The sequence below is a fragment of the Ochotona curzoniae genome, unplaced genomic scaffold (assembly GCF_017591425.1).
Source record: "Ochotona curzoniae isolate NIBS_2020 unplaced genomic scaffold, NIBS_Ocur_1.0 contig_3819, whole genome shotgun sequence".
NCBI lineage: Eukaryota > Metazoa > Chordata > Mammalia > Lagomorpha > Ochotonidae > Ochotona > Ochotona curzoniae.
The window spans coordinates 46304774-46448952 of NW_024466004.1; the positions used below are offsets into that span (position 1 = coordinate 46304774).

General features: G+C 37.0%; 2 protein-coding genes and 1 non-coding gene across 3 annotated transcripts; 2 read left to right on the forward strand and 1 right to left on the reverse strand.

Annotated features, from left to right (window-relative positions):
* Positions 1-24838: 24838 nt before the first annotated feature.
* On the forward strand, positions 24839-54963 carry UFL1 (UFM1 specific ligase 1). Its single transcript, XM_040983790.1, has 19 exons — positions 24839-24959; positions 26021-26166; positions 27130-27158; positions 27813-27910; positions 28829-28943; positions 30607-30737; positions 32684-32742; positions 33668-33814; positions 34516-34691; positions 35758-35937; positions 39220-39340; positions 42104-42226; positions 48879-48996; positions 50214-50377; positions 50462-50592; positions 51806-51886; positions 52201-52286; positions 52792-52972; positions 53495-54963. Exons 1-19 carry the CDS (start codon positions 24883-24885, stop codon positions 53711-53713), a joined length of 2382 nt encoding a protein of 793 aa, XP_040839724.1. The 5' UTR covers positions 24839-24882; the 3' UTR covers positions 53714-54963.
* On the reverse strand, positions 39957-40063 carry LOC121158832. The gene has a single exon (XR_005884223.1). It is a non-coding gene; the product is annotated as a U6 spliceosomal RNA (small nuclear RNA).
* Positions 54964-62951: 7988 nt separating the features above from the next.
* FHL5 (four and a half LIM domains 5) lies at positions 62952-103703 on the forward strand. Its single transcript, XM_040983095.1, has 7 exons — positions 62952-63146; positions 65466-65664; positions 87913-88083; positions 89521-89695; positions 92263-92432; positions 97472-97658; positions 103480-103703. The coding sequence occupies exons 3-7, from the start codon at positions 87928-87930 to the stop codon at positions 103641-103643; spliced, it is 852 nt and encodes a 283-aa protein (XP_040839029.1). The 5' UTR covers positions 62952-63146; positions 65466-65664; positions 87913-87927; the 3' UTR covers positions 103644-103703.
* The last annotated feature ends 40476 nt before the right edge of the window (positions 103704-144179 follow it).

The window sequence follows — 144179 nt, forward strand, 5'->3', positions numbered from 1 at the left end:
ACCCAGTTCTTCATTGCAGTCACATGTGCCATTCCCTCCAGTGAGTTTCAGGTCTGGGCTTTTGTGCTAGGCTTCTACCATGTTCTCCACAGCCTCAGCATCTGGCTCACCACTCTCCACCTAATATCATCCTGTGCTGTGGTTACATCATTGTCTCTACAATCTTTTTCCCAATTCCAGTTCAAACAGCTTCCAGGTTTAGGAAGACATTAGGTGTCCTAAATAAATGGGTTGTTGGTGGTTCTGATCTTCCTGAATCCTGCTGGTTGTTAGATTTGGGGGCCATCTGGACCAATTTTGGGTGGAACCTACTGGGTACTATATTGGTACTGTCTTCTCTAGGGCACCAGTGTGATGCACTGAGCTGGAAGTGATTTTGCTCCTAGTCTAGCACTTATGCAGCTCACTTTTACCTTCCCAATTCCACAGCCTTTGGCTTCATGCACAAAATGGTGCCTGATTGCTACTGATTTAGTGCATGTGCAGCTTACTCTTGTTCTTCCAGTTCTACAGCCTTTGCCCTACTTGATGAAATGGCACCTGATGTACCACTGGTGGACTTCTGGGTCTGCTGGCTGTTTGGTCCAGGGGCCAAAGGGACCCACTGTGAGTGAACCTGCATGATGTAAACATGCCACTGCTTTCCCTGTGGAATCAGTGCAATGGGCTGACCCTGAAAGGAGCCTGCTCCTGGCCACCCCTCCTGTCCCACAGCCTTTGCCATGCTACACAAAATGGCACCTGGTTGCTTCTGGCTTTGCACACATGCAGCATACCTGGCCTTTTCCAGTTCCATAGCCTTTGCCACTCTACACAAAATAGCACCTAATGTGTCACTGGTGGAGTTCTGGTTCTGCTAGCCATTAGTTCTGGAGGCCACACAAACCCACTTTGTGTGGAACCTGCAGGATGCAAAGTTGACACTGCTTTTCCTATGGGATCAGTGCAATGTGCTAAGCCAGAAACGACCCTGCTCCCAGATATCCCTCCAGATCCAAGGCCTTTGTCCCACTACAAAAAATGACACCTGATGCAGCACTGGTGGATTCTGGGCTGTGAGGTGCACTCTACTCTTGCACTGCCCCTTGTTCTGGTGGTCAAACAAATCAGCAAGACAGGTAGATCTTTGCCTGTGTTCACCTCCTGAGCTCCTGGTGAACTCCCTTTCCCACTTGGCTGCCAGTTTGGCTCTGGCTGCTGGTGGAGCTCAGATCATTACTCAGTGACTGCTGCTGGATTATCTGGTCATTGCAACACCACTCTGCTGCTTCCCCATGTCCAAGGCACCCCTCAGCTATCAACCTGTCCTCTGTCATTTCCTGGAATCGCCCTCTATGTTTCATCCTGGATAATGATTCTCTGCCAGTTTAAACCTGTCTGTATCCTATAACACCATCTTACCTCTTCGGGTTCTTATTTCACCATTTTCTGATTGCCCCAACAGGTTTGTTGAAGAGACTAGGCTTTTTCCCTGAATTATTTTCAGTTATCTTGTTGAAAATGAGTTGTCTATACATGTGTAGGCTCACTTCAATGGTTTCGATTGTGTTCCATTGTTCTTATTCTGTTTCTGCACAAGTAGCAGACTGTTTCGATTACCATACCATGTAGTATGTCCTGAGGTCTGGAAATATGATTCATCCAGCTTTATTATTTTCTTCATAATAGCTTTGATTTCCAGATTAATTTTTGTATCACTTTCTCTATTTTTGAGGAGAATACTATTGGGATTTTCATTTCAGATCACATTTCTATATTACTTTCTGTAATGAGTATGTTTTGATGATATCGATTCTATATATCCAGGAAGATGGTTTCTCCTTCTTTAAGTACCTTCTTTTTTAATGTTTTATAATTTTCATCATACAGGTATTCCATGTCTTTGGATATGTTTGTTCCAAGATGAGTCTTCTCTGTTATTATAAAGAGGACCATGCTTATAAGTTCTTTCTCAGCATGCAGTTGTTTCTGTATACTAGGGTCATCAATTTATGTTCACTGATTTTCTATCGTACTACTCTGCCAAATTCTCTTATGAGTTCCAGTAGTCCTCCAGTGAGGTTTTTTTGGGGGGTGTTGAGGGGAAAGTCTATGTATAGAATCATGTCAATTGTTAAAAAGGATAATTTTAATTCTCATTTCCAATTTTACTCAATTAGATATAAGGTTTCTGAAACTTTCTCTGCTTTTCAAACAAAGCCAAAATGATGAATAAAATTTAATAAACATAAATATGCCACTTTCATGTTCTTTTAATAAAAGTTACCTGATGAATCACTGAAGAGACCCTAAATTGGCAACATTTTGAAGTTATACATTAGAAAGAAAATCGTAAAACTCTGGCACACAGAAATCTTAAGGATAGGTAGGAGATAAATTATAAGACCTGAAAAATGGAAAACTGGAAAATTTGTCTAGCAAGCAAAAGATTGCAGGATTCCTTTTTGGGATAACCAGCCCCAAGGGCAAGAACTAACAACCCCTTTTTTTCTAACATTCCATAAAGTGGGCTTGTTGGATCATATATCTAGAAACCTACCAGTGGATAATTCAACCTGCACATGTACAGAGGGCTTCCAGTAAGCTTTGAGCTACACTATGAATTGTGGGTGGACATTAAAGGACCATTGTGCTGTTGAGTAAAGAGTACAAAATGAAGGCTGAGAATGGTACACACTGCACTGAGAAATTTATAGAAAACAGAAATACTGCACAAAAACTTTCTAAAAGATCTATACTGATATTTTTACAGAATAAAGCTATTGTTTTTACAATACATATGTAATGGGAAAATCTATCTTAGGCACCAAGATAAATAATATTAAAATGAGCTGAAGGATAATACTCAGTAGTACTCAAATATATTCAATATAAGTCAGAATGAGTCACACACAATTTTAAAATCCACATAGAAGTATTAATGGACTAACAGTGAGACTGTAAAAAAGTTTTGGGAAGAAAATTTCTTTGGGGAGAATTTCTAGGATGCTGTGAATCATGGGAGAGAGTTCAGTGAACAGGAGTTTGACTACTTCCCAGGAGCTTTCAAGGGCAAGAGCCATCTGGCAGGGTTGTTTGGTAATACCAACAATGGGAGAAGTCATTCATGTTAGGCAAAATGATCCAGAAGGAAAAAATGTAAATATGTGGAAGTTGAACAAACAAATAAAAAATAGTAGATCTGTACTTAGAGTAGTGAGTACTAGAGATTAGGAAGGGTAGGGTGGGAAAATAGGATAGTGTTATCAAAACACATTTAGATAGAAGTAATAAGTTCTAGCGTTCCACAGCACAGTAGGGTGACTGTAGTTCACAATACTTTATTATAAACTGCATAAAGAACGGGAAGAGAGGAGCTGGCAGGTTTCAAACAAAACAAAGATGAAGATGCTAATTGTCTGATTCAAAACTCTGTAAAAGCGTCACCTCAACTGCAAATTCAAATACACTACACGACACCGAATGTTCACAGAATGGATTAAAAATAAAGAATCTAAACCATAAAGTTTATAGATATGGGAATGACATCTCACTAGAGAATAGAGTTAATGTATACACTTGAAAGAGGAGCATAAGCAAAAGTCTACACTATGAACAGTGAAACCTTAGTATCATTCTTTACACTGTATACATGTATTGAATTATTGCATTAAAGCTACATATTAAGTAAGCTTAAAAATTACAAGCTAAAAAATGACAAATTCAATAGTAATCTGCTGGCTATGGAGGTGGGACCAGTCTAATAAAATACATTAATCTAAACCAAGCTAGCCTCATAAAAGGGTTCAATTGCTAAAGGATCCAGCAAATTCCTAACACAAAAGGAAAGATCAGTTCCAAACCCCTTCCAAGTCCACCAAAGTGAAGTCATTTGAAACAAGATCAGTAGTAAAACACTGCTCAGTCGCGCAGAGAATACAGCTAAGATGTTGAGGCAATTAATTTTTATATAATTACATGCTTCTCTTCCTTTTCATACTAGTTTCTCCAGCCAACGATTAAAGCTTTGTGCTACTTATGAGAAAAGTTGGAAAGGTAGACACTTATTGAGTACTTATTATATTTCAAGTACTTTCTAAGAACTTCATATTAATTTGTTTGATCTTTACAACCCTATTAAACAGGTAACATTATAAGCACAGTTTTACAGTTGAGTAATCTGAGCTTCAAAATGGTAACATTTTTACTATAAAATGTAAATGGAAAATGGAAAATGGTTACTATAAGCTCTATGACCTTGGAAGTACTGTTATTTAGTGGAGAGCTCTCTCATTTCAGATGAATATATTACTTCCTGACTAATGCCTGATTTCAACACATCTGAGAGTGATTAAAATGCTTATGAAAAAAGAAATGAAAATATAAGTCTATTGAGGAGGGTGATGTGGCACATCAGGTTCAGCCACAGATTCGGATACCCACATGCCTTATCAAGTCCTGGCTACTAAGAGTCTCCTATTCAGCTTCCTGCTTCTGTGCCTGTGAGGAAGCAAATGCAGGCTCAAACACCTGAGTCTGTTCCACCAACCTGGGAGTACTGGATGGAGATCTTGACTCCTGGATTGTCTAGTTCAACCCAGGCTGTTTTAGCCATTAAGGAGTGAAGCAGCACAAGGAAGAGTTCTCATTTCTCTCTAGAAACTGTATGCATATTTAGAAATTTCTTTTGCTGCAAAAATTTTGAAATTCATGCATTGTTTCTTCATAAAATGTATTTTCCGTTGATTTTTAAAAATACTTCTATATGTACTGACTTCAGAAATTTCATGAACCAAACGATATATTTTAATTCCATGTTCTATACATCTTTTAAAGTATGCTTATATGACTGACAATAATATGAGCTGCTTTCAACCTATTTTAAAGCATTTTTAAAGAATGAATCTATTGTTTTAATCACCTTTATATTCACTACCATGCTTTGGAAACAGATGCAAAAGGAATCTATGCTACTCAAGAACTACTGCCATCAAAGATTTAGTATCAGAGGTTCAGAAACATCATCTCTTTCATGTTGAACCCAGTTGGTAAGTAGTTTGTTCCTTCTATCAAAAGTTCCTTGATTAGACTGGCATCATGGCATAGCAGGTCAAGCCACTGTCAGCAATGCTGTCATTCCATATGAATGCCTGTTTGAGTTCTGGTTGCTCTACTTCCAACCTAGTTCTTCCTTAATGTGCCTGGGGAATTAGCAGAAGATGGCTTAAGAGCTTGGGTTCCTGTCAGCCACATGGGAGACCAGATAGTTGTTGTTTTTGGTCTTGCCCAACCTAATGTTTATTGTGGCCATTTGGGGAAGTGGATGGAAAATTTCTTTGTCTCTCCTTCTGTCTACGTAGCTCTTCATTTCAAATAAATAAAATAAAACTTTAAAATAGTTTATCGGTTAAGATATTAGGTCACATGCATATTAATTTCCAGGTTTGTTTGATAAGAAATGTATTTTAAATGTGTGGTACATTAAAATTAACTCTGATTTAAGAGGCAATTAGAACTTTACCACTCTTCCATGGAAATACAATTACTCATATTTTGAACAGGGTTAGTTTTGCTCTAGAGAGTGGCCAATATTCTCAGTTACAAAATGTAAAGTGTAGATCACTCAGGAGAGATCTGACAGATCTCAGAAAAATGAAATAGTTTCCAATAATCCCTAAGAGTTATCCTGTTAGCATAATGGTTTAGAGTTCCTAGGCTTCACAGGATTTCCTGATCATCCTGTCAATTTTCATTTATTCTTTTATTCAACAAATACTTGTTGTACTACATAACAGGCTTACACTGGGCACTAGAAATCCAAACCTGAGAAAAGCATTATTGATCTGTGCCCTTAAGGAACTGACAGTAAAGTAATTCCTCAGGGCCCACTAGACACACCCATTCCATATATCATGTGTAATGAACAGGTTAGAGTGTAAATGACAGCAAGGAGCCTGTGGATCGGGACCTAGAAGGCTTTCCTTCAAAACAAATCACACGGGGCTTAGAATATGAAGTTTAAACACTAAGAAGCTAGTTTTCCTTTCTCTGTGGAGTCTCTATTTTTATTTCATGCGACTATAATTTTTTTGCAAACCTGTAATGTTTTGTCTCAATCATAAATAAAAACTTACTTCTTCTAAGCATAATTTCAGCAAGTGTGTTTCTATTAATTATACAATATCCTAGTAAAAGCAATAGATAGATGAATACCAAGGATGTGTCATCTTTAGGGATAAGCATCTACTGGATGAGTTGGATACTAACTTTCTTGAGCTTCCTAGAGTTCAATTAAGCCAATGATTCTAAGAGATTTCTGACGGCCCTTAAAACATTCTAGCCAAGCCTAAAATACATCTCAATCTAATTTTCCCTTACTCTTCAAAAAAATACCAAAATGATAAACAACAAAAATAAAGTGTTGGCAGCCTATGAAATCCTCAGGATCAAACCTAATCACAGACACTAAGTTACACAAGGCTCTGTATAGTCTACTGTTCTTTCTAAACCCCTCGGAGGGCTAAGCAGTTAGCAGCTTCCAGGGGAGTATTGCTTGCCAAAGAGCTCTGTAAGGGGCCAGTAGCTCTGGAATCAGATCAATTCTTGCCTCCTTTGACTTTGGCAATTCTCAAATCTAACTCCCTCAGCAAATTTCTTATGGAGATTTTCTTGCTTCTTATAGTCTCTAAATTTTAAAATTCTTAAATATTTTTCTATTTTTGTTTACTTTTTCAACACAATTTGATTTCTGCTGTTTCAGATTCTCATCATTTCTCTCTGGTTTCTCTCTTATGTCAAAATCTTTTGAATCAAAGCACCTTTTTGCTTTTCATGTGGAACCTGCTGGGAGTGAAATCAACAAGGATCGCTCATCCATACTTAATTTTCTTCACAGCAGGTGCTGTGGTACAGCAGCAATTTCCAACAGAAACATGATAGGGCTTTTGTTTCAGCTGTCATGCTAGTTACCAGAAGATCAATAAGTGATTAGAACAACTAACAGAATGATTGATTACAATGGCATTGAAATGATGTTGTAGAATATTGCTTAAAATTCTTACATGCATTTGTTCTATTGATATCAGGATTTCAAAAATAACATGCACAGTATCCAAATAGTTTCCAAACATTTGTGTGAATAATTTTAAGGTTTACTATTCTTATTGTTCTTTAATTTGTAAAAATATTTATGGAAAGAAAAAGCAGTTTTGGGCAATGTAATCAAATAAATAGTAAAGAAATCCATTAATAATTCACTCAGTACATATCCATATTATATGATGTAGGTGTGGTTTGAGGGTGTTCCCTTATAGTTTACAAGGTATCAGTATGACAATGTTAGAAGATGGAAGAGCCTTTTAAGACATGGGTTCTACTACGAAATACTTAAGCCACTGGCAACACCGCTTTAAGAAAGAATTAGAGTGGTTCTCTTCTGATGTCTGAGTTATAACAGAGCCAAGTCTGACCTTTGAATCTCTCTTTGGTTTCCTGTCTTGTCATAAGATCTCTCTCTCTAGCAAACGCCACTCTTGTGGTGCCATCCATCATAAAATTCTGGTCAAAATCTACGTATCATTCTTAAACTGCATAGAAGTTTATTGCCCAAGCCTGGGTATCTCACTATAATAAGAGAAAGTAGAATATTACTCCAAGTAAACAGGTTTTCTGAGCAATTAGTGTTTACTTTTCTGGTACAAAATTTCATCTTTTCTAATAAACTTCAACAAAAGCTTTTAACCTTTCATACACAATTCAATTCTTTCTTAAATTCTAAATATTTAAAAGAAATTTAATTTTTTTGTTGATGTAAGGATCTCAGTTAGTTCTTTGTCTTATCTCCAAATATAAATAGTTAGAATTATGGAGACTTTCTATTGAACCTTAATTAGCTGTAATTGTATCCTTCGTTTCCTATAATTCTACTCGACTCTGTTTCAGTGTTGCTATTTCCTGTGTGACATGATCTTGTCAGTGTTGCTATTTCCGGTGTTGCATGACCTATGAATCATGTAAGAATTTAATATGAGAAAAAAAAACTATTTTTTTTGTTGTTGTTGCAGACAGAAAAGTTTATTTGCGAAGGGACCAGGCAAGCAGGAAAGGAAGAGGGAAGGGAAAAGCACCTAAGAGAGAAAACTGGGAAGTGTGGTGCCTCTCGAAGAGGAGGGAAAGAGACACCAAAGAAACTATTTTGAAGAAATGAAAATAAAAGCAAAAGCATAAAAATCCATATGATATAGTTTCTGCTGATCTTTGTTGGTGAGATGTGTCTCCTTGAAGGCAACAAATAGATGGGCTTTATTTTTATCCAGTCTACTAATCAATAACGTTTGATTGATGTACTTAAGCCACTTACATTCAGGGTTAGTATGAATAGGTGGTAATTTGGCCTTGTCATTTTAGCAATGGGATGCTCATTGTTTGATTTAGTCCTCTGTTGTTATTTTGCTGGGATTTTCTTCACATTTGCCTTTGATTTTGATGGGTGCTATTGTTTCTCTGTCGAGAGAATATATTTCTCATTTATAGGGTAGGTCTAGAAGAGGCGTGTTCTTGGAGCTATCTTTTAGTGTGGAAAAATTTTATCTGATTTCCAAAGACAAAAGAAAGCTCTTCAGGCCTGAAAATTTTTGTTCTTTATACAATCTGGAATATGTTACTCTGTTATCTTCTGGCCTGTAGAGTTTCCTCTGAGAGGTCAGCTGTCAGTCTGATTGGGGTTTCTCTATAGGTCAGTTGATGTTCTTCACATGCACATTTAAGGAACTTTCCCTTACATTCAATTAAAGAGAGCTTGATTATCATGTGTTGTGGCAAAGATAACTTTTGGTCAACTCTGTTGGGAGTTCTGTGCCCCTCCTGAATGCTGTTTCCCAATAATTTCTCCAGATTAGGAAGTGTTCACTTCTTATTTCATTGAATACAGCTGTACACCTAGCTTCTCTTTCTGTACTTTCTGGAACTCCCATAACTCTTATATTTGGCCTTTTAATAGTGACTTGAATTTACATTTTTTTAGCTTGACCCAGCTCTGTTTACAGAGCAGAGCTTTTTGTTTGTTTCCCCATTGTGGCAAGAAATATGTTCGAATTCTGAGCTTCTCTCCTCTGCCTCATCCATGCTATTATTAAGACTTCCACTGAATTTTTAATTTGCTGTAATTGTGTCCTTCATTTCTTATAATTCTGCTTGATTTTGTTGTAGTGTTGCTATTTCCTGTGTGATATATTCTCTAAATTCCGTGAACACCTCCCATATGTGCTTCTCGTTATTGAAAGGCTTTATAATGAGTTTTCTGAATGTTTTACCCACATTTTCTCAATGTCTTCCTCAGTTAACTATGAGGTTGACAATGGCTTATGCTCCTTTGCAGGGGAGTCTTTGGTGATATTCATTGTGCCTCTGTCTCTTCTTTTGCTTTTGGTCATTGTACTTCTGGTTAGCAGATTCTTCTCTGTAGGGCAGGTTTCTAAGCTGTGTTAATCAGAGGTCTACAGGTCAATTTTACTTTAATCAGTAATCAGTACCAGTACCCATTGCAGTCGCGTGTGTCACTCCCTCCAGTGAGTTTCAGGTCTGGGCTTTTGTGCTAGGCTTCTACCATGTTCTCCACAGCCCCAGCATCTGGCTCACCACTCTCCACCTTATATCATCCTGTGCTGTGGTTACATCATTGTCTCTACAATCTTTTTCCCACTTCAGTTCAAGCAGTTTCCAGGTTTAGGGAGACAGAAGGTGTACAGGATTGTTGGTGGTTCTCATCTTGTCAGAACCTGCTGTCCATTAGGTCTGTGGGCCACTTAGACCAATTTTGACTGATAAGATGCCAAAGTCAGTATTATTTTCTCTGTGGATCCAGTGCAATGTACTGAGTTGAAAGTGAATTTGCTCCCAACTAAGCATGTGTGCATAACTTTTGCAACAATATACAAATGTCACCTGATATGGCACTGGTGGATATCTGAATCTGCTGCCCATTAGGTCTCAGGACTACCTGGACTATTTTGGATGGAACCTGTAATTTGCCACATCTGTGTAATGAACTGAGCCAGAAATGAGTTCTCTCCAAGCTCAGTGCATTTGCAGTCCTGTTCCACAACCTTTGCCTCCCCATGAGCCCCATGTGGCTCTGGTAAGGGTCTGGGCTATAAAATACACCTTGTTCCCATACAGCATGCTTGGCATCTACTGCTCTGTCTCTGCTCCTGTTAAAATAAAACAAATCAGCAGGATTGGCAGTTCTTTGCCTGTGTCCACCTGCTCAGCTCCTGGTGAATTCCTCTTCCCACCTGGCTGAGGGTGGAGCTCAGATCCAGTGGACTTGTCTGCTTCTCACTGACTGCCACTGGGTTATCTAGTCACTGCAACACCACACTGTTACCTCTACTGCATTCCCATGTCTGTCAGTCTGCAGGAGTCCCACTGCTGTTGGTCTGTTCTCTCCTATCCTGGAATGTACATGCTCTGCTTCACCCTGGCTAGTGATTCTCCGTTTGTTTAAATGTATCCTTACCCTTGCCATCTTGATCATCCTCATTTTTGAGTCACATACTAGTCAGCCATCCTCCTGTTTTTTTTTTCATCTTTGTTACATTTTCTTTCAAGAATCTTATTTTTTTAACCTTTTCTTTCTAATCCAGTTACTTAATTTATCTCATATTTCCTACTCCACTGAGAAATTGAGTCACAAGTCTTTCAAGTTCTTCTTCATTCCTAGCTTAACACTTCAAGGAGTTGAAACAGTTCATCCTGCTTCGACCTCTGATTCTAATTTCACTTCTCGTCTACAATAAGATTCCTAAAAATTATTTAGCAATTCTTATTTTGGAAGTCTTTTTCTTCTTGATTTATAAACACATATGTTTATTTTTAAAAATAAAATAACTCTGATATTGTATAGATAATTTGTTTTTCATATTAATTCTTTTTAGTGATAATCTGTTTAAGGAGCAGTTATTAACTTTGAAATTTGAGCTCAGCAAATTTGAATTACAGAAATAATATGGAGGCAGGAATTCAAGGTATATTTTTCTGTTTCAAAAGAAAAATGTTTCATGACAATTTTTCTCTTTTTTCTCTGCTGTTTTGCATTTCATATGAATAAACACTTTTTTTTTTAAGAAACTGCACTATAGATGCCCTAAGTAGTATTGTCAGGTAAGTAAACACTACAAAAAAGAGTCTAGATAGAACAATATTATATTTGAGGTCAAATATTCAGTGTAAGGATTTAATGTACATTAGAGATAAAAAAAAAAAGAATAAGTCGGGCCCAGCGGCATGGCCTAGCGGCTAACGTCCTCACCTTGAACGCACCAGGATCCCATATGGGCACCGGTTCTAATCCCGGCAGCTCTACTTTCCATCCAGTTCCCTGATTGTGGTCTGGGAAGGCAGTTGAGGACGGCGCAAATCTTTGGGACCGTGCACCTGTGTGGGATACCCAGAACAAGTTCCTGGATCCTGGCTTCAGATTGGCATAGCATCGGCCGTTGTGCTCACTTGGGGAATGAATCATCAGACGGAAGATCTTCCTCTCTGTCTCTCCTCCTCTCTGTATATCTGACTTTCCAATAAATAAATAGATCTTTAAAAAAAAGAGTAAGTCACTTAGTATACAGATAAGAGAAAAATGTTGAAAATGAAGTTCAGAGAGAAGGAAAGAAAATCAGAGTAAACTGTATAAGGGAGGCATAAGGAATGTTGGAAAATTTCTAAAAATTATGTTTATAATTGGACGCCCAGGACAGGGAGAAATGAGGTGGAAAAATATTTGACAGGGTAATTTTCCAAAATCAGCAAAAGCAATAAAGTCTCTGATTCCAATAGCATTAGAAATCCCAATACAGATCCATAGTAAATATCCTGAGCTTTTCGTTTGGGACACAAAGAACTACACCCTAAGAAAGCAACTCATTGGCACATCAATGCAAGAATAAATAACATTGTGAAACCACATGCAGAACGGAAAAGATGTAAGCATAATGCAGACCAATAAGCATCACTGATTTTCAGTAAGTACAATGAAGCTAGAAGTCATTGCATTTTCAAAGTACCAAAAGAAGATAACTGGCAGCCTAAAATTTTTATTATCAATGAAAACGTCTTTGAGGAATGAACTTAATTAGAATATTTGCAGATCAAAACAAGAGTTTCTATTGTCTGAGAATGATATTAGACTTGAGTAACAGAAATACTAAAAAGGAATGGTTAGCTTTAGGTAGGAAGACATGCATCAACTTGGGTAGAGTACACGAGGAGTTGCTTGGTGCTAATAACATTCTATTTACTGATCTAGCTGGTGGTTCAAGATATGCTTTGTCAAAATTCATTGATTTGTACCGTGTTTGTAGACCCATTAAACAGTGAATTAATGACTACCTTTTGGCAAATAAAGAAACCAAGATGCATGCCTCAAAGGAGAAATTTAGGGACATAAGGCGAGGCATACCAGAATCTGTTGTGCAGCAGAAAACAGAATGAATGCAAGAAGTACAGTGTTCAAAGACATGAAGGATGAGAAAACACTGACAAAACAGAAGCTGGAACCTCTTTAAAGTTCTGAAGGAAAACTGTCAAACTAGAATTCCATATTATGTCAATTTACTCATCAAAATAAGAGTAAAGACATTTTTATTCCTTCACTGTGCTGTTCAACAATAGTTGCCGAGTACATACACTCATTGCAGACAAAGTGAATGGCATTAACAGCACAGAGTCCTCACTCTTACAATGAAAAGGTCAGTCTGAGATGAAGCTCTTGGAGCTAAAGTAAGGGTGTCAGTGGAGCTGCTTTTTCTGGAGTGCCCAGGAGGAATCTGTTCCTGACCTTTACAGCTTTAAAGGCTGTTAGCAACATCAGTCTACAGCCTTACCACTCTCTGTTTGCTTCAGTCATTATATTGATTTTTCTGATTCTGACTCTCCTGTTATGTGTCATTTTTTTATAACAACTCTTGTGGATCATATTGCCACTACTCAGATAATCTAAGATGAGCTCCCTAGCTCAATATTGCTAATGTACTCAGCCCCGAAAAATCCGCTTTTTAGGGAAGGTAACATTCATAGATTCTGAAGTTTAGAACATGGTCATTTGAGGAGGCCACTTTTCACCCTCCCACAATACGTATTCTTGGATTTTATCTTGGAGTCAAATTGCTGGAGTTCAGGGGAGTTGTGGTGCCAATGGTTAAGCTACCATGTGGGATTACCATGTTTTATGTTGGAATGCCCATTTCAGTCCTGGCTACTCACTTCTAATCCTGCTCCTTTCTAACACATCTGGAAAGCAGCAGATTGTTCAAGTATTTGAGCTCCTGTCATCTACATGGGAGATCCAGACAGAGTTCTGGGATTCTGGCTTCAAATTGGTCCTTCCCTGTCTGTTGTGGGTACTTCAAAGTGAACCAATGAATCATCAGATAGATTATCTCTCTGTCTCCTCTCTCTGTGTCACTCTGTCTTTGAAATAAACAAATGACAGTCTTTAAAGTATTGGGGTACAGGATATTTATTATATTCAGCACTTGAATAGATGTTCTTTTTTTAAGATTTATTTTATTTTTATTGGAAAGGCAGATATACAGAGAGGAGAGACAGAGAGGAAGATCTTCCATCCGATGATTAACTCCCCAAGTGAGCACAACAGCCAATGTTATGTCGATCCGAAGCCAGGAGCCTCTGGGCCGTCCTCTACTGCTTTCCCAGGCCACAGGCAGGGAGCTAGATGGGAAGCGGGGCCGCCGGGATTAGAACTGGCACCCATATGGGATCCCAGGCGTGCAAGGCGAGGACCTTAACCACTGCGCCATCGCGCTGGGCCCAATCTATGTTCTTTTAACACTGTTTCCTCTGTCCACTTACACTGGCACCAGCAGTATCTCACATATTTATCAGCACATAACAGTTGAATTTCATAATCATTGGCAGTTTGGTAGGTTTGATGATGCACAGACAATGGTGTCACCACTAATTATCCTTGCCAGAAAGAACTTTTTCATTGTAAGTTCACTTTATATTGAAGGAAGGAGAACTAAGAAAGAGTAGGTGAAGACGAATTTCAGAGAAACAAATGTTAAACCTTTAATAAATTTATGATTGATTTATGGAATAAAGTTTAAGGGATAATTTAACTGGAAAACTTAAAATTTTCTAATATAATATTAGTTAAGAAGAGAGCAGATATATTATCAGAGGGAAAAAGGAGAGGTTTATCAGAGATGGAAAAATAAAAAGAGTATTTCATACAGGTGGACAATACTGTGCATATAGGCAGAGACCTAAATAAATTTCTAATAGAGAAACGGCTTGGCAAATGCTGAAACCCAGCCTGAAAGGTGTAGATAAGGCTGCATGCGAACCAATAACTGGGAGACAAATCTACAGCACTATTTCAAATGTACTTCATCACTTTGACCAATAAAGAGTTATTAATCTTTTAAGGCATGAGATACATTAAATATTTTTAAAAGTTTAAGTAGTTTTTTGTGCTACTCCCTAAGCAAAACTATTCTTTAATATAAATAGCATGTGTAAATATCAGCTAGAATCAGAAAAACAACTACTTGACTTTTACAATCAATGATCAGCATTAAGGTGTAAAAGAACTGGGCTGTATAAATCCATCCGTACAAGTTCAGGACACTATCCCTACACTGGTTAACTATGAATCAGTTGCTGGCATTTGTAGAACAAAAGGAAAAGAAATAAATGATGTGATATTACAAAGAATCTTTGGAGTTCAAGAAGTGCTAGCAGATGCCCCTGGTGGCTGAATTTTTGCTTTTCTAAGTCCATTCCCCCCAAAAAATGCTTCTGTCTTTTTAGTTTGTGCCCTATGTCTGAATGTAAGAAATTTCCACATGGCCAAAGTTAATGCAGCTGTATTAAACTTCTATGGTTAGTGTAAAAATTTATCATAAACTTGGTGGTTTAAGGCAACAGAAATATATTTTCTTCCTATTTCTTCAGCTTTGCATAGTTCTAAGTATTCCTTGGCTTCAAGCCACATTATCTCATCTTCTATGTATCTTTTCCCTATGTCTGCCTCGCTCTTATAATACGTAATTAATTGTGTTTAGAATTCACCCAGACAATACTGAATACACTTTTCATTTCAAGAGCCTTAACTTTATTTTTTTATTTTATTCTATAAAGTAAATGCATAGACTGTAGGAATTTGACTTGGAGTCTCCCCACCTCTCTTTGGATTTGTCACATGTATCAGTATTTTGTTTAGTGGTTGTTTGTCAGCTCAGACATTTGTCCCTTTTGATTCTCACATCTCCCTTCTCCTCCTTCTGCCTTTCCCTTTAATGTGCCATTCTCTTGTATTACTCTTGAAGAGTGATGTTCTTCGTTAGTGAGTCTATCTCCTCATCCCAGAATTATATAGGATTAATTCATTTGAGTAGGGGTTACATTACAAAATGCAGACTGCATGGCTTAAAACAACATAAATCTCTTATACTTCTGAAGGCTAGAAACCTTTTGAGGCTTCTCTCCTGGGCCTGTAGATGGGCATCTTCTTCCTCTCTTCACAAGGTTTTCTCTGTTGTACGTGTGTGCTTTAAACACCCTAGGCATAGGTCACATCCTAACAACCTCATTTTAACTTGATTTCAAGACCCAATCTATGAATTCAGAAACATTCAGGGAAATTGGAAATTGGGGCTTCAGCATATAAATTTTAGGATACAATTTAGCCCATATTATAACATTCTTTCCCATCCTGGACAAAACAAAATCACAAACAAACAAAGACCCTCCCATCTTAAGAACTAATCTTGCAAATCACCAGCTGTGTCAGACATTTACTTCTCATTGAATGTGCTATGATCCTCCACATTGTTCTGTCATCTCGGCATAGATGAAGTCTTGGGACTAACTGTAGGCAGATGGGGCTATTTCTAATGGACCAGAAGGATTTTTCTCATGAACATTTGGACACAAAAGAAAGTTAATTTTATTTTAGAACCACAGTCTCATAGCATTGGCAATGTATTTCACTTTTCACAAAAAGTTTATATAATATTTTTAACTGCCCTTTGTCCTCATGTTCTTAACTTTGACCAGTAGAGCTAATGACAATTATATAAATTCAATTATAACTTTTACTATGAGAAAATTATTTCATATATTTTCAAAAATTGTTGATCCTATCAGGCTCTTTGAATCATTTTGGCCAATAATATTTATCTCATTTGTCATTTGTTTTACATTTGTTTCATCTAAAGCTATATTTTGGATACAAGTTTTATAACTACAAACCAGCCCCAATAAGGGTAACACAGGGCTATATTATTCATTCATGCATCTCCTATGCCAAGAATAAGAGCTCAGAAATAAATCTTTAAATTGATGAGTGACCTTTATAGGGTTATGTAAACTGAATATCTGAATTGTTACTTTTCCCCCAATTTTAGTTTCTTTCTTGTAATTTCCAAGTTGTCTTTGGTGGAATAACTGGTTCAATATCACTAATACAGCATGTGTTTTTGTCTATATTTAAATATATGTGCTGAAAAAAGATTATGAAATTCTCAGACTATATAGCTTCCGATACTGTCTGAACACTGAGATCTTAGGAATAGCCCCAGCAAGGAACTGTATTTATCTTATTTTAACTCACCAAATATTATCATAGAACATTAAAGCAACAGTTCTCAAGGTGAGTGTTAATAATGCAGCAGGGTAAGCATAGCTTGAGATGCCCTAATCCCACATCACAGTGTCTGGGTAGGAGAGGAGTACCTGCAATCTAGTCCTGCCTCTGCTTTCAATCCATCCTCCTGCTGATCCCTGGGAGGCGGCAGATGATGGCTCAAATATTGGGTGCCTGCCACTCATGTGGAAGATTCAGATATTCTGGGCTCCTGACTTCAGTCCAGCCTAGTCTTGATTGTTATGGACATTTCATTTATTTAAATGGGAAGTGATAAAGAGGGAAGAGAGATTAAAAAAAGAGGAGAGGTAAAGGTTCCTTCCACTGGTTTGCTCCCCAGATGGTCATAAAACTACTCCCATTCTTACCACTAAATTTTTTATTCTACACAATCTTCACAAAAATAATGTATTTATATTAATAGGCATGTGTTATAATTTTCCATAGCCATTTTCAGTTGTATTTTTGAACATGATACTATTGATGTATATAGCCCATATAATCAAAAACTCTTCGAGTCCACAAAACATGTAAGATTATATTTTTTGAGACAAAAAAAATTAGAAACCCTGGGTAAAAAGGAGGGGTTCTTCTTCAATTTTCTAGTAAAAATTAACTTTCTCTTTCATTTCTCTATTAGATCATTAACCATAGGTAATATTCATTGCATCACAATTAGATACCACCTTGAAACACGAAAAAAGTGAGTGAATTTTAGCCACATAAATAATCTATGGACAGATGGACACAGTCCCAAAGTATGTCCTTTTTTATTTCTCTTTTGTATTTATCTCAAATCTAAACCAGAATTATTATTTCTCAATTTCTCTCACCATAGAAATTAAGACCTCTCCATCGGATTTTACTGAAGATTTCCCCGATCAGAGAGAAATTCTGGACATGCCCCATCAGTGACCCTTCTATTTCAGATGCCAGTGCCCAGCAGTCTGTTTACAGGAGACTCTTTCTCAGAGTTATGGCCTCTCACTGGAATGGCAACTATATTTCACAGCAAGTGCCAAATCTGATATATTGTCAGCAGCTGCCTGAAACATTGCTTGAGAAGGATTCTGATGCTGTTTTTTGGCTTAGCAAGACAAATGTCATAATTGATTAGTAGTATACACTCAGTACTAGAAGGAAGAGTTTGAACTTATATGCTACGTATTTGCTGACCCTGTAAAATCAACTGGAGATGCTATGATCAATCAGCTGTAGAGCAAGACAATGCATTTCTAATCCATGTAAAATTATACCTGAATGTAATTACTTAAATCAACAGGCATTAACACTTATTTTCCTCATAAACTCAATCAGCTTAAAATATATGCATACATTTTGTGATTCAAAAAAAAACAATTACATCAGAGCACATGAATTGAATTGTAAATTTGTAATAACATAGCCAGTGTATATACCAAAAGATATTCACCCTTCCTATTAACCAGGATGGTTGTTAACAACTCTTGTTTTGTCACTTTTAGGAACTTGGCTAAAAGTTGCTTTCAGAAACAATCTTCACAGAATGGAATGTACGATGAAGAATCTGCTTTTTATGTATTTATTCATTTATTCAAAAGGCAGAATGACAGAGCATCAAAAAGGCACAGAGGCCTTCCATCTGCTGATTCACTCCCCAAATGATCACGGCAGCGAGGTCTGGATAGAACAATGCCAGGAGCCAGGAACTCCATCTGGATCTCCCAAATAGGCAACAGGAACTCAAATATTTGAACCAATACTCACTGTTTTCCCATATTCCTTAGCAGGGAGCTGTATCAGAAATGAAACAGCCAGACTCCAACTGACACTCTGATAAGGGATGTTGGGTTTACAATTAATGTCTTAAAGCACTATGCTACAATCTGGCTCTAGACAGCTAACTTTTAGAAATGACAGCTGTGGATCATTACAACTTTCAGATGTTGTGAATGTGGTTGCTTTACTGTGGCATCTGCTACAGATGCCGTAACTCAATTTCCTTTCAACATATCATCTTGTTGGTATACTTAATTAATGCATGGAAGAAGAAAAGGAAAATAGAAAATACAATGGCAGAGCAACAGGGAAAAAATGGTAAGAAGGCAACAGAGAAGAAGGAGGAGTAAGAGACAAAGGAAATAAGTTTTTAATACAGATTTGAGCCCGGCAGGGGTGTGCCCTCTTTAGTAGGAGCACAATCTATATATGTTTATATTTATTTAGGATATGTTTCAGTATTAACTATTCTTCAGTGATACACCTCTGCCCTGGCAGTGACAATATTTGCCAATATATTCTTATAAAAGATATTTCATTATAAATGTTCAACTCTTCTGAGAATGAGATTCAATACTGACAATAATTAACATTCCTCTGAAGACTTGCCTTTTTGTTGTTCTCTCTGGGCAATACACCATGAGGGTATATGCATAGCAAAACAAGTGATGCCTGGACTAATGAGCCTACCTCTAAATACAACAATGCAAAAGAACAACAAAAAGTATGCACTAATATACAGAATTTGTTTCCTTGGAAACAAAGGATACTTAGTAGTTTGGGGAAAAACATTTGAAGCACAATTTCCAAATAACTGTCTCTCTTAGATAATGGCAATGTGATCACAAGTAACACTAATGGAAAAATAAGTAGGGCAAGAATAGAGGGAATTTATAGTTTACAAAGAATTTACATGCATTTGATTCTACAGCTCAGACCACAAAAACTATGTACAAATGATAAAATATTTGTTGCTTTATTCTAATTAAGACCAAAGATCACAATGAGCTTTGTTCCCCCTAAAGTAAAAACTTCAAAAGAAATTTCCAAATGTTGCTTTGGAGTGAGAATTAAAATATAAGATAGTGGAATTACTGTGAAACAAATAATATAAGCACATGTTTTTCTAGGATTTATATAAGGAAAATTAGTAATTATTGGGAACCAGTACGAGATCTTACGAGTAAGTCTTGAAAATTCTACTCCTTGCAGGACTGCTAACTTTGAATATTATTTTCCATATATAAGGTGCCATTCTATGATCTTATCTTTGAACAAAAAGAAATACAGAATTTAAGACTATCATTCTCAAAGTAATGTATTAACTCTTTTCTAGAAAATGAATGAATAACAGTATACTTTCAGCCCAAACTCTGTAAAATCTAAGATGCTAAAAAATCAAGGTCATTAAGTTATCATTGGAATGCATCTTTGATTTTCTTGAGATAAATCTCACTGTGAATTTAAACAAGAGAATAATCAAATGTATTCAATACACAGATATCAGGGTAATGGCAGAAATAAAAATGCTGACTACCAAGCTTACTTTTTATAATCTCAAGGATTAGAACAACTAATTCTTTCTGGTACTTACAGATTATAGCACAAAAAGTCCAGACAGCACACCTAAAACTACTCATTAAATGAATGAATGAATGAAAGGTTCAAAGCTAACAAAGTGAAATGTATCAAATATTGATTTGCTCAGGTACAGATACACTCACACTTGTTTGATGACAATTTAGATAAACACAAGCCAGATATAGTTTGTAACAGACTCAATTTAAACCAAATCTAATTAACTGAGGTAAAATATAGAGCAAAATTAATCTGCTTTAGTTAGACAATGTGTAAAATACTTCAGGACATTATTTTCTAAAAGTGACATTAGCAAATTAAACTTCAACAACTCTGTCCTCATTAGATAGTCAGGAATTAAGAGACCTGGCAATCTAGTCAGGAAATAATTTAGAGAAGGTTTAATCCAGAAAATGAAACAATTAGGGATGGGAATAATTGAAATATTTGGAGAGTTGTCATTAAAAAAATAAAAGATGTATTATAGTCATTCTTTGTATCACCTAAGGAAAGTCTATACAAGCTACAGGTTATTAGATCTTCCTTCAGTGCAAAGCCAAGATTTCTGTTAGATCTCTCAAAATTCAGACATGTCTACCACGCAAAGAAAGGAACACTTTATCACTTTAAGGGTGCAAGCAAAACCTAAACTATCTCCCAGAGACTTAGCAGAAAAAAAAATTCCTGTATCAGGGAGTGTGAGTGATTTGAAGAGCCTTTTCTGGCCTATGCTTCTACAATTCTATGATCTCTGAAGTCTTGTCTTACTCTTCCATACTACCATAATTTATTTTTTCATCGATTTACCTTCTCCCAACTTAACGTCTATCTTTGTTAAGCGCCCATTATTGGTTAATTGCAAGGTACTCCTTTAGCAATGGTCAATTTTATGTGTCAGTATGATCTAATGGATGACAAAACAGCAGGTAAAACATAATTTCTGAGTACATCTGAAGGAGTTCCCAACAGCATTTGAACCTACAGACTTTGTAAACATGCCCAAACTATTCATGGTGGGGTATCAGTCAATCCCTCAAGCATTGCTTGTGAAGACAATGTGGAAACATCCAACTCCTCCTGTCTTCAATTACCAGCACTCTTAGGTCTTTAAACTTGGACTGAATGATATATAAGTTCTCCCAACTTACAGATGACTTGCTGAATGACTCTTCATTCTCCATAATCGCAAGAGAGGATCTCAATTTCCACCTGCTCTCCACTCCTTTTACCCAGGCTTGCTGCCTGTGCTTCCCTCTGGAGACCCTGATTCATACACCTTTGTATTCCTACAATCTGACTTCTATTACAATAATGGCAGGGTAAAAATGATGCTAAGTCATAAGCTCTTTTCTATCGTAGACAATGGTTCTGCATTTACTTTCACTGTCCTTGACTGCAGGGAGATATTGTTAACTATTCTCCCCTATACTTTCTTGCTTTTTCAATTACTTTAATCTTTTTCTATGGCCTCTCCCACCCTCCTACCCATGAATCAATAGATTCTGAAGATACATGTGCTATCTGTAAACTTCTCCCAGTAATATGAAAGTTGGAGTGAGATAAGGTAATGTTTAACTCCTTAGTTACAATTAGGATAATGTCAGTAACATAATTGATATTATATATACTTGCAATTGTTTAGCTTTGTGTTTTTTTGGTTTTTACTTAAGATGGGGAAAGTACTTCAAACATTATTGCTTAAAAAGTTTTAACTTGGAGGAACTTTACAAGATCACATTTGATAATATATTATTAATGAAATCATCAAACCACACTTTAAAAATTAGTCTTAGAGGGGCTGGTACAGTGGCATATCAGACTAATCCTCTGCCCTGTGGCACCAACATTCCACATGGGCACTAACCCCAGTTACTCCATTTCTGATCCAGTTCTAAGTGTACGCCTTGAGAAGGCATCGTTAAGATGGCCCAAGTGCTTGGGGTCCTGCTCTCAGGTGGGAAGACTGGAAGAAGCCTCTGGTTCCCAGCTTTAGATCAGCTCAGCTCTGGCTGTAAGGGCCATTTGAGGAGTAAACCTGTGGCTGGAAGACCTCATTCATCTCTCCTTTTTCTGTAAAATCTACCTTTCAAATAAATCTTTCAAAAAATTAGTTTGATGATGGACTCCTATACCATCATTCTTTCCTACATCACCTTTATATAAAAGTTCAAGTTAAATTTCTAAATAAAATGATAGCTACTAGAAATGGAAGCTTCATTTCCCAAGTCTACACAAAGATCACTCCTTATCATGACCCTAGCTATAAAGTGTTTTGTTTAAAGTCCTCCTTTTTTGTATCAGATCTGGTTAAATGAAATAGCAATATTCAAATGTTTATTCCTTGCTGACAATTAGTAAATGTGAATTTCTATTATGCAACTTTCAAAATTAGCTGATTTAAAATACATAATCTCAGTATATGAACAAATGTTCATCCTTATCAAAAGTATAGACCACAGCTGTACAATAAAACTTTCTATGAAGATGGAAATGTCCATCTGTGCAACACCCACAAGCCACATAGGACTACACAGCATTTGAAACTCTACTTGTGGGACCTGACATTGTGGCAGAGCACATTAAACTGCTACCTACAGAGCTGGCATCCAAGATCTGCACTAATTAAAGTTGGCTACCTCATTTCCAATCCTGCTCCCTGTTAATTCTCCTGGGAAAGCAAGAAGCACATCTATACCCACAAGGAAGAGCCAGAAGAAACTGCCAGATCCTGCTTTGGGCCTATCTTGTCTCTGATTACTGTAGCCAATTTGGGAGTGAAAAATGAATGAAAGACCTCTATGTTTCTCCTTTTCTTTCTCTCTGTATCTGTATCATTCACAAACACAAATCTTTTCCCAAAAAATACATATTGTCCAAATGATTAAGCTTCCTATTTTATTTTAATTAGCTTAGATATCTTGGGAAAATCCTAGTAACTACTATATTAGAACAAGCTAGCCCCTAGAAAACCATAACTATGAATTGTTCCTATAATATTTTTCTAGGGATAAATCCACATGCTAATAACATCAGCATGGTGTTGTTACACCAAAGCATAATGCTGCACCAATGCATTTGATGACATTTTCACATAACAAACACTTGTGGACTATACAAGGTACTACGTGGCAGGTGTCATGCTAACAGTACTGTGTACTTTTATTTATGCTGACCATTGAAGACCTCTCAGGAACACATCTTAGGAATTCAGAGACTATTCATGACATGCATTCCAGAAAAGACAAGACTTTCTGAGAGGGGTTAGTATGTCTAGGACATGGCAAACCATTTCATCCATGGGTGAGGATACCACTGAAAATCAGGCTGTGGGGTGATGGTGAGTTTTACATGGTAAGCAACAAGTTTGGATTCCAAGTGGCCACATAGTACCTTTTACTCCCCCTAGAGGCTGCAATGCTTGCTTGCTTTACTGTATTTTTAGTCTACTTCATTACATTTATTGTTTACTAAGGTGAGGATATGAATGCTTAATCCCATACTGCACTCTATGACATCTTCATAGAAAACACTGTGATGCTCTTGGAGTCTCAGTACCTACTGTTGATGTGTAGTGTTCCACCTCTTGGTTCACCATCAGACATTGTTCTGCTGCACTATTTATTTATCTAAGCCCTACTCATTTTTCATCTGAAAGGTAGACAGCGATCTTCCAAATGCTGGTTCACTCCCCAAAGAGTTGCAATAGACACAACTGGGCCAGACTGAATCTATGATTCAGGAACCCCATACTGGTCTCCCACAAGGGTGGCAGGTGCCTGAATACACGGGCCATTTCTGCTACCTTCCCAGGTGCACTAACAGGAAGCTGGATGGGAAATCAAACTGGACACTAACACTGGTATGCAATAGATGCCCACATGGCAGGAAGCAATGACTTAATCCGCTGCACCCTAATGTGGTCCCTTGGTGGCTGTATTTGCTGACAATCTGCAATGACTGGGTCCTCTGTATTATAAGTAAAGCTGGGAAATTTAAAAATAAAAATAAGTTTATTCATGGCACTAGCTTTCGTTCCCGAGAATCACTTACTTACGTAGGAAAGGACTGGAAATAATTTCCCTTTTCCAACTCTATAATAAGGATTTATAATTTAAAAGTGATTAAAAAAACTTAGCACAATCCCTGTCGCTCCCCCTGTTTTGTTGGTGGCCATGCTCCTTTCTTAAAGTTATATTACTTCACTATTGGATAGAGCAAATCTTTCCTGAAAGAGAAAAGTGACAGGGCTTCAGAACAGATAGGAAACAACTCCACAGGTCTGTGTAATGCACGTCTACTCCGGCGCAAAAGCGCCCAGTTTACCTTCAGCAGCGTACCTGAGGCAATGGGGCAGTGTTCCCTCCGCCAGAGGACATGCTCACCACGGACGTGGGCACAGCTTCTTCCTGTCCCATCCCCACTAAGCATGTGGCGGACGGAAGACGAGGAAAAGTAGCTAATTCATCAATTCGCTGAAAACACCAGAAATCACCCCAACACGGGAGAGGTGAAAAACAATTGGGCAACTTAGAGCCCCGGGGCCCGCTGCCTGCCGCGAGGTGTCTGCCTCCCCTGAGCGAACCGGCGCTCGCCCTCGGCCCGGCCGCCTCAGGCCGCCCCTGACCCCCTCACGCCGCCTCTGGCCGCCTCCGACACCCCCACACCCCTCACGCCGCCCCGCCGCCTCAGGCTGCCGCATTCGCCGGACGCGCGCCTGAGGTGCGGTGGGCGGGACCGCCGCTCGCCCTCCCGCGCAGCGCGCACGCGTTTCGTTTGTGGCCTCGGGGGCGGAGTCTCTTGTCCCTCTGCGCGGCCCGTCCCGTCTCGCCGCCTCGCCCGCCGCCGCCGCCGCTGGGCTGACGTGTCCGCTCCCGGTCTGCGTCTGGACGAGTCCGGCTGTGATGGCGGACGCCTGGGAGGAGATCCGGCGCTTGGCGGCTGACTTCCAGCGCGCGCAGTTCGCCGAGGCCACACAGAGGTGCCCGACCCTTTCTCGTACTAGGCAGCTGACGGACACGCGTGGGTCGGGGACCTCGGATCTTGGCCCGGGCCGCGGTCTCTGCTGCCGTCTCGGTCCTTCGCCCACCAGCCTGGACCGCAGTTCCGCGTCCGGGTCTCGGCGGGAAGCCTCGGTTCGCGAAGGCGCCTGCCGGGGACCGCGCCGTGTCCAAGGCCCGGCAGTCCGCGGGGTCCCCCGCGTCACCCTGGCACCCGTGACACCCTTAACCCAGAATGAGCTTTACACACACGAACCCCCGAATACACTACTTCGCAAATAGTGTGTTGACCCTTTCACGTTGGGGCTGGGGTAGGTTGAGAAGGGGTTCGGGCAGCAGATAAACAGGACAGACTCCTGGCACCATCTGTCACTTTACAGGTTTCTGAGGCTGACATTCCTGACAAGCCCATTGCTGTGGGATGTGCCCTGAGGACCAGGCCTCTGCTGCTTGAGATTACAGAACCTAGAGGTTCTTATTATTTGTTGGTTGTTTGTTTTTTACCTGTGGTGTTTGTTGCTTCTGGACCTGAATCCTGTATTACTGAAATCCATCTAAAAGTTAAAAAACTAGGTCACAGTAAATGCGTGAATAAAAGTGGCACTTAGAACTTACTGAGCCAGATCGCCATTCTACCTGTAGACCATGTGAGGCCATTACATGCTTGAAGAAAATGCTGGTTAAGTTGAAAATTAAATTAGGGCAGAATTGGTTTTTTTTCTACCTAAATTATAGTTTCTGAATTTTTTATTCAGATTTGAAGATAGGAAGCAGGTCTAGAAGAGCGCAGACTTGAACTCTTGTAAAATGATAAATACTACTCAAGTAAATGCTTTACGTGTATGTCATCCTGCTTATTGGAGAAATTTCATATTATGAAGTCAGAATCACTATGCTAATGAAGGCACAGATCTTAAAATTCACAAGACAGAGCCTCTTTTCCCAGATTTTTTTGTAAAACCAGTTATTATACATTGTGCTAATTTTAATAGGCACCAGTGTATTAAAGGCGATGCTAAAGTGTAACTTTTCTTTCCCTCAGGTTGTCAGAGCGGAACTGCATTGAGATTGTGAATAAATTGATTGCTCAGAAACAGTTAGAAGTAGTTCACACACTTGATGGAAAGGAATATATTACTCCAGCCCAAATTAGCAAGGAAATGAAAGATGAGCTCCATGTTCGGGGTGGTAAGTATTCCGTAGTGTTTTCTTCTAGATGTTAGGAAGGGAAAGATACATTGAAAGCATGATTAAATAATAAGTTATTTCTAAAACTCCTTTCTCAGTTATTAACATTTTTCTAGATTCATGCAAGTATGCTCATATAATTAAAATTAATTCATATGTTACCACTTTACAAAATAGTACCTTTCTATGATTTTGCGTTATTTGCACTGTATGTAAATTAAATGACCATTTTTTTCAACAACTTCTGTTTCATAACTCAGTGGGTACAAATTGCCTGTTATCAAGCGATAATTGCAAGAATGATAGAGACTTGTAAAGCTGATATAGTCACTAAAAATCAAGACTATCATGCTTTCTTTAAAAAGACATTTTCTGTATTTATAAGCTAAGCAACTCAGTGTAACATGGTTTAGTATCTGTCATACAAAATGCTATTTTGAGCACACAAAAATTGTCTTTAAAAGATTTGAACAAGCTTTGGACACAGATTTTTAATTAGATATCATGTGAATATAGTTTTGGTGGGTCTTAATCTTTCTGCATAGTGCTAATAAAATATGAGCTTTGATTTGGAAAACTTAACAGATTGCTTCTTATTGGCAGGTAGAAACTTACCTCTCAATTTCAAATAAGTGAAAAAAGACTATCTTACTTTAGTTGAATCTCTGGTCATGGTCAGTACATTTGGAGTTATGAAAAGAATCAGATACCTTTTGTAGATCTAACTAGATTGTGCATCAGTTATACATAATTCGCCTGAGATGATAAAAATAGCTTTGAAAATAAATTATTGCAGCTGATTTAGTCATACAGACCTACTTATTTTTCATATGTGAACATGTTCATCCTTGAGACTCCCTGGCTATTGTAGATGGATTTCAGTTATCCATATCTGAATTTGTGGTTTTTGTTTGATGTATGGATACACATAATTAAAAACAAATCATTTTCATTTCTTTAAAGGCCGAGTAAACATTGTTGACCTACAACAGGTAAATATTAAATTTATAAAATTTTTGCTTTGTTTTCTCAATTTTTGATACTATGAATTTGATAGTTAAAAAGTATCCATTGATACCAGCAGCATATTTTGTATACTGTTAGTGAAGAAGTGATTATGTAACCCTTGCTGGTATATTGGATCAAGTAAATAAGCTCTAATGTATAGAACTGATTTAATACTTCTTTCTCAGATTACTTCCTTAATTATTTACCTTACCAAATAGAGTTATAGTTAGCATTTTATCTAACTTTTGAGAGAAAAATCATTAGTGTTTCATATTTACATGTATTTAATATGTAAAAGTAATAAAAAATAAAAAGAGGATGTGTAAAAATGCATAAGTGCACAACATATCATAACCAAAGAACACTAAAATATAAGAACCTGGCAAATCTTGTGTGAAATGATGTCTGTTAGATGAAAAAAATATTTCATGGCTTAATAAACATTTTCTTAAATGAAAATAATTTCTACAAAATTAAAACTAAGCCTTATTTGAGGCTTTGAGGCTTTTTGCATTATTTCAGGTCAATTGTTCATCTAAGAACAAATAATCTTTTACAAAACTATAGTTGTATATGTTTAATGTGGGATCTAAGAAAAATAAAACCCTACCACTAATGTAATTTGTGTCATTTTTCAGGTAATTAATGTGGACCTGACTCATATTGAAAATAGAATTGGCGATATTATTAAATCAGAAAAGCATGTTCAACTAGTACTGGGACAACTAATAGATGAGTAAGTAAAAAACAATAATAAGAGATCTTCCATCGTCTGGTTCAATCCCCAGATCTCTAACCACAGATTCTGGCCATAGCAGCTGTAACCAGGTCTCCCATGTGAATAGCAGGGGACTAACTACTTGGGCCATTCCCTACTGCTTTTCCCAGGCATATTAGCAGGAAACTGGATTGGAAGAGAAGCTGAACATGAACCATATCCCTATAGGATGCTGACCTGGCAAGCTGTGGTTTTAAAATATTTACAGCACCTCCTTGCTGCCTTTTTCCCCCTTCCGTAGTATTTAATAGGCCTTGTAGCTAGTTAGTCATTTCATTTCCTGTAGAATTCTTGTAATGCTGGCATTTATAAGGGTCATTTTAGGTAATTTTCTGTTTTCTTAAGGCAGTACAAAACATAAACTTTTAAAAGATTTATTCGTTATTTGTTTGAAAGGCAGATTGACAGACTGGGTGGGGAGAGAGAGACAGGGACAAAGAGAGCAACACCAATTTGCCATCCTCTGGCTTACTCCTCAAAAGGTCCCAAACATCCAGAGTGGAAGCCAGAAGCAGGAAGTCTGGTGGTCAGTGAAAGTATCCAAGGTAGTGACGTAACCTGCTATACCACACATCTGTCCCAACTTTTATAGTCTTTCTTATGTGATCTTAACTCTGAAAGCAAGCTTATTGGGGAAAATATTAATAAAAATGACTACAAAATTTCTACTCATTAAAAAATTATAATGTGACTAACTTTTCATTCAGTTATTTCAACCAAAAAGTTTATAGAATATTGGTGTTTGCATGCATGTTTTACATTTGCTACTTTTGGGGCATATTTTCTTAAGAAATTAAATATAAAAAATAGAGGGATAGAGGAAAAAATCATTATTCCTAATTGGATTTTTCTATCTTTTTTTTTCCCCACTGTTAGGAACTATTTGGATCATTTAGCAGAGGAGGTAAATGATAAGTTGCAAGAAAGCGGTCAGGTAACGATATCAGAATTGTGTAAGACTTATGATCTTCCTGGAAATTTTCTAACACAGGTAATTTTGAAAATACTGTGACATGTCTTTTTAAAAAAGGAATGTCAAAAAAAATTAGGGGGGACTGGGAACAGATGTTCTAACTCATCAGTGAATTTCCTACTGCAGAGATTTGACTTAATATAAATTGTAACACTACATTTTGGGGGCTTTCTATGTTTATGACTCTGGGGAGTTTATTTAAAAACGATCATAATACAATGATCCCAAACTAAGGAATACTCTGAAAATAGTAAATAGATTAAAGCCATAAATGCATGGGGCATTTAATGCTTCTGATATTAACTGTACAGAAATTTTAAAGGGGAATGCTAGATTCTAGTTACAGTTTCAGAAATAAATAATGAAGATTATAATCTAGAAAGGGGTACGAATTTCTAGTAAAAGTCAAGGATGCTGTTAACCATCTTTAATAAGATCTGTTTCTCAAAAGGATTTTCTTCTCAAAATATCAACACCACCATCTTTTGTTCCTCTGAACTGTCAGTATTACAGAAATCTCACATACTCTTTACATATTTGTGTTAATACTCAAATACTTTAATTTGAAATAACCGTGTCACATGAAAATAAGAAGCTTTTCCTTTTAAGGATTTTGACATTTTAGAATCATAGAAGTGCTCTTGGAACAGTGGAAAGTATTCAGGCTTTGATATAAATGTGTGAATCTTATCTTTGGCCATTCTTATTTGATATTAGGAAAATTATCTCATCTTTCTGTGGTTTAACTTATATATCTATAAAATAATAATGTTTGCAATAGCCCTCCTCTTATCTGTGATTTCACTTTTTAATGGTTTCAATTATTCTGGTCAATGATAGCCTGTGCATATGGTAAGATATTTTGAAGAAGAAAGAGGAGCCCACATTCACACAACTTATTGCACTGTATTATAGTTTATTTTGTTATTGATAATCTGAGATTTATAAATTGAATTTCTTTATAGGTATAAGTTTTTCACAATAATTTATATTAGCTTTAGCTCTAATTTTTGTAAATATCTTATGCATTCTTCTAAAGTTCAAGTTGTTTGAAAACCATTTTTTAAATATATATATATATATATATCATGAAAGTGTTGGTCAAGCTGTGCTGAGCAAATTTAATTTAGCTTGAGATGTGAAACTTCCACCCCTGATTTCTCATTGACCAGTCCTGGTATACACATACAGAAAGAGTGTTGACTTTGAAAGCAGATTGTCATAAAAACAGATCATCTGTGATTTTAGATCATCTGTTAACATTTGCATCAAAGAGGAGAGATTTCAGGCCTTCTAGTTTAATAGATTTCAAAATCTTGGAATAACATTTCTCTGTGTCAATACTAGAAGCTCCTGGTGGAGTGTTCTCTAAAGCTCGCGTGTATTTCTTAGCTGTCTATAACATGGAAGATATATCTAGGAAAATAGTTAATTTATTTACATTAGCTATGGACTTAATTAACAATGGCTAATATAATGATTGGTCATTGGCTTTGCCATGAGATATTGAAGTGTCCTGAATTGTCCATTTTCATTTAGATTTTATAATTTGGGCTTGTTGAAATTTCCCAGTCACATAATCGATACATCAGCATAGGACATGAATTGAAAATGAGTATAAAAAGGCATGTAGGTCATTTTATTCTTTCAGACTAATAGATATTTATATTTTTATTCTAAGGCACTCACTCAGAGAATTGGTAGAATTATCAATGGACATATTGATCTTGACAACAGAGGAGTAATTTTTACAGAAGCTTTTGTAGCTCGACATAAAGCTCGCATCCGTGGACTTTTCAGTGCTGTTACCCGGTAAACACATTTTAAAGTATACATCTTTGTACATGTCTTTTTTCTTTTTGAAAGATTTATTTATTTGAGAGGGCATCGAGAGAGAGAGATAGATGAAGAAAGGTACACAAAGAGCTATCTTCCATCTCTTGGTTCACTCCCAAAGTGGCTGCCAACAGCCAGATCTGGACCCAACTAAAGTCAGGATCCAGAAACTCCATCCTGTTCTCCACTTGGGTGGCAGGTGCCCAAGTGCATGGGTTCATCTTCTGTTGCCTTCCCAAATACATTAAGAAGCTAAAGTAAAAAAAAAAATGATTGGAAAAAAAAAAGAAGCTAAAGTAAAAACAAAGCAGCTGAGACTCATCAAACTGGCAGTTTGATATGGGATATAAGCATCAGAAAATGCTGGCCCTTTGTGTGTGTGTGTGTGTGTGTGTGTGTGTGTGTTTATTATGATTGGCTTTTTTCCCCTTCAGCAGATAAATCTTTTAACAAAAACTGATTCAGGGCTATGGTTTGTTAAATGGAAGTGGAGTTTCTGTGAAATTGAAGTGGAATTATGAAGTCCTACAGAGTGACCAGTGCTCTGGCAACCTGTCTGCTCTTACCCTCACTGTACTTACCACCATCATATTACAGATGTACTTCTGCAATTCACAGTTACTTCTGCTGCATTAGTGTATTGAACTCACCCAGGAATCATGAGGAAAAAAATCTAATTGAAAGTCCGAAGAGTTGAATTGTAGTTCTGTTACATATTTTACTATATACTACAGAAGTGTGTGTGTGTGTGTGTGTGTATACATATGTATATATTTTTAAGAATTATTTATTTATGTTATTGTAAAGGCATATTTACAGAGAAGGAAATGCAGAGAGAGATCTGGCATCTGCTGGTTCATACACCAAGCAGCCGCATTGGCCAGAGCTGAGCTGATCCAAAGCCAGGAGCTTCTTCATGGTCTCCCATATAGTTGCAGGGTCCCAAAGAATTGAGCCAACCTCTACTGTATTCCCAGGCCACAAGCAGGGAGCTGGATGAGAAGTGGAGCAGCTGGGACACAAACAGTTGCATTATGGGATCCTAGGTACATGCAAGACAAGGATTTTAGCCACTAGGCTACTATGCTGGGCGCAGAAGTATATATTTTATGGTACACAAATTATACCATATCATAGCATATTAAAAAATGTACAGGGTCCAGCACAATAACCTAGTAGCTAAAATCTTTGCTTTACATGCACCAGGATTCCATATGGGCACCAGTTCTAACCCCAGGAGCCCCGCTTCCCATCAAGCTCTCTGGCCTAGAAAGCAGTTGAGAATGGCCCAAAGCCATAGGACCCTCCACCCGCATGGGAGACCCAGAGGAAGCTCCTTGATTCTGGCTTTGGATCGGCTCAGCTCTGTCCATTGCAGCCATTTAGGGAGTCATTCATTGGACAGAAGATATTCCTCTCTGTATATCTGACTTTCTAATAAAAATAAAGATTTTTAAAATGTACAGTTATAACTAAAAATTTTTGATAAACAATAAAGAGCGTTTTAAATTGATCTCTCCCGTTCACCCTAGTCTAAAAGTATATTCTGAGCTCTTTTCAGTACACTTATGAGCTGATTTTTCTTTAAAAATGAAATCATAAATAACATTCACTTGAATATCCCAGTGAGAAGAGCTCAGAGTGAAGAAAGATGTACACTGAAAGCCAAAGCTGGTAGCCAAGCACCAGAGAAACCGGAAATGAAAATTTAATGGAGTAGGGATGTAATTAATTATGGATTGGAAGGCTATTTCTTTGATCTTTCAATAGGATAATTCTGATAAGGATTTAAAAGTTGGTGTATGTTTTGACTCCAATTTTAAAAAATAATTGTCTTTTTTATAAATTCTTATCCCAATTATTGTGTAATTAATACAACTGCCTTGAATTAATTAAAGTATTTTTTTCTTCTTCCAATGAAGACCTACAGCAGTGAATTCTTTAATTTCAAAATATGGATTTCAAGAGCAACTTCTTTACTGTGAGTTTAGCTCAGATATATATATATATATATATACTTCAATTACTTTCGAAATAGTGTGATTATAAAACTCATTTATTTTAATGTGGTTTCCTCCTAATTTTAAAATTTATTCTGACACATTTATAGTTTTCATATGTGCACCATTATACCTGTTTTATTATTATTTACTTTCAGAAATGAACATGTGCTTAAATATGTGTAAATTAAAATGTATAGTTATTGATATATAGAGAGAAATTATATATATATTAATATAGATAGGGATTTTAAATTGTTGGAGCAATTTTTATTTATAATTTGTTTCTTATACTTTTATATTACATTTTCTAAAATGAAACTAGTCTAACAAAGTTGTTATAGTTTATAGCAATATAAATTTATTGTTAATATTAAAATAATGAAATATCATATCTATTAAAGAACTGTGTCCTTTGTGTCTGTGTATGTTTGGGATTTTGCAACTTTGATTTAATGCTTTACTAAAATAATTTTTTAAAGCAGTAATTTAATATTTTGATTGACATTAGTGCAAAAATAGATCTAAAATGAATGGGAAATAAATTTAAATGTGGAAAGAAAAATTAACTGTTACTACCTTTCCAAATATGAACTTTAAATTTTAAGACATTTAAAATTAAACTTATTGCAATCTATATTAAAATTATGTATAATCCACCTTTCCAATAAAAATAATAAATCTTCAACAGATTCAACACTTTTGGTTTCTCTGAATTTGTAACCTAAAAATTCTGATGAATGCCAGAGTTTTATATAAAACTAAAATCCCTTCAATTATACTTTTTAAAGATTACATTGGCTTTTAAGAGATTAGAAAGAAACAAACTGTTAAGTGATAAGGTACTATTTAAGGTTTCACCTACTGTGATTTACTCGCATTTGCCTGTTTTTGTTCTTTTTACAGCTGTGCTTGAGGAGCTTGTCAATAGTGGCCGCTTGCGAGGCACTGTGGTTGGTGGAAGGCAAGATAAAGCTGTGTTTGTCCCGGACATCTACTCCAAGACACAGAGTGCTTGGGTGGATTCCTTTTTCAGACAGAATGGCTATCTAGGTAACTACTTTTTTTTTTTTTTGCTAAAATATGTTTCTGGAACACGTTCTGAGAAAATGTTGTCTAACCTTGGAATCCATGTGTATTTCTCTGTTGTTGAACAGATGATTATTTTGATTTCCTTTTAGTATAAAAATAATCACGTTGGTTTCCATGGCTCATAGACCTGATTTTAATGCCATGGTTACTGAACAGCTGTAACATCAGAAAGCCAAAAACAAATGTTGATACCAACCATTAACTATATTGCAAATTAAGATGATGCTTTTAAAATCCAAATACTTTTAATTCAAAAAGGAAAGCATATTTTATAAAATTGCCAGATTTTCCAGACTTACAATCTTAGGAATATTTTACTGGCTGTTAGACATTACTGTGTTCATTTTTATTAGTTTCTTGTACTTCAACACCAAGTTATACTGTTTCTAAGGTTCTGTTATCTGGATAAAATGGTTGCTTGTTTAAGGAATTAAAACAATTCCTTCAGAAACTTTTTGGTAAATGCACATTATCTTCTTAAAAACAATATTTATTATTTATTCAAAGAATTAGAGAGACAGGGTTCACACCTTAGATGACTAACCGTAGTAACCAGAGTTCTGCTGGCCCAACCCAGGAGACAGGATCTTTTTTTTTTTTTTTGCAATTCCTAAGAGGTGTGAATGGCTAGCAATTCTAATTCATCTGTGGTATATTTATAGAATTTGATGCCTTGTGCAGACTTGGAATCCCAGATGCTGTTAACTACATAAAGAAAAGATACAAGACTACACAGCTCTTGTTTTTGAAAGCGGCTTGTGTCGGCCAAGGACTTGTGGACCAGGTGGAAGCATCAGTGGAGGAAGCTATCAGCTCTGGAACATGGGTTGATATTGCAGTAAGTTTTTTTTTTTTCTTAAATTTTCTTTAAACCAGTGATAACTTATATTTTACTAGTGCTTTGCTGTTTAAGTAGTTAAGGTACACCGAGATCATCCTGATTTTAGGTAGACATTCTAGAAATAATTATTTCAATAAACAATTTATTTTATGTTTTATGTCATCACAGTTTCTCAAATAGAGAGTAACCTTCTACGTTTGGATTGTCAATATCTTTTGTTCTGTAAATCTCCAACAAATAAATAGAGCACTTTGTTAATCCTGATAGTGAAATTGATAAGGCTTCCCCCTATCTTACCCATACTGCTTCAGCTGCACTGGTATTAGGTATTGTGTGTCATTTCTTTATCCTTTATCTACTAATCTCTGCTAATGTATTTGACACTGATACTGTTTTACTGATCAGTGTTCATTGTTGATCTCTTTATTATACCACACAGGTAAGTGTAGTAAAGTAAAATCAACATCAATCCATTATTTCATAGTCATGATTCAGACCTGACTTTTTTTTTCTTTTGTTTTGTTGTGTTTGTTTTTTAGCAGAAAATGCTGTTCTGGGTATCCATGTTTCTAAAACTCCAGATTTAAGTTTTTTTTAGCTATTCAATAACTTTTATTAAGAGCATCCTATGAACCATTCTATTTTGTGGTGATTTGGTGGCCAGACTTTCTGCCCACAGGAGGAGCACTTTGGAAAGAGAACATTGATCAAAATGGTAATTTTGGTAGAAGAAGGAGTGAAGAAGAAATACATTTTGCAGATAAAGTTATTAGGACAATTCTTTTTTAATGCATTATTAGTAACTTTGTAAGTTGGAGAAATTGAATGACTTAAGGTTCTTTGACACTTGATGATGAATGGTAGGCAGCGGGATCTGTGATTCCAGAGTTCAGTATTGTTGATGAAATCGAAAAGGAAATTAGGAAATTTGGGGCATAGATGTGGATCCAAAGGCCGTTATACTGAAGAGATCCCCTAAGAGATCCTCTATATTTGTGTATAAAACAAATGATTTATGTTTTATTTAAAACTTGTATTGACTTTATTTTATTTGTTATTCTAGCCTCTGCTACCCAGTTCTTTATCAGTTGAAGATGCTGCCATGTTGCTTCAACAGGTGATGAGAGCATTCACCAAACAGGCATCAGCTGTTGTCTTTAATGACACTATTGTAGCTAGTGAAAAGTTTATAAATGACTGTGCAGAGCTGTTCAATGAACTGATGCACCAAAAAGCGGAAAAGGTATGCCAGATTTCCTTTCACCTGCTAATCTTCAGATTATTTTCATATTAGAATCTTCTGATGTTTTTTGAAATATGAAGTGAGCAGTTTGATCCAAAATGAACACCTTATGTCATACATGATTTTCTTTATCATTCCTTTTTTATTTCCTCTCCTGGAATTGTTTTTTCATTTCTTCATTTCTGTTAGAACATGGAAACTGATTTTATATATTAAAATCATAGTTACTAAGGGCATTGGTTCAATTTTAAAACACTAAGACAGGCAAACGTGTCATCTTGATGGGTATAAATATACAGTGTGTTTATGTGAATCAGTACACATTGTATTTACTAAAGGTTGAGTGTCGTTAAGTTCATCTATTTCAGGGACACAGAATAACTTACTGAGGAAATAAATTTTGTAGGTGTCAAAATTGTTTAGTTCCTAAGAGCAGCTGCTGTCAAAATATTCTGAAATAGAGGTCATTCTGGCTCTGCTTTAATAATCACCAATTATACAGCGCCATTTCCTTATAAAACCTGCTATCAAACGCATAAGACAAACCCATGTGTTTTATTAAACTGTTAATCTTTATAAGGGCTTATTAAAGATGTAAATAGCTTGTATTAACTATTCTGGTTTGAAGAATAAAAAGAATACATGTTTGATATCAGTAAATCCAAGATTTAGTATATTCACCTTCTGTATGATTTTGGATAAATAGACTTCCAGCTTTCTTCAAAAATAGACGATGCTATCTACTCTGGAAAGGACACATATAAGTAAATGAGGAATATAAAGCCTGATACATATCAGCAATAAGTTAGTAAATAAGTTGTTATTTTTATTTTTGATCTTTTGGTCTTAATATCAGCATCACTATCCTTCCATGGACTCTTCCTTCTAACCACAAAATAGTTCATGTGAGAGGGTTGTATCACCTTGAAATGGTAACATTCGAAGTATTTCTCTTTACAGAATGATAAAGGGAAATAATTGCATTTTTACCAGCAAATGCACTTTTGTCAATAAACAAAATGTAAAATTTGACAAATGTACTTTAGTCAAATAGAACCTTTCCATGAGATAAAGACTGTTTATGGCCTTGGAAATAATTCATTGTTATCAAAATGAACTTTCAAAAAACAAAGATTATTGAGAATGAATTCAGAGAAAATTTCATTTATTTGACTTAGGGTATAATTTCATATTTGTGTGTGGTGTAGGGGGTGAGGAAGTTTCGTTATCTTTCTGATGACCTCAGGTACCCAGATACTCTACTTGGTACTCCCTTTCGAAAGGTAGTGGAAGGGATGACGTTTTAAGACCAGCCAATAACAGCTAAGGAGAATTTCATCTGATGTTGAGCAATCAATTGCTTGGGTACCAGATAAGACTTTTTCATTAGCTATTAATAGATATTTTATTAACTAGGTTTTGAGTACTCCAAAGAAATGAAACAACTAACTTTATGAAGAGAAGTTATCACTGTTGGAGCGGATTAAGTTCAGGATCAGGTGGCCTCTTGGCTAGGTGGTAAATGACAGCAGTGTACTAAGGAAGGAAGCACATGGTGAGAAGAAAGACAGATTAAGAGGCTGTTCCCAACTCAGGTCTCTTCCAACAACTCTTTTGTGACAGTTATATTCACCACATATATCCCCAGTGACCTGAAGACCTCCCACCAGTCCACTTCTTAAACACCATTATTTGATCAAGTTTCCATTCCTTAAATAATATCAGTTTGGGATTTAAATACCTGCATCAGGGACTGATGTTTTGGTGTTACAAATATAGCTGCCATCTTTGGTGCCAACATCTCATCTAGGTGCTGATTTATGTCCCTGTTGCTCTATTTTCAATCCAGCTTCCTGCCTGTGTGCCTGGCAAAGCAGCAGAGGGTGGCCCAAATCTTTAGACCCTTGGAACCACATCTGTCTTGTCTCCTGGTTTAGGACTAGCCCAACTCCAGTGATAATATCCACTTGGGGATTGAAGCAGTGGATGGAAGATCTCTTTCTCTGTAACTCCACCTTTCTTTTTTTTTTTTTTTTAAGATTTATTTTTATTATTTTTTCATTGGAAAGGCGGATATACAGAGAGGAGAGACAGAGAGGAAGATCTTCCGTCCGATGATTCACTCCCCAAGTGAGCGCAACGGGCCGATACTATGCCGATCCGAAGCCAGGAGCCTCTTCCGGGTCTCCCACGCGGGTGCAGGTTCCCAAAGCTTTGGGCCGTCCTCGACTGCTTTCCCAGGCCACAGGCAGGGAGCTGGAAGGGAAGCGGGGCTGCCGGGATTAGAACCGGCGCCCATATGGGATCCCGGGCGTGCCAGGCGAGGACCTTTAACCACTTGCGCCACCGCACCGGGCCCAACTCCACCTTTCAAATATATAAACGTATACCTGCATGACTTTGAGAGTCATGACAGGTGTAAAAGACGAAGAATCACTGATTTTTTTTTCTTTTCTTTTTTTGATAATTTGTTGGAAAGGCAGATATGCAGAGAGGAGAAACAAAAAAGATGTTCCATCCAGTGGTTCATTTCCCAAGTGACCACAACAGCCAGAGATGAGCTGATCCAAAGCCAGAAGCCAGTAACCTCCTTTAAGTCTCCCATATGAGTGCAGGGTTCCAAGGCTGTGGGCCATCCTCTTACTGCTTTCCCAGGCCACAAGCAGGTTGCTGGAAGGGAAATAGAGAAACCAGGATATGAACTGGTGCCCATATGGGATCCTGCGTGTACAAGGTGAGGATTTAGCTGGGCTGTTGCATCGGGCCCATAATCACTAGTTCTTAGAAAAGAGAAATAGCCTTAAATAGTAATTATGGGACACAATGCCATAATTTGGTGACTAAAATCCTCACCTTGCATGCCAGGATCCTGTATGGACACCTGTTCATATGCATGCTGCTCCACTTCCTTCAAATCTCTGTTTTTGGCCTGGGAATCTAATAGAGAATGTCCCAAAACTTCGGGACCCTGGACCCACATGGGAGACCCAAAAGAAGCTCCAACCAGGCTCCTGGCTTCAGATTGTCTCAGCTCCAGCTGTTGCAGACACTTCGTGGGTGAATGTGAACCAGTGGATGGAAGAGCTTTATCTCTGCTTCTCTTTCTCTAATTCTCACTTTCCAGTAAAAATAAATCTTTTTAAAAAATAGTAACTATGACAATGCTTTATAATTCCTATTAAAATTAAGCAGGAATATTTAAGATATGTTAGAATATGAGTATAAACAATGAAATGCAGTATGTATTTAACAACAGCAACAAAAAAGCATGTTTTATTTCAGGAAATGAAAAACAATCCTGTACATTTAATCACTGAAGAAGATCTGAAACAAGTCTCCGTGTTAGAAAGTGTTAATACAAATAAAAAAGATAAAAAAGACGAGAGGAGGAGGAAAGCAACAGGTAATAAATTATGAGTTAGATTAAAATATGAATTTGTTCCAGTAAAGTTAGCATTTATTAGTTTCTTTGAAAGACTGTTTTATTATCACCCTTTAATTTGACTGATAATACCAACCAAATCTGTTGCTAATGAGTTAAATTTTAATTACAAAATTGGAAATATTGGGGGATTATATATAGTTTGTGTTCTTTTGCAATAAATATTTGTAATATTTTTAGGATTATGGCCCATCTCCTGTTTCCCTGTCACCTTCAATGTTTTACCCCAACAGTTCTTTGATTCTTCAACTTGCCAAGTGTAGGTTCACATTAAACCTTTAATACTGCTTCCTGAACTTCGTATAATTGGTTCCTCCTTTTCATTCAGAGACAACTTTAAATGTCACTTCCTAATCCCTCATAATAGTTTCCACAGTCGTTCTGTCAAAGCATGACATCAGCTTTTTGTAATACTCTGTCACTGCAATGTGTTCTGTTGTTTAAGAGCCTTGTTAATCTTCTTGTTTTTGAATCTGTAGTACCCAGAGCACCCTTGGTATATTTTTAAATTTTTTTAAAAGGTGCATTTAAAGGTAGCATATTTTTCCATAATTTTTATAATAGGAACAAGTTTATTGTATAATATAAATATTTTAAAAATTTTCATGTCATCCTCTCCTAGGAACCGTGCTAATATTCTCTGTATTATTCCAATTTGAATATGTGTACTGCCAAAGAAAGCACTAAATACATATTAAAGAGATCTAGGGCCGGAGCAATTGTTCCATGGCTATAATTCTCACCTTGCAAGCACCTGGATCCCATATCATGCCGGTTCATGTCCTGGCTGCTCCACTTTCCATCCTGCTCCCTACTAATGGCCTGGGGAAGCAGTAGAATATGGCCCAAAGCCGCGAGACTTTGCACCCGAACGGGAGACCTGGAAGAATTTCCCAACTCAGGCTTTGGACTGGCTCAGCTCTGTCTTTTGCAACCACTTGGGAAGTGACCCAGTAAATGGAAAATCTCTGTGTGTCTACTCTGTAAAATCTGACTTGCCAATAAAAATGTATTTTTAAAAATCTGATATTCAACTTTTTAAATAACAGCACAGCTACCTTGAGCATATATTATGAAAACCACATTTATAATGAAAGCGTTCTTATCGTTACGAGAATTCACTCATTTATATGAGATTTTATTTCCTGTTTTAAAATTTATAAAATCATACAATGATATTCTGATGTTTTAATCTATTTTAACAGGACATTTATAGTAAATTAATAAATTTATAGTTGCACATATTTTGTCATTATTTGAAGTTATCAATTTGCTTATATCAAATGAGGATTTACATCAGTGTAACTAGTCATTTTATTTCTCACTAAAGCTTAGGGGCTGATGTTTTGCTTTTAATTCTAGTACTACTTTACTGTAGACATGTAGTTACATTACACTGAATTACATTACATTGAATCATCTCAAAAATGAATGTTCTCTTATAAACTTACTATGAAATGTTACAGGCATGTTCATTTCAATAAGTACTTTTGAAAATAGTGTTCTTATGGGAACTAATGGATATAAGTCAAGGATATGATAAAGTCTAAGTGAATTCAATTTAGAATCTAGAAAAACCTCTATGTAATATTTATGAAAAAAACAGTTTCAGTATTTTTAATATTTAAAACAAATTATAGGGACAGGCATTGTGATGCAGGGATTTTTAAGCTACTACTAGAGATGCCAGAATCCCATGCCAGAATACCAGTTCGCATCCTGACTACTCTATTCCCACTTCTGCCTTCCTAGTAATGTATCTGGGAAACAGCAGATAGTAGCTCAAGTATCTGAATCCTAACAAATACATGGAAGATTCAAGTGGAAAATCTGGCTTTCAGCTTCAGGCAGGTGTAGCCCTGATTGCTGTAGCTATTTTAGAAAATTCTCTATCTCTGTGTGTGAAGGTTATTCTTCATTGCAAATAAATATTTTTAAAACAATTATAACCATAAATATATATAAATCAGAAATATACATATAATTGCTATTAAATAATAAAAATATATAAATGCATAATAGTAGGGAAGTAGTTCAATGACATTGTTTCATTTTTATTTATAATATTCAAATTGCTTTCCTAATTTGTGCTTTTTTTAAGTGATAAGTTAGCCTGTATTAACTGATAATTTTTTCTAATTAAGCAACTTAATATTCATGGTAATTTATTGTACATGTTATATTTCAAGCATTGTTATGACCTCAAGAATGCAGAAGTTTATGAGCTATGGTCCTTCTTCTCCAGGAGTTCATGATCAGCTTGGGTGGTACAAGAGTCAGGTTAGCTCCCCTAAATATTCATTGTGATCTTTTACCCAGTAGGGCAAAATCAAGTGGAATTAATTTGGTGAAGAGTCTCAGTAGGGGATATTGATATGTCTTTTGTAAAAGAATGAATGAATGAAGCATACTTGTTTCAGAGACAGTAGGCGAGAAGAGATAAAGGAATGAGTTTAGCTGACACCAGACAGAATTATAAATGACTGCTTTTTAGGGCAGGGATGCCTGTCTAAACTCCAAAGGTTTCATATTTTATTTTTATTGATCTCTTATTAAAGTTGCTTTTATTTTAATGAAGAGTGTTCACATTTGCAGAGCCCCAAATTTTCTTTGCTTATTTTTTTTCTGTTATTTGCTTTAAAATCAAATGCAATGACTTAGTACCATTTTCTGAAATTGTTTAGATTCAGTTATGTAATGCTAATGAATGTCATTTTTTAACAGAGGGTAGTGGAAGTGTGAGAGGAGGAGGTGGGGGCAATGCCAGAGAATACAAAATTAAGAAGGTAAAGAAGAAAGGAAGAAAAGATGATGATAGTGATGATGAGTCTCAGTCATCTCACACCGGTATGTACCTTGATCTTACTTTTTCTTTCTGTGTATGATTTTTTTTAACATTTTCTTATTATTATTATAATTTTATGATATAGTTCCATAGGCTCCTGGTATTTCTCTTAACCCAGCTCCAACCCCCCACCTAGTTCCTCTATATCATTGCTAAAGTATAGTTCTTCATACACAATCATATGTCCATCATTGGGGGCATGGACAATGGCAGAGAGTCCAGCAGCCTGTTGTCAAGATACAGTAAACAGTTTCATTATAAGTCCATCTGTGTCTGTAAGTAGACAATACTACATTGTATCCTCACATCTGGATATGTTAGTCTCCATTCCACAACTACTGTACATCCCCTCACATGAAAAGTCATAATACAAAATCAATAATAGAAAGAAAAATAGAAATTTACAGTGTCATTAAGTTGAATAACATGTATGACAGTCTCCATTACGCAGCTAGTATACATCCCCTTAAATGTAAACCAACAAAACAAAATCAACATCAGGAAGAAAAAAGACATTAACAACACGTTAAGGTTAAATAACATGCTTCTAAATGACTAATGTGTAGCTGAAGAAATGAAAATCAAGAGCCTTCTTGCAGAAAATGATGCTACTGTAGGATCTATGAGTCACTGAAGAATTTAATCAGAAGAAAGTGTTTGGAAGAAGTGAAACTAACGAAAACATCAAAACCCATGAGAGATAGTTTTGGCTGATTTTTTGTTGGTGAAATGTGTCTCTTCTAGACAACAAATAGACGAGTTTTGATTTTTAATCCAGTCTACAAGTCTATGACTTTTGATTGAGCTTAAGTCATTTACATTCAGAGTTAATATGTATGCGTGATACTTTGGTCCTTTCGTTTTAGGAATGGGTTCTTCATTGGTTTAGTCTTCTGTTGTCATTTTACTGGGATGTTCTTCCTGTTTGCCTTTGGTTTTGTTTGATGCTATTCTTTTTCTCTGTCAAGAGAACATCTTGAAGTAACATTTGTAGGGCAAGTTTGGAAAAGGCATATTCTTTTAACTTTTCTTTACTATGGAAGAATTATATTTCATCTTCAAAGACAAAAGAAAGCTTTGCTGGATGTGTTATCCTAGGCCAACAATTTTTTTCCTTTTGAATCTGGAATCTGTCACTCCATTCTGTTCTTGCCTCTAGAGTTTCCTGTGAGAGATCTCCTGTGAGTTTAATTAGCATTCCTTTATATGTCAATTGATATTTTTCATGTGCACATTTCAGGATATTTTCCTTATGTTCGATTGAGGAGAGCTTCATGATCATGTGTCATGGTGAAGATCACTTTTTTTTTATGACCTGGGAATAGTTTATTTCATGTTCAAATTCCAAGAGAGCTGCTCTTTGGACAATTGATTTCAACTCTACAAAACAGGATGAAAAGTATAGACTGACTGGATTTGTTTCTTTTTTATTTATTTATTCTGGGTTTTTTTTTTTAATGTTTTTTATGTTCCCCCTTCCGCTTTGGGAGTTCTGTATGCCTCCTGGATCTTGTTTCCCAATTCTTTCTCTAAATTAGGGAAATTTTCCTTTATTATTTCATTAAATATATTTGTAAAATCAGTTTCTCTTTCTGCACCTTCTGGGACTCCCATAACTCTTTTATTTGGCCTCTTAATAGTGTCTTTCAATCCTTGAATACTTTTTTTGCCCTGATCCAGCTCTGTTTCCAGCTTTTTGTTTGCTTCCCACTGGTGACAGGAAATATCTTCCAATGCTGAGATTGCTTGCTCTTCTTGTTTCATTCCTTTTTGGAGACTCTCCACTGTACTTTTAATTTGCTCTAATGTGTTCTTAATTTCTGATATATCAGCCTTGATTTGCTTTATTGCTGCTGTTGATTGTGTAAAATATTCCTTAAATTCTTTGAACTCTTGCATGTGCTTCTCATTGTTCATCAGAAGCTTTAAAATGAGTTTTCTGAATTCTGTGTCACCCATTTCCTCAATGTCTACCTCAGTTAAATCTGAGGTTGGCATAGGGTTTTGCTCTTTTGCAGGGGAGTTTTCGATAATATTCATTATGCCTTTGTCTCTTTTTTTGCTGTTGGTCATTATACTTCTGGTTAGCAGATTCTTCTCCTTGGGGCAGGTTTCTAAGCTCTGTCACCCACAGGTCTACTGTTTGATGTTACTTATTGCAGTTGGTACACAACTCTTTGTTTGCAGCCAATTGTGCCACTCCCTCCAGCGAGTTCCAGGTCTGGGTTCTTATGTCAGATTTGCACAAAGAACTCCATAGCCCTAATTCCTGGGTCACCAATCTCCACCTCCTGTGATACCATGCTGAGGCTGCACCTTTGTCTCTGCATCCTTTCTCCCACCTCTGGTTGGAGCAGGTCCCAGGATTAGAGAGACACCAGATGTCCTATATAGCTAGGTTGTTGGTGGCACTGATCTTGCCAGAACCTGTTGGACGTTAGGTCTGGGTGCCACATGGACCTATTTTGACCCGTACAATGCCACAGTAGCTATTGTTTTCCTGCTGGACCAGTGCAGTCCACAGAACTCAGTGTGTTCTCACAAGCACAGCACATGTGCAGTTCACTGTTGTCCCCTGTACTCCTAAAGCTTTTGCTACAGTGTACAACATGGTGCCTGACGTTCCACTACTAGAGTTCTTGATCTGCTGGCCGTCAGGTCTGAAGCCTACCCAGACCTGTCTTGGGTGGAACCTGTAGACTGCCATGTTGATGTAGTTCACTGAGTCACAAATGAGTTCACTCCCAGCTCAGCGTGTGCTCAGTCCTTTCTCTTTTCCTCCTTACGCAAAATGGCTCCCGATTCAGCTCAAGAGGGCTGACTGGGCTGTGAAATCCACCCTGTTCTTGCATCACCTGTCTGGGATCTGCTGCTCTCTCTCTGCTCCTGGTCAAATCAAACGGACCAGCAGGACAGACAGTTCTTTGTCTGGGTTCACCTCACAAGCTCCCAAAGTTCCTTCCCACCTGGTTGCTGGTGGAGTTCTGGCTGCTGGTGGAGTTCAGATTGCTGTTAGCTGAATGCTGCTGGAGTATCAGTCACTGCAACACCACACCATTGTTGTTGCTGCTTTCCTGTGTCTGTCAGTCTCCAGGTACCACTCTGCTGTTGTTCTGTCCTCTCCTATTTCCTTGAATGTGTCCCCTCTGCTTCATCCTGATTAAATGTTTTTCTGTCCGTTTTAACGTGTCCTTACCCTGTTCTGCCATCTTGATTTTCCCTTTCTGTGTATGATTTTGTTCAGCATATTTTTAAGGTGCATATGTATATATAATTAGCTTTATTAGTATATCTTTATACTTACACAGGATGATTTTGTTTTACATGATTTCACTGGGTACAAATTTCAGTTACCATTGTATAAGTGACTTCAGTCCACAAAAACAGTTCAAATTTCAGTTACCAAGTTGCCCTGATATTTTACTTGTTAATAATTGTGTGAAATTCAAACTTCACTGCTAGTGCCTCAATTCATAAATCAGTACATACTCATAATTAGTTGTATATCATGAAACTATGACAGTCCTGTTGCCTATTTTATGTTTTGAATTGTATAGCTTATCATTGGCTGATAGTTACACATTTATGCATTATGCACAGGTAGAGTATGTGGTTGTGATGCTTTTTTGTCTCCCAGTGACTAACCAACATACCACTTTATGAAAATGGATCATCAGAACAGGGAATTGGCAGACAAAGAGACACAACAAAGAAATTAAAAGCAGTAATACTGGAAACAAGATTGTAATCATTCACAAGTAATCTTACGGGGAAAATGTTACCTCTGAGAATGTTGATGCTGTCAGTGTTCAAGATATAGCAGTTGGGGTCAGCTTTATGGCATAACTGATTCAGTCACCACCCGCAAGACTGGCATCCAATATGGGCACAAGTTTCAGTCCTGGCTGCTGCACTTCTAATTCAGCTCCCAGGTACTCTGCCTAGGAAAAGGAAATGAAGATGATGAAGTCCTTGCACACCTGCACACATGTAAGAGACCAGATGAAGCTCCTGCTCCTGGCAGGTTGATCCAGCCCTACCTTTTACAGCCATTTGGAGAATGCACTACCAGATAGAAGATCTCTGTTTCTCTCTGTAGCCCCCTTCCTTTCTCTCTTAACACTGCTTTTCAAATCATTAAAATCTTTAAAAAAAAAAAAAAAGAAGAAACTGGGTATAGAATGAAATAAAGTTAGTAAATGTATGCTTAATGATATCTGTGAGGTAACTGGCTGTGATCAGAAAGAAGTAAGTAGAAAGCTTCACATTAAAGGAATTCTTAAAGATACAAAAGGCATTAAATGGGAAAAGGTAATATGTAAGGTGCATGCTTACTTACTATAGTAATACCTAACTGATTGGTTACTTCTATCTCTGAGGGAGAATTAATTGTATTCATCCTTATTTCCTGCACTGTGTTTGACCAAGTCAAGTATGCACAAGACATCTGAGTTTGTTCTTCTGAGTAAAATTAATGTATTTTCATTTTCTGTTTAAAAAGTTAACAGTAAAACCATAATGCTCACCATAATGCTCCCCATTAAATACTTAAAAACAAATTTCAGATGATGATAATAGAAGATTTTTTTTTCTTCTTTCACAGATTTCATGACATATGGACCATAGTTAGGAGGTACACATATCAGTGGTGTGGCTGCAGCTATTAATGTGTTCTTATTTGTAACAGCACAGTCACTTAAGATCTGATTTTAATTAGAGAAGTAGAAATTGTTGCTATTCTTAGTATGTATAAAACTTAATTATGTGAAAGTGTGTCTAGATAGGCTATCAGCTATACCCATATTTTCAATAGCATTAAGACTATTCAGTGTGGGTTTTCAATTTACACTGATAAATGTATTATCCTTTTCCCTAGATAAAGAGGGATGGAGGTGAAGAAGCATTTAAAAAATATTTCTCTGATATTTGTAGCTTTGTTAATTGAGGCATGTGTTCATTTTTCTGTATAGATAGAGAAGTGTTACACGAGTTGTAAAATTATTCCACCTGAAAAAAATTGTAATTTCAATGTGTTTGGAAAATGATTGTGTTACAGTATCTGAAGACCTAACTATGTCTTGGGTAAAATATTATCAGTTCAGTATGACAGATTACTGTGTAAAACACAATACACTGTAAAATCCATACAGGAATCCGACAGGAAATTACAAGAGTAGTTAGAATATCAGGAATGGATAGATCTCAGAAAAGAAGGATACTGTTTGTCTACTCAGAAGCAGTGATCTCAGCTCTTTAAATCTTCATATTAAAAATTGATTTTTGAGCCATTTTACTTTTATTCCTTTTTTTCCAATTATTTTTTATTGAAAAGTCAGATTTACAAATAGAAAGGCCTCCCATCCATCGTTTCACCTCCCAAATGGCTGTACCAACCTAAGCTGAGCCGATCTGAAGCCAGGAGCTTTTTCTGGGTCTCCCACATGGGTGCAGGGTTCTAAGGCTATGAGCAATCATCTATGGCTTTCCTAAGCCATAAGTAGGTAGCTGGATGGAAAGTGGAACAGTCAGGATACTAGCCAGCACCCATGTGGGATCCTGGGTGTGCAAGGCAAGAATTTAGCCACTGAGCCAACGCTGTGATGCAGAGCCCTATTTTATTTTTAATTCTAAGGTTTCTCCTGTAAAAGCAGTAAGTTAATTAGCTGGAAATACTCACCTTTAAACTGCAATTTCTGGGCCCGGCGGCATGGCCTAGCAGCTGAAGTCCTCGCCTTGAATGCTCTGGGATCACATATGGGCGCCAGTTCTAATCCCCGGCTGCTACACTTCCATGCAGCTCCCTGCCTGTGGCCTGAGAAAGAGTCAAGGATGGCCCAATGCCTTGGGATCCTATACCCATGTGGGAGACCTGGAAGGAAGTTCCTGGATCCTGGCTCCAGACCAGCACTGCACCAGCTGTTGCACTCATTTGGGGAATAAATCATTGGACGAAAGATCTTCCTCTGTCTCTTTTCTCTGTATATCTGACTTTGTAATGAAAATAAAATAAATCTTAAAAAAAAAGAACCTTTGCAATTTCTAATGGAAATATTGTTAGTTTTTCTTATACACAACCAAGTAACTTGATAGAGGTTATGTTTTTACAACATATAGTCCAATAGCACTAGTTGGATACAAATTTTCCTGTGTGTGTATTTGTTTTTCTGACAACAAAAATAAGTTATAAACGTAGGGTATGATTAATTGGATTGTTTCTGTTTTGTTCTTAGCTCAATTTCTTTCCAAAAAGTCAAAATTTAGCCTACCAATTCTACTGGGATTGTAGTTAACATAATTTTTTATGAGTAAAATTCTACCACTGTCCATTTTTCAGTGGAGAGAAAGAACCTTTTCATAAAATATTTTTTTCTGTGTATTTGCATCATCTAAATTAGATGAGGGAGAAAATTTTTATTATCTTTTGATGAAATTGTTAGGAGAAGGTCATTTTAAGATGAAGTTGGAAAATTATATAAATTACATTACATATACTATATAGTTTTCTAAAGCAGTATTTTCATTAGGTATTATTTGTTAACATGGATGTTTTTATTGACATTAAATTAATATCTTTTAATGATGATTAATATGTTAATAAAAATTATTTTTATTACATATTTGTTTTCTCTCTCTCTCTTTTTGTCTCTATTATAGGAAAGAAAAAGCCAGAGATGACTTTTATGTTCCAGGATGAAATTGAAGACATTTTAAGAAAACATGTACAAGATGCTCCTGAGGAATTTATTTCTGAACTTGCAGAACACTTGATAAGGCAAGTATAAATTGCATTTTTCTATTTTATGATAGATACTCTGTGGGTTATTAAAATTCTCCCGGAGAACAACAAAAACATATTTTAGGCGTTTCCTTTTCCAAGGTTAGAATTTAATCTAGCTGCCAAATTGTAGATATTACTTGACTGTAGCAGTTCAACAGATATGTGTTAGATGCTTTGGGCAAAGCAATATAGGAAAATAAAGGACAAAAACCCTTAAAAATGTCCTTGTTCACTGATTTAACCTTAAGTCTTAGTTGGAAAGAAAATACCAGCACTAGTCACTGGTTTCCATAGCATGAGAAATTGTATACAAAAGAAAAAAAAAAATTTGTTCTTTTTAATTAATAAAATATTTGCTGTTAGGGTGAAAAGTAATAGAGCATCCTCAAGAAATATTAACTTTAGATAAGTTACCTTATGAATGAATCAGATTGAATTTATTTTTATACAAAAGGAGAGGAAATTGTGTTTAACTTGACCATTACTAAACTTACTTGGTCATCCCTCAAATTAATCAGAGTATATAAGTTTACATAAATATAATCCAGCATCCAAGTACATCCTACTTTGAATTTAGAAACACATAAGAAGATATTTATAGTTATACTCCAAATAACTTTAAAAATTTGTTTTGAACTGTGAAGTCTATATTGTTAATTTTTTTTAAGATTTATGTATTTTTACTGGAAAGGCAGATATACAGAGAGAAAGAGAGACAAACAGGAAGATCTTCCATCTGATGGTTCACTCCCCAAGCAGCTGCAGTGCCTGAAGATGAACCTTTTTGGAGCCAGCAGCCTCTTCTGGGTCTCCCACATGGATGCAGAGTCTCAAGGCTTTGGGCTGTCCTTGACTGCTTTTCCAGGCCACAAACAGGGAGCTGGATGGGAGGCAGGGATGCTGGAATTAGAACCTTTGCCCATACAGGTTCCCAGTATCTTCAAAGCATGAACTTTGGCCACTAGGTCACTGTGCTGGGCCCAGTTAATGTTTTTATTGTCTTCCATGCAGTAACATTGAGTACGCAGAGATAAGAAAATAATGCATTTCATTCCTAGGGTTGTGAAACATTCTGGGTGAAATGTCAATCTAAATTTATCTAAATTTATTTTATTGTATCAAATCTTTCAAGGTTTGATTGAAGCAAAATTTATTGTCTGCACAAATCCAGTACATTTTAATAGACTTAAATATACTTCTCTTTTGCACAGGCCTCTTAATAAAACTTATCTCGAGGTAGTACGTTCAGTATTTATGTCTTCAACTTCTGCATCTGGAACTGGCAGAAAACGCACCATCAAGGATTTGCAAGAAGAAGTTTCAAACTTGTATAATAATATTAGATTGTTTGAAAAAGGGATGAAATTTTTTGCAGGTAAATTTAATACTGATTTTTTTTTCATTGATTCTCATGTTTTTGGGGGAGGAGTTAGTTTTAATTCAGTTCCTTTTTTTCCAGATGACACTCAGGCTTCCCTTACCAAGCACTTGCTGAAGACCGTGTGTACAGACATCACTAACCTCATTTTCAACTTCCTAGCTTCAGATTTGATGATGGCGGTAGATGATCCTTCAACCATTACAAGTGAAGTATGTTAGTGATTTGTTTACCACTCTTAACGTATTTTGCTTTAAGTGTAAGCACATTTTCTCTCACTTGAAATTACACAGTAAAAAGTTTTTAGAAAAAAACTATAAGCAGTCTTAATTTTCATATAATATATACACACTTGCTGACAGGATTGGTTATATAACCAATCTATTAAAAGTAGCAGTGCTTAAATACTTTGAAATCAACAGGATTTCCTTTCCAAATTCATATTATATAGCTTCTTTTTTGCTGTTCCAAATCCTTAACAGCATTCTCACTAGTTTCAACAACTTTGTAGTCATTTTCATTTGATAACATCATCTCATTTCATTAGTTAGATAATTGCAGAATATTTTTCAAAGTTCTCAACACAGGCTAAAGTTGAAAGCTCATCTTTTCCTTTCTTCGAATGGCAGGTAGAGCTTTGGTTCTCAGTTGCTAAGTGGAAGAAGGTTGCTATCTGTCACTAAGATGAAAATGACCTCTGCTCTTCTCCCTTAACTTTCTTGATCTACTCAAGATTGACATTTAGCAAAGCTAAGTTCTTGAAAATGATTTCATATGCCTATCACTGCCTTTGATGTCGGTCAAACAGTCCTCTTTACACCACTTAGCCTAACGTCCAGCCACAGGACATGATCAGTTTTCCGTCTTACAGGCATCCTTGTTCTTTATGACAGAGTACCTTCTCAGCTGACACTGGGAAGGGATGAGTATTCTCTTTCCACCCCCATGCACAAGAGATAACTCTTTTTCCAAATACTGTAATTCCCACTGTCTCTCCAGTGTTCCTCTTACATGGATGATGAGGAAGCTCACGAATAATGAAATTAAAGTTTATTTTGGTGGGAAAAATTCTGAAATCCAAGCATAGTTTTTTCATAATGCATATTTTCTGTGAAGTTTTTTGAAGCATCTTCTTGTTGCTAGTGCAGATTTGAGGACTAGAACTGTCTCTAATGAGCTGACTATTGGCTAGCTCTCTGATTCTAGAGAGTGTGTGTGTGTGTATGGTTTTTTGTTGTGTTTTGGTTTGGTTTTTTGTTTTCATTTCTAGCTAGATCTAAAATTCAAGAGCAATATAAAATTGATTCACAGTTATGTTTCAGCAATATATATGCTTTCATTTTTTTTTTTTTGCTTGATCATATAACCACTATGTGTCAGAAGCATAATGCCCAAAAAAAGCATAAACAATTTTGTTCCTTACAGGTAAGAAAAAAGATTTTAAGCAAGTTGTCAGAAGAAACCAAAGTAACTCTCACAAAACTCCATAATTCTCTGAATGAAAAGGTAAATAACATTTGATTTTAGTTAGTTTTCCCGGTTGGAGGTTTGTATTATAAAAATCTTTAAATAGGTTTTTACCAGAATAATTGTGAACTCAATCTAAAATAAGTATATTGCACTCATGTACCTCTTTAGCAAATAGAGTGAAAGAATAATACTGGGGCATTTTTCCGTTAAACTCTAAATCCCAATTTTTCTTATTGCTATGAACTTTTGAAAGAATTGTATGTGAAGATATTGCGCACACACACGTATTTATGCTGTATTTCTTTAGGCTCCTGTTATAAGTTAAATTATGGTTTAAAATATATTTTCAGAGCATAGAAGACTTTCTTTCTTGTCTGGATTCAGCAACAGAAACATGTGATATTATGCTAAAGAAAGGAGACAAGAAAAGAGAAAGGTAAAATTGAGTTGTATACATTATTAACGTTCTTAAGTGTGAGACCTTTAATATCTGAAATTTGAATATTACTGAATTGTTCATAGAGCCCTATCAATATGCCTGATAGATGTTCAAATATGTTCAAAGTCTTAAAATTAGTATTCCTTTCTAACATTTCAGATAAGGAGTAGAGCTCCTTATTTCGTAGTCCATTAAGCTTAGAATTTTTTGTCAGCTTAGAGATTTTCTGTGCAAGAAACATTTCTGTATCAGTGTAGTTCTGTTTCATGTCCAGACACTCAAAAGCTTACAGTTGAATATCTCTGACCTATATCTTGTTCTGTAGTCAGCCTGACCATGCCACTTAAGGTTGTGTCTGTCCATATTATCCCCATATATGGAAAGTACTTTAAAATGCTCATAAAATTAGCTAGACAAGTTATGAACTGAATAGAGAAGAAAATTAATATCAGTGAGAATTTGGTAAGTGATAATACATTTATGTGATTTTATATTTGTTTAGACAGATAATGTTCCAGCATCGACAAGCACTGGCTGAACAGCTGAAAGTCACAGAAGACCCTGCTCTCATTCTGCACCTCACGTCAGTCTTACTGTTTCAGTTCTCAACCCACAGCATGCTCCATGCACCGGGAAGATGTGTCCCACAGATCATTGCTTTTCTTAATAATAAAATTCCAGAGGTATTACCTATTTAATGTATTTTAAACTTCAATATATTTTCAACTTCAATTTCTTAGATTCTGAATATTTTCAGGGGATAGAATGTGAACAGTGAATTAGGAGACTGATTTTTAAAAATACAGCTGGCTCAAAATTCAGGATTTATAAGATCCATGGTAAAGAATGCTCCGAATTTATAAATTAAGCTTTTAGACAAGGTAATTTGCTTCAGGTCCAGTTCAAAAATCTTATCCTACACAAATTCCTCTGAAAATCTTTTAGCTAAAAATAGTTTGACTTTGAACTACTGTATCATTTTGACCATATCTTTGTGTTAAGTCAACTGAAAGTGATCTGCATTCATGTTTTATTTCCGCTAAATTGTATACTCCTTAGATTAAGGACTTTGCTATATTTGCTTTTATGTTTTCATGTCCAATATTTTATAAAGATATGTTTTAGTCATACATATCCTGCTGTACCTGTTCCACTGAAAATTAAATTGTATTTGCTAACTTCTCCTCATCTTTCTGTTTTTTCAGGATCAATATACTCTTTTGGTACAATATCAAGGTTTGGTTGTAAAGCAGTTGGTTAGTCAGAATAAGAAGACTGGACAGGGAGATGATTCTTTGAATGAGGAATTGGACAAAGAACAGCAAGATATCATCAATACTACTCGTAAAGAACTTCAGGAACTTTCTTCATCCATTAAAGACCTGATCCTGAAATCCAGGAAGTCATCTGTGACAGAGGAGTAATTAGCTTAATTTATTTTTGTTAAATAGTAAATATTTCTCCCCAAAATTAAAAGTGAGTGGTCACAAAAAAAAAAAATAGTCACTTCATAACTCCCCATTCCCATGTAACAATCCCACCCCAGTTACAATACAGTTAAAACAACAAAGTTACACTAAATGGAAATTTTCTACAGATTTTAAATTTTATAAAATGGGATCTCTGAAAAGCTTTTCTTTTACAATATCTTCTCATGATTTTTATGTGAAACAAGTTATTTTCATGTATAATAACGTAGAGATATTTCACATAATCCTAAAAATTATACATTTTAGATTTTTTTTTCCAAATGGTAAGTGAAATGTAAATTTTTTGGTATTATCCATGTCCAGGAAAGGACTCATTTGTTTGCACTAGATTCAAATGATATTGCTGTATTTATATACATTCAAGCAGAAGCTTACAATGTGGTCATGATTATTTTTAAAAGTATACATTGGGTATCTAAAAAAATGTATCGTGGTTTTTCTTAATGAAGAAAGATTCAAAATTAATACAAAAATTTACATTGCATAAATATGCTTATATATATTTATATATATTACTAAGCCTTTGCTCTGATTTCTGGCAGGGAGAGGGCCCCCTATATCCTCTACTGGAGTGAACTGTCATGAGTTTGGGACATAACATATGCTTTATAGGGCAGAAGAACATGAGAATGGCATTGTTATGCTTTGCTACATACAAGTTGCTACTAAAAATGAGAAAAAGCATGAGATTTACAAGTAGTTGTATGTCCCATTTAATAATAGAATAAGTGAAATTTAAATACTGAATTTTTCTTTTGTCCAGTATACATTGTTGGATTTCATTTTTCATTTTCCTAGCAGTCCTTGTACCTACTATTTCATAAATACCTGTATGATACTTAGGCTGTTTTTTTCTGGTGATAAGAAAATCTGTAAGCATATTCAGGTCACTGAAACTGTTTCTTCCAAAAATAGAAACTCTTATTTAAAATAAAAGTTATTGCTTTCTGAAGCTTATTAGTTAAAAGATAGAATAGCTCCTTGGAATAATCATTTTAACCAGATGAATTTAAATAATTTATTATATTTTGAATATAATAATAAATGCCAAATACCAAGGAAAATATTATTTCATGTAATTCCTTAATTTGCATTTTTATTTTAAAATTTTTGAATACAAAGATCAGTCCACCCTGCATGATTGTAGACAAACACTAGTGTTGAGTGACCGTGACTAAGACTAAGCACTATCAGTAAAACTGATAAGAATTTAAGATTTAATTAAAACAGTTTTCCATGAGTATTTTCTACTACATTTTCATATGGGCAAAGAAAGAACAATGACAAGGACCTTCATAACCACAAACTCCAATTTAGATCGATTGGCATTTAGCTTCAAAAAAAATGAAACAATTATATATTATTATATCTAAGCAACACAATGTTATTAATAGTAAATAACAACTTACAATAATATAATATTTGTCTTAATTACACCCCTACCATCCCTCTAATCATCCACACCCATCCCCTCACTAATAAACATATAACAAAAACATTAACTTAAAAAATAAATAATCTACCACACCAAAAACCACTACCCCCAAAAACAATAAAAATACCCACCCCCACAACATATCAAAACCCATATTACTCTCTCATGCCTCTCTCTACACTTCACACTGCACATACAATATATCTCACTAAATCACAAACATTTATTAACCCCACCCCCCCAATTATTTCAGTAAACTTTCCCCCGACATTACAATCTAAGAGATATCTAACACAGAGAGAGAGACCCCCCCCCCCCCTCACTCCTCACCGCTCCCCCTAACGCACACCTCTCACATTCCTCCTATAATACAATCAAAAAGCAACACCAACCATGCCACCCCCAACCTCTATACTTTACCATTCCCCTCCTCATCTCCTCTACATAGCCAAAACTAACATTCAACATCCTAACAGTTTTCTTTCATTACTTGAAAATTTCCATTTATTGACCATTCAGTCTTACTACATTACTTTCCCAAACAGCTGATGCCGGTAAATGGATAGCTATGTTTTCAAATCTCGTTCCTGCTATTCTGGTTATAGTAAATATGTTTGAAAACATATTTAGATATTTACTCTGATGTGTTCCATCTCTAGACCCATGTTTTTGTTTTGAGATTTATGAAAGGTGGTTAAAGAGAGAGAGATCAATATTCCATCAACTGGTTCCGACTCCCTTCCCCCATATTCCCATAGTCCGTATTTGGGCCAGGCCAAAATCAGGAGCCAGCAGCCAGTTTTCCTCAGTCAGATCTTCCCCATTGCTGACATCTTCCACTGTTTTCTCAAGCACATCAGTGTGAAGCTGGGTCAAAAACAGAGAAACTGGAACTTGAACTGGTGCTCTGATGGGGGATCCCAGTGTTGCAGACATCAGCTTAATACATTATTTCACAAAGCCAGCCCTCTGTGCATTTGAAAAATCAGAGATCTCCCATTTATGGCCACTAAAAAGATCCATTGGGGATCCAGGGCATTGGCTCAACTGGCTAATCCTCCACCCTCAAGTGCAGCATCCCATTTGTGCACTGGTTTATGTCGCACCTATTCTATTTGCCATCCAGGTCCCTGCTTATGGCCTGGAAAGCAGTAGAGAATGGCCCAATGCCTTGAGAAACTGCACCACCGTGGGAGACCAAAAAGCAGCTCCTGTCAGCTTCCCAGCTTTGGATCAGCTCAGTTCTGTCCATTGCAGCCATTTGGGGAGTGAACCAGCCGGTGAAAGACCTTCCTCTCTGTCTGTCCTCTGTAGATCTGCCTTTCCAATAAAAATCTTGAAAAATGCAACAAGGAAATAATATATTGCCAAAATCATAATGTACCTTAATGCTAAGTAAGACTAAATACAGCAGTTACTTAACCTAAGTACATAGTTTTCAGACACTTTTTAGAAAATATGCTTTAGACCACAAAATGTTGAGGGTGATTAGATCAAGGCACAACTCGTTTGAAATGCAGCACAGATGTATATTAAAAAGAAGCAGTTTGGTGTCTGGCATTGTGATATAGAGTGTAAAGCCACCATCTGCAACACTAGCATTGCATAAGGCATCAGTTCATGTCCCAGATACTCCCCTTCTCATCCAGCTTCCTACTAATGGCCTGTGGAAAACTATAGAAGATGGCCCAAGTGTTTGGGTTGCTGTCACCCACATAAGGTTTTCCTAGTTCCTGATTTGATTGTTTCCCTGGGGATTGAACCAGTGAATGAAAGATCTCTCTCTGTCTTCCTCAATCTGTAACTGACTTTCAAATTTAAAAACCTTACCAAAAAAAAAAAAAAAAACCAAAAAACGGAGGCATTAATTCATTGCTTCTTCAGAAATGCTATACCCAAAACAATGAGATCATTTTAATGTCAACTGAATGAAGCTGAATGACAAAGAGATTTGCTTCTTTTGAAGATCATAAATCCTGTCCCCCCCATCACACAAGAGAAATGAAATAAAACACATGTTTAAAACTCTGGGAGGTATATGTTCCACACAAATCTTGGAGCAATATTTGTTTTGCTGGTCATTTTTCTGTTGTGGCAAAAAAATACCATTTTGGTCATTTTTATATGTAGAATCTTAATGTAAACCACATGCATGTTGGCATTGCTCTAGAATTTTTGCATCTTTCAAAGCTGAAATCCCATAATATGCACTTCACAATTCTTTTTCCCTCTTCCCTGCTTCTGATAACCATCATTTTACTTTGTTATTGAGAATTTACAAATATTTATATGTAATGACAATTATAAATGTCCAAGTTATTTTCCTGTAAGTGAAATAAAACTAATATACTTTTTTGTGACATGTGTGAAAAAAGGGTTCACTCATGTAGTAGCATGAAAAAGAATTCCTACTAAATATTCCATATGTACATATTCCACATTTCATCCATTCATCTCTCAGTGACCATTAAGGTTGTTTCTACCTCTTAGCTATTGTTTCATTGAACATGGGTGTACCAATATCTCAGTTTTTTTTGGATATATACTCAGAAATGGGATTGATGCACATGGGTTCTGATTTCTCTTGTCAATGGAAGCAAAATAGTTGGAACTGGAGAATAAGCAGGTTAAGTAAGGTGGCTGAACTCAGGAGATATGCACTTCATGTTCTCCCACCTGTATGAAGCTAAAAACCACTCAATCTAAATACAGAGTGATAATTATACAGGCTGGTGGGGAAGTGAGCTTAAAAAGTTTGAATAATGTGTACCAAATCAGATCCAAGCGATAAGATCTTACTGATGCACAGCATAATGGGACTACTACCATTCACAGTAGCTTTTCATATTTAATGAGCAAGTAAAATAATGTTTAAAGACTCCAAACAAAAAATGTCACATAACAGGAAATGTTGGTTCCTTTGAACAGTACACATTGAATACATGTATTAAAATATTAAACTTAGCCCATAAGTACATATAATTTTTAATTTTTTTAAAAAGAATATACTTCCTAGTTTCAAAACATCTTACTCAACAGTAACTGAAATAATGTGATACTGACATACAGACAGACATATAGATCAATGGAACAGAATAAAGAGCCCAGAAATAAACTCTTTATTATATATGGCCAAATGATCTTTTTCAAAGGTATCAATATTACACAGTGAGAAAAGGATAGCAAAATGATGATAGCAAAAATAGTATATGTTTCCAGTATTGTACTACTTATTTTTGTCACACTTGCCCTTAATCTGTGTATTGAGTGAATAATAGTAAGACAACCTGAATATTTGTTTCAAGGAACAGCAAGGGCAATCATAACCATGGTGTAATGGAATATAAGAAGACTTATGAATTTGAATATTTGATACAACAATTACTGTCTCTTTAATGAATGTTAAATACTAGGAATAGTCATAAATATCTGTATTTTTTAAAGATTTGTTTTCATTGGAGAGTCAGATTTACAGGAGAGACGGAGAACTCCTGTCTCCTGTCTCTGGCAGAGAACTCTGTTGCACTCCTCCAATGGCCACAATGGCCAGAGCTGAGCTGATCCAAAGCCAGGAGCTAACGCTTCTTCTCCCACGTGGATATGGGTTCCCAAGGCTTTGGGCAATACTCTGCTACTTTCCCCAGGCCATGAGCAGGGAACTGGATGGGAACTGGAGCACCCAGTATACAAACCAGGATTCTTACGGGATCCCATTGCATTTGAAGGAGCATTAGCCAGTTGAGCCATTGCACCAGGCTTGTAAATTTTTAAAGTATGTTACTTTCAAACAGATGACAAGAATCAGTAATTATAGTGTTTTGTGTAGGAGAAAGCAGAGATTGCAATGGAAGTAGAAATGAAGTTCATACTGTCACACATATATATAGAGGGTAGGCATGGCCCCTGAGCTATCTCCTGCAAGAGGAAATAGATAGTTAGCATGGTAGAAAATGAAGGGGAAATGGAACATTTCTAGGCCCTTCTTTGAATAGGAGGTTCAAAAGTATTTAATACGAATTAACATGAGATGATGAAATGTTTGGGGAGCCCTCAAGTAAGAGAAATAGGAAAAGTTATCTGGGTAAGTATAATGTAAGATGAAGTAGAAAGACTGGGGTAATCATGAAATAAGCTGAAGAATTTAATCATTATCCTGTGGATATATAGGGAGCCTTAAAACATTTCCAGGATGAAAAAATATTTCCATTCTGTGAGACAGTTTGGTAATCATCAGACTCTTTACAAAATACATTTTATTTATCAAACGTCTTCCTTTTCTAAGAAATAGCATGTGCCCTATGAGGCAGTCATTCAAGCAGAACAAGTTGAGCTACAACTTGGGGTGCTGGTATCCAATGTCATAATGCCTAGGTTGGAGTTCTACCTCCACTTCTAAAGCCGCTTAGTGCTAATATACCCAAAATGCAGCAAATGATGGTCTGGGTATTTGGTTTCAAACCTCTTATGTGAAAGACCCAGGTGGAGTTCCTGGCTCTTAGCCTGCTGCAAGTGTTTGAACAAGTGGAGGGAAGATCTTTGTTTCCCTTTCTTTGTCTCTGTGCCTTTCAAATAAATGTTTTAAAGTATACAAAACTTGTTTTAAAATGTATGTAATATTTTTCAAATAGTCTACCAGGACACATACAAGTCTTTACATAGGCAATCTTGACTGGAATATTTTTATTCAAATGGTAACGCAACAATAGCAACAAAAATCATTATCTGACTAGTAGAGCTAAAATAATCTACAAGATTGTTTTTCTTGATATTCAACATAAAATAGTGAAAGAACTGTACAAAATAATTTCCTACTGAATCTGTCTTTATCCATCTAAAACACATTCTTCAATTCTACTACAGTTTCTCTCATTTCCTCTTATGTACACAGGATATAGACCAAGATCTCCAGGGATATCTGAAACCACAACTAGTACTAAATCCAGCATGCATCATGCTTTTTCCAATATCTGCAGAAATATAAAGTCTTTTTCATCATAACTAATCACTTAGCATGCACTGTAGATCTAACTTTTGCAATTTGAGATGCAACAGAAAATTAGCCATTTCCTTTTCCATAACTTAATGGACAGAGGATGTATTCTCACCTTAACTCTTAGCAACTTAGGCATATGATGTCTTTTCTTTATTGAGACTTTTTCACTTAAAGGAAGCAATTTAAGACTTCTCTGTGACATCCTTGGAGTTGCCAGCATCACTAGATGCACATTTTGTGGCCTTTTCTATGTAACAAGGAATACTAAATACAAGCACTGCCATAGACAAGTGATCCAACAATGGAGAAGGTTACTAAGTGACTGATGGACTGGCAGATATGCAGCATAGATAATACTGAACAAAGTATAAGTGCCACCCAGAGTGGGATAGAGAACATGATGCCAAGTTTCATCACTCCATTCAGAACTATATGTCATTTAAAATTTTTTCTGGAGTTTTCCTTGCAGTATTTTTGGGCTGCAGTTGACCATGGATAACTGAAAGCACAAATACGGATTATGGATAAGGGAAACCTACTGGATGTAGACTTCAAACTTGAATAAGTGTTTGAAGTCATGACAAATGGTTAGCACAGAAAAGATGATTCTTTAATACCTAATAAATGCAAATATTCTTAAATGAAACCCTAAAATGGGTTTTTAGCCTTCCCTCATTCCTATATAAGTCCTTTCAATTCATATTTGAAAAGTGTCCAGTGTAACTTTTGGTGCCAGAGAAACAAAAGAAGGAATATCATCTTGTTTTATGTTTTATTACATTATAACCAGATACTTTAAAAATGTTTTGTTGGTTTAAAACATCACAGTACAATGATTTTTTAAATTATATATAATAATGATAGAGTTCAGGACATACTAGCCCAAAATAAGCCTTGGCATTACCTAACTTTGTCCAGCGATACTTCCCCCAGCTATACATACTTAATAAAAATAAATATCTACCTGCTACGTTGGTATTGTATTTCTAAAGTCTCTCATGTCACATCAAATTTATATTACTCAGACCAGAGATGGTCTTCCCAAAAAACTATTCATCTGGACAATAAGATGCTGGACTCTATACATGGTACATGCTTGCAATGAAGGAATCATGACTGGATTTGAACTGTAATACTGCAACAAGGTGAAGGAATCCACCATAGGGGAAGGGCATGGGGAGGGGTTGAGGGAATCCCAGAGCCTATGAAACCGTCATAAAATGAAATAAAAAATTTTTAAAAATCCAATGAAGGCAATGCATTGTGACATAGCAGGTTAACATCGCTGCCTGCAATGCCAATGTGGTGCATAGAGGTAGTGTGAGTCCCAGATTTCCCACTTCCAATCCGGCTTCCTGCTAAAGCGCCTGGGAAAGCAGCAGAAGATGACACAAATGCTTGGGTCACTGCTGCCCACACAGAAGATACTGATTAAATGCTGACTCCTGGTGTTGCCATGGTCTTGCTCTGGCTATTGTGGCTATTTAAGGAGTGAGTTAGCAAATGCAAGAACTCTTTCTGTCTGTCTCTTTCTTGCTCTAATTCTGCCTTTCAAAATAAATAAACAAAAACTTTTTAAAAAATTATATTAAATATGTCTGTGTGCTACTTATTTTTTAATTTTTATTTTTTATCTCAATCATAAACCTATTGATGTGATAAAAAGGTTATTTCCCATCCCCTATTAGTATGGACAATGTAGTTTCGGTTTTCAATTTGGTATTCTCTAAGTATGAAACGCATACACACACATATATATACGTGCATAGCTATATAAATGTTTATGCAAAAATGTAGGAATTTATTGATGTGGTTACTATTTATATTACATAAGTAACATTCCAAAGAGGTAGAAATACAATGGTCAGTGACTGTCTTGGATTATACATCATTTTATGTTTCTTAGTTTTGGTTAAGATTTTCAAAAATAAGCATTTTCAAATCTAATTTAACAAGCCAGTATTTTAAAATAAATACGGCTCTGTGGCAAAAAATGAAAAAGTGTTCCAAATATACACAGATACCAATTGTTAAATAATTCATGCTGTAATCAAAGTGTGAACGCAGGGATGATGACTAGTTTGAGATATGTAGTTAATTTTAAGTTTTCTTTATTTGAAAAATAAGTTATAGAGAAAGGAGAGACAGAGTGGGAGATATCTTCATATACTGATTCGCAAAAGAGCTGCAAAGCCAAGGTTGGACCAGGCTGAAGCCAAGAATTTGGAATTCCATCCAGACCTCCCACATGGGTAGCAGGAGCCCAACACTTGGAACATGTTTCTCAGCCTTTCCAGGTACATTTGCAGGGATCCCGATTGTAAGCAGAGTAGCCATGACTTCAACCAGCCCTCTGTTATAGGACGCCAATATGGCAGGCAGCAGCTTGGCCCCAAATTATCACAAATAAATAGTAATGTGCTATTTTTTTTTAGTAGTGAAACAATATTAAACCAAACTTAAATGTTTGCTCTGAAACTTAGGATGCTGTGACAGGGTGCTTCTGTCATCTCATCTTCCAAACTTAAGAAATAGCCTCAAATGGAAATCTATCAGCAAAAATACCATTCACTTTGTATCAGTGCAACCCACAGAGAATTTGAGCTGTGGAGAAGTTTAGTATCCAGACATTTCTTCAGATCTACCTCTTGAAATATCTGATCACTTTTAATGTTTCAACTGATGCTGTATAAGGCAGAGATGAGTCCACAGTTAAATGAAGTCATACAGCCATGAAGATGACATAACAATTGTTGCCAGCTCTTAGGGAAACAGCCAGGCAGGGAAAGCTAAGTCCTCAAGTGAAGGTGCAGAGAGCAGGTAACTACCTTGAGTTATTCTATTCAATCCAAAGGCTTGATGTCCATAAACTTCCCAGGAAGGTAGTGATAAAGACTACAACCCAGAACTCGTCTCTCAAACTACCAAGAACTTGGCAGGTGAGAATACAAGGCCCAACTCTTTCAGATACTTCAACAGAAAAGATCTGCAGTTCAGCCATCTCGAATCTAAAGGGGAGTGGAGGTGGGGGGTCTGCTCTGTCAGCCACCAGAAAATAGAATCAAAATCAGGTGAACCTGACAACACAGAAACAGAAAATACACCATCTTTTTGGAAAACCTTTTTTTTTTTAAAAAAAAAAAAAAACTAACAAAAACAAAAACTGTTGTGTCCCTGGTTGAGGCTCGTCAGTGGAATTTTCTCAAGTATATATGTGGTTTCACGAAGGCTGTGAATTTAAAACTTTTTGGACGTTACCCAGATGTTCCAAATACTAATCCTTGCAAGATTTCCCTTTAAGGATGTTCTGTAGAGAATTTGTTAGTCATAATTTTAAGTAAAAATTGACAAGGAGTGCTTTTTTAGTCCGAGGAGTCAGCTGTGTGCACGTCACAAGACTAGGAGGAAATACAGGACACTCCTATTTTTTCCCATAATGCTGGAAAAGATTTCTAAAATGTTTTCTTTGAGCTCTGTATGTGCTACTTTGACTTCTTTCATATTTTCTAAGGACAAGAGATTCTTATGAACTTTCCAGTGACTACTTAAAAGAAAACTTCTGCTTGGTAAGTAAGTGGATGCATTGAAGCCTCCTACCCAGTGGAGCCAGTAGTTATTCAATTTTATATGCTGTAGTCTTTGTATTTCTCATTGCAATGGCATGTGTGGAGGCAGCATAGAAACCTGACAGCTCTTTGTAATTGCTTCCACTGTCTTGTAATCATTTAAATATACAGAACATAGCTTCATATTGAAAAAGGAAGGGGGAAAAGAAAGGATTCAGGGATCTTATTTTACTTAATTTATTTGAATGAATAAGATTATCAATGAGAAAATCTTATTATTGGATTTATATTTCTAGGGAGGTTTTTGCATCCATTTTTAGCTTTTCTGTAAAAAGAGTAAATGAGATTCCTTCTATTTTGAGAAAAAAAAATTGCTTGCTTTCCAGAAATGGGCATTTGATAATTTATATTATCAGGTTTCCTATGATTGAGTTAAAATAACTGTGTGTCCAACACACACAGACACATAGTAGCCTACCTCAATTTCAACTGCTTATTGAAATTGAAATGTGTGCCCCATATTGTTAATACCACTTTGTTGCTCTTTTAGTCATATCCTCTTTAATATCTGTCATTTATTTGAAAACCAAATGCAGCTCCTCAGCTGTCACTTTGATCTTTATAAATGCAGGAACTAAAAAGAATCATTAATAAAATGTGCATTGCTAATATGTAAAATATAAGAAAAATCTTTGATTCATTCTGGCTGTATTTCACATCCACAATACCGACATGTACAGTTAGCAGTTTTAAAAGGAAAGTAGTATATGAGTTAAAATTGAATGTAAATATTGCAAATATAGGCATCATACAAGATACTATTTTCATATGACTTACCATACATGTCTAACTATTTAATCCAAATTGCTTGATGGGGAAGGTAAATTCTCATATCTGTTTTCTACACTTGTTCTGTTTATTTTCACATCATTACAAGTTTTAAGTTCTGGAACTGCTCTACCTAAACAAGAATAGCAGAATAATAGCAGAATGCAACATTTAAGTTTATCTCTTATTTCATTATACTTGCCAACAATATGTTAATAGCTAGGTTAATATTTGGTGCCTCATAAGCAGGCCTAGAAATTTTTTTACTGTCATGTTGAAAATAAATGTTTATCTAGAACATTTTAGGAAGCTTTGATTTGCTTATTGTTTTTGCGGTTATTTTAGATCTAAAAACACAATTTTTTTAGTGTTCCAAGTATGTGAGTCCACAAGGGAAGTACTAATCAGATGTTAGAAAATTACATTCCCACGTTTTTATAATTGCGGTTTTCCTCTTTGTTTGGCACCATTATTCTTGGCTATGATTTGGTGTTCTAGAATGAACTTTGAAGAGGATGAAGAGGTGGAAAACTTATTCCTGTCAAAATACCTCAAACTCCTGCAAAATGATCAAATTGAACATTTATTTATCTTTTTATCTGACTGTGTTGAGATGATACATCCCCTTAAGAATATCATAAGACCCATAGTTGATCCTTAGGAGAAAAAAAAATGATGAAAGGTGAAAAAATGCAGGGAGGACATCACAGACAAATCAGTATTTTAAAAATTAACATAGATTTTCTCCTGGGTACCTTCTAAATGCCATCTCTCCAGCCCCAACTGAGTACCTCTACTTGGCTACTGCACAACGTAAACTCATCATTTCTCTTTCCTGCTCCCCAGTCTGCTTCCTCCACATAGGATCTCACACAGAAGTGACACTGTGATCCCATCCGTCATTCAAGCTAGAAACCAGCAAGAAATCAGCTCCTTCGCTTCTGTCAATTTGTGTATGTAAAGAACATCCAAGTTTGGTCAATGCTACCTTTGAAATTCACCTATCTCCCGCATCATTACCATTACCTATTTTTCACTGTCATCATCTTTCACTTGACTAATAGTAAGTAATCCTTTTGCATGGCTCCTTGGAACTAGAATTGCTTTCTTCCATTCTGTATCCAAACAAAAGCTAGAATGATTGCATTAAAGCAGCCAATCTAAAATCATATGTAACAGCCAAGACTTGGCCAATTCCTTACTTAAAATTTTATTTGAATCTCCATTTGCCTTCAAATAATGTACAGATTCCTACTTAGAAATTCTTCCTCAGAGAAGGAATAATGTAGAGCAGATAATGGATGACAAATCTCCTCACACTTCAAAGTGATTAAAACCACCTCCAGGTTTTTGTTAAAATGTCTGTTCTGGTTCTGAAACTGTTTTGGTGCAGTTCTAGCAAGCTTCCAGGAAATGCTGATGCTACTGACCTATGGGATTTGAAATTGTTTTCTCATGCTAGAGCTAAAACTCCAACCCCAGCTTTACCTGCTCTACCACAAGGTCTGTTCCCAGATATCATTTTATGAAAGACGCTGAAAACTATCATTTTATGTATCTGGCACTTTAATGGCAGTTCTCTGAGCCAAACTTGACCTTCTTGTTTTAACCAGGATAATCAGTCTGTGAAAAATTCAGACATAAGGTCAAGATAGGAGCCATTCAAACCTGTAGAAACTATTTGCTAGTTCAAATAAAAATGCCGGAGTGTTTAAAAAACCAGAAGTTCTAAATTCACTGAACAAGCCAAGCAAGAAAGTCTTTGCCACAGTGTATGTAGTGTGAAGTTGAAACTGCAGGCTTTGAAGTCTGGTGCATGCTGACCCCGGGAGAACTTGGACAAGTTTTGTTTTTTTTTTTCCCATTACCTTAAAGGCTGAAAGAGAAAAGCCTATAAAATGTGTATCAGATTCATAGTAATGCTACACATTTTAATTTTTATTTTATTTATTCCCAAATTTCATCTGTTAGAATTTTGAGATTATTGGGTCTGAACCTTATCTCATTTGATTTCTAGAAATGCTTTGATGTATTCCTCTGCGTAACCGATTTTTTCCAGAGCAATGTTCACTAAATGGTGCAAATATTAATTTTCAGCAGATCATTTTGATATATCAGATTGTGCATTCACACTATGTAAGAATATACTTCTTGCTATCACTGAAAATATGAGTTGCTTAGGTTGTTGTCCAGTTGATTCTAATCTTTTCAATGATCTTTTAAAATTGTTCAAATACAACTCAAGTAACATGTTATAGTCATGTCTCTTCAAACATTTATAAAAGAGTGTAAGCTCACTACCAAGGTATCAAACTATCTTTTTTTTTTTTTTCTGACAGAGGAAAAAAAAACACATAAACATGGTAGCCACATGCATATATTAACTCATACATTCAGCAACCAGATGAAGCCAATATATGTTTACTGGAAAAGGCTCAGCATGTTCACTTTTCCTTATGCCATTGTGCTAATGATCAACAAAAGGACACTTATGTGTGCAAATAGTTTTCCATACATTTTGACCAAATTCATCTTAGTATAAAACTAAAAACATTTCCAAGAATTTTCCTTCACATAGAAATTCATACTTCTTTGGCAGTTTCTCAAATGTAATATGCGTTTGGAAAAACAAAATCAGATACCAAGCTGTCATGCTGTCTGAATAAAGGTTTCATTTTAAAAGTGATTTCCATTTTTGTAATTACACTCCATTTATTCATTTGTTCCCTGCATTTCTTTGTAATTATATGATCAGAGAAGATTCTAAACTTGGGTTGATAATTTTCCAAATTGAAAGATTGTACTCTAATTTTAATATTTTCCTTATTCCTATTAAACTGATATATTAGAATGTACAATTTTGAAGATACTGAAAATTAAAACCTTTTTGAGATACAGAAACTTAGAGGGAAAAGAGTGAGAGAGATCCATCTTTGTTCTGGTGTTTTATTCCCTGTATGGCTACAATAACCAAGGTTTGGCCAGGCCAAATTGAGGAGCCAAGAGCTTTGTCTGTCTCCTGTGTGAGTGACCTGGACCCAAACACATGGGGCATCTTCCTTTGCTTTCTCCATGCATGTATCACGGAGCTAGAATGGAAGTGAAGAAACTGGGACACAAACCAGCTTCTATATGGAACTGTATGAGGTAGCAGTTTCCCTCTCCATGACACAATGCTAGACCCAAAACTCAGTAACTTCAGTCATGAGAATCAACAGGTAAATACAGTTTCTTCTAAATTATTTCCTTTAAAATATATATATACACAGGAGTTGTCACCATGTTGTCATTTGAGATGGCATGTGACCATCTTTGGAGTGAATCAGTAAATGGGAAGTATCTCTGTCTGTCTCTCTATAGCTTTGACTTTCAAATATATAAATAAATCAGTTTTTAAAAAGTTTTCTATAGTTGAAATCACAGCGATTATTATATATCCTGCTTTTTCTCATCTAAACTAATATAAATATGTTGCCACTCCAGTAATTATTTTTTAAAAACATCATGTTAACAATATTTATACTGTTCATTTAAAAGTATTTAGTAAATACTCATATAATCTTTTAAATAATAACCTATAATAACCTTGCTTTTTGAAAAGCACAGTTCTTTCCATATTCTAATTAAACTTAAGCATACTTTATTAAGTGCCTAGAAAAATTCATTTAAAAGTACAAACTTTGAACCTGTAGATCAGGGGTTAGCATGTGTTTTCTGTAAAGAGCCAGATAGCAAGTATGTCAGACTTTGAACTACTCCACTCTGCTCTTGCAACCAGCAAGCAGTCACAGGCAGTCTGACAATGAGGAAATATAATAGTGTTTTAGTAAACTCTGCGTGCTGGTAAATTTGAGTTTCGTGTATCAAAAATATAAACTATTGGCATTTTTTCCATTATTCAAAAATGTAGAAGCTACGCATAGATCTCAGACCACAAAAAAGGAGGTAGAGTCTAGATTTTGACCTTATGCTACAAACAGTCGCAGTTCCTATAGCCTGATTGTGAGAACTCCACCATCTGAAGTTGGACAAACTTCTGTGAACCCATGTACGTGAAATATTTCTAGGAAGAGATAAATAACTTGTTATTTATTCTACAGCAATTGGTAAACTAAAAAAAAAAAATTCATACTGCACCAGATAGTACACATGAAAGCAGTAAGCCACAGTTCCTTATTAAATACATCATTATTTCTCTTTTGATTAAAAAAAATGAATAATAGAATTGACTGACATTAGCCTTATTCCATGTAGAAGCTGGTAACCGAAATTATAAAACCTAAAAAAGTGCAAACTAAAGAGAAAGTACGTAAGAAGTTAAATTTTCAAAACTACTTAAAATGGAAATGAACTGTCATTCAAATCAAGGCTATTTTATTTATTGCTTTATTTTGCTTTTACTGATACAAGAGTTTACAGATAATGCTGCTCGTTATTTGTAATGCTATTCACCTGTTTTGCAAAGGACAATAGAATAATCATGCTTAAATTGATATATACACACACATAATTTTCTTTTTCTCTTCCTCTCTTTCCATCACATACACATAAAATACAACAAATGGATTTGAAGATAACAACCTTTATTATAATGTATGTGTACATATTCAAAACTTCTACTGAGCCATGTACTTCTCTTTTAAGACTTCTGAAGTAATTGAGAGCTAGATACCTGTATCATATATTGATCAATTATTATCAATTTATCATTGCTAAGTCAGGAATGGAAAAGAAAATTTGCATAGAGACCAAGCTGCCCCTTCTAGTGGACTCTGCTCCCTAGTGGGGCTGGGGAACTTCTATAAATGCACCTCACAGAGGCGAGCCTGTTAGGTCTTCCTTAAGGAGAAGTGGAGGTGTTGGGGGCTCCACTTGAAAGTACCCTTTGCCCAATCAGGTATTTGTGGAGTCACACCTCAGATGCCATAGACTGAGTAAATCAAATGGTGACATCTCATTCTCACTACTTTCAAAAGACTGAAATTTTCTTTAGAGGGCAAATATATAATAATGAAGCAATGAGGTTCTCTCAATGATCTATATTTTTAAAAAATCACTCTAGAATCTGTTTAAAATTAAATCATCAATGCAAATTGCTGAAATAATAAATAAGGGATATTTTTAGTCAGCAGAACTACCCTTAGTTAGTTAGTACCCTTAGAGCTACTAACTACACTTAGTTAGTAGAGATCTACCCTTAACACAGGTCTTCAGTGGAACAAAATAAAAGTAATGGACCACACATACCCATAGCAAAAGTAGTTGAGTTTTTGACATGTGGAAAGGATTTTCACTCCATCCTTTTTTTCATAAGCAGAGGACAGAAGACTTGCACTTGGTTTGATGGATACTTGCTTCATATTGACAAATAAAAGTAGTGTAATTCAGGCACTAAATGAACCTCTGGTTTTGCATGAGATTGCCACCGGGTCAGCAATTAAAGACATGCTGGACAGATGCAAACAAGGAGAAGACTTCACCCTTTCCTAAAATTTTTGAAAATCATGGTAGTGACCAAAGCTGTCATTTCAAACAATCTATTCTCCCATTTTTAAATGGAAAAATCAAAGCAAACCAAGCAAATGATTTCTATAGTCTGAGCAATCTGAGTTCTGGCTAAAGCCATTTTCATTAGCTATTTTGTCTACTTTAGAAAAGGAGGAAGTCAGTTTGTGCCTCTGAACTCAATCTTTCTCATTTGTTCAATAAGAGGATTGAATGAAAGAATTTAAAAAATCCTTCTTGGTGCCTAGATTTGCTAGCTTAGGGAAAACAGGTTTGGAACAGAAGTATGCTTTTACAGAGGAGGAAAAATAACAGAATGACCATGGCATTCGGAAGCTTTATTTCTAGCTGCCGTGCAGTATATCCATGAGGATTCTTCTTCCCTGAATTTCTTCTTATCCTCCTTACTCTGTCTCCTTATTTCTCATCTTTCTTGTTCTATGGTTGAAATTTAATTTTTCATGTACTTACAGAAAATATTAACTGGTCTTGCAACTAACATACTGCAGAGGGGAAATTCTTTCTTATTGAGAAAATGAAATTGTATAGGTAAAATTGAAATGCATTGTGCAAAATGAACAAAATGGTGATAAATATAAGGTTATCTTTAAATTGGCCTTTAAACTGGCATCTAATTTTGGCTGATCTTAAGGAAAATCTTTCTCATTTTGATTTAAAAGCCTGCTTCTAAATAGATCACTCATTGAGAATTTTCTAATGTAAAAACAATCTTGTTAAAATTAATTTGGATTAATAATGTAAGAATTTTCTACAAAGTAGATACTAAATATTATTTGAGAATTGTAACCAATTTTATCCTATTTTCTAGAAAGACAGGCTGGCTCTATAAATGCCTTCTTTGTAACCTAATTTCTGTATCATAAAATGAGTTTTTGAGCTCTCTTCGTTACTGCATTCTGTGATCAAGACCAATAGATTTTTAGTACTTTCTGTTTGTGTATGTGTGTGATTTCATTTGACTTTTGAAATAGGTGACTTTTGCAATTGGTACAAGATTCCAAAGTTTAAAAAGGTTATACATGAAAAAGTAAATTTTGATACCTTCCCTGTTTCCTCATAAGATAATTTCTTGTGATTCTTTAAGAGTGACACTTGGTCCTTGTGATTTACACGTTGATCGATGGAAAGGTAAGTTTGCTTTTGAAGAGTACCAAATACAGAACCATTAGGATAACAAATTATGTTTCATATGCTTGATTTTATGAAATGTTACTGAGCCATATCCCCTCTAGAATCTTGAAAATTGTCAACTTGAAGTTAAGAATTTGGAAGTTTTGAAAGATTTGAAACTTAATGCATGTGATAATGGGCATACAGTCATAATAACCAACACATACTGGTAGATTAATACTGAGCCTCATGGCATAGGCTGGAGCCCAAAGCCTGGGCTGGGGCCTCACCAAACCAGTGAAAAGCCATGGACATCTCCTGTTAGAACTAAACCCACTCCTTCCAACTTCTGTAGACTTAATACAGATCTAAAAGTTACAATGACCACTCTCTTTGGAAACATAATAAAGAAGTTTAAAGAGCCAGCATATCCCAAAACACAATTGCACTAATCTGCAAAACTACTGCAAAAAGATAGACTGTGTGTACCTTTTCATTTGGTTTATGCATTTTAAAACCCTTTAGTTTTTAAAATTGCAAAATCTATGATAATATATTTTATGTTTACGCATTATTATGAACTATATCTTTTTTCAGTAATACTCTAATTACATAATTCTGAATGTAATCTGTCCAAGAAAATCATATAAAAAGCAGATGGAAACCTCTAGTCAGCTGTTTTTTGTGTTTTTGTTTTTTTTGTTTTTTTTGTTTTTTTCATGGGAGAGTAGTTTCTCAGCTCTTAGGGGAATTTGTGTTCGATTTTTCCACACATTGAGCTTCCAACAAGCTGGGCTTGTGAATATGTCCCTAGAGACTAATAACAAGCATTCCACTACAATTATGTAATGTTTGTTTTGGGTTATTTCTGATTGATGGCCTGAAGTTACAGCTTTGGTTATTTTAAGATGGTTAAGTTTTTTAAAAGTAGCCTTTACGGAAGAAGAAATAGTCAGCTTCCTCAAAATGTGAATTCACAGCAGAAGCTGCAGATTTTTTCCATTAAACAATGACGCCTTCAGCCAACTTACCTGTGCCCCTTCATTCTTCCATCTCACTTGATCCTTGAACAGGACCATAAGCAACTACTACAGTTCTCATTATTCTAAAGCTAATAAAATTAATGCCAGGAAAGTTAAATGGCTTCTACCACAATGCCAGTAATGATAATGCAACTGGTGAAAAATCTACAACTGAGTTCTAGCTCAGTTTGCCTTGGGTTGTAGGCAAAACACAAAAACACCTAGAATATTCGATCTCACCCTCAGAATCAGGGAAAAAAGGAAAAAAAAAAAGCAGAACCTATTTACTAGTTATTCTGCCTTATTTATAGCTTTAAAACATGTGGATTTTACACTTTCCTCTTGTAGAAAATATACTTGTCCTATTAAGCCTAGTTTACACATTAATGATAAAATTTGACTACTTATTATTCTCATATATGTCATCAACCCCCCCCCAGTTTAGTCAAATTGACTTATTAATTTTACCCAAAAAACTTAATGTCATCAATCCAGCAGACAATGAACTTTCAATCTTTTGTAACACGAAACAGTCTTCAAAATCATATACTCAGCTCCAAAAAGGACAATGCTGCCTCCAACAAAGTATTGAAATATCAAAAACTAGATTAAAAACTAGTAGGAGCTTATTGGTACTCCAAGTTTAGAGAAAGACCTTTAATAAGGTCAACAGATTAACCACTTACTTGTGCTATTTTCTTCGATATCTTCCTCAGATGTTAGACAAAGGGTGCTTGAGATTTCCTCTTCAGCCACGCTTACAGGGAAAGTAAAAGAATTCTCTCTGCCAGGGCAAGTGCTTAATGTTCTAGTGTCTGTTCTCTAATCTTAACTTTCAGTCCTTTTATGTATTTTCCACATACACAATAAACAAAATAAGTGCAAATTTATCCACTATTGAACTAAATGTATACAAAGTGAATTTTGTCTATATTTTTAAATTAATTTATTTATAATTTATTTCTCTGTATGAGAGACTAGAAAGAGTGAAGGAAAAGGAGAACGACATATATATATATATTTAGAGAGAGAGAGAGAGGAGGGGCATGGAGAATTTTTCATCTGCTGCTTGACTCCACAAATGTCTGCAAAAACAGCCAGTGTGGGACAGGCTGAAGCCAGGAACCCTTTAATCTGGGTGGGTCTTGTGATTGTCAGGGACCAATGATTTGAGCTATAACCAACTGCCTCCCAGGATCACACGTAGGATAGCCCAGTCTTCAACCAGGCACTCCTTTATGCAATGAGGGCATCCCCAATAGGAATTTAACCACTGTACGAAATGTCACTTCCAGCATGAACTGTTTTATATTTGAGTCCTTATTCTTTATTTTATTGATGATGCAGTTTCATTAGTACTTATCCAGGACTCCCAGTTCTTAGAAATAAGGTTTTCCACTCATTCATTTATTGACTCATAAATAATTTATTGACATCTTGTTTAATTTCTAGTATACACAGAAAAGCAAGTAATTTGTTTACCCATAGGGATCTCACAATTAAGAAAGACACACATAGTACAAAACTGTTAAACATGTGACACAAGAAGGACAAGCATAGCTAAAACACTAATGAGAACTCTATTGCGGGAGGATTTATTTATTTGAGAGCAAGAACCTAGAGTGGCCTAAATGGACACAATGACAAGAAACAAACCTGTGAGCTGGAAACTCAATCAAGGTTTCATAAATGGGCAGCAAGAGCTCAGTTACTTGAGTTCTCACTGCTGTGTCCCACATGAACATCTCAGCCAAGAGGCTGGATGTCCAGCCCAGAAAGCAGCATTTCATATTGGACTTCAAGTTGGATGCATAGTTTGATAACAAGAATTACATTAATGCTAGAAAAGTCATATGTGTTGGCTTAGTGGCAGAAAACGATCTATGAAGCTACTTCAAAAGATTCATAAAAATGGAATTAAAAGATGTGCTTATGTTCACATAATAAATTTGAATTACATATGTGGATTTTTCATCATATACATTTCCCACAAACTTTGTGAAGAATTGATACACGTGGATTTTAATTTTCTTTGCACTAAATGAACATTATGAATACTATTTGAAATACCTTTGTAAGTATTTGAAGAAAGAGTCACTAGAAGTGGCTGAAGTGTAAATGGGTGCAGGTATTGCAGAGTCTAGGTAAAGATAGTGAGAAAAGTGAATGAGACAGGATAGTAAAAGATATCTGTGCCAAGCAACAGAGTTCAGACTATTTTATAGACAAAGAAGAGCTGTGAAAACTTTCTGCCAGGAAGAAAAATAATCAGATTTTTTTTTTTTTGAGCATTTGGAAGATGTGCCAGAGCTCCCTCAGGGAAACAGATCTCATTATTAGAGAACAAAGCCATGTAATAGAAATGTGCTTGGTTCCACTCAATAGAGTAAGAAATCTTTAATAATATTGCCAGTTCAATGTGAGTTGCTATGCCCATCAGAAAGATGAGCATGGCATATCCTCAGATTCAAAGGTTGTGTCTGAGGTGGAATCAATAGGACATAGCATGCAATAAACATATGTGGGGTTCAGGATGGAGTGGTGGATGGTTGAAACATAATTCTTAGGAGAGCCAGTGTATCTTTATATCAATGCACTGTTAGGTGGTTCTTATAGATCTTCATATCTGCAGTGTACGTTGCTCAATGAAGCTTCAAAAATGCTCTTGACTGCTCATCTGCCACCTGTCTGCCCTTGTAGCAATGATTCAAATTAAAATCCTTAATGAGAAAATAATCACAAGAAAATCTAGTTACATAGAGTTCAAAATAAAACCTTTCAGTTTCTGTCTCCAACTGAGTTTGTGTATCAATCAGACATTTTAAATACTTCAACATTTTGCACCAACATTTCCCAAGAACATTTTAGTATTCATGATAGCATTTATATTTAAATTCCTGTAAGTTCCTCTCTAAAGAAGCACAGAAACAACTCTTCACAGATTCAGTAAAGGATCTGAATGGGCAATTGCAGCAACTCTGCAGCATTCCCAGGCGAGCATAAATGTACCTACTCAGCTGAAGTTATTTTGAATCGTGAGATGAAAGTAAACCAAAAATTGCGGCAAACTTTAAAGAACAGCACACGTTCATATGTGAGTAAAAGTAATAGTTTTAAAGTTATTTGAATTTAGTAAAACTTAGAGATCAAGGTTTAAGATGAAAGTAATATTTTTACTGTTTTTATAGATTCATTCTGTTTATCTATAGACATAATTATGGAGAGAAAGAAGAAGAAGCTGAGCATTTTTTCATCCCCAGGTTCAATATCCAAAAGGTCACAATCAGGAGCCAGGAATTTCCTCCTGGTTTCCCACAGGGACTCAAACATTTGTGCCATCTGCTGCTCTTCCTCAAGTGCATTTGCAGGGAGCTACTTCAAAAGCAGAATAACCAGAGATAAAGCCTTCACCCAACCAGGCAACAGCTTACCATATTATACCTGTCCTCAAAGTTAGACATTTTAAATTGCATTCTTAATTTTATTGTTACTATGTCTTTTTAATTATTCATAGTCAGGCTGGCACTTGCAGGTAGAGGATGAGCCAGTGGAGCCATCATGCCAGGCCTCCTCGCCATCAACTTACATTTTTTTAATGTCCTCATACTTTGGCTTCAAAATGTGATTTATTCAAAATTAACCAAAGCATGCTCCCAGTTTAAAATAATTTTCTTCAGTTTGTGTAGGATTGATGCTATACCTTCTTTAAAGCATTTTTATTGGTGAAGCCATTTCACCTTGTATTTTACTCTGTGCATGGACATATAATCATCTAATCAGCTAGCACCCAAAAGACAAACACATTGTTTTTTTCCTTATCACTGGTAACTAATACACAGGGTTCAAAAAATATTAATCTGCCTGAATGAGACTGACATTTTGAATTTGAGCATTGCTTTATAGAGTCTTTAAATACTCTGAGGAACAGCAGGATTTTTTTTTCCTACTTACCAGTTATTGAGTTCTTTACCTAATAAATGTAATGTTCTTTATCTTGTGTTGCAAAAAAATATGCCATTGCCATTATAAAAAAATTTTTTTAAGGGAAGGAAAGGAGTGGATGGGTGGAGAATGCAAGTAAGAGGAAGAGTACGGTGGGAAATACCACTGCATTCTTAAATCTGTTACAAAATACATGAAATGTGCTCATATTGTACAGAAATGTTAAAATATTGTTAAATATATATATATATATATATATAATTCATTGTCTCTAATATCCACCAGCAAGTTGTAATTTTACGTTTTTCTTGTGCCAGTTTAGTTTTGTTTATCTTGGAATTGTTTTTATCTAAATTTTTAATTCTTTGACATCAGGATTTTTTTAACATAGTCAATATTTAGTTAGAGCCATCTATATGTTTGTGTGTGTTTTTGTGTTTTTTTTTTTTTTTTTTACTCTTCTGGATCTATGAGTGTCCTTTCACCTGTTGAACACTCTTTGGTATTTATTGTAATGCAGGTACACTGCTATTGAATTCAGTTTCTGTCTTAAAACGTTTTCTACCTGTATTGTTCAAAAGTATTTTCCCTGGTTGTAAACTTCTAGGCTTGTTCCAAATCCATTTCAACAGTTTGAATATATCTCTTCATTGTTGCATTTCCTTTATAAATTTTCCATTGACAAGTATTTAACTTTTTAATTTGCTCTAAACCAGAAAGTAATATCTCAACTTTTTAATACGTTGTGATTACATTTTGATAGTTTTGCCTTAATATTCAAATTGTGATTTTAAAGACTGGTTAGTTTATGGATTCATTTTTTGTTTGCTTGCTTGCTTTGAGTGGCATTTGTTATTTGAAAAACAGGCAGAGAAAGAGGAGAGAGAGATCTTTCATTTGCTGGTTCACACCCCAAATGCCCACACAGATAGGAATGCATTAAGTCAAAGACAGGAGACAAGAATTCCATCTTAATCTCTGCATGACAGTACCTGGGTTATCTTCTCCTGCACTCCCAAGTGCATTAGCAGAACGCTGGATTGGAAGGGATACTGCTCAGCAATCTATTTGGTATGCAGACATCAGAAACAGCAATCACACCAGCCCCACTGATTATTTTTGTCCCCTTGAACATGAGAAAAACAATTCACCGATCTGTATCTTAAAATTCCAGTGTCTGTAGTCTCCCACATATTTCTGTTTTCATGTTCTCTCATCTTATTTTGTATATGATCAGTTTTGTTTGGACCCATGCATTGCATAGGAAAACTTCTAGAATGAAATGTGGTCTCGGATGGTGCTTTTTTCAGCTACGATGTGCATTTACTGTGGCTTTCAGCTATGGTCAGGTATTTCAAGATCAACTTAAAGTAATTTTAAAACGGAAATCAGTCAACTTTAGGCTCTGTTTCAGGAATAACTAGTTTTCATCCTATGTTTAGGGTGTCGGTATTTAGGAATCCCACCCACACGTAGATGGGTTTAGTAAGCCTTCTAATAAGGTCCATAGAGTAGGCTCAGATTCCAATCGTCGTCTCCTTCATTCACAAATATGGTTCTACTTCTTATCCCATTGAATGTTGTCTAAATGCATAGAAGCTACTGAGGAAGACAGATTTCAAATACATAATCTGTTTTCTTTCTTATCCTAAACTTTGCACATTAATTTTTCACTGCTTTATTAGTCAGCTTTCTGATACCTTAGAAGTGATGGGGTTATTTTTAGGTTATAATTTTTAAAATTTTCACTAATGAAAAGATAACACATTTCATAACATTTGAAGGCAAAGTTCAGTTCTAAGACAACATACTTTTAAACTACATTTTTACCCAGTTTCCTTAGTGGTTGACCTCACGGTTCAATTTATATAACATTCCATCCTTAGGATGGAAGTCCTTTAACAATTTCATTTGGAGAAAAAGTTATTTCTATTTCTATTCTTCCAGTGCAATTCTCTTCTGTGCATTATTTTCCTTAGCTTTTACAAGCATATTTTAGTTTACTTGACCATTACTTCTGCTTTGTCCAGTCTGCTTATGTCCTACCCATTCAATTCTTAATTTTAGATATTATAACATTTTATCATAATATTTCATTTGATTTTTTCATTTAATTTTTCTGATTAAATAATTTATGTTAATTCTGTTCACATCTTCTCAAGTATTTAATATGATTGTAATTAATGTTCCTTCACTTTTTCTTGATTACAAAGCATATTTTTCTACTTCAGATGTCTATTAAATCCTTACTGAACAGTGAAGGCACATGAGCAATTTTTGTTTTGTTTATCTATCCAGAGGATGTCATTCTTTCTTACCGTACACCTGATGGTAGGGTTTTCATTTGGTTCCTTCAGGGGTTGTACTGATATTGACCAAAACGTTAAATTACCTTCTAGTTTTAAATAATATTTTTTAGAACTATCTGGTCTTTACTCTCTATCCTGAAATGAAGCTAATTAGAATTTGTTGGGGTTTGAAATGATATTAGCTGCAGGTATTCATTTGTAGATTATTTTGGATCATTTTGGGATGCATATTTTTTTCTTTCTACCTGGAGAGTTTATGCAAGTTAGATTTAGCTTTTATTTGGGTTTTAAATATATCTTCTTTTCTGTGATACTCTGGTTTTCTGTTTTTCTTTTTGCTATTGTCATTTTAAGTTAACTTATTTTCATTTTAATTATTTTACTCCTATTTCTGTTCTTTATAGCTTTGCATGGAAATGTCTAATGTTTTTCCAGTGATTTCAAGAAGCAATGATTAACTCTTTCTGTATATAATTGCCATTTTCCCAGTAAATTAACACCATGTTGTGTTTTTCGACTCCACAAATTGTTGCTGTTGCTTCATAAGTCAATGCTAATTTGCATATTAACAGTATATTTACTCCTTTGTCTTCTTTTGTTTCAGTCATTCTTTGGAGAGATTTCATTTTTATAAACTATATATCCTTCAGACTTTTTGTTACTGAGAGTTTTTGATTGTAACCAACATTTTTATGGGCCTAAAGAGTTTTCATTCTCATCCCATTCCTTAAGTTCAGCTTCAATTATTTTCTTTCAAATGAATTATCTTTCAAAAATATGATGTATTAAGCAAAGTTAATTCATAAAGTTTTTCAAAATTTTTTATCAAGCAAAGCTAATTTATAAGTAGCTCACAAGAAGTATTAATGCAAATGATATAACCCATTGGGTAGCATTTAACATTTTTAAAATGTGAATCTAAGATGTTAGTCATTCACTTGAGCTATATCACCTAAATATTCTTTTTACACTTTTAAAACTCAACCTGAAACTAAATCATTTTTGCCCCCAATCTTCACCATTGTGTACTAGGAATTTAGAAGATTAATTCAGCAGTATATTGATGTATCAAAGAATAAACACATAAGAAAATCGCTCAGAAAGCCACTGGTATGAATGTGTTTAAGTTATCTTCCAGTTTCCCCCTTTGCATTTTCTACCTAAATGCACTTACATTACATTAAATTACATTCAAATGACTAACTTGAAAACATGTTTTTGACTGATTTCAGATTTCAAAAGTTAAAAACAGTGCATGAGTCCATAGTTGATAGTTTTGGAAACTAAGCTTAATAAAACAATACCCCTCAGGCAAGAAAAATAAACAAAATTGGCTGCATTACTGACCCAGCAAGAAGAAAGAAAAATTCTCAGAGGCTAAAGATAAAGAAACATAGGAAATGAAAGTTTAAAAATCTCTAAAGGCGCTGTCTTTAAGATGTCTTCTATGCCCTCGTAATCTTGAGATTCAAGTAGTTATAGCTTAAATTCATAATAGAGAGTAAAAACCTCAGTTCCAGTTTAAAATGAACTGGGCTGGGTAGTATCAAGTTACCTTGCATAAACCCAAGAAAATAATCTCTGAAAGAACACCCCTGAGACCCAACTCCCCTTTCAAAATTTTTCAAAAATTTTTTGACTATGTATGCATCTTTATTGAGCTCACAATTTAAATAAATAAATGAGACTCAACAGTGAACATAAACAGTGTGAGTAGAATCTCCCAAAGAGAAAAAAAAACACACACAACAATTTCACATGAAAAATAACATCCAGTATAAAATAATCATGTTCAATATATTTAAATACAGAGAAGAAAATATTTATAGAAAAATCAGAAGAATAAAATGATTTATAAAGCAAAAATAACTGTTAGCAGTACAAACTATAAAATTACAATTAAAGATGAAACCTAAGCAAATTAAAACTCAGTTTGGAATTGAGGGACAATTTAAAAAAACTTGAGGATAGAACTAAAGAAGTAACACAAAAGAGAACAAAAGTAGCATTCAAAGGATGTGAATGATTAAGAAGGTCTAACTTAAACAAATGCAGAATTCCACAGGAAGATAATAGGGAAAATGAGAAATATGCCAACATGGGAGATATCTTTGAATTTGTAAGAATCAGAAATAAATAAGAAAAAAAACTTTTTTGAATTAATGAAAATAAAACAAAATTATCAAACTCTGAGATGTAATTTAAAAAAACAGTATTGAAAGGGCTATTGATCTTTTATTTTGCATGAGCTTTGCCTTATATGAAAAAGAACATATAACATTTGTCCTTTTGGGATTGACTATTTCACTAGGCATAATGGTCTCAATTAAATGGGACCATTTGGTTGCAAAGGGTAGAATTTCTTTCTTTTTAATGGCTAAGTAGTATTCTAAGGAGTAAATGTACTACAATTTTTTATCCACTCCTTTTTTGACAGGCATTGGATTATTTCCATATCTTTGTTATTGTAGCTTGTGCCACTATTTGAAATGGGTGGGTGTGTGCGTATGGTGTGACGGCTCTATTAGCGAGTCCTCAGCTTGTAAGTGCAGGCATCACAAATGGGTACCAGTTCATAGTGATCCAAACCAGCTCCCTGCTTGCAGCCTGGAAAAGCAGTACAGAATGGCCCAAAATCTTGGGATGCTGCACCTGCGTGGGAGACTGTCAGGAGGCTCCAGTCTCCTTGTTCCTGGCTTCAGATTAGCTCAGGTTCAGCCATTATGACCATTTTGGCAGTGAACCAGAGGGTGTAAGATTTGTGTCTGTCTCCTTCTTTGTTAGATCTACTTTTATAATAAAAATAAATAAATCTTGGAACCAAGATGGTGGAATAGGTTAAGGACACATTTAAACAGATGGAGAATCATTACACAGAGTGAAGCAGAGAGGGGACATTCCAGGACATAGCAGAGGACATGATGATAGCAGAGGGGCACCTAGAGATGGACCAACAGATGAAATCAGCGAAGCTAATGGTTTGGTTGGTGTTGCAGTAACCAGATATCTCAGTGGCAGTGAGCAAGCAGTGAACTGAGCTCCACTGGTCCCCAGAGCTCCATCAGCAATCAGGTTGGAAGGGGAGTTCACTGGAGCTCAAGAGGTGAACCCAAAGAACTGCCCTTCCTACTGATTTTTTTTTTAATCAACCAGGAGCAGCAACAGATTTCAAGCCGGTGGTGCAGGTACAGGGTGGAGAAAATAGCTCATACCCTCACCATAGTTGCATCAGCACATTTTTTACAGGGCACTAAAAGCTGTGGAACAGGACTGTGCATGTACTAAGCTGGGAGCAAACTCACTTCTGGCTCAGTAAAATGCAACCATGTGGAATCCTACGGGTTCCACCCCAAATAGGCCCATGTAGCCCTAGACCTATTGGCTAGCAGATCAAGAACTCCACAAGTGCCACATCAGGCACCATTTTTTATTGTGTGGCAAAGGCTGAGAGACTACGGGAACAACACTGAGCTGCACATGCACTGAGCAAGGAGCAAACTCATTGAGCTCAGTGCAATTCACTGGTCTCACAGGGAAAATAATACCAACTGTGGCATCTTATGACTCAAAATAGGTACATGTGGCCTTCAAACCTAATGGCCAGCAGGTTGCAGCAAAATCAGCACCACCAACAACCTAGCTATTTTAGGACACTTGGTGTCTCCCTAATCCTTGGAACTGCTCAAACCAGTAGTGGGAGAAAAGTTGTACAGACAATGGTGCATCCACAGCACAGAATCACAGGAGGTGGAGAGTGGTGGGTGAGTCAGGAGTTGGGCCTTTGTAGACCATGGAAGAAGCCTAACAGAGAAAACTCAGACTTAACACTCATTGGAGGAAGTGGCACAAATGACCTCAAAGAAAGAACTGTGTACAAAACACAGTAAGTAAAATTGAACTGTAGACATGTGGGTGACACGGCTTAGAAACCTGCCCTAAGGAAAAGAATCTGTTAGTTAGAACCAAAAGTATCTGCTAAGAAGGAAAAGATGACCAAGAGCAAGAGACAGAGGCGTAGTGAATATTACTGGACTCCCCTGCAAAGGAGCAAAACCCTTTGCCAACCTCAGAGTTAAGTGAGGGATATACTAAGGAAATGAGGGATACAGAATTCAGAAAACTCATTAAAAGTTTCTTATCAACAATGAGAAGCACGTAACACAGGAGTTCAAGGAATTTAAGGAATATGTCACACAGTAAATAGCAACACTGAAACAAAATCAAGCTGAATTATTGGAAATGAAGGACACAATTACAGCAAATTAAAAATTCAGTGGAAAGTCTGAATGAATGAATGAATGAATGAATAGAATGAATGAAGCAGAAGAAACAATCTCAAAATTAGAAGATATTTCCTGTCACAGTGGGGAAACAATCAAAAAGCTGGAAATGGATCTGCGTCAAGCTAAAAAAAATATTCAAGAATAAAGAGACGCTAATAACAGCCCAAATATAAGTATGGGAGTTCCAGAAGGCATAGAAAGACAAGCTGGATTTAAAGCTGTATTAAATGAAATAATAAATGAAAACTTCCCTAATCTGGAGAAAGAATTGGGAAACAATATCCATGAGGGGCACAAAAGTTGCAACAGAGTTGACCAAAAGCAATCTTGACCATGACACTTGATAATCAAGATCTCTTTAATTGAATGTAAGGAAGAGATCCTTAAATGCGCACATGAAAAAATTCAATTGACATATACAGGCATCCCATTCAGACTGACAGCTGACCTCTCAGATTAAACTACATGCCAGAAGAGAATGAAGTAACATCGTCCAGATTCTAAAAGGAACCAATTTTCAACCCCAAATAATGTGCCCAGCAAAGCTTTCCTTTGTCTTTGAAAAGGAAATGAAGTAAAATTCTCCCACAATGAAGAAAAGCTCAAATAATATGCCTCTTCCAGACCTGCCCTACAAATGATACTTAAAGATGTTCTCTTGACTGAGAATATTAATAGCATCCACCAAAACTAAAGGCAAATGTGAAGAACATCCCAGTAAAATAACAACAGAAGACTAAATCAAACAATGAACGCCCATTGCTCTAATGAGAGGACCAAATTACCACCCACTCACATTAATGCCAACCGGCTGTAAAAGAATTAAGCTCATCAACCAAACGTCATAGATTAATACACTAGATAAAAAAACAAAACCCCTCAACCTGGTGGGGCCTATTGCAGCCACATCTCACCAACAAAGATCAGTGGAAACTAACTCATGGATTTTGACGTTTTTGTTTTTATTTTTACTTCTTTAAAATTTTTTTTTCTCACGTTAAATTCTTTACTTATTCATAGATCATTTTCTTCGAGAAGGTTTGATTTTGTTTTTCAGTTCTTCGGAGACACATTTGTCATTCAGTCACATGTTATTTAACTTTATGGCATTTTTATTTTTTTCCTTCCTGTTATTGATTATGCATTGTAGCTTTTCATTTAAGGGGATGTATAGTAACTGTGTAATGGAGACTATCATATCCAGATATGAGGATACTGCAGTATGCATGTCTACTTCCAGATCAAAGATGGACTCCCAGTGAAACTGTTAAATTTATCCTGACAATAGGATGCTGGACTCTCTGCCATTGTCCATGCCCACAATGATAGACTATTTATGAAGAAGTACACTATTGTAATAATACACAGGAATTTGAGGAAGAAGGGGACCTAGGGAGTGGGTCAGGGAGGTCCAAAAGAGATGATGGAACTGCATTGTAAGATAATAAAAATAAAAATAAATGAAAAAGCTTAAACAAAATAAAAATAAATAATAAATCGTTTTAGAGGTTTATATAGTTTCAAAAAGCTTTGAAGACTCAAGGTTTATTTTACGCTGAATAGATTCACATAAAGATTATTCCTGACTCATTTTAGAAAAGATTTGTTAATTTTGCTTAAAAGTCAGAATTACTGAAGGAGAGAGGGAGGGACAGAGAGAAAGAAATCAACAACACCTCAAATGGCTCTTATGTTTGGAGTTGTATGGGTCAAAATCTGGGAGCCAGGAGCTTTTTCTAAGTCTCCCACATGGGTGCAGAGGCCCAAGCTTGTGGACCATCCCCTGCTGCTTTCCCAGACCGTTAGCAGGGAGCTGGACGGGAGGTACAGCAGTTGGAACATGATCCAACGCCTACATGGGATGTTGGCTCCACAGGTAGATAACTAGCGTGCTATAGCTCTGCACATTGTCTAATTTATTCTCTCACTTGTCTTTTTCCCTTTCTTAATAAATCAAAATAATTCTGCCTCCTGTCCTTTCTCCTTCCCTGCACACTTCCTTCCTTTCTCCCTCTCTTCCCCCCTCTCTTCTTCTATCTTGTAACACAGGAAGAGGGATAAGAAGAGAGGAAGAAAGATAGGAAAGGAGGAAAAAGGGGAGGAAGAAAGAAAAGAAGAATGAAAGGAAAATGGAGGGAAAGAGAGTAGAAAAGTAAGGGAAGAGGAGGAAGAAGCAAGGTAGACATAACACATAAAAATTGGTCATTTTTTAGGAAATTATTTAGATGTATCCTATTGCCATAATCGAGTGACAGACTTTATAAAATGTTCTTGTACTTAACGTTATGCTTATTCTTTCTAGGTTAGTAGCAAAGCTAATGAAATCTACACTTCTTGAGGGAAGAGATTTCACATGCCACTGAGTAAATAATAAATGTTGTTCTGGGCTAAATATATTGTTCTCGTTTTGTAGCCCCACAAAGCAAATCCAAAAGGGTTTTGAGTAATGGGCTGATTCTATTCCTACCTCACAAAATTCTCCAGTGTTGCCTTAACAAAACATAATCCAAAAAGTGGCTTTTTCTTTTGAAAAATTTAAGACACATGATGCATTCTTTTAAGAATTTCTCTGGATCAAGAGCTATTATGTGATTGTTAGAGGAAAAACCATACACTTTTACCTTTGATTTGTGATCTGATCACTAAGAGACACAAGGACTGTGTTTACAGCACTGTTTACATTTTTAAAAATTGAAGTATCATCAATTTTGCAATGTTTCACTGTTTATTTTATAGTATAGTAAAAATCTCATGAAGAGCAAATAATTTGAAAGTTTCCATCTTGTGACATGCCATGCTTCACGGTGCTACTACATACGTCTAAGACTATCTGCCTTATTAAAGTTGAAAATGACATTTTTACTATTCATCAATGAATAGTAAAGATGCTTTCCTTATTCTACTATTATAAATAAACACCTCATCACAGTAAATGTGGAAAACCTATTTTAAAACATTTCAAGGGAAAAGAATCTACTTTCCTTCTTTCCTCTGGCATTCAGTAACCCTTGAGTGAGCTTGTACTCAACGGGAAGGGACCTGTCTGTGGAATTATTCAGATATCAAATTCAATGTTCCTTGCTAGGAGATTTTGGCCATGTTCCATTGGCAGCTTTCTAGTGTGAAGTTTCATCTTTCCTGGGAAAAGGCCCACATAGACTGAAGCTTCCATCTCTTCTCTGCTTACACAATGAAACTGAGTGAAATGGCCATGTGTACTAAGTAAGGCATTCTGCTTTGCATTGTAATAGGCGAAATACAAAAAAACAACAGTTGAATTTGGTAAATTAAAACTGGCAATGAAAATACTGTAAATGGCATCACAACAATTAACTGGATTTCTGGTTTTGCTAAAACTAAAAATACTAACTCAAGGGTAAAGCAGATTCTGATCTATTACTGTATATCCAGAAATGACAAATCCAATTTTACAAGCAAATTCATGCAACTGCTTTTGGAAAAAACGAAAATTCATGTGCAATATTTAATTAAGACCTTTTCTTTCATAATAGTCTCCCTATTTATAAAACAATCATAATTCTTATTCTAGGTTTGGCTCTGTTTCATACTGGTTTTTATTCTGCAAGATGTTAATTCTGAGGCCTGGTGGCGTGGCCTAGTGGCTAAAATCCTCGCTTGAGCGTGCCTGGATCCCATATGAGCGCCGGTTCTAATCCCAGCTGCTACACTTCCCATCCAGCTCCCTCCTTGTGGCCTGGGAAAGCAGTCGAGGACAGCCCAAAGCTTTGGGACCCTGCACCCATGTGGGAGACCTGGAAGAAGTTCCTGGATCCTGGCTCCGGATTGGCATAGCTCTGGCCATTGCAGTCACTTGGGGAGTGAATCATCAGACGGAAGATCTTCCTTTCTGTCTCTCCTCCTCTCTGTATATCCGACTTTGTAATAAAAATAAAATAAATCTTTTTTTTTTTTTTAAAAAAAAGATGTTAATTCTGCTGCTTATCCTTCCTACTTCTTAATGTAGCCCTAAAGCCTGAAGAAAATCGCAGTCTTTGTCTACCTTTCATGTCTTTGTCTATTTTGGACAATTTCTCAATTGTGGTTACAAAGGCCTCGCATTTGGACTGAATCTTACCTATGAAGGAGTTAATTTTTCCAGTCTGTTGTGAAACATTTGAGTTGTTAAAGACACTAAAGATAATAAAAAAGTGCAGAGAGATTTTAGTCATAGTATACTTAAGATGAGTGAGGCCACATACAACAATTTTCCCAAAGGAGGTAAATGAAACACATAGACCTTAAGATTAATGTGAATAGCTATAATTAAGTATCAAAGGACAATTTCAGGAATAAATAAATGGGGAGGAGAGGCCATGGCACAGTAGACTAAGCCTCTGCCTGTGGTGCCCGACATCCCATATAGGTGTTGGTTCCTATCCCATCTGCTCCACTTCCAATCTGGCTTCTTATTTATGGACTAGAAAAGAAGTGGAGGATGGCTCCAGTCCTTGGGCTCCTGCTCCCACATGGGAGGCTCAGATTAAGTCCTGAGTTCTTCCTCCTGGCTTCAGATCTGCTCAGCTCTGGCTGCTGCAGCCATTTGGAAAGTGAATCAGGGAGTGGAAGAGCTCTCTGTGTCTCCTCCTATCTATAACTCTGCCTTTCCAATAAAAATAATATGAATCTTTAAGCCAAGGAAGGGAGAGTGAAATTACAATACACACTATTATTAATGTCTACTTGCATTTGAGTAAAAGTAACATTTCTGTCAAACTCCACATCTAGAACTCTGCACCAAGATTGTGTGATGAGAGTAAAAGCCCTATCAACAGTTGGCTTTTATATTCTTATGGTAAAATCATCCTGTTTCAACATGTGTATTATTCCCATTAACTTTCACATTAGTTCCTGATGAATGCAAGATAGGTGTAACAATCTGGTGGTTGGCTTGACGTATTTTTTTTCAGCAAAAACCCCACAGGAACTGCCAAAAATGAAGAGCACCCTTTCTTAAATCACGCCAAGTGTCACCATGACTATTAACATATTTTCCTAACATTTTGCTTAAGATTATATAAATTCATAAATTGCATTGTGGCTTTTTAACTTATAAACAAAAATTTTCTTTCATAATCATAGATTATTTTCTTATTTACAGGATCTAACTAAAAAGATGGCTAGTCAATTTGACTGCCAATACTGCACAGAGTCACTTCTGGGGAAGAAGTATGTCCTAAAGGATGATAGTCCATACTGTATCTCTTGTTATGATCGCATCTTCTCCAACTATTGTGAGCAATGCAAAGAACCAATAGAATCAGATTCCAAGGTAAGTCTCATCTTGATCCTCAGTTACTACATGTGGTCAGCAGATAAATGCTTTTGAATAAGCTCTTTGCCTTTAATGCTGACATTTAACTGTTTTTCTACTACTAGATGTGACAACCTTAGACGTTAACATGTATTATATTCCATTCAAAATGCTTAGCAGTATGAAATACACATATGCCTGAACCTCAAAATAAACTTATGGGATAGTTTAGGATATAACAGTTAAAGAGGTTAAGCTATTTGCTTAAAAATACATGGCTAAAACCTTGAGCCATTTCGACAATAAATATAGGTAAATTCTTAAGTTCTTCTTAAAATTTTTTTCTCTTTTATTTTTGACAATCTTTACACAGCTAATTACGGTAAAAGTTTCAAGGGCTACAGGAAAGTGGGTAATACCATTGTTTCCACATTTTTTTCCCTGTTTCTGGGATAAAAGAGAAGATAAAGGGAGAAGCCCCACCCAGTCTCCCACCCATCCTAGGTCCCTGATGTGGGGCATGCTCCAAGGGTCTTGCTTAAATGGTTTTGATAGTTTAACAGTTATGAATTACTGCCAGTCTTGCCATTCCAAGCATGATGAGGTCGCTGCAGAATCCACTGATTGACTTAGTCCACTTTAGAGTCTCCGTTTTCCCCGTTTTTCACTGCCAACATATGGGTGAGGTAGTAGAGGAGCCTGGGCAACTCCTCTTGCAGGACATAGTCCCGGCATGAGAGCGCAAGAAGCATGATAGGGAACAGCCCAGAACAGGCCATGGAAAGGTACCCACTGGTATACTTTTGGCACAGGTCGGGGCAGATGAGGCTGAATCAGTTCATATCACCTGTTGGCAAGTCTGAGCATCGGAACAGTGTGTGGATTGGGCTAGGTTCGTTCATGACAAAAACCAGTGCACATTACAGAATTCTTAAATTCTTAATGGTAAAGAATCAAAATCTGTGATTTCTGACTTAATCATTAATATCTATACTAAAGCTCATTATGCCCTGTCTGATTTCCTGCCATGCATCACACCCATTCCTCCTACTATGCTCATTTCTTCCTTATTATCTTCCTTTATTGTTTTTATTTAGTCAGATAGTGTTAATTTTGCTTGTTAAGCTCAAAGAATTGCAGTCTAAGAGTACAAAATCTAAGAGAAACAGTTTTTTGTAATATAAAAAAGTCAAATGGGGAAAATACGAAGAATCAGCACAGAGGCAGCTTGTTTTGCAGTTGGTTTCAGCAACCAACCCAAAGTCCCATGCCCTTCCCCTTAATAACCCAGAATACTCTGGATGGATGATGGTATCAGTAACCAACAGCCTTACCTCAAGCCACCTCAAGCAGAACTTGCTTGTGCTAGAATCTCCAAAGTGTTTAGTTTTGTCTTATAAAATGTCCTACTTTGTCACAAACACATTTAATTCGCTTTTATTTACATTTTCAAAGGATCTTTGTTACAAAGGCCGGCACTGGCATGAAGGATGCTTCAAGTGCTCCAAATGTAACTATTCTTTGGTGGAAAAGCCATTCGCTGCCAAGGATGAACGCCTGCTATGTACTGAGTGCTATTCTAACGAGTGCTCCTCTAAGTGTTTCCACTGCAAGAAAACCATCATGCCTGGTAAATGCTCAAGGAAACTCTGATTCCTAATTGTATCTATAGTGCTGTTTAATAAGTGCCAACCCACAAAGCCTTTGACTACACTGAGCATATTTTAGAAATGAAAGAATGTCCATGCATTATCCCTTTTTCAATGATTTATTTCTATTGGAAAGGTAGAATTACAGTGAAAGAGATAGAGATTTTCCATCTGCTAGTTTAACACACAGATGGCTAGAACAGCCAGAAATGGGCCAGTCTGTGATGCTTGGAGTCAGGATCTTCTTTCAGGCTTCCCAAATGGGTGCTGGGTCCCAAGGACTTGGGTCATCATCCACTGTGTTTTCAGGCCATATGCAGCAAGCTGAATCAGAAGTAGAGCATCCAGAACCCAAATTAGCACCCATATGGATTGCAGTTGCCTCAGGCAGAGGCTTAACATGCACAACCACTGTGCTGGTCCCTCATTTGTTATCTTTTTGCATAGATTTATTTATTTGTATTTGAAAAGCATTTTTACAAAAAAGAGAGATAGAGAGAGTAAGTTTTCCATCTGCTGGCTCACTCCCAAAATGGCAGCAACAGCCAGAGATGAGTCAGTCCAAAACCAGAAGCCAGGTTCTTCTTCCAGGTCTCCCATATGCGTGCAGGGTCCTAAGGACCTAGGCCATCCTCTGTTGCTTTCCCAGGAAATAAGTAGATGGCTGGGTGGGAAATGGAGCAGCTGAGGTGCAAACCAGTGTCCATATGGATTGCTTGCATTTGCAGGCAAAGATTAGTCATTTGAGTCATCATGCCATTCATTCATTATTCTTGAACAGGTAAATTACAGTGTTCTAGGCTTTTATTTTTTTCAGAAATACCTAATTCATAGAAACATTTTAAACCAGAATGGAAGATATAGGACATAGACCAAATTTATACCAGAAATATTACATAGACACCCTGATCTAGACATAAACAATGGTTTCAGAAAGAAGATTTCATTGGAAGCCAGTGTTGGCGGCACAGTGGTTGGACCTCTGCCTGTATTGCTGACATCCTAGCTCAGAGCAATTTTTTGAGACATGGATGTGTCCAATCCAACTCCTTGTTAATGCACCTGGGAAAGTAGTGGAGTGTGCTCCACATATTTGGGTCTTCACCTGGATGGAGTCCAAAGCTACTAGTTTGTTTGGATATTTGGGAAATGAAGTAGCAGATGGACAATCTCATCCTTTTTGTGTCTTCCTCTCTTTTTGTCACTTTATTAAGAAAGAAGGAAGGAAGGAAGGAAGGAAGGAAGGAAGGAAGGAAGGAAGGAAGGAAGGAAGGAAGGGAGAAAGGGAGGGAAGGAAGGAAGGAAGGAAGGAAGGAAGGAAGGAAGGAAGGGAGGGTGGGAGGAAGGGAGGGAGGAAAGAAGGAAGGGAGGAAGGGGAAAGAAAAAAGAGAAAGAGAAAGGAAGGAAGGGAGGGAGGAGGGAAGGAAAGGAGAGGAGAGGACAGAAAAGAAAAGTAAAGAAAAGAAAAAGAGAAGAAAAGAAAAGAAAAGAAAAGGAAAAGCCAAGCGTGGTAGTCTGGCTGCTAAAGTCCTCACCTTGCACGTGCTGAGATGCCATATGGACACTGATTCCAATCCCACCAGCCCTTCTTCCCATCCAGCTCTCTGTGGCCTGGGAAAGTAGTCGAGAATGGCCTAAAGCTTTGGGACCCTGCACCCATGTGGGAGACTCAGAAGAAGCTCCTGGTTCCTGGTTGCAGATCAGTGCACCTCCGGCCATTATAGTCGCTTGGGGACTGAAGCATCAGATGGAGAATCTTCCTCTGTGTCTCTCTTTCTGTATATCTGACTTTCCAATGAAAATAAATCTTGAATAAAGGAAGGGGAGGGAAGGGAAGGGGAGGGGAGGGGAGGGGAGGGGAGGGGAGGGGAGGGGAGGGAAGGGAAGGGAAGGGAAGGGAAGGGAAGGGAAGGGAAGGGAAGGGAAGGGAAGGGAAGGGAAGGGAAGGGAAAGATTATATCAACCATCATTTTGTAACTTTACAGAGTGATTTGAGAGGCTTGCATGTCAGGGAAGAAAAGAAAGAAAATCAATCTACAAACTGTAATTATCTATAGTGTGATCCTCTTTTCAATTTTATGAAGATTAGCATAAGAACATGAAAAGTTAGCAAGATCCATAACCTTTCTTGTGTTTAGACTTGTTGATGTTTTTTTGTTGTTGTTGTTTTGACTTATCAGAGGTCATAACTTCACAGCACAAATCTTAGCAGTTTTGCCTTGGGCATTCCTGTTATCCCTGGAACAATAATTATGCCTTGATTTTTCTATGCCTCTAGCAGCCATTCAGCATTCTACTTGAAATCTTTTCACAACTCCAGACCACAGCTTAAGTGGTGCTTGGAACAGTTTTTAGTTATGGGATTCACCAACATAATCATTGCTGAGTTTCCCAAAATGCAAGCTTCTGAAACTGACAAAATGCTATATTTCTAAAAGGACAGCTAATTCCCACAAATATGTATTTCAAGTGATTTAATCTAGGTTTCCTAAAGAAATCTAAATTATATTTGAGTTAAACTAATAGATTCTTAACTTTTGGAGTATAGGTTCTCGCAAAATGGAATTTAAGGGAAATCACTGGCATGAAACCTGCTTTGTATGTGAGCATTGCCGACAACCAATTGGGACAAAGCCTTTGATCTCCAAAGAGAGTGGCAATTATTGTGTACCCTGTTTTGAGAAGGAGTTTGCTCACTACTGCAACTTTTGTAAGAAGGTAATTATCTAAAGCTCATGCAACTTGTGGAATCTTCAAGATCATTGCTTTTTTTTAGCTACACTATATACTTGAAATCGATCAATGATATCAGTTTTGCCTTTACACATTTGTGACAGTTTTAAATTGTAGTATGTCCAAAGCTACCATCTATCACATCTATTTTTACTAGCCAAAATATTTCACTAAAAATATGACTTCATATTCTAAGCAGCTTAATTAATTTTTAAAATTCCATTTGTTGCTTTTATATACATATGCGTTAGGCACACATTTCCATTTGAATGCAGAACATCTCTAGGAAAACAACATTTTAATCCATTAGCTGCTAATCATTTCAGGGAAATGTGAACTTGCTTGTTAGAATGATGAAGGAAACCAATTTAAATAGGATGGTTAACTCTTCCCATTATGGTCCAGTTAAACAAATGTCGTCTTGGCTTGAAGCTTCTGTATTTCCAAAGAGTAGACCTGTGAACTCAAAAGATTAAAAATGTTATCAGGGAAGTCCAATGGACAGAAAGAAAGAGAACCAAAGACACCAAGTTACCACACGTCCAACTCCAGAGTATCATGCAAGGCCTTCTGATTTGGTTTTCCGTTCAAGTCATATTTTCCAACTGGGGAAAAATATTCTTTGGAGGTAAACTTAACTCTATTTTATTCACTAAGTTTTTATGTAAAACAGCAGCTCATGTCTATCGTCATGCTGAAATCTGATCTGTGCTTCATAATACATGTATTGGTATTCTTGAAGAAACCTGTGACCTGTATGGTGAATAAGTTTAAAGCAACACCATAAACTGTGATAATAAAAATGAATCATGAAAAGTGTTTTAAAAATATTTTTGGTCTAGCTACACTTTGCCAGGTAACGTATCAATTTGCATCTGGACAGGTAGAAATCTCATTAACTGTACATGCACATACATGATGTGTATAATAACTGTTTACACGTATGAGCAATACCAGTACTACATTTAAAGGGATACCAAGACAATTTCTTAAATTGTAGTTATTAAGGTACTAGGATGGTAGCTGGTAATTCTAATTGGTAGTAACATACCACGAAATCATCTTACACACTCTAAGAACGTGATTGCTCTGCCAGAAGCACTAACACAGAAAACATGGAAGAAAAATGGTATTCGAGCTTTGTGGCCCTGTAATTAATGAGATACCATTAAAACATCAGAGTCAGTGACAAACATTTAAAACAGATGCTTGAAATAAATTGAGACATTTATCTTAGTGATGGACAGCTGAGTAAGTTTACTATCTGGAGGCAGCATTTCTTAAAGACTTAGGCTAAAATATAGAGGAAACTAGTATGAATTATGTTAAAATCATTTACTTGTACACAATGTGAAGTTTCAATGAGGTAAGGATTCAACAGGATTTTTCTAGTTCATCAGTATGCACACAATCAGGAACAAAGAGTTGGTGTTCTCCAGGTTATAAGTACTTTTAACTATATTTAAGATATGATTTGCAATGATTAGATATTTGTAAATTGTGTGTGTGTGTGCTTTTTTAGTACATAGATAATTATATTACTTTTGATTTAATGTTTGAAACCACAAGTTCTTTAAGGAAAGCTCGATATAAATGCTGCAGATCAAAATTTTCTATGACAGTTCTTTTCAATCTAAGGCAAAGATCAAATGTTAAAAGAAAAAGACAAGTAAAAACTACTTGCTAGCAGAACCTTACAACATTTTTCCATAGATTGTATTTTGCTATCCTAAAATTTACTTCCTACTAAAAAGCAAGTGATCTTAAGCTATAAGTGCTTTGAACTCAGACTCCCCAGGGTTCAATTAGAGTTAAATGTGTTCTTTGACACTTGGTTTGTCATCAACTGAGCACAAACCCATTATTGCCTCCACTTTGCAGGAAAATCCTGGGATCAATCAGTGGCAAAAAAACAAGCTTAGATACTAGGTTTCATCTTAACCTTGTACTTCTTTAGAAGGACTAAAATCACAAGTAAACTATTTTTAATATTCCCAAGTTGATTCTTCCTCATTAAATAGCCTTCGGTGTGCATACTAAATTTTATTTTGCTGTGAATACATATTCCAAGCTTTGAGGATCTTTTTAAACATTGCCTGCTAATCATTTGACCAAGCAAATCAAAGGAATCATGAATTTTACTGTGCCTGCCCCTAGTCATTTGAAGTTAGTAGGGGGTATTTTAAATTGCTTTACTTCACACACACACACACCATTATGCTTTTCATTTAGTTAACCAAGGAGTATATTACTTTTCCTCTGGGAAAAATATCTTTTAAATTAAACATCTTTAACTTCTAAGATTGTTGCTGTAAGGTTAAAATATCTTCAGAATAATTTTATTAGATTCTATCAGACTAACATATTTTACCTTGTCAATAATAAATTGATTTTAAAGTGTTCTCTACATTTTCTATATCTAGCTAATTTAAATAAAAAAATTATTGGAACCAACACAGGATCATGTTTTCCCAAACATTGTAAGACATTTATTTCAGCATGTTACAGGTTCCACAGCAACTTCAAGAGATCAATAGCCATGGATTTGAAAAATGACACAAGTTAAAAAACATCTGACTCTATATAAAATTCCTTAGCCTTTTTGACACATTTAATATGTGGATTACACTGTTTTGGAAAAGATTCATATTTTGTGGAATGCTGATAACCAAATATAACAAAATTCCATTCTGTCCACCTTAAAGCCCAAGAACAACCAGTGTTCACTATATTGAGTTCTCGAGTCAGTAACATTACAGCTTCTCACAGTATTTCTTTTGTGTAGAGACAAGTCGGAACTGTGTGCCAAAGATTTTTTTCCCCTTTGATATTTTTTCTTTCAATATGGGCTCCTCAATTGATTATTCATGTCAAGTTACCTTGATACCAGTGTTGTATTAAATAGGCTATGGAGTTAGATTGTGCAGGCTTGAGTGCTGAAACTGTGAGGCTACAGAAAGTAACTTAATGACTTTAACACTAAGTAGTGGTTCATCTCTGAAGGCAGGTGGGCGAAGAAAATTGTCTCTACGAAATGGAGGTACCAATAGTCAGGGGAGGTTATCCCTTAGCATAGTGCATGAGAACTGAAAAACACAAAGCGTTGGTCAATGTTGGGTTGGTGATTATTACCAATTATATTCAGGACTGCTACTTCTGTTTTTTCTTCCTATATATATATATATTTTTATTTAGCTTTTTTTTATTGTTTCCTTCATATATCTGATGTAAAAGGGGATTTTAAGGGAGAAGCCCCACCCAGTCTCCCACCTACCCCAGGTCCTGGATGTGGGGCTTGCTTCAAGGGTCTTGCTCAAGTGGTCTTGATAGTTCAACAGTTCTGAATTGCTGCCACTTTCGCCACTCCAAGCACGATGAGGTCGTTGAAGAATCCACTGATTGACATAGTCCATCTTAGGGTTTCCATTTGCCCAGTTTTTCACTGCCAACATATAGCTGAGGTGGTTGATTGACTAGTTCTGTCCTCTGTCTTTTCATGGTTAGGGTTCTGAGTCCGGCAGTTCAATTCCAAAGAGACTTTGAGGTGTTCCCAGCCCAGATTCTTCTATGTGCCAGCAAGCACAAGGCCCAGCACAGTCCATTGCCCCGATCAGCTGGTGGTTGCAATCACTGGGTTTGTTCTGTTCCCAGCCCTGTCTTCCACTAGAACCAACGGTGCTGCAGTCCAGCCTGGTTCTGCCCAGCACATATTCAGCCCTCACACAAACCAGTGTGGGCTGCAGCCTAGTTGGAGCGACCCACAATAACCCCCACTAGACCTACCCCCTGCCCTGGTTTGCCAGTGCAGCACACTAGTCCAGTCTGTCCCACATCCCATTTAGTTCTCATACATGTCAATGGGTATTAAAGCTTAGTTCCATCTAACCAGCTCAACTATCCAGCCTTCATGGATGTTGTTGGTGTCTATCTAGCCACCCCAACCCCTGTCCTAGTTTTTGTGCCTTTCCATGGGGGTGGTAACCCAAGAGGGAGGAGCCAACTATTTCCCTCCCAGGCCACTCCCACTCCCGGGTTATGCATGCTCCAGGTGGTTCTGTGGTTTAACTTGACAAAATCAGCCCCCAGTGCCAGCTTCTGCCAGCTGATGCTGAGGCTAAGCCCAAGCAACAATCACCACGGATCGCAGGACTGCTATTTCTGAATGTGCTGGAACTTGCTATAAAATGATTCTTTTTCAGCACATTTGAAAGTTAGATGTGAATATAGAAACATATTACAGAAAATATTTCAGTTCTAATGGCTGAACTACATTGACCAAATAACAAAAGTTAGAGGATGATGAAAAGTAAACAAGGACCTGTTTTTTTGTGTTGTTCTGTTTGTTATTATTATTATTATTAATATTAGTTTAACATCTTCCTGAGTCCTAAATGGTTCTGCCTCTTTTTTGTTCCACTGAGGGAATTTATCTAGATTTTTCCTCTTTTGGCAGTTGTCATAATCCATTCTACGTTGCTATACATTATCACACATGGGATAATTCATTTTTAAAACATAGTTGTGTAAATTACTTGTTCTGGAATTCTGTGGGCATGGTCCTGGTATCTACTTGTGGTGTCCTTCTTACCAAGTCTTAACACAGGGACAGTGTAAGCACACACCAAAAGAGCCATTCCTTTGATAATTCATTAGTCATTATTACACAAATCTATGAAGGAGATAATTCATTCATAAGGGCACAGAATGCTCATTACCCAATTAGTTGAAGGTTTCACCTGGTCCCATCTCTTAAAACCTCACAGCAGGAACTAAATTCCAACATGCGTGTTGTTAGAAGCACTCAAATCACGATGACAGTTCTAATATAATCCATGTGGACCTTGGCTTCTTATGCTGGTTAAAAATAAAATTTTAAAAATCACAGAATTCTTTTAAAAATATTCACCATAACACAAGGTTATAGGTTAACCCCCGAGCATCAGTTTTGAACAAAGAAGAGATTCATGACGTGATTTGAATTGTATTGGCTCTCATGATCTCACCTATTTTGTGATTCTTTGCAGGTGATAAAATCAGATGGAATAACTTTTCGTGATCAACTCTGGCACAGAGAGTGTTTTCTGTGTAGTGGCTGCAGGAAAGAGCTCTGTGAAGAAGAATTCATGTCCAAAGATGATTATCCATTCTGCATGGACTGCTACATTCATCTTTATGCCAAAAAGTGTGCAGCTTGTACCAAACCAATTACCGGTAAGTTCTTCAGTCTCGTATGGCCTCAACATAAGACAGATGTGACTTTATAAGATGCTATCTACTCAGCTCAATAATCCAAGGGGATAAAAGGGAAATCTTTGGTTTACATTTCATTTCCTAAACATTAGTGTCTACCTATCTAAGAACATAAATATTATGGATGTTTCTCAGGGAAAGCATAGCTATTTCTTTGAAGAATTACTAAATATTAATCTAATGGTGAAGAATCTATAACGTGTTAGTGCAAGAAAGGAGAAAAATGAACAAAAAGCCAGAAGAGATTTTAACAAAAAGATCTAAGCTTCATTTAAAAATTTCAGTGGGAGCCCGTGTTTCACACAACAATTAGAAAGCTACTTGGGATACTTGCCACTCAAACTGGAGTGTCTAGGTTTCAGTCCCTGCTTCTGTTCTGATCTGGCTTCCTGCTAACGCACACTCTGGGTTGCAGCAAGTGATGGCTGAAGTCCTTTGTTCCCTGCTATCTACAGAGGACAGCTGGTCTAAATTCCCATCTCCTGACTTCGGTCTAGCTAATCTGAGATATTATGGGCACTTGGGGAAGTGGAACAGAATATATAAGAGAACTTCTCCTGTCCTTGTTTCTGCACCTTTCAATTAAAATTTTTGATAAATTTAGCTCTTAAAAATTTGTTCATTTTTATTTGAAAGAGAGTTATAAAGGAGAAAAAGAGTGAGATTGAGAGAAATTTCCATCACTGGTTCACTCCTCAAATAAGAGAGGGAAGGAGGAAAAGAGTGAGAAAGAAAATGTTTCATCACTGGTTCATTCCTCAAATGGCTGCAATGTCCAGAGCTGGGTGCTTGTCTGGAGCTGGGAGTCAAAGAATTCCTCTGCATCTTTCTCATGGATACAGGGGCCCTAAGCCTTGGGCTGTCTTCTGCTGCTTTCCCAGGCTATTAGCAGGGAGCTGGATACGAAGGAGAGCAGCCAGGACTGGAATCAGCACCCATTTGGGATGCCAATCCAATTAAAATTTTAAAGCAATTTGAGGACATGAAAGAGATGCTGAAACATTAGATTTCTGCAAGGGCTAAATTCACAGAAAATATAAAGAATTTTAAGTGCAAATGTTCTATAAACTATTGGAAGCTGTAATAATTAGAGTAACATAGGTCAAGAATTAGACTTCATTTAAAAACTTTTTTTATTTACTTGTAATAAATTCTGATTATAAATGGATGAAAGAAAACAAGATAACATTCTATCTGACAAAACAAAACAAAAAAAAAAAAACTCAGGACATGATTTGAAAATGATATAAATGGTGAATTGTCCTTGGTAAAGAGATGTTCCAGGGGCTGGATAATTCTCCCCCTGATGAACTTGGCCATATGGTACAAGCTTAAGTCCCAGCTGCTCCACTTATGATATAGCTGTCTGTTAATGTCCTGGGAAAGCAGTGGAGGGTATGGCCTAGGGCCTTGGAACCCTATACCCATGTGAAAGACCCAGAAGAAGCTTCTGGTTCCTGGCTCCTGGTTTCAGATCAACTCAGCTCTGGCAACTGTGTCTATTCAGGGTGTGATCCAACAGATAGAAGACCTTATCTATCTCTCCTCTCTGTGTAAAACCTGCATTTCAAATAAAAATAAGTAATACGTTAAAAGAAACAAAGAGATTTTCCAGTTATAAAATACTGGACTATATTTCCCTCAGAGAATATCTGAACCACTAATCCAATAGTAGGTACTGAAACCAGCATGGCACCTGAAAAACTTAGCACCTATACTCGCAGGCAATTTGGAACCACTTAATAATGTGACAGAACTGTGTTTCTCTATGTATTCCTAGTACCCTTAGTTCAAATTGCACTTTAAAAAAAATTAGCTTATGAAACACAGAGCTAAGTACCGTTTAATCTCTTTTCTCCTCATTCATCTCCAAATAACTAAGTTGAATCTTCTCACATCTTCCAATGAAAGAGAAGTCCCAGTTTGGCAGAATTCCACTGATTTTGGTAAGAGAAGAAGGGAGGATGACACCCATGCACACAATTATACACAAAGTCCTTGTTTGCAGTACAAGAGCTCCATGTTTTTCACAATATTGTGCTTGCCCACAAGGCTACATGTGGCCAGGTGGCAGGTTTGTTTGGCTTACATGTCGGCTTTTTAAGATTTGATTATTTTTATTGGAAAATCAGATATACAGAGAGGAGGAGAGACAGAGAGAAATATCTTCCATCTGATGATTTACTCCCCAAGTTGCCTCAATGGCTGGCGTTGAGCTGATCTGAACCCAGGAGCCAAGAACCTCCTGTTGGTCTCCAACATGGGTGCAAGATCCCAAGGCTTTGGGCCTTCCTCAGCTGCTTTCCCAGGCCACAAGCAGGGAGCTGGATGGGAACTGGAGTGCCCAGGATTAAAACCGGTGCCTATTTGGGATCCTGGCACGTTCAAAGTGAGAACTTAACAGCTAGGTAACCTTGCTGAGTCCTTGGCTCATACATTTTTAAACTAATGTTAAAACCAACCTTTGAAGTAAAAAGCAATTGAGTTTTTCATGGGTGAACAGGTTGCTTTCATGTCCCTCCAGAAGATAAACCATTACATAGAATTCAGAAGCTTTCAGAAGCTGTTGTGTGGGGCATGACCTCTTCACAGTCTGTCACTCAGCTGTGTCACTCCTGCAGCTACACTAGCAGTCTCAGATCCTTAGACTACGAGCCTGAGACCCTTAAGAACTCTGCTCGCCTGCCTTTGGATTGTCTATGCCCATGAGACCCTCTATAGCCATCAGAACAGGCTATCCTTTCCACTGATTGCAGTTAGAATATAGGACCTCCAGATGTACAATTACTTGGAAGCAAAATTGTCCTTAATTGAAATCTGTAATTACAGCCAATTTATTTTCACTGTTATAAAACTAGGTCACAAATAAAGGAGCAAGGTTGCTTCACTGAGGAGATGGACAAATTTAACAACTCCAAATGGCCTTCAAAGTTCACTGGGGTCCCCACTGGCTAATGCTGATTTTAATTACTTACATAACCCCCGATTTTGATGTGTTTCTGATCCATCACACATTTATGCTTGTAAGAGATTTTCCTGAGATGATATCAATCAGTGAGATGGCTTTTTTAATGTTCAGACAGAAAAACACGGTTCTGTTCCCAAACATACAAATCATAATGAATAAAACATCTAGAAAAAAAAGAACAAAACATTTACTCAAAAGTAGTACAAGTGCAATATTACATATTTAAGTCAGAATAGTTAGGCAAAGGGAAACTTGTAATAATTGTCTCAATCTTCTTTTGATTCTGTAATTGTGACGCCAAAGACTGAAATACCTGCAGAAGCTTTTAGATCATTTTAATATTTTTGTGACTGTTACATGTGTAGGCTATGCTATAGTGCTATCTTGAAATATGGGTTGTTTGAATTAATGTGCCATGGAAAATTCTGATACTGCTACGTATTTATCATCAGAAGTTTGGGCATTCTTGAAAATATTACATCACCTTAAAAAGCAATTTGTTACACTCAAAAGATAGAAAATTTCAGTTAGGAGGAATGAATCCAGAAAATCCATTGTAAAACATGCTGACCTTAGTTAAAAAACAATGTATTAATCTAGAATACTTGAACATATCTAACATAAATATTCTCATGACAAAAATGATAAATCAGGTAATACTGATATTAAATAGCTTAATATAGCCATACCACAATGTATAAATGCATCAAAACAACATGTTGTACACCAGAAACCAGCAATGTTGTGTGCTAAGAATTAATTTTAAAAAGAAGTTAAATACTAAGATATTTTCAGAATGAACCAAATCCACTTACAAGCAGTTAAGCGTAGTTTTTTTAACACTGTCATAATGAACTTACTTAATTTGAATAAACTCTGTGTAACTATAATATTCCCCTCATTCCTTTAGAATGCGATTAACATCACAACGTATCTGGGATAAAGGAAGCTGTTTAGCGTAATGGAAATTGCTCTGAACTTTGTTGAAAAACAATGGTGTTGTTTCTGCCTTTGACTCCTGTATGACCCAAGACAGACAGACAGATAGTTTAATTTTGGATGCCCTTCTTTACTGTTTGTTTGTTTGTTTGTTGCAAAATGAGGAGTTGAGCAGGATCACACTGTAACTTTCTTCCATATGCGTTTATTTTGGGAAAAAGGTCATTCAAGCATTAAAGTTTCTACAAGGAGAGATGCTAAGGTCCCTAGCAATGTTCTTTATAGATGTAGAAGTCAGATTTCATTTAGGGAGTTCTAAAACATGTACTTTGAAGCAAGATAGCTTGGAGCTTGAATCTCCAATCTGCCATGTACCAACTGGGTGACCAGCTGGGTGACTTTTGGCAGTGGGTGAATTTTTTTGTTCAGTTTTTATTAACAAATGTACAATGATGCAAATGTCTATCCAATGAAATCAAGGTGAGTATTACATGAGGTAGTACATATAAAGAGCTTTGGATATTGACTGGCACATATTGAAGTTATCAGCAAATGCTTGTTCTTAGTCTGCTGACTCTTTAAAAAAAAACAGGTGATAACCCCTTTATACTTGATGAATTCTCGTTACAAATGACTCGCAGGGCTCATGGTCAAAATTTGTAATGATTTACAAATATTTCATGTATCAGATTAAGTCTTTCTTAAAGTTCTGTCAGATGCTTCTATTTGTTTCTTTCTAAAATTTTAGATTACTTTTATTTATTTCATTTGTCCAAAGCCTGCTGATAAATTTTTTTTTAAAAAAAAGACATGAAAATCAAAATGCTAGACGTAATAATAAGCTTGGTGAACAGAAATAATTTATGTATATATATATAGAACATCACTCTTGCATGCAGCTTACTAATGTTTTGAATAGCATTAAGAAAATTAATTGGTGCACTATTGATTTACTCTTATTAGGAAGTGATGTTGGTGGCATCATACATAATCAAGCTACAAATTTAATCAGTAAAAGTAGGAATGTGATGCACATTTCCGTATGAAGTACTAAATTGTATCTAAAACCATCAAATGATTTTAGGATTGAAACGAATGTTCATTATCATCTTCATGGAGAGTTTATCTGAAGTAGAATGGTTGTTAATCCTTTGTGTTCACCAATCTAAGTTGAGTATTTGAAAAATCACATATAATTCAGCATGTGTATTACTTTAGCCACATGCCATGGATGATACACACAATCACAGGAAGTCCTAACATGGTGGTCACTGGGGGGAAACATCTCAAAGACAGACCTTTTCCAGAACCAGAAATCTTTCTCTAAATTATTTTTCTAGAACTGCATACCACAATTCGGGAAAAAGAGAAGCCACCAACTTCATTGATCTTTGTTGCAACTATATCAAGTTGTCTTTTGTGTCCAAATCATAATTTGACCATGTGATTTACTCCAAATAAAACAAAGCATGGAAAAATGAGGAGAAAGAATAAACCTAAAAGTCATTGGAACACTAAACACTAGGCTAAAAATGTACTTTTTTTTTCTTTATAACTTTTTCAGATGAGAAAATTTGGGTCATATAAAGAATAGGGAATGATATTCCTTCTTAGATAGCTCTGACTTCAAAAACCACTTAGACCTGTACTACACTGCATTTCTTTCTCTTAGATGTTCCTCATTGTTTTCAAAATATATGTGGTTTGTATATCTAGATTGTATTTAATTTCTGTAGATCATGACACTAGGTTGAGTAATCTGGTCATGTAGGAGGAGCTTTCTTATGACTAACTCTAAAAGCTGGATAAAAGGCCATGGGCCATGAAAGCAGCATCCTATGGTGTTTTACTCCCTGCTGTTGCTCCATCTCACAGGTCTCAGAGGTGCCAAGTTTATCTGCTTTCAAGATCGCCAGTGGCATAGTGAGTGCTTCAACTGTGGAAAGTGTTCCACCTCGTTGGTGGGTGAAGGCTTCCTAACCCAGAACATGGAAATCTTCTGTCGCAAATGTGGCTCTGGGGTAGAGACTGACATCTAGAAGGAAACAGCCCCTCCCTACCCGAAATCCACTTCGCATTGTTCTCACTAAATCAAGAACACAGTCAAAGTAATGTTGTTGACTTAAGTTTTAGAAAATACTAATGTGGGGGTTATATCAGAAGCGTTCTTGCACATATTCAAATTAAAGCATATATAACAAGGATGCAAAATAAAACAACCCACAGTCTAAGAGGAATGAATAAACATCAAATCACAAAAGCATCTCTGCTTGTAACATACTGCACTCTGCTGTTAGAAACATAGGAAAAATAACTTATCAAAAGAAAGTGATATAACCTGCTCCTAAAACCTGAAATGTTACCACTAAAGAAGAGTGTTTTCCAAAACTGTAGAAATAGTAAGAGAGCAAAATTTGAAGGGTGTGTGTGAAATTAATGTTTGCATTCACAGCTAGTGAGTCACATGGAATGTGACAGATTGACAATGAATGCTAGCACAATAAAATTGATCAGGAAAATTGATTTACAATCATCACAGTTAAGAATTGTGTCATTTTTAGTCATTATTTTATTGTGCACACATACTGACTTTAGAATTGGTAAACGAAGCTTCAATTTGTCCTCACACATATTACTTACTTCCATAACTGGTTTACTCCCATGTTTAATCAATGAAATTTGAAAACTGTGGATGCTATGACTCTTAAACTCTGCCTAAGACATTATGGAATCATTTTTTACCCAGGGACAGGCAAAGCATAATTTTTAACAAATTCCTTATGAAATATGTTTTAAAAACCCACAATGATTTTTCTAAAGGCTTACAGAGTCTGTGAAGTAAAAGTCTGTTCTTTCAAGTGGAGCTAACCAGGATAATCATTGTGCCTAAAGGCGAAACTTATAAGTAAATAGATCATTAAATCATCACGTTGGAAATGAGATTTAGGGTAGGAAATTGAGTGTTGGAACATGACTTTCATCCAGACTTCCAGAAGCATATAGAATGCATAATTAGCTCCAAGTTTCATGCATTCTGCCTTCTAAAATTGTATAAATGATTAATGGACATAAAAGTGGGCTTTAAAGAGATATACCACTCATAAAAACTGAATAAGTGAAATTTCTGGACGGCAAAGCAGAGCAATAGATTCCAGTGGTCTATAGACAATCCTTGTTCCCTGTTCCTCCATAACTGTACTCCACACCATAATCCAAGTCCATCTTGCCCCAGACCTTCAATCTAATTCAGTGGTATAAACTAAACTCTTAACCCTGGAAAGACATTATACAAATGAGTCAATATTTATTTTTCATAAAATAAATAACAGCTTTAGTGAAAAGGCTAACACCATATATCTGTCTTTATATCAGACACCAGTTGATGATCTAGCTGACCCTGGAGAATATTTCCACTTTATTTGGGACAAATGAAAGGCAACCAGTTCTCTTCAAGGGCCTTTATCACACTTGGTATTTGTGCCTCCTGGGTGAAGAGCAGGAGAAGAAATCTAAATGCATGTATTTATAATTGTCTACTTTCAGGTTACTGCAAAGAATTAAAGGTTCTGATTAAAATCTAACTGCTGTAGGCTCTGGCTGATTGCAATGATTAAAAGTGCCATGGGAGATCTATTCATAAATGTTAGATAATTTTGCAAATAATTTAAAAGGCAAGGACATTTGGACTACAAAGACTATTTGAAAATGACGATTCTATTTTTGGATTAGCCGTGCTAAGGTATTTTCTCATAATCACATCATAAACTCAGTATTTCCTGCATTTCATGAAGTCGCATGTGTAGAAATAAAGCTAGTAATTACAATATCTAGAAGATAATAGTGTTGTACATGCACAGAAAAACCATTTGAGGGCTGGGCAGATAGACATTATGTAACATTCTCTCCATTAATCACTTGTAGGTAACTATATAACAATGTAGTATTTGCTGAAACAATTAGTAATATTTAGGCATTTTGTGCAATACATGAATGAGTATACACATTATTAGGGTTGCATTCAATCTTCATAATTAAAATCTATAGGATCATTTCTTAGAAAAGTTATCATGCTTTGATAATTTATTTAACACTTATATATTTAATAATTAGAAGGCAGCTTAGCCATTAAACATGTATTACACATGTGCTATGCCCAAAGCAGGATCACATACTATTGTAATTTTAAGGTGGAAGGAGGGTGGGTCATGGCAAGAAAATACGAAAGCTAGAGCTTTCGTAAAAAATCCTTCCTTCTGCAGAACTGTAGATCTGGAACACATATGCAAAACCAGGAAGAAAAAAAGACCTCCACAGTTTGACATATAAAGGAACATCAAAAGTTCATAGAAAATTGGATAAAATGAAATCTTAGGAATCCTCACTTTTTTTGGAAAATTTATTTCCATGAACATTTTGAAGACCCTTTGTATGAATGGATTCAAGAGTTTATTTACATGAAGATAAGCTAATTCTATTCCTCACAAACTTTTTCAGTTACTCTCATACATGTGAGGACAAATGTAAAAATCACTTTGTTGATTTCTATTATTTATGTAAGAAAGGTAAAAGTCTGCTCAACTGACCTATGTAAAGATAGCATGGGCTACCTCAGGAAGCAGTGGGTTCCCAGTGATTCAGGAGTGACATCTGCACACCAAGGAAGTGGCTAGAATTAAACCTCATGTGCTAATAACAACCAGATGGCTTAGAAGTGTGCCAAGAGCAGGCAAAAACGGGATTGTTGAGAAAGGGTCAGAGGAAGGGAGAATACTAACTTATGGGACAAAAGATATAACAGGTATAGGCAATTATCAACTGTTCTTAAATCGAAGGGTAAGAGGATTATCAAGTGTTCAAGGTGATAATTATTACAGTAATAAATCTGTGTGAAATAAGCCAAAATTGAAAGGTTAGGTTTCTTGTTGCCCAATGGTTTGTCAGTGGCTAAAGATACGAGAGCAATAACAAGTAATAAAGCTACAAGGCTGTATTTGTTGATATAACTGAGTGTACAAGCCAACAAATTTTATGGTGTCATGTTAGGAAATCAAGATGTTGTGAAAGATAAAATATGTTGCTGCTTCAATAAAAAATGGAGAGGATTTCTAGGTGTTTGGTTTTTGCTTATGAAGATTATAAAACTATTATACTGGAACATCAACTTCATGAGTTAATGGAAATGTGATTACAACCAAAGGATTGTATTTACTTACCATAATTATTTAAAACAATTATGCTGTCCACTAAAGTGAAACATTTTGAAAAATGCATTAACAGTAATCACAAACGGCCTAGATAAAAAAAAATACTCCCTCATATCATCCTAAAAATGAAAACAACTCCAAACCTGTGTGTAACATTATCTTCAAATTTAAAAGAAAAACACTTACAAATTCACTTCTGAGATTTATAGTGATTCATAATTCAGTTGAGAAAATAATAGTTACATGTGTTTTTGGTATAGGTTTATGAGTTATTATTTGAAATATGTATAAATACATGCTTATTGTTGCACAAATACAATTTTCTTGGATGATTTTACCAATTGCAATTTCAGAACTTTCTATGCTGAATAAATTTACATTTCATCCAATATATATGTCTTGAATTGCTTTTAAGGATCTGCTTTTTTTTTTTAAACATGATCTATGTGATAAACAGAATAGACACAGACCAATGTCTCAGTTTTCTTACATCCATCACATAGGAAACAAAATAATTTTTATCTTCTTGTCTCATATCCATTTTTACAACATCCATATTAGCTATTTAACCAAATATCATCTCAGGACACTAATACAAAAATTACATAATTGAACTCAGTATGACCCAAATAGAATTCCTCTACTATTAAACTGAGAGAACCCCTATCTGTACTCTTTCTTGCAGCAACCAAGTTTTTTAAATGTGTTAAAGTAGAAACAATTGTTTTCAATTATCTATGTGATTCTGAAAATATTCTGCCAGAAATATTTCACTTTCATTAGCTTTCAATGCTTTGACTCAGATAGTCTTTTGCGAAATGTATATTTCTTTTTTTGGAGGAATTGCTGAAATTCTCAGTATTCTTAAACTCTCATTCATTCCATCAACAGCAAAACTATAGAGACTTCCATGAAATGTCAGTTAATCCACACTGTTAACATCACTAGTTTCTATTCAGAATTATTTTAGGTATAAATGCCTTTAATGTTAAGATGTTTTCCACTAAAATTTGGGAAAAAAAAATCTCTCAACAAATCTTCCTATTCCTTTTTAAGATGGAATACTATTGAAAGGCATTGCTATTCCTATTGCTGCTCATAAAACCTACTTCGTATCTGGGAATGGAATTTCTTCTATGAAAGAGAATATCAAAGTTGTCAGAACACTACCATTACCATAAACTTCTTTCCAAGAGCATTAATTCATTAGATCCTCATTTCTCTACCAGAAATATTCCAAGAGTCAGATAATTCCAAAGGATTATCATAAAGAAATGGTTAGGAATTTAAATTTCTTTCCGGAGATATGTAAAGGAAATATATCAAAAACATGTCACAAGGTTAGTTTATCTTTGCCACTTCTCAGATATTGCACATAAATTATGAACATAATTTATGCTATGTCGACCAAACACAGGGACACCAACAGAGAGAATATGAGGAGTTTTTGTTTGAATCATCTAACTTAAGTGAACTTAGAAATGAATCCATACCATCAGTTACCAAAGCCCCGTAAGTGACCAAAGAATGTGTCATACAGGGAGAATTAGAGAAGTTCTTCATCAGATTTATAGCCCTTCTGAATTTTCCTGGCTGAAGAGCTTCAGGACCAGATATTCTGTTGAAAATGGAGATAGAGGAATATTTCTAAAACTAGTTTTTAAAAAGAAACAGGACAGATTACAAGCTCAAGGTATAAGAAGAACTAGCAGGGTTTATGTGTGTATTTGGAGTGAGTAGATTGCAAATTCCGTGCTTGGGAAGGGGATAAGTTCACTGTGGTAGAATTATGATCCATGTCACTGAGGAGCAAAGAGCATTTGGGTCAAATATTTTCCCACGAATGGTTATAAACTTATGGAGTGGATGTCCATAAAGGGTTCTTTCAGTGGGGAACATTAATGAGCTCAACAGACATCCATCCAGTGACTCAAGCAATGACATTAAATGCTGTTCCCACCACACACAAAAACAAAAATCAAGTCTGATATTTATGGAAATCCATGCACTGAGTCCCCAGGAGTCATTCTCCTTCAAAAAATTGAAAGCTTATCACTGGTTTGTCTCTGCAGCAGCTAATGAAGCTGTCTATCTTGGCAGTCCAACACAGGCTCTCAAATAGGAAATAAGTGAAATACTTGGACATAAAACAAACAGATAAAAAGGAGGAGTGACAAAGTAAAAATCTGGCATTCATGAAAAAGCTGAACACTCAATTTGATTTTTAAAACATAAGCGTTCCCTGTTTAATTACAATTTTCATGATGACTACGATTTATTGTTGAATTTTCTATAACTATTTTTGGATTACTTGCTGTTGTTAAGCCACCCCTAGTTTCTTCAACATCTTTCTTCTAATGTCATCTATAATATACATCTATTTTCTAGCTCTTATTTCTGAGAACCATACCCAATTTTCTCTCTGCCTTTTGGACAGCTTCAATATAGTGTCACACACCCAGTTAATGATGACTTATATTTGCCTACAAAGCCCATTTATATTCCTTATCTTAGTTAATATCTGGTTTTAGTCTTTTTAAGTATAGTGATTCGACAGGCAGTTAAAAAGATACAGAGAGGGCCGGGCAGCATGGCCTAGTGGCTAAAGTCCTCGCCTTGAACACCCCAGGATCCCATATGGTCGCCGGTTCTAATCCTGGCAGCTCCACTTCCCATCCAGCTCCCTACTTGTGGCCTGGGAAAGCAGTTGACGACAGCCCAATGATTTGGGATCCTGCACCCATGTGGGAGACCTGGAAGAGGTTCCTGGCTCCTGCCTTCGGATCGGCACAGCACTGGCTGTTGCGTTCACTTGGGGAGTGAATCATCAGACGGAAGATATTTCTCTCTGTCTGTCCTCCTCTCTGTATATCTGACTTTGTAATAAAAATAAATCTTTAAAGGAAAAAGATACAGAGAGAGAAATCTTGCATCCATTGATTCACTCCCCAAGTGTATGCAATGACCAGGGTTTAAGCCAAGAGGTAGAAATTCCATCTGAGTCTCCCAAGAGGAGTATCCAAACATTGTGCCATCTTCTGCTTCTTTCTGAGATATATTAGCAAGAAATTGGCTTTCAAGTGGAGCAACTGGGACCCAAACCAGTGCATAAAACATGGAATGTCAGCATCTCGAGAGCTGGTTTTGTTGTTGTTGTTGTTTGTTTGTTTGTTTTTATTCATGCCTTAATCTATTATAATACAATGCGAGCTCCTGCAGATTTTAGATTTCAAAACAGGCAGACAAAAGTTAGTCACTAGAGAAATGCAAATCAAAACCACAGTGAAATATCATTTCATGCGGACTAAAAAGGCTGCAATAAAATAACACGTGCTGTTAGAAATGTGGAAAAAACACTCTTCAAATACTGATGATTGGAATTCAAATTGATACAGCTATTTTGGAGTAAAGTTTCATAGTTCCTCAAAATTTTAAACATAAAATTTCCATAGATCAGTTCAGCTCTGCTTTCTGTCATCTGCCCAAGATAAATGGATATACATGTCCACGTAGCTGTTGACAGAATAACAACAATCCAAGCATCCTATTGACGGGTGGATAAAGTATGGCATAGCCACAGAATGGAATATTACTCAGCCCTGAGAGGAATAAAGTACTAATGATTTAACATAAATGAACTTTGAAAAGTTTTGCTAAATGAATAAAGTCAGACAAAGTGCCATATTTTGTATGAATCCAAGTGTGTCAAATATCCAGAAAAACCAATTTCATAGGGACAGAAGAGAAATAGGTGGTTTTATGGGACTATAGGTAGGAATGGTTCTTAACTATAAATAGACATGAGGAATCTTAGAAGAAATAGAAGCTTTTTCTTGTTGTTCATTTAAAGATAACCATGTTAATTTTTTAATTTCATTTTTTAATATTGGCTACATAGTTGAGAAGGATGCATGCCAATGTGAGCCTCTGATTAGGGTGTAGAAGGTCAAGGTAAGAAGGAAGGTGGTGAGACAAATGTTTCAGTTTTTTTCTTTTTCTCCTGTATTTGCAGTAGGGGAGACGGGAGAAAAGGGTTGTTCCTTTCTGTCAAACTATATCAGCATTAGGGGATGAAGGGTGGTGCCTTAGAAACCCCGGTATGAAGAATGTTCCAAGGATGTCACTTGAATGGCTTTGATAGTTCTGAGACATTTGCAGTTTCGATGCTCCTGCATTTGAAAATCTTTAATTTACTTTATTTTTTTATTGTTGTTTACATTGTATTATGTGATACAGTTTTATAGGCACTGGGGGTTCCCCCCACCCCTCCCATACCCCTCCCCCCATGGTGGGTTCCTCCACCTTGTTGCATAACCACAGTTCAAGTTCAGTTGAGATTCGTTCCTTGCAAACACATACCTAGCATAAAGTCCAGCGTCTTATTGTCCAGATAAGTTCAGTGGCCTCTTGGGGAGACCTTCTCTGGTCTGAAGATAGGGCTAACAGAGTAAAGATCCATTCAGTTAAAAGCCCCAACAAAACCTCAGTATCAATATACAATATTATGGAATTAATTGACATAGTATTGGGTAAACAATATGTTAAAAATAATGCAAGTTCCATTCTTTGAAACATCTGGGTTGAGACAGTATCAATGACAGGTTCAAAAAATAACCAACAACCAAACAAAAATTACAAGTTAAATCAAGGCAAACATGTGGTATCTAACCTTTTGGGATTCGCTCATTTCCCTTAGCATTATAGTTTCCAGTTGGGTACAAGGCCTATTGGTTGACAAAGCCTACCTCAGTACATCTGCAGACCCACCATAGAACATGCTGTGTAGAACATGTAGAACACCGTAGAGCATGTCCAGGAGAATGGTCAACTTGTTCTGCTTTCCAAGGCATTTGACGTCCTCTGCTAACCTAGATGAGCTGGCTGTCATGTCCTTGTGTGCATCTTTCATTGCTCTACTGCACAGGCATCAGTAACTGAGGGGGCCCAGCCTACACATGTGCAATCCTAGTTCAGACCACGTTTCTTGTGATTTTCCCTGTGGCTGGGATTAGAGTCCAGTAGTCAGTCTAGTTAGGGTGTTCCCAAGAAATCTCTACTGGGATGTCCTTGGGTCTGACATTTGTGTATACCAACTAATGAAGGGTTCTTTTCAGTCTGTTATCTGCACCAGCCAATGGACATCCTGGTGGATACAGTTGTCGGATTAGTTCCACCCACAGCCCCGTCTGTCACACAGACCAATTGTTGCTGTGCCCTAGCCCAACTCAGGCCACCACACACCTGCCCTTACACATTCCAGCATCAACAAGTGCTGCAGCCTAACTGGGACAACCCCTAATAACCCTCACTAGACCCACCCCCAGCCTCTCTTTTAATGTGTGCCAGCATGTGCTTCCGTCTAAACCAGCGGGTACCATATCCCATCCAACACTTGTACATGCACACAGGTACTGCAACTTAATTAGGCCCCGCCCAAACCTTGACCTGGTCCACACACATGCTGATGATTGCTGCTGCTTTGTCCGACCTGGACCAACCATGATCTTGTCTCTCATGCTCATAAGTGGTAATTACAGCCTAGCAGCACAGTGCCCACAGTTCTACCAGGCCTGTTCCCAGCCCCAAATCTTGGACTGGCCAGGGATATTGCAGTCCAGCCTAAAATTGCTTGTACCCAGTCTTGGCACTTGCCAAGTCTTGGCGCTCATCCTTGGCTACAGCCCAGCTTATCTGGCCCTGACTTATTCTCGCTCTTGAGTGCATTAGCTGGTGCAGTCACCTAGCCCAGCCCAACCCTTCCCCATACCCAGATCACATGCAGGAAAAAGGGTATTACAGCCTTACGTGAACCAATCCACCCCATTTCCAGTCCTCATGCTCACCAGTGTAAACAACAGCTTAGCATGGGTGTTTCTGAATGTCCCTGTCAGGCCTGCTCCCAGTCCAGGGTCTAACATGCACTAGTACATGCCATTGCCTTGTATGGCACACCCCATCCTGTCTCAATATTTACTGGCAGTTGCTAAAGTCTGGCTGTGCCTGCCTGCTCCCAGTCATAGTCCATGCTATTGGGTGCTGTATCCTGGCCCAGCCTGGCCCATCCCCAGTCCCAAGGCTGATGTGGACTGGCTAGTTGTAGTCCAACCCGGCATGGCCCACACCCATCCTTGTTCTCTCACACGCCAGTGAGTACTAAAATTTAGCCCTAACACCACCTTTTCCCAGACCTGGCTCATAGGTATATTGATGGATACTATAGCCTAACAGGGCTCCAAGTTTCCCTACTAGGACTGCTCCCAACCATCGATCTTAATATGCTGGTTCATGCTAGGCCTCTGCCTGGCATAGTCAACCCACAGTCCTGGCCTTTGTATGTGTTGGTGGGTGCTGCAACTTGACCCAGCCTTGCCTGGCCCACCCCTGTGTGCCAGCAGGTGCTATTTCCCAACTCAGCCTGATCTCATCCCAATCCCAGCTCCTATGAATATCGGTGGTCATGCCTGGCTTCACTGTCACAATCCCCAGCTCTCACACAAAGTAGTAGGTACTGCAGTCCCACAATGGCAGACCCACAATTCCCCTACAGCTACTTCTCCAGACCCAGTTCTCTTGTGTGCCAGTTGGAGGCATGGCCCAGCCTCATGCAGGCCACTCCTGCCTCAACACTTGCTGTTGGGAACTACAGTTAGGAGGCTTTCACAGCCCTAGCTTTCTTGTGTTCCAGTAGGTGGCATGTGATGCTACTTGGCCAAACCCAGGTCTCCTATGTGGGCAAATACATTGATCTGACCCAGACATACCCTCCAGTTTCCCCTTCCTAAAAAACTACTCATTGTTTGCTCCCTCATTTACATGCAAGTGTGGACCTGGTTCATGTAAGCCCCTCCCCCAAAGCCATTCCTCACCTGTACGTGCAGTGGCCCAGTTCTTGGAATCCCTAAAAGTCATTCCCCACCTGTTTAACACTGCCTTGGCGGCTCTTACTCCCACACATCCCCAAACTCCCTGTCCCAGGCAATCTACAGCCCCCCCATCCAGCAGGCCCCAAGGACAAATTTCAGCTGGTCAGGCAGTATGGAAACGTGCTAGTTTGATGAAGAGGAATAATGAAGGTCTGTTACCTGAGGGATTAGGCAGACACTTTGTTAAAGAACTAAGAGTATAGCTTGCATTCGGTTTGGAGTTTTTATGGGTGCAGGTGTGGACCTTGCATTGCCCCTCCCTCTGTGCTCTTTCTGGAATGATGCTAGGTGGAAAGTTTTCTGGTTTGGAATTCCTCCCGGTACTTCCTGATAGCAGTTCCCTTCCAGTGACCCAACTCTTGGCAGAGCTGCTAGGTCTCTTGAGGAACTGGCTTCTGTCATGCAGTGTGTGCTGGCTCTCTGAATAGATAACATGCGCTGTCTGGGGGCGGTGGCGGGGCTGGCCTTCGTAGAGGGTCTCCATGAAGGCAGATCACCGAGAAAGGGAACTATTGGCCTGCCGTATTTCCTTTTACTGTCACTGCTGCCTAGTTCACTGCTCCTCCTCACCATCTCTGTTAAAGTAGACTGGAGAGGCATAAGTTATGATGTCAGCCAGACTCAGTCCACCCAAATTTTTGATGTTTCCTTTTAGCATCAAAAGTGCCTGCACTAGGAATCTAAAGTCACAGGTATATTTTGAAGCCTTTTTTTTTTTTTTTGCCTTTTTGCCCTGGAGAATAACTGTCTTAAAATTTCCTCTAGGGTCCTCCAACTAGCTTTAATGTTATGCCAGCCCCTCTCAAACAGTTCTGCTGAATTTTGAATCATTTGTCCAATTTTTATTTTTTTAAAGATTTTATTTTTATTATTTTGTTATTGGAAAGGCGGATGTACAGAGAGGAGAGACAGAGAGGAAGATCTTCCATTCGATGATTCACTCCCCAAGTGAGCACAACGGGTCGATACTACGCCGATCCGAAGCCAGGAGCCTCTTCCGGGTCTCCCACGCGGGTGCAGGGTCCCAAAGCTTTGGGCTGTCCTCGACTGCTTTCCCAGGCCACAAGCAGGGAGCTGGAAGGGAAGCGGGGCTGCCGGGATTAGAACCGGCGTCCATATGGGATCCCGGGCGTGCAAGGCGAGGACCTTTAACCACTTGAGCCACCGCGCCGGGCCCCATTTGTCCAATTTTTAAATCATGTGCTTACAACAGATAGAAATGTAACTGTAGGTACTTTGCTTAAACTGCAAAATGCATTCTCTTGAGCCACTCACAAGTGCAGACAATGTTGCTTTAACCTCCTACTGAGTATGCGTATTTTGGACATCTTAAATTCTCTTATCATCCCAGAACAGCATTCATGAACTGCTCCAAGCATCCCAGAATTGGGAAAACAGTGTTTGTCTTTTTTTCTCCCAGTTAAACTTCTCTTTTTTCCTGACACTTTCACCTCTCCTGTCTTAGAGTTCTCTTCCTGTTGTATTTTAGCTCCCTCTAGAAATAAAAACAGAATGTCCATTTAATTACTTTGGATGAGATTCCAAAAAATAAATACCAGGGCACATATTCAGTCCATATTACCTGATTCTTAACCAGCAGCCACCCTTTTGCCTAATGCCTCTATACTAAATTCAATATGTAGTTTCTAAGAATAGCAAACATAAGCTGACACTAGCAAATGTTCAGAGTCAGATCTTGACACTGTGAAACACAGAACACATTGGGTATTAAAACTTTAATTTGTTCTTAAGGTTTTCATAAAATTTCCATTTATCCCTCATAAGAATCATGCTTTTAGTTGTCCAAATGAGGCCTTTATCAGTTTGTGAAGATAATAATATCAAAATACACAACTATTTTGATTTCCAGAAGAAAAATTAAGAATCTCTAAATTGTGGACTTCACACCGAATAAGTATTGAAAATGATGATCAATTTTCTTTTTGAGTAATTATCACTGTAAGGTGAGGACAAGCTTCCTTTCAAACACATCTAATGCCAGTGCAGGAAGGTATAAGTGATTTTGTCTCAGCTTTCTTTAATTTCCTCAGGCTGACCATATCCCCAGTAAAGTGGAATGGACTTGTCTTTCTTTTTATAGTGATTTTTAAAAATGATACCTTTAATTTTTCCCATTCTGTCACTATGATACTGGTGAATCTGGCCCTAGGGTCTGTGCTACCAGTGATGCTAACATCGCACTGTGGGGTCTCACCATACAAGACTGAGCTCCCCACCCCACCTCCTTTTGCCTACATGCCAATTTCTTGCTGACCTCAATTCTGTTTCACCTATTGCATATCTGAAGGCCTTTTTCTTCCATAATTCAGGCTTTATTATCGTTCATGTCATAAAGACCATTATCTCTCATCTTTTAAATCATCTCCCATTTAAATGCATTTGTTTCTCTGTGGCCTCATTTTTTAATCTCTTTTAAAATTTACTTCATCAGGTCTTTGTTGACTAGCATCTAATGTGCCTCCACCTGTCCAACAATACTTATTATCTCCATCATCAAGTTCACTGTAAAATCCAAGCCCATGCTGCTCAGTTGCTCAGAAAGAAACTTTAGAAGGCTAGAGAAACTTAACACTCCAACCAGATCATATTACTCATTGATCCCCAAATAAATGAAAGCCATATTTTTTTAAGTTGATCCCATTGTACTCTTCTACCTGGTGAATCTTACCTATCTTCTCCACCTCTACAAATTCTCATTAAAATCCATCAGTTTATGTTACAGTTCGAAAGTCAATCTTTCAGTCTGAAAATATATACCCCTTCCTTTATGTTTTATTTATGACAGTTTTGGTGTCACATTCATTACGTTTGTTTTACATTACAGTTCATTCTTTTCTACTGGTTTATGAAACCATTGCCTCAGAAATAGCATAATACTTTATTCTGCTTTGTATGTCCTACAATTTGAGTATAAAATGTGCTTAAAACAATGTTTGCTGATTTTTATAATTAGAGTCACAATACTCCTTAGCTGCTTCTTTATTATTAGTAAACATGATTGTGTAAACAACGGTAAAACAACAACCCCAACGTTTAGTACGTTCCATCAATTTGTTTATTCAGAAGATCAGTAAAAACATTCAATTATGTGTCAGAAGCTGCAGACATCTACTATGAATAGTCACTGCTAATATTTATAAGAGTCCATTTTATGAAATGTAAGTTTCACCCCTCCATCCCTCAATTTCCCCATTGCATTTCCTGTCTTGTCCAGGCTCTCAGAAATGTTTTATACTTTTGATTACCAACAAATATATCAAGAATTCCAACTACTCTGGTCACCAGATCTATGGAAAACCACTCTATCCCTGACAAGATTTCTCTTAACCATATACAATCCCAGTCTCTAAACTATCAGATAAGACAAGAGAAGTTGAGTGTCCCTTTAGTTATACACATCATTTTTAAAAACTCGTGTGGGTGTGTGTGCGCGCGTGTGTGGAGAGAGAGAGGGGGAGAGAGAGAGAAAAGAAAGAGGGTAAAAGGCTGTGAAAAATGTGGCAAAAGAGTATTTTTTTATACAAAAGGAAATGAGTCCAGAAGAAAAAATAATTGCTAAGGCAGGAGAGATAGGACACCATTGCTGGTCTGCATTACTTCACCAACTTTGCCTTAGTTGTAAAGGATCAAAGACAAGCTTAGCAAAAGAAAGATATGGACTGATAAAACCAGTCTCTGGAAGTTTGCAGTGCTTCAGGTGAGAGTGAATAGGCAGGTGCTGGGACGTTCATCATTGTCATTGCCACACAGAGCACATGGGCTTGCTGCTTCTCCACCCGGTGATGTGGGGGTTGCCATTGGGCCCCGTTGTGCTGAAAACATTTTCAGATCCTTGTAGTTTCACTGCACCTGAAGTAAATTCCAAGTCTAGACCTCCAGGACAGAGCCTCTCACTTTCTGTGACTGTCAATATTGTCCAGGCACATCTTCCTCCTTTCCATCTCAGCGCCTGGAACTGCTAGAATCAGAAATCGGGACTTTGCATCGATTTAATCCTTCCAATGGCCTACAAAGTAGATACTATAAGCATAGAGAAACTAAGGCACAAAAAATTGAGTCCTCCATGTTCTCACAGTTAGTACAGAGTCAGAATTTTAAGTAAGAGATTTGCTGAAGAGTTCGTACTATTTTAACTTTGAACACTGCTTGCCTCCAGAATTAGAAAGAAGAAACTTTAGCAAAGTATAAACGTATTCATCTATATCACAGTCTTCTTAACTATACAAACATTTTGAAGCTGAACATACTGGATCTGTGTTTCATGAGTATCCACAATATTTTATCAATTAAAAAATCAATTAAAATTTTAAAAATCAGTAAGACCATTCCTTGTAAGAATAAAATTATGACACAGTTTGTGAAAAATGGTTTGTTCTCTAACACCAAATTTTTTTCTTGCAGTTACAGGTTGTTTAGAAGTCATGGTTGTATTGATAATGCTGCTTTTTTTTTTTTTTTTGGAAACATGGTTTACTTTTTGAATTATCCACTAGATGGCACAAAATTGTTATTGTCCAAAGTATTATACTGGTCTAGTACAGGTTCTTGTCTAAACTCCAGAAGTTTTGCAAATTGCTTCCACCTCTAACCCTAGCAATGATTGCCTTTTCACAAATAATGCTTTATAACGAACCATCACTTTTAAGTTGTGGAAAACATCAGAAGTTTTCAAAGAAATAAATATTAAGCATGAGCATGCTAATTATATATTTATATTTCTGTACTTAACCTAGCAGGGGCAGATTTGAACAAATACTGGAAGAAGGGCTGGGAAAGTCCACATGGAGTGAGCTATTCACATGCCAGAGAGCAGAGACAAGGTGAAAAGCATCTACTGAATGATTTTCTGTAACCTCTAAGGCCTACTTCAGGGACAATTCTCTTAAGGGTGGAGCTGGATACAGGTATCGTTCCAAGCTTCCTAAACTAAAAAACAAGAGTAGCTGAAGTGATTCTCATCCTTTCTCAGCTCTAGCATTCCAAGATTATTGTCAAACATTTTATCTAGTCTTATGTACCCTGTGAATACAAGAGCCAATTAATGCAGAACACCATAAAATATCTGGGGAGAAAATAAGACAAGTAGATGTATCATAACTTCCCCTAACATACATGTGTGGAGGGCAGAGTTGAGATTTGATCCACCAGAGTCAGAGCATAGTGTTCTCCCCACAGGTAGCTGTTTAACCAAGAAACCCAGTCCATCTAGATGTCTACATATCCATGAATATCTAAAATTATGCTTCTACTAACAATTATCACCCCATTTTGTGATTTAAGGGGTAGCTCACCTAGCTAGAAAATTGGCATAACATATATAGGAGCAGTTCTATGGCAAAGAACAATTCTAAAATAAATCAGTAGTTTGGGGAAAGCTAATTTAGCTTTTTTGAATGAAAATGCAGTTAAACTGTAGTATTTTACATTATAAAAATAATACTCATAATAAATGTATTAGAATTTTCAAGACAATTCTGAATTTATCAAAATCTATGGACATGAATTTGACTCCAGGATCATAGAGTGTAATAAAACTGGATTCTGTCCATACTCCACCCTTGTCTTTTTTTATTTTAGTAAAAACTTAAAGATTTATTTGATGTGAAAACAGGTTATATACACCTTTGACTTAGAGTCTAATATTTTCCCTGCCATCTGAAGATGCACGTCCTCTTGATCATTTAGAAGTACTTCCTTAGACATAGGAGATAGTCTTTCAACCCCAGTGTATCAAGCTGAATTGCCTACATCCTGTCCTTGAAAAGTCTTTATTAATACTGTTGACAAACATTGCCTATTCAAAGAATGGAAGATGAAAGCAAGTAATCTTCTCAATACCCATTTATTCTAGGAAAAATTGCATTTGGATTCAATTTCATTTGGATTTAATGTCAGTATACGGAATAAGATACGGTAAGTGTTACAGAAGTGTTACAGCAACAAATTTCAGAAATTTACTCAATAGCCCAAAAACAGAACCCAGCAGCAATTTTTAAGCTGTATAGAAGCTTTAATACCTTTGGAAAATACAGTGGAGAGACACTGTCTTTGGAGAAAGGCATTCAGTAAAAAGTAAAACTTGACAGTAGCTCTTTGGACTTAGACTTTCTCTCTTGAAGACAGCTGGATTAACATGAAGGCTGTTTTCCCAGACAGTTTCCTGATGCAAACACTTAGTCAGTAAGTCCTTGAAAAGATAGACCACAATAAGAAGTATTTCTTCTGAGGTGTGTGAGAACTGAAACCAATGAAAGAGGCTTTCTTTAAACCAATGTCCCAGCTGAGCTGAAAGCCACACAGCAATTATCTGGGAAAAACAGGCATAAATTCTGGTCTCACTAAGTTCACGCATGCAGAAAGAAGAAGAAACTTGAAAACTGAAGTCCCTATTTGAGATTCCCAAAGGGTCGTCATAGTTAATTTTAGACTTGGCACTTGCTTGTAGCTCTGGTCCCTGGAGTTCACTTTCACCAACAAAAACCAAAATGCAAAGATAAATGAGATACAATGACTACATGCAACTGATATTTCTACCAGCAGAAAATAGCTAAGAATTATGTGCTGATAGGATTCATTGGTGTGAAACATTACATCCTGAGCAATTATATGGTTCTACAGTGCCTCTCCATGTTTTCTTTCAAAGGCCTATCACAAATTTACCAATTTACCATTGAACTGAGTCATGGCCACCTCTCTTTTATCTCCTCATTTTCTCTACTTTAGGAATCATATTTTCCTGGTATTTGTTCTGATACTCTCTTTTTTGTTTTCCAAGTAAGCTGTCAGAATAAGTTTAGTCATTTATTAGTCATGTGTGGAGTTATAACTTTCACATTTATATCCCTTCCATCAAGTAGCCACTCCTTTTCCTCATTCTCCATCACATATATACCAGAATTGGGTGATTAAAGTATTGTTTGCTTTCTTCTGTTTTTAGCTAAGATGGCTATTGCCAATTGTCCCAAGCAAGACTCTCAACCTTGTTCTTTCCTTCAGTGAAAAAGCCTCAAAACTGTGTGTTCTTTTTCACTTTACCCAGTTTTTGGATGGTATATTTTTAATTATCCTTTTAATTTTTAATATATTTTATTCATAGAAATTCTTATACAAACAGTGCTGCATGTTATGTATTTTTTATTTTTTAAAGTTTAAAATAGACATGAAAATTATATTTATTCATGATATGCAACATGATGTTTTGAATTGCATATACGGTATGGCATGGCTATGTAGAACTTACTAACATGTTCCTTTAGCACACATATTTAACATTTTTTGCTGTGAAAACACTTGAAATTTATTCCCTTGAAGTTTTCAGGTTAGTTAGTTTAAACTTAACACAATACATCACTATTAAACAGTCATGTTGTGCATTAGGCCTCTTGTGTTTTATTCCTCCTTTCTAACTAAATCCTGTATTCTTTGACTAGCATCTCACCAATTTCTCACTTCTTTTATGTTGACCTAAGCATTTATGAGCTCTGGTGAATGTCACACAAAATTATTACAATGTGGTCAACTTATTACCTAATTTCCCCATCAACTCTCCAGTGTTGTGATACAAATGACTCCTGACAACACCCATGTCTGCTCTCCTAAAACTCATGCTGTAATTCCTCAACAACAGAGCAGCAAAGAACAGAGCCTTGGGTGACAGATAGAGCAGGATTTGCACTTGGATTCTATCCCTTAGTTATGTGGCCTTGGGAAGTTTTTCTTCTCATGCATCCTTACATGCCTGAACTGGAAAATGCGTATGTGCAATGGAGCATCTCAGATCCAGGAATATGAAGACCATAACTTGGACAGGCCAAAGAGCAACTGTAGAGCTAACCATATACATACGCCTCTGCCTTTACTTTCACAGTGGTGGGCAAGCACCTACAGGATTTATGCACAACCATGCCCCAGCTTCTTCCATATATTCACAGAAAATACTAGCAGATAACCATGTAGTTATATGGTTAGAAATGTCTCAACTTCTGGGATCACCAACGTGCAGATTATATCTACTTCTGGATAAGGAAGTTTAACTAATTTCATTTCCCCAATACTTCATCCTTTCAGAGTTTCTTGCCTCATAATCTATGCATTGAATATCTTCTTGCAGAATATTTGTGCAAGTAACAAGAAATGTTGTTTCCAAATTCCACAACCTGAGATACAGCAACAAACTTATAGGCGAATATGCAACATCAAATATAAAAAGCAAGGTAGTCTACCACTTTTTATCCCACCAGAGGCTCATTTCCTGTTTGTTACACCTTTTAGAACTTGTGGGAATTACTCTATTGCCTTTGCAAAAAAGTCAACTTAGACCATCCAAAACAGTACTCCAACCATGACTGTGCCTCTTCACCGGGTCCAGGTGTTGTTCTATAATGGGACAAAAAAAATTCCATCCTTCCCACCAAGTCCAGTTTTGTTCAGTGACTACAATCACTCTCAAAGAAAGAACAATTGTAGAGTTGATATGTAACTCCAGGTCCACCCAACAAGCCAGGTGGTTTTGGCACACACACTGAAAAAATCTGTGCCTAGTCTATCAGGTTGCTCACAGGTACCAAGCTAAGGACAATAAGACAAAGAAATCAGTGACACTAAATGTGGTAGCCAGACTGTTAGGCAGAAAGTAGGCAAGGGATTTGAATTGAAATAAAACTTAAGTTGGCCAAAAATGTCATCGTAACCTCTCACACTTGTCTTGGTGGCACATAGCTTTTATTGTGGTTATGCAGGAATTCTAAAAAATCTAGCACTCAGCAAAGTCTCCACAGGACCTTTGTACCTGTCCAGCATCATTCACATCATAATAGTAACTCTGTCCTTAGTCTCTTATGCCAGATGTGCAATAAGCACTCTTTATTATTCCAACAATCCTAGACACTCCCGAAACTACTTTAAGGTCACTGGGATGAAAACATCCTGGAATTTATCTATCACTGCTTCTGCGATAACCTTCATCTTGCCCATTCTGATACTTCCCAAAATTTTGACAGAATCCCAATCCCTATATTTTGGATTACTTACCACCTAGCCACATGATCTGCAGTGCTCAGTAAATGTGTATAGGCACTTTCATCTGTAAGAAAGTCACAGGTTAGCATCACATCATCTATATAGTGAAGACATGTAGTATCACAGGCATTGGCCATTGCACCAAATATAACAACACCAAACCATGACATAGGTGGGATTATTTCCTGTTGCATGTTGAACAGTCTGAAGTTACTGTTGCAAGATTGGGTACAGCCAGGAATGCCATTTTTCAATTTCCTGCACTGAGATCAAACAGCCCAAACACTCCTTTATGCTGCAATTGGAACAACCATGCTGTACTGGATTCAAAGTCCTTACGAATCAATTTAAACCCCATATGTACTAATTTTTCCTGAGTTATGGCTGGAACACTGGGTGCTGTACTGCTGGAGCAGGGGCAGGAGATTATGGCTGCCCCTGAAAAATCCTCTGTGCTTTAGTCAGTTTTTTGAATGACTACTAGAAGAGCCCCTCTCCCTGCACCCACACTGCACTGTTTCAGGCTCAGCATTGACCTTGCCATTTCAAGAGTCAACCACTACCACTACATGGTTATCTCTGGCTTTTATGTAACCTGATGTCCTCCGTTTCCAGGGCACAAACATATCTTCGTTCTCTCTCTGCTTCCTTCCTCATCTCTTCTCCTCTATGGCATGTGGTAAGTCTCATTCTTAGGTTTCTGCTTGAAAGTTAGCATTGGTTTCTGAACACAAGGCAGCCAGGAAGACTTTCCACATAGATCCTAACACAGTCTGAGCATCCTTCTTCCATATACTAGTGGATAAGTCATCCACTTTGGCCCACTCTTGGGGTGCACTCATGCAGACAATGCTATAAACCTCCAAATACTACATAACCATGGTTGGTCAACACTGAATCGCACCCTCTAATAAGACAGAAGGCTTCATGCTGACAAATCCTTTCGACTACTCCAAGTGTTAACCCAAGCAGATTAGGTCTAGATTTGGATGGGGGAAAGAGCAGTTACAGAACCAACCACATATTTTTCCCTTTATAATTTCACACTGAAACAAGTACATACAGAGGTTCCATGTTCAGGTATGCCCCTAGAGTCTTATATGTGCTTATAGACAGTAGTAGAGCACAGCCAAGTAATTACATAGGGGATTTGGTACTAGCTTCTGGACTGGTGACTAGTAGGGCTGTATCAGCTTTTAATTTGTTTCTCCTGTGGAATTCTACCAACTTCTGAGCGAAACAGCATAATTGACCTTATTTTCCCAAGTGTGACAGTAAGAGAACTTTCCTTGTAGCATTGTTACAAGGATTATGCTAACAATACATAAAACACTGACAAAGTACCTGACATAGTATGCAGTATAATGTGGACTTTTCAGAATAGAGAGTAAATTAAGAAACAAATAGAAACCAGTATCACAGAAGGTGATGTTTTTTCTCCCTCTTTCACCCTCTCGTCCCAAGTCCCTGCCTACTCCCACAGAAAAAGGCAGCGAAAAGTTAAAAGTTGAGTCAACAAAATGGACAGAGAAAATGAATACCAATCCAAATTAGGTAATGATCCCATAGTTGGAGCTGAAGAGGTTAGCTTTCTACACAATCTCTCCACCACCTGTTCTTTTTTGTCTTTTTTAAGAGGACTGTTTTAACTGGGGTAATAGGATTCCTCATTGTGCTTTAATTTGCATTTCCCTAATGGCTAACACTAAACAGATGTGAAAACGTTCTCAATGTCGATTTCTGTTTAAAGAGGAGTTTTCAGCTGATGGGTCATAAGGTAGGTACATTTAGTTTAATGAGAAACTATCACATGATTTTCCAGAGTTTACTGTTTAGCATTCCCGCAGGTGATGCATAGGTGATCCAGTTTTACCACATACTTATCAACATTGATATTGTCATTAACTTTTTTTATGTTGATAAATGTGTAGTTATAGCTCAATGTTGTTCTAATTTGCTTTTCCCTAATGGCTAACAGCTTTGAGCTTATTTTCATGTTCATTTGCCATCTGTATATACTCATGGCTCTCCTTGTCTTTTCCCCCATTTTCTATTTGTATTGCTTTGTTTCTCATTAAGTTTTAAGAGTTCGTTATATATTTTAGATAGTAGTTCTTAGGTGCTTGTTGGTGGTTTGCAAATATTTTCTTCCAACTGTACCTTGTCCTTTCATCTTCTAACAAGGTATTTCAAAAAGAAAAATTTGCAATTTTGACTAAATTCAATTTGTCTATCAGTGTGGAAGGAGGAGTGAAAGCCTAATTCCCCACTTAGTTTTTGTTCAAAACTGTGGCAGTTAGGGCTATACTCTTTCTGCAGCGTTGGATAGAATCTAAAATATTCTGGCTTTCTAACTTTTCCATTTTCTAGTTCTTTGGCTAGAGAATACAAGATTTCACTAGGTTTTTAGTTCTGTTCTCATTATATTTCCAGGTCATGGATTTTTTTCTTCAGCAAGCCTAAGACAAACTCTAAGACAGAAAAAAAAAAAAGGCACAGTACTCGCCATCTCGTGTGTATTGGGTCATGGGATTTTTGGCTGGTCCATCAGCTTCTCTCCTTTCATGGTCTTATTGCATGTTTTATTTTCTTTTTCTTTTTCTGTTTTTTTTTTTAAGATTCTTTATTGCTAACGCTTGCAATTAACTACCCCTACTCCAAACAACCTTAAACATAACTTACTGAAGGCTAACTTAATAATGATTATGCAAGACTTTATTTCCTTCACAACTTAATTTTCCTTCTCTTTGGTTTCATTTTGTATGGAAGTCAGAAGCACAGATATAGAACTATTTTATCATCCTATAAGCTGTTAGAGGACAACAAAAAAACTTTCACATGTTTTGTACTGTATTTAGTATATTCAAGTGATTCATAGAAAATCATCATTGTTAACCAACATTTATTTCTCAGTTGAAGCTAGTCACCATTTTGTTGTAAAAATGAAGAAATATTGACTCCGTTCACAATAAACAAACAAATAAAACAAAAACAAATCCTTTATTACCTAGTGTTTTATTCCTGACTAGACACTTGTGATTTATTTCTATTCTAAAGAAAACAAAATGCTGGTAACAACATTTATATCCATACAAAATAATAGTCAGGAATGAATTGTCATACTGAAATTCTCCTGCAGAGCTGATGTGTAATGCTGAGAACCAACCTGCTTTGCACAGGTGAATAGGAATGTCTTTATGGACTAGTACAAAGAGGGGCAAGTTGATTTGTTTCTAAGATGATTTTATTTGGTGTGCAAAGGAGGGAACCCATCCCACCCAGAGATAAGTGGAGGGCATCTGAATTAATTTTCTGCTTAGTACTGTAGGTTAAAAAGATTGAATATTTTGTACCCATGACTTTCAAATAGAGTGCTGTGTTCCTAACAATAATGAAAAAGGTTGAATAATGCCATTAATAAACAAACAGCGTTTCTCCAACATTTAAAAGAAACTCCCTCCTTTTGTATTAGAGGCATTCATAATTAAAACTAATTACTAGGGCTGGCAAAAAGGAGCAACACGCTAATCTTCTACCTGCAAGCACTAGCATCCCATGTAGATGTCGGGTCTAGTTCTGGCTGCTGCACTTTCCATCCACTTTCCTGCTGAGGTCTGGGAAGGCAACAGAGATTGGCTTAAGCTCTTGGGACCCTGCACCCAGGTGGAAGACCAGGAAGAAGCTTCTGGCTCCTGGCTTCAGATCATCTCAAGTCCAGTCAGCCATTTGGGGCCATTTGTGGTGGGAGCTAGCAGATGGAAGACCTTTCTGTCTTTCCTTCTCTGTGTAAATCTACTTCTCCAATAAAAATAAATAAATCCTTTTAGAAAAAAAGAATGTTTTGTAAAATTATCTGAGAGCAAAATAAAGACTTAGAGTACCTTAAAGAAAATCTTGCAGAAAATGAGACAAATGTGAATGTACTTGAACTGCAAACCTGATACATAGTAATGGGGCCAGCATGGTGGTGTAGCAGGCTAATCCTCCACCTGCTTACACCAGTATCCAATTTCAGTGCGAGTTTGTGTCCCAGCCCTTCATCTTCTGATCCAGCTCTCTGCTTTCAGCCTGGGATTCCAATGGGGGATGGTCCAACTCTTGCACCGATGTGGAATACCAGGAGCAAACTCCTGGCTCCCAGCTTTGGATCAACTCAGCTCTGACAGCTGCGGCTATTGGGGTTGTGATGGGAGACCTAGTTTTCTATCTCTCTTCCTCTTTTTGTAAAATCTATCTTTCAAAAACTTCTTCTAAATTTCAAAAATGAATTGTGAGCATGTGTAAGTATGTACTTGCATCATCAAATAATGATGAATGGGAAATCTCATGATTGACTTATCAATAAGTTCTGTGGATGTTTTTCTTTGATTTTTCTTTCCTTTGTATTTTTTTCTGTTACTGTTTTTTTAAAATTAATTCGTTTACGTTTTTATTTAATGATATAGTTCCATAGACTCTGCAATTTTTTATTTTTTAATGATTCATTTATTTTTATTGGAAAGGCAGATACACAGGAGGAGAGACAGAGAGGAAGATCTTCTGTCCAATGGTTCACTTCCCAAGCAGCTGCAAAGGCAGGAGCTGAGCCAGTACGAAGCCAGGAGCCAGGAGCCAGGAGCTCATCTGGGTCCCCAACACGGGTACAGGGTCCCAAAGCTTTGGGTCATCCTCAACTGCTTTCCCAGGCCACAAGCAGGGAGCTGGATGGGAAGCGAGGCCACTGGAATTAGAACTGGCACTCATGTAGGATCCGGGCTCATGCAGGGTGAGGACTTTAGCCACTATGCTATCACACTGGGCCCAAATAAGTTTTTAAATAAAAATAAAGCAGATAAAAAAATAAATAAATATTTTTTTAAATTGAAAAATAAAATATATGAGTGAATTTTAATAACAGCAAAAGAAATACTAGCCCATCACTTGGAAAGTTGTATGCAGGTTACAAAAAGACTGTATCTTCAAAATTATTGATTTTTTTTAAACTGACTTTGTATATATGCAATAGAATAAAAATTCATATTATAAGGATGTATTTAGTTTTTTAAAAATCAGAAGTTATTAGATCAAGGTCATGTGAGTTAAGTAGATGACAAAGCTGGTTAATATTTTTTTAAAAGATTTATATATTTATCTGAAAAACAGAGGGATAGAGAAGAAGAGTTTTCTGTGCAGAAAAATAAATAAAAACAGACAAAGAAAGATCAACCTTCCATCCACTGGTTCCTTTCCTATGAACTGAGACAGGTTAAGTCAGGATTCAGAAACTCCATTCTGATTTTTCATTTGGGTCATTATTAACTGCCTAACTAGGTGCATTAGCTGGAAGTTGTGTTAGAAGAATAACCATCACACTCAGTGCTACTTTATGTATGCCAGCTTCTCAAGTGATAGCTGAACCCACAAGGCACAGTGGCAACCTCTGTGCCAATTCTCTGTGCCCAATCCTTAAAGGCTTTTTTAAATCAGGAAATGTTTTAGCATACTACATACATGCTTGTCTGAGTGAATTGAAATAATCATATGATTTATATCCTTTTTTGTTAATGTAATTTATCTCGTGATTTGTTTTCGCTGGGCCATTCCTGCATTCCTGGGTAAATCCCATTCCGGGGCATGTCACCTTTTAGCATGTTACTGTTGGATTTCATTTGCTGTTGTGTTTCTAAGGATATTCACATCTATGTTTTTTCAGAGATTTAGTCTGTGATTCCCTTTCTCTTTTTGTATCTTTTTCTGATTTTTGAATTAAGGCAATGCTGGCCTCATAGAATGCGTTTGGAAGGGTTCCCTCAATTGTAGTTGCTTTAAATAGTTAAAGAGCTGGGATTCATTCTTTCTTAAAAGTTTAATGAAACACAGCAATCACACCATTCAGTTCTGCACTTGAGTTTGTTGGGAGTCTCTATTAGTGATTCAATCTGAATTTGGTTGTTTGTCTTTCAGAATTTCTGTGTTTTCATGACTCAATCTTGGCAAATTAAATGTTTCCAGAAATCTATCTATTTGTCCTAGATATTCCCATTCATTGCCATGTACTGGTTTCAGTAGTTCCTCATTATTCTTTGTATTGCTGACATCATTGTAGCATCTTCTTTATCACATGTGATTTTGTTCATTTGGATCTTCTCCACTTTTTTAATTAATTGGTCCAACAATGTATATATTGTATTTCTTAAAAAAAAAAAAACAGTCCTTAATATCACTTAAGCTTTTAAAGTTATTTTGTTTCTGCTTTGTTTCTTCTTTAATTTTTATAATTTCTTTCCTCACATTCATCTTGAGTTTAGTTTATTTTTATTTTTCCATATCTTTAAGATTGCAGTGTTGATTACTTATTTAATATCATTCCAAATTTTTTGAAGTAGGAATTTATTATTTACTGCCCTCTTTTTTTTTAAAGATTTATTTTTATTATTTTTTTATTGGAAAGGCGGATATACAGAGAGGAGAGACAGAGAAGAAGATCTTCCGTCCGACAATTCATTCCCCAAGTGAGCGCAACGGCCCATGCTATGCCGATCCGAAGCCAGGAGCCTCTTCCAGGTCTCCCACGTGGGTGCAGGGTCCCAAAGCTTTGGGCCGTCCTTGACTGCTTTCCCGGGCCACAGGCAGGGAGCTGGAAGGGAAGCGGTGCTGCCGGCATTAGAACCGGTGCCCATATGGGATCCCTAGCGTGCTAGGTGAGGACCTTAACCACTGTGCCACCTCGCTGGGCCCTGTAATGAATTTATATGTGTAATCCATGCACACACAGACGCACAAATATATTTCTTAAGAAATCTCAAGATTTTCTTTCAAGAAGTTGAGAAATACACTAGAAAGTGGCTCCTATAGAACACCTGTGCTTTCTATGAATTATAGGTGGGATCTGACATTTGAGCCATTGTCATCTAAACAGATTCTCTAAGATTGGACTTGTCAAAGTAGCAGAGATCAACACTAGCTGCCAAAGACATAATGGACAGCCCTTAAATTTAACCCAAGGTATTCGGTACTAACTAGCATAATTTCTTAAGGAATTAACTGTATAAACAATTGCTTGAAATATAAACAGAAAAAAAGAAGTTTTGATTCTCCTAGCTAACATCTGAATAGAGTTACATGATGAACAGTTACTGTACTCACACAGCTTCCAGGCTAAACCTTTGTTTGAAGACCAGATGTTCTTGTGTAAAAACTCGTTAGCACTGCCAGAATGTATACTCAAGCTGTTGCATCAAATCTTCTCCCAAAGGTCCTGGGACTTTTTAATAGGATGGTTGTGGGACGGTGGAAATTAAATGTTGAGTTTTTTTTATGAAATAACTAAGCATATGCTGTAAAATGAAAGTAACTCTGAAATACCCAAAATGTCACTGTCTTCTAAGTGAGGGATTCTAGTATTACAGACAGAGTGGAAAAGGAACTGCTGTTTGACTCACAGTGGCTCAGATTGTGCCACGGATGTACTCTGTGGTTGTGTTCCCAGTTTATCAATGTATAATTAGACTGCATATATTAAGCAACTGACTTTGGCTCATTGACTGATAGAGTAAGGACCATTGCCATAAGAAAGCCAAATGACAGATCTCCTACCAGAATAGTAAACTAAAAGCAGCTCTCAGTAAACAAGAGATTAGTGTCACTTTCCAAACCTTGAAAGGTACAAGACTGGTGATTCCTAATTATCATAAACTACACCAGGCAGTGACACTCCAAGTGTACTCACTTTCTCTGCTATACGTTAACTGACACAATTTGTGTAACTCATCACATTATGTATCCAGCTTTTGATCTAGATGATGCTATTGTTTCTCTGCAAAAAAAAAGTATAAGGAATATTATACACCTGTTGAGGCTTACAGTCTACCTGTGCGCAGTTGCCTCTGTACTATGTCAGCCTCCCAGTTGTTAGCCATAACACATTTCCTGAGATTTTCATCACCTTTACATTCCATGCAGCTTATATTAAACTCTAACAGTAATCTAATAATTGTTGACCTTATATGATTGTATATGATGAGCAGAAAGTATTAAGCATTTTAGACACCTCAGAAGGACATTTATGAATGAAATACTAGAAAACAAACTCCACAAAAACTCAGAGCCCTTCTACAATAAGTAATTTCTAGGAAGTAATTCCTAGGAAGTCTGCAGTTGGGAGCATGAACAGATAATTCTTCCAAGATAACACCTCACATGGGAAAAAAAGGCACAATGCCTTTCTGGATTCTGGAAATAACAACAGATTCTATTGCCAAATCACTTACATAAGATTCTCAATTGCAAAGGACAGTATGAGAAAAATCTTTGTAACATGTCCATCCTATAAAGTCGTTTGCTATTCTACTTAGTTATAATGATCCAATAGACACAATAAGGCTTCAAATGTTGGTAGCAGTAACAGTTGCTGTATAGGCCTCTGACAAGTGCCAGCATAGCAGAGCATACACTTTAGGCTTGAGAGAAATCATATGCCTTCTTCAACAGGTAGCTATTCCTTTTTAGAAGCAGCAGCTTCAAAACACAAAGTTTGAGCTTTCTAAGAAAATAGTGATACTTCAAGATGTTAAACACCTAATCATTGACTACTAAGTGATCTTATCATCTGAGCTGCCCATCATAAAATAGTTGCCCATACTTTGCTATCATGAACAAAGAGGTTGGGTGCATGCAACAGGACTATACTAATAAATGGAAATAATATATTAATAAGGAATTTGCCAGAATCCCTAGAATGAATAATAGTTCAGTCTTTGATGCAGACCTAAGTTTGTTCCCTATCTTTCAATTCAATTTTATCATCATCTTGTGGGTCATTCCTCATAACGAATTATCAGTTGCTTGAGGAAGAAAATCAAACCCAGGTTTTAAAAAATGAATAACTGCAAAATTAACCCAAGTAGAAGCAACAAAAGAAGTTCTGTAGATCTACAAAACAGCACTTTTGATTTTTCTTTACTGATCTGAAAGAAATACAATCCAGTACACAGGTTATTGTTATAATTGACTGTAAAATCCAGGACTTGAAAGGAACAGGGTTGGAATGTGAGCAAAAATAATGTCTGGAAAAACAATGTGTAAATAAGCCAGTCATGGCACAACACTTAAGCATTTTTAAGTCTTAAGTAAACAAATATCCACTCCACTGCAATAAAATGCTCCACTGCAAAAGAAACATTCAATAATTAAGTAGGCAGAGGTGAGCAAGATGGCAGTATAGGGTAAGGATAGATTTAAAATGATGGAGACTCGTTAGCCAGAGTAAAGCAGAGAGGGCACATTCTAGGAAATAAGAGAGGGCAGACTGATGGCAGAGGGGCACCTGAAGACCCGCAGACACGGGGAAGTAATAGAGACAAGAGTGGTGTTGTAGTGACCAGATGACCCAGCAATGATCAGTGAGTGGCAATCAGAGCTCCACTGGCAGCCAGGAGGGAAAGGGAATTCACCAGGAGCTCAGGAGCTGAATCCAAGCAAGAACTGCCCACCTTGCTGATTTGTGTGATCTGATTAGGAGCAGAGAAAAAACATCAAACCTCAAGCAGCTGGTATGAGAACAGGGTGTATTTCACAGCCCAGACCCCACCAGTACCCCATCAGGTGCCATTTTGTGTAATGAGGCAAAGGTGGTGGGACTGGAGCGACGACAGTGAGTTGGGCATGCACTAAGCCTAGAGCAATTTCATTTCTGGCTCAGTGCATTGTACTGATTCCAATCCTGCAGGACTGACTTGGCATCCTACAGGATCTACCTAAAATAGGTCCAGGTGGCACCCAGACCTGAGAGCCAGCAGATCCAGAAATCCACCAGTGCCATGATAGGTGCCATTTTGTACCATGTGAAAAGGCTGAAGGTTTGGAATGACAACAGCAAGCTGTGCATGCAGCAAGCCAGGAGTGAGCTCATTTCTGTCTCAGTGCATTGCACTGGTCCCACAGGGGGGAAAGTACCAGTGTGACATCCATCCTGCAGGTTCCACCCAAAATTGGTCCAGGTAGCCCCCAGACCTAATTGTCAGCACAACCAGCACCCACCAGTGCCACATTAGGCACCACTTTGTGTACTGAGGAAAAGGCTGTGGTACTGAAGGAAAAACAGTGAGTTGCACGTGTGCTTAGCCATGAGCGAACCCACTTGCGGCTTAGCACATTACACTGTTCCACAGGGAGAACAGTAACAACTTAGCATCCTGTGGGTTCCACCCAAAATAGGTCCAAGTATCCCTCAGATCTAATGGCCAGCTGGTTGCAGCAAGACCACCACCTAATGAAAACTTTACTAATATAAAGAAAGAACTGAGAAACAACATACAGGAGGGACACAGAACTACCCCTAGGACTGACCAAAAAAAGATCCTCACCACAAAAATAATAAGTTATCTTCAGTCAAACATAAGGAAAAGATCCTTAAATATGCACATGAAAAAATCAATAATTAAGCAAGCAACTGTCACGTGCAATGAATGTCAGTCATCTTTCCTCCAGATAGCTCAGAGCTTTCTTGACAGGCCAATGACTAAAGTGGTATCTGTAAAATACTAAAAGAAAAAAATCTTTTTCATTAATATTCTGCACTCATCTGCAGTACAGTTTAAGAACAAAGCCACAACATTTTTTTTTTCTTAGACTGTATATTATGATGAATCTCCTCAAACACTGGGCAGAAATCATAAAAAAAACACATCATGATAATTAACCTGTATTTATCTAGTACACAGTTGAAAAGTAAAAAAACAATGAACTCAAGTGATCAAACAAGGTTTTGGCTGCCCTAGTAGTGTTTACTAATGAATTATGAATTATGGTTTATTGTGCTACTAGATCAAGACAAAAGAGAGCATGATTTAGAAAAATTACACCTGCAAACCTTTCCCTATATCACGTCCTCTGATCTGAGATTTCACAGCTTCCCAAGTGTGACCTTCTTCTCAGAAGGGTAAGAAATGTTAAAAATTCAACATTAAACCATTATGTGATTCTTAGAAAATTTGCAACATAACAGAAATCACAATATCAAAACCATATTTCAGGGAGAATCCTTAAAGGCGTGATTTACACAGCAATAGACAGCCAAGTAACAAATTCTAAACACACCAATCTAACTGAAATTGAGCTGGGGGACTTAAGTCAAATGTCTCCAATCTCATAATCTTTGATGATTCATAAAAAGGACTCAATGGACTCACGATGCAGATTAAACATAGCAAAGGGAAAATGTACCAGGAATCAGGTCCAGCAGAAGCAATTTCTCCTTGAAAACGAAGTTCCATCACTTCAGCCATTAGAGTATTTTCCCTTTTAGTCTCTTACCTCAGTGGCCAAAAGGTCTGGTGGAAGTCTTAACTTTAACATCAGTGGGTTCATTTTCTCATCCCCACTTTGGATGTTGCATCCAAACAAGCAATGCCTTTGGAGGGATGGGGAATAATTTGTCTGTCTGTTGGCTTATTAGAAATAATGAAGGAAAGGAGGATGTGCTTTGCTACCACTCTGATTTCGGATTGTGTATTCTGGAGAGGGAAAAAATATCATATCATATGTTCCATAGAAAAACAGGTTTCAGTCTACCAACTGGTGCTATCTTCAATAAACTAATCCCCCTCTCTTAGTTCAAACACTTTTCAGTTATGGAATATGCTGGGTGACCAATGAATTCCTTGGGCATAAATCCATTGCAGCAGTTCATTTATTGTGAAATAATGTGGAGCAATACTTTTCAGAATCCCATGATGATGGATAGGCACCATGTGGGTTAACAGATGGTGTTGTTGGCAGAAGCATGAGGACACAAGAAGGAAATGCATTTCTAGAATACTTCAGTGAAAATGAATCTCTAGCCCTATGTGATAGAAGGGGTCTGATATAATCACCATTCCACCAGATGGCTGATAGTTCCTTTTAGGGAATGATGGCGTGCTAAAGACTTCTTGTTGAACTGTGTTGTTATTTGATAAAGTACTTAACAGTAGCTGTAGCCTGATTTACTCCTTGAGGAGACTTCAAAAGTTTGTAGAAACTGTGTTATGAAAGAAGTGTACATGGATTTAAAACCTTTTTCATCAAAATTAAACTTGTTTTTATTTCCTATGTCTACAAACTTTTTAATTATCTCATACATTGGGTGGCAGCATGGTCACTTTTTCTCATGGGACCATCAAGAAAGTTCTGAGGTATCTGGAGAAAAGGAGGTGACTGACATTCACTGCGTGTGGCATTTTGTTCAGCTAATTATTGAATCCTTCTTATGCAGTGATAACTATTGATTTACATAAGACACAGGAATGACCATTTTCCTTTTTTGCCATTCTGAGTAGCCTATTTGCAGATTGATTCTCCAGACATTGTTGTTACATACATTCCAAGCCCATTCCTCAGTCCTGTATTTTTCAGCCAATTAGCAGCAACTCATGTACTGGAATGTGTCTATACTTCTCTCAATCCAGTAAGTCAGAATTCATAAATGCTACTGGTAGTTCCATGGAATTTCTTTTGTCATTTATTAGACTCAATTTGGCTGTTGTTCATTTCTAAAATCTGGGTTTGTTTTTCATCTTCAATTGACTGGTCATGAGAAATTACCCATAAAATAAGATTTAATAAAAAAAAACGTGAACAGTTCAAAGACAAATAATAGTATTTCTAGATAACTCAGAGAAAATATTCCTCTAATCCATGGAGGAATAACTGATCGATTTATGTCATACTTGTTTTAAGAAATCATGTGAGAGAAAATGAGTAGAGTGAAACACTTAAAGTCAAAATCTTAAAAATTACAAACTAGGGGCCTGGCCTAGTGGCTAAAGTCCTCGCCTTGAACGCACCAGGATCCCATATGGGTGCCGGTTCTAATCCTGGCAGCTCCACTTCCCATCCAGCTCCCTGCTTGTGACCTGGGAAAGCAGTCAAGTTCGGCCAAATACTTTGGGACCCTGCACCCGCGTGGAAGACCCTAGAAGAGGTTCCTGATTCCCAGCTTCAGGTCAGTGCAGCACCAGCTGTTGCAGTCACTTGGGGAGTGAATCATCAGAAGGAAGATCTTCCTCTCTGTCTCTCCTCCTCTCTGTATATCTGACTGTAATAAAAATAAATAAATAAATCTTTAAAATTACAAACTAGAAAATTGAACCCAGAAAAGACTTACCCTTCAAATTTTGAGATAAAATGAAGGCTTTTTCAGAGACACAAAAATTTCAAGAAATCCTAAAAGAAGAATGAAAATGGTAGATAGAAGAGATAGATGATAGATAGAAATAGATATACATATACATATGTATACACACATATATATTTGTCAAAACTTGTGTCTACATCGGAAAAGAAGAGAACATCAGATAAAAGTAAATGAAAACAAAATAAAAATATTTTTATTCTTAATTGATGTAACATACAGGTTTGCTCAATCTAGTGATATTTCACGATTATATATACAGACAAGTGAAATGAATGACAACTGCATAATGGATGAGTTACATGCGCTTCCCATATAGCACTGTAATATTATTTGAATGTGGACTTCTATTAATTGTAAATACATCAGCTAATGCATGTATATGCTGATAGGAGGAAAACGAAATCATGTAATATGCTCAACTTAAGCCAGATACTGAAGGAAAATGATAGAGGACAAAAGAAGCAGTTACAGCAGACACAATATATTTACCAATGCAGTGAACACTAAACCATATTTATCACTTTAAATGGAAATGATTCGAATACTCCAGTTAAATGACAGAAACTGATAGGAACAAAAAGAACAAGGTCCATTATATGCTTTCTACAAGAAATACACTTTAATTATATTTAAGCAAAGATCTAAATGTCAAGGATGGAGAAATATATACCATCCAACACAATAATCAAAATAAAGCTATAGAGTTATTGCAGTTTAAAACTAGACAGACTTCAGAGTAAGCAAAATTATGAGACAAAGAGAGTTAGATTTCCAAGAGCATGAAATAATTCTTAGTGTTTTGCACCTAGCAACAGAACATCAAAGATACATGAATATAAGGATGACAGAACTGCAAGAATAGATGAAACTCCACTTTATTTGGATTTTAGCATCAATTTATCAGTAATTGACAGATACAACAGGCAGAAAAATGGGAAGAATGTAGTTGAGCAAAACAACACCATCAATCAACTGTATTTATTTGACATTTATGAACTCCTTCATCCAATAACACCAAAACACACATCTCCAATTCACATGGAACATTTACCAATACAGAAAAATTAAATGCCATAAAATGCACTTAAACAACATTTAAAGAATTAAATGTGCTATAGGGAGAATGTATTTCATGACATAGAAAGTACCAATTTCAAGCAGCTACAAGCTAAGAAAAAAATGAGTACTGCATTTACATTAATTATTAGTTATAAAGAATTTAGAGAGAAGGAAAAAGTAATTGCATATTTATTTCCTGGAGTATATAGCTATAATCTTTTAGAAAATACAGTTGTTTAAAAAATGGAATAGGGAACGTGGCTTGATATGAAGCACTAGGCGTGAGAATGGAGAAAATGTTTCACTTTAAGGTTATAACCAGTAAGACCATTTATTAAATGGAAAAGTGGCCAAGGGAGTCACCAAAAATAACAGTTCATTGAATGTTAAAAATGACAGTAAAATGTTTCGTAATTTAAGTACTAGAGTGAAGGTGGGGAAAACAAACAGGAAAAATATTAATTTTTAACAGATTATATCTATTAATTTTCAACTATTTTGCTATTTTTACAACTATTTATTATTATTTGTGTCTACTACCTCATGATTGACTCATTTAAAAATATTTACTAAAAGTTTAGATTGTCATATTTCAAATACTGCGGATAAGATAGTTGCACAAAATCTGAAAATATGGTGGAAGATACTAAAAAGTAAACTGACAGTTTCAACACACTGTGAATAGGGCTGTGGGGTTCCGGGAAAGAATATCATTAACACTAATCACTGTATCTTCCATTGCAAATTGGCATTATTATCACGTTCTTGAGACTCATCTTCACAGCAGCTTTTTAAGTTACTTAAACACTACACATAAGAAAGTGTAGCCGTAGGGGTGCAAAATGATCAGAAAAGTGCTGTGGCCATTCTATATAAGCAGCCCATAGTCACAGTCACTGCATGGGTGTAATTATCTTAGAACGAGATCCAGGTATGATTAGAGTGATCAGGTTTTTATTTCAACTTTGTGATTAACTCCTGCTGCCTTCATTTCAAATAGAGTATAAAATCACATAAGAAAGCTTTTCATAAACAGCAGGGGAAAAGGAGAGAAGGGACTGAAAATGAATGTAAATCCAGTGCAACCCAAGGCATTAAATTTAAGCTGCTTATCCTCTGGAAGAATCAGTTGTTTTGCCAGCATTAACCTTGTCATGGGGAGTGACCGTCCTGAATAAACTACAGGCCTTGTGAATGGTTGAAGGCAGGAGATACTTCCTAAATCTGTCCCCCTGGGGATCCACAGAGCTCAGGAGAGTATTACATCTGCACAACAAATATTTGGATATCTCTCATCATCAAAATTGGAGTGCTGATGCCTCACATTCTATCTATTTAATGTGAACACATTTATGATGCCAACTGGAGACTTCTGAGGAAACCGAAGTGCTTGTGGAAGTTTTCCAACAGCCCAAGAAGGTTCTAAAGGGCTTGGCTGAAGAAAGGAAGCTTCTGAGTGTAATTCTATACAGGTTGAATAATTACACAAGCAAAGGTCTGTTGCCAAAACGATGTTACTGAAGGTTAATTAATATCAATTGAGCATATAAGGATGTCTGGCATTTTACCAAGACTACCTTCCTCAGTCCTCCCTTGTGCACACAAGACTAAAGCCAGCATACACATCACTGTCTATAAAAGAATGGGAAAGAACTGTAAAGTATCAGAGCAAGCTATTATTTATACAAAGGTCAGCTTTATAGCTATTGTTCTAGAATCCAGTTTGTTTTTTCATTCAGAAAGAAATAAAAAAAAAAAACAGATACACATTTACTTCTAACATTATGCCAGAGCACATTTTACATGGTTGACATCAGTTAACCTTTATAATAGTCATGCATAATATAATAAGAATGCCCCTTATCCAGTTTCACTGTTTGAGGTAGCTGTTACCTGTGCATGCTGTGTACAGAAAACATTGAATGGAGACTTCTTAAAAAATTCACAATTTCAAATTACATGCTTCTCTGACAGGACAATGAAATCTCATACCATCTGTTTTATCCTTCCCAGTATTTGAATCTATGTCCAGCATCCCCACCCGGAGCATACTACCCACTCAGCAGTTACCTGTAGCAATGTAGGTGTCTAATATACTATCACGGTATGCAGTTAACAGAGTAGATTACAATACTTATGCTATTCACTTCACTCCATTACATCACACATGCATTGCATCATCTGATATCACCACCAAAGGTGTAAGGTTGATTATAGAACATTTTGAGAGAGAAATAAATGACCTTCACATAATTTTTATTGTAGTATGCACTGCTATACTTTATTATCAGTTGGTAATCTCTCACTTGATCACATCTAAAAATTAGACTTTATTGTTGGTATGTATCAATGGGAAAACAGAATATGCGTAAGGTTTAGTATTATTCACAGATCCAACCATCCACCAAGGAAAACATGCACCATGGATAGGGGGTACTATAGTATTATGCTAATTTTATAGATATTGATGTATTAAGTATTGGCCAAAGTCACCTAAAAAAAGTTCTCTACTTCCAATGTCAAACTTCCCTCCCCATAATTCATATGTCATGCTGGAGGTAACTTACTCATTCCTTTTATGGGAAATTATGTGTACTACTTAAAATATTATCTACCACTGGAGGCTAGTTCAATCTCATTGAGTAGATTGGATTAAACCACATCTCTTCAGTATTTAAAATCTTTAGCATTATTAGTTAATCTTAAATATTTGCGTAATCCTGACCAGTCTGCTTGTAATCATCAGTTTAAAAGAATTTATTAGAAGAGTGTATCTGCACAAGAACTTTAGGAGCAATGATAGCCTGGTTGATTGGGGAGGACAACTAGGAAACAAATTGGCCAAGGGATGAGAAGATTGTCTGCTAGAAGTCCCAGGATCAACGTTGCAAGTAATCCTAAGTAAGTATGCAAACAATTGTGTGCCAGGGGAACATTCAAATGCCCATTTTATGGCATGCACTATGTTGAATACCTCAGATATGATGTGTAAGTTAGTGACTCTCAGAACTATTAAATCTATTCAAATCACACACTTGGAACACTTTTTTTTTTCACCAACAGGTACTTTAACCTGGCTCAGCCTGACCCACCCCCAGCCCTCATGTGAACTGGCAAGTGCTGCAGTCCAACCCAGCCTATCCTGCAGCCCATCCTGGTTCCCATTCATGCTATTGTGTGCTGTGGAATGACCCAGCCCAAATCCCCAAAAGACCCAGCTCAGATATGCCAAAAGCTGCTGAAGCCCAGCCTGACCATGCCTGTCCCAGCTCTGGCTCTCATGTTCACCAGTGGGAGCTATAACCTAGCAAGGAGTTCCATAATTTCCTCTACCAGACCCACTACCATCCCTAGATCTTACATGTGCTGGAAAGTGCTACAACCCAGCCTGGCATGGCCTGCCCCACAGTCCTGGCTTTCACTGGTTGGTATTGTGACCTCTCCCTACTGGCCTGCACTGATTACAAGTCTTATCAGTGGGTGCTACAGCTTAGCCCAACCTCGCCCACTCCCTAAGCCCAGCTTTCATGTGACCCAATGAGTGCTGTGGTCTAGCCCAGCCTGTTCATACCCATTCTGAAACTCATGAGCACTGGTGATGCTTGGGCCTAGCCCAGTCTGGCCTATCTCCAAACTCAACTCACATGCATGCCAATGGGTGCTACACCATTGCCCAGCTTGGGCCACCCCTACTCCAGCTCTCACACTTTCCAGTGGGATCTGTAGCTTAGCAAGGGAGTCCCAAGATTTCCCCTACTATTTCCAGCATGGGTCCTCATTTGTTGTCAAGTGCTTTAACCCTGCCTGATATGGCCCACTGACTCTCAGTCTAGTAGTTGTTGAAGCCACACACAGCCCACATTTGGGTCCTGGCTGTTGTGCATGCTAGTGGGTGCTGTGGCCTGGCCCAGCCTGACTTGCCACAGATATAGCCCACAAATGCTGATGAATGCTTCAGCCCTGCCTGACCTGGCTCACCCTCAGCTATTGTGCTCCCCAGCAGGAGCTGCAGACTAGCAGAGTCTCCCACCTCCAGCTCTCCTGTCACACCCAGTACCTATTCTAGATCTCAAGAATGCTAGTGGGTCAAGGGGGACCCTGGGATGGTTGGGAGGGTGGGTGTGTCTTCTTCCTTTATCTCTCCTCTTCCCCCAGATACAGGAAGGAAACAAGAGAATGTGGAAACAATGGTCTTACCCACTTTCCTGTAGCCCTTGACCCTTTGAGCCCTAATCAACTACGTAAAGATCATCAAAATTAAAAACTAATTAATTAATTAATTTTTAGAAAAAGAATGCTAGTGGGTGACACAGCCCTGCTTAACATCATCTACCCTCAGTCTTGACCTTTGCATGTGATTGTGGGTGGTGCAGCCTAGCCCAACCCGGCCTCCTTCAATGCCTAGCTGCCCCAGCAGTTTCGGGTGAATTCATTAATCCAACCTGGCTCAGGCCAGATCTCCATACAAACTAATGGGCCCTGCAGTATCACAGATGTGAGTCCACAAGCCCTCTACACAATCTGTCTCAAATACAGTTCTCCTGAATTCTGGTGGTTGCTGCACCCCAGCCTGATGTGGTCACTCCCTGCATGGAGTAGGCTGGTACTGTAGCCTAGCCCAGCCAGGCATGTCCCTCAGCTCCAGCTTTGCGTATGTTTGCAGGCAGCAAGTGATGCTATTTAGACAAGTCTAGCTCTCCAAAATCGGTGGGTTCCTTCTCAGACCCAAACATGCCCTCTGGTTTCCCCATCTCAGTCACCTGAACTCAGTTCCCTTGCCTACCTGCAAATACAATGACCCAGTCCATGGAAGACCATAGAAGTCATTCTTTCCCTGTCAAACATGCCCCTAGCTGCTCCCACTCTAATATGTTTGCATTCCCCAGCTGTGGGCAGTGGCCTAGGCTGCAATGTACATAGGCAAGTGCTGTACTGCTTGGAGAAAAGCAGCTAATAGCTGCCAGGCATCCTGGGCCTGGTTAATGTGTTAACCATATCCTGCACAAGCACAGTCACCTAGCCAATTCTATTTGGGGGGGGGGATGTTGTTCTTTTTGTTTTTGATACATGGGGGTGTGCCAGGTCCGTGAGCTCCAGGGAGGTCCACCAGAACCCAAGTTGACCAGTCTGGGTTCTTAGGCCTGCTTATACATGGGTGCTGGATTCAATAGCCCTAGAGGCAGGCAGTCTGGTTGAGCCCAGGTCACCTGGCCTAGGTCCTTAGGTCTGCCTGTGTAGTGGGAGTGGGTGCCAAGTCTATGAGCCTTGGGATTGGGGATCTGGCAGAGCCTGGGTCAGGCAACCGCAGGATACCAATGGCACAAGCCCCTGGCCACCCAGTGGCTTGTTTCTGGGGGCTTGGGTTTGCAGGTGGTCTCAGAGAGGGTACAGGTGGGACATGGTGGAACATAAGGTCTCATGTCTAGGATTTATGATCTGATTGTAGAGTGCATGTGCCAGAACTTGAGCCTCCTTAGTGGAAAAGACAGAGCAGTAGATGGCTGGCCTAGATGCACACAAATGATATAGCGTCTGTTGGGGCCTGCAGAGGACATTTGGTACCACAGCAGAGGAAGGAGGGCAGAACAAATTGGACAACTACCCCAACCATGTGATGACAGCAAATATCTGGGCAAAAGGAGACTCTAAGTTCAATTATGTCAGCCAATGGACTTGGAAGGATCTCCTCATCCTTGGATCTGCAAGATTAATAGCATTTCAGACATACCAAACCACTTAAGCAGAACCCTCAGAACATGCTCCACATTAGGAACCCTGGGTTAATATTGGGTGGCCACTCCCCATGCATGGATGCTGGGGCAGTTGGGATGCTAGGTATGGCTTCTTCCCTTATCTCCCCTTTCCTTCCACATACAGGAAGAAGAAAAATAAAGTTTGGAAACAGTGGTCTCACCCACTTTCTTCTAACCCTCAATCCTTCCTACCCTGATCAATTATGTAAACATCAAAATTAAAAATTATTAAAAATAGATAAATATGTCTGCAAACCCCTTCCCTGGACAATCTGCGGCCACCCCCACCTGGGTGCCAGGGTGGTGTGTCCTGGTCAAGTGTTCCCTGCCTTCCTCACATATCCTTAGAAAACAAGAAAAAGGCAGCTATGCTGGGACACTGCTATAGTTAAGAAATTTGCCGGGCCTGGCGCGATGGCGCAGTGGTTAAGGTCCTCGCCTTGCACGCCCGGGATCCCTTACGGGCACTATTGCTAATCCCAGCAGCCCCGCCTCCCATCTAGCTCCCTGCCTGTGGCCCGGGAAAGCAGTCGAGGACGGCCCAAAACTTTGGGAACCTGCACCCGCGTGGGAGACCCGGAAGAGTCTCCTGGCTTCAGATTGGCATAGCATCGGCCATTGTGCCCACTTGGGGAGTGAATCATTGGACGGGAGATCTTCCTCTCTGTGTCTCCTCTCTGTATATCCACCTTTCCAATAAAAAAAGAAATTTGTCATTAACCAGGCCCAGAGTGCCAGCCAGCTATTGGCTGCTTTTTTCCCAGCAGTGTAACACTTGTCTAGGGACAAGGCAACTTAAGCAGTTGCCTACAACGGTCACCAATAATCTTTCATTATGCTCAAGTAGCTTCCTGTAAAGTAAATTTTGGAGATGCAATGTATATAGTAAGATCCAGGAATCTTCATTAAGCAGGATTCCCTGGAGATTCTCTTGTAAGAGAACAATATCACTCATCTGATAATGTTGACTTTCCTACTGCCCACGACAGCCTGGGCTGCATCAGGTCAAAGTCAGGAGATAATAACTAAATCTGGATCGCCAACATAAGTGACATGTTTCCAAGTACCTGAGCTATTTCCTTCTGGTATGCTGAAAAAGACCATATTTTGAGAACTCCCATTTCAGAAATAGAGGCAGTATTCTTTCCTTAATGCGTCAATTAAGTCCCAGAAATTGGACCCCACTTTTCCCCTCAAAGATCTCTTCCCAACCCCTCCACCAAATACAGCTAAAACTATCTCCTGAAGAATCTACTGTATCAATGCATAGTCTTATAAGAAGTAATATGTAGGAATTAGGGACTAGAGAAACTATTGCTAAGGAAAGAAAGGGATTGGCTATGGCAAAATGGTGATTACTAAGGAGAGGCCAGAAGATGACTCTGACAAGCACGGTTGAAGAATGGCCAACAGAATCTCTATGAAGGCCTCAAGGCAGCAGAAG

What these genes read in the sequence shown, in the direction of transcription:
- UFL1 (XM_040983790.1), top strand. Translation starts at nt 24,883, where the DNA reads ATGGCGGACGCCTGGGAGGAGATCCGGCGCTTGGCGGCTGACTTCCAG. An exon ending in CTTTTCAGTGCTGTTACCCG is followed by an intron (nt 30,738 to 32,683) that starts GTAAACACATTT and finishes CTTCCAATGAAG; the next exon opens with ACCTACAGCAGTGAATTCTT. An exon ending in GGAGACAAGAAAAGAGAAAG is followed by an intron (nt 52,287 to 52,791) that starts GTAAAATTGAGT and finishes ATATTTGTTTAG; the next exon opens with ACAGATAATGTTCCAGCATC.
- FHL5 (XM_040983095.1), top strand. Translation starts at nt 87,928, where the DNA reads ATGGCTAGTCAATTTGACTGCCAATACTGCACAGAGTCACTTCTGGGG. An exon ending in CAAGAAAACCATCATGCCTG is followed by an intron (nt 89,696 to 92,262) that starts GTAAATGCTCAA and finishes TTTGGAGTATAG; the next exon opens with GTTCTCGCAAAATGGAATTT. An exon ending in TTGTACCAAACCAATTACCG is followed by an intron (nt 97,659 to 103,479) that starts GTAAGTTCTTCA and finishes TCCATCTCACAG; the next exon opens with GTCTCAGAGGTGCCAAGTTT.